The sequence below is a fragment of the Diuraphis noxia genome, unplaced genomic scaffold (assembly GCF_037042655.1).
Source record: "Diuraphis noxia isolate RWA-SAM2 unplaced genomic scaffold, SU_Dnox_SAM2 contig0004, whole genome shotgun sequence".
Taxonomy (NCBI): Eukaryota; Metazoa; Arthropoda; class Insecta; order Hemiptera; family Aphididae; genus Diuraphis; species Diuraphis noxia.
In genome coordinates, this window is record NW_028301714.1 from 18,120,068 (window position 1) to 18,264,246 (window position 144,179).

Below are 144,179 nucleotides of genomic sequence, written 5' to 3' on the forward strand. Positions count from 1 at the left end.
AATGTTGTCAGAAAAACAAAATACTTTGACAATTTTTTTATGGTTGAGTGAATGGATGCAGTTTGGTATTGGCAATCCTAATGAAGTTGTCTGTGATTATTCGAAAGCTCTACTTGGAGCCACGTCGAGAGCCTTTTGTAACGGTAGCAGCATAAGCAGCTATGTAGAAAATTGTTTCATGGCATTGATGGGTCATGAGGAACGTTTACCGTGTTGTTTCTTACGCATAGATGTTGCACATGTTATTAAAATATTTTGTCGATTGAAATGTTTAACTGGTGTAAGAAATAAAACACTGAAAGAATTTTATGTTAGATCACTGCGGCTTCTCTTATCATCAGAAAATCTTTTTGAATTTGGTTATTATTTAGAAGCGGTACTGACTGTAATTATGAGCGAAACTGATGGATGGATTGAAAATGATAACCATAATAAAACTCCGGCTGAGAAAAATAGAGAAAATATAATTAATAAAATAAAAGGGTTGCCTGAACAAAATGATTTTATAGATGGTTTTCAAAGTACTGATGATGATTATGTTATAGAAGATAATAATATTGAAGTATTAAGTTCAAATCATGTACAGCAATATTTAAACAGTATTTACGAGCAAAGTAAAACAAATTCTTTAGTAAAAGGAGATCGGTTATCGGCATATTATCTTCCTGAATTAGCCAACCATGTTCTACGTATTTGTAAAGATTTCCCTCTATGGACCAATGTTATGAGAACAATGTTTAAATCACCTTATACTAATGGAAGTTCTGCCGTAGTTGAAAATGATTTCAAAGAGCTTAAATCTCAAATTCTGAGGTTTGATGTTCGTCCTATGAGTGTGGATAGGTTTATAATAACACATCTAAAAAGTATTGAATCTAATGCAAAACTGACCAGAAGTACTCAGATTCGAGACTCTTTAATATCACAAGATCACAGAAATAATCACATTTCAATCATTGATGACACAATGGTTCACGAGAAATCAAAAAATAAACTTGTATGTGCACCAATAGAATATTTAAAAAATATTGACTATTCTGATTCCGATTTAAATACAACAAGTCCAATACCAACCAACAATGATAATATTCAGAATTATTCTATCAGTAGTCCAAACTCCTCAGCTACGGACGATGAATTAAGTACTTCAATTAACTCGGAATGTTCTCTGAGTGCTGTTGAAAATTGGCGTGGTTTTGGGAATGATACAACTATTTCTCCAGTTCAAATAAATAAACATAAAAAACAAAGAGTTACTAAATATATGAGTTCAAATCCAGAAATAGAAAGAATTCTTAGTAATCCTTCAACGCGTTCATCATTGGATACTATATTGTTAAATGGTAATACATCTACTCCTATTCGATATAATAAAAATAAATATTTATTACACAACACCTGCCCGTTTGATTCGGTTTCGTCGATATTAGTAATGGCATACATTGATATAAGTTTCTACAAAGATTTTATAAACACAAGTAAAAATAGGATGTTACAATTTTGCAAAGAATTAGCTCATCACAAGACATCAAAAAAAACATACACCGATCGATTTGTTCTACTAAAAGGCATTTTTAACGAAGACATGAATGTATCCAACATAAAACTAATTAACACTGAATGTAACGTTTCTTTTATTGTTACACAATTGCTCAAAGATGCACCATCGGCTGAAGAATACATCACTTGTTCTAATAATCAATGTAAAAATGCTTCAAAAACTCACGGTTGCCCAACAATCATCATGCGTTTTAAAGGCAATGGATTTAATTTATTACAACAAAGTCTTATTCAGTATATAGAAAATAATAGATACGAATGCCAAGAAGAATTTTGTAGCGGGATCATGAATTCATCCAGAGTCTTGGGATATCATTTATTTATTGAGACTGATATTTTTGCTGAAAATCAACAATTTAAGCTGGATGATTTTCCAGTGAACATAAATATTGAAACAAAAAAGTTAGTATAGTAGTTAAAATTTTATTTATAATTTAAACAAAAAATATAATTATATTTATTTTTACTGAGTTAAAATTGAACAAATTTCATATAATTTCATACAACTTAGTAACAATCATACTCATATATTATTTTTCAGCTACATATTTTACGGAGCTGTAGCTTTTAGTTCTGGTCACTACGTGGCGTATATACGAAGATCCGAAAATAAATGGGAACTTCACAATGATATTTTGAAAAAAATTATGAAATTCTCAAGTACAAAAGAAAAATATTTAACTCCACATCTTCTTGTATATATAAGATTAAACTAAACATTTTAAAAAGAAACACGTGAAATGTTAATTTAAACTTTTAATATTATTATTATCATTTTTAGATAAAAGACTTATTTCATTTTTTTTTAAATTGCTTATAATTAATAATGTTCATTATAGTATAGTTCATTAGTAATAAATTTGATAAATCGTTGATTTTCGAAAAAAAAAAAAATTATGCAATTAGAAGTTAAATATGAACTATTTTGTTGCATAGTTTCCGCAAGCACTTTGACTTACTAATTTTGAAAACCAACTTGCTATTAATTGCTAAGTAATAAGTATTCGCTATTTTTTGACATATATTTGCAGTGGATTGCGTAAAGTGGGTGGGCCAAGTTCATTGACGTGTTGTTTATTAATTATTAAAATAATATTTGATGAGTCATTAATATTGATGTTATAACCATCTATGACAATACCAACATCAACAGACATGCTTAAAAATGACGCAATAAATTTGGCATCCAAAACTATGTTGAAAGTTGTGGACATAAAGCAATGTTACAAATTCTAAAACTTATGTTTCAAATTGTTGCATGAAATCTGCAAAACCTTATTGGCACAAGTTTGAATTTGGTCAACCATACTCAAGGTGTCAACTTCAGGACGTAAAAAAGTAATATATAACAGATAAATGATTATAATTAATAATGTTTATTATAATGTAGTTCATTAGACTTTAATTTTTATAATAAACTATTTTGTTATTATACACCCAATGGCCAACATGATACTCTATTATATTTGTTGATGGAAGAATGAATCGAAAAAAATATTTTATATTTTATTTTTTGTTTTCATTCTAATAATGAGAATAAATATAATTTTTTAAACATAAGAAAAAATAAAATTAAAAAAACACGTATTCATCATGTTTTTATTCAATAAAAAAAAAAATAAAAAGTTAGTAGCAATTTTTCTAAAGAGATTTAAAAATGATATAAATATATTAGGAATAAAAAAAAAATATTTTTTTATAAAAAATGTTTTTGCTGGGAAAACCAAAACCATGCAAATTCTAAAAACTACATAGCAAATTCTAGCAAATAAGTAGCAATTTTCCTAAAGAGGTTTAAAGTTTCTGAGTTAATGTGGGGGGGCTACAGTGAAGTTGGCCCCCCCGAGTGAAAAATGTTTTTGCTGGGAAAACCAAAACCATGCAAATTCTAAAAACTACATAGCAAATTCTAGCAAATAAGTAGCAATTTTTCTAAAGAGGTTTGAAGTTTCTGAGTAAATGTGGGGGGGCTACAGTGAAGTTGGCCCCCCCGAGTGAAAAATGTTTTTGCTGGGAAAACCAAAACCATGCAAATTCTAAAAACTACATAGCAAATTCTAGCAAATAAGTAGCAATTTTTCTAAAGAGGTTTGAAGTTTCTGAGTAAATGTGGGGGGGCTACAGTGAAGTTGGCCCCCCCGAGTGAAAAATGTTTTTGCTGGGAAAACCAAAACCATGCAAATTCTAAAAACTACATAGCAAATTCTAGCAAATAAGTAGCAATTTTTCTAAAGAGGTTTGAAGTTTCTGGGTTGATGTGGGGGGGCCAACTTCACGTACGTAATTACCAATATACATAATATATATAATATAACATATATAATATATATACCAATTAATTTTCACCGTAAAAAGTGTCCACGGTATGCAAACAATAGATAGTACAAAACTATACAAAGTGTCCGTTTACCATTTAAGCATTTAATATAACATTTTTCTTAGAGATTTCAGGAAAATTATTTAGAGAGTGGTCTAAACCACATTTAAAAATGTACCAAGTCCAATCCACAACAAATGAATTGTCCATCTCAGCTAATAAAATTCATTCACAAAACTAGATAAGCCGACGCCGTTTTGTCCGTGAACTTTGATAGGTAGTAGTCATGTATATTAAAATTAAAATAATAATTTATTATAATTATTACTAATACTTATTAAGTACATACTAACACTATATTTTATATTAGTTTTTTCCCAGGCAAAGTCGGCTTAGACTGCTAGTTATATTTTATATGCATTGAACATCGAGCACGTAGGGAACTATCGACATATATCTTTAAATAGTCAATTTTTGGCGAAAAAGCAGACAAATGTTTATAACAACAATAATATCAATTGGACGTTTATTTATATATAAAAAATATAAATTATAAAACATATAAAATGTCCTACACAATAATAACACTCGTCGCGTCTTGAAATGTCCCACGAGAAGTGCTTTCGGCTAGCGCGTCCCATTCATCTGTATCATCGCTTATACCCTTAGACTGGCTTTGAGGCGATGACGGCGGCATCGGCGTCGGTATCGTCGCTCCGTAATAAAGAATTGCATTGCTGTGACCCGATCAAAGAAATTTCCAAATTGTTCCAATCTGCGACGTCACTACACGCAATTTTGGATGAATGAGCACGTCGCTGCACTTTTTCCAAAACGCTAATCACCTGTTGACGCCTCAAGGTCATTGCCGATTTCATGCCCTTCGACAGACAGTCACAATCATTATATTCAGGATTGTACATGTTATTAAAAATGTCTACTTCATGATACATTGATACTCTATATTTCCAATTTATTGAATTTCATTAACTATATTAAGTAGGTGTACCTATATATGCCGTCTATACATATAAATAGGTACATATTATAAAGTCATACAAAATATTAAATAATATACAATACATATACTTGTATAATAATAAATCAATACACATTTAAAATGTATAACTAATATTGATATGTTAGTTAAGTATATTGTAGATATATATAAATATATTATATACAGTGGCATATTTACTGGGGAGTCCGTGTCTCAATCCCCCCTCCCCAGAAAAAAGGTTAAAAAGTCATAAATAACTTGCTACTCAAGTACCGAGAAAGATTAATTTATAATATACGTTTTTAATGTTTTTATGACAATATTTTTATAAATAACTTGGGCTTAACTTTTGGTTATTTTTGTTTGCATCGTCCTTGTTTATCAATAAACAAAAACTACTCAATAAAATCTGAATAAGTTGTCGAAGAACTTGCAAAAAAAAGACATCTACTTTTTTATTATAAAAAACTATTGATTTGACATTTTTATTAATAATAATAATGAAATATAAATTATATCAGTCAAATCATTAACTCATAAATCTTCGTTAGTTATGACTCCACTTTTTATTTAATTTTCTATTTTTTGTGAAAAGTCATACACTCATATCTAGGTAGCGGACTCATATTTTATGAAAACGAAAATTCCAGATTAGTTCTGATTTGTATGACTGCATATTATTATAAGAGTGTAGACATGTTTTTTAAATATTTTTTCAAATTATCTTACTCGTTTTATCATTGTTACATTTATTTTAAGTTTTGGGTGCCATGCAAATAGAAATCAAATTTCTAGGTACTATTCACTACAAATGTTTACAATTTTAGTATCTTATGTCTTATGTGTATAATACACATAAATACTAGTATAAAATGCATCATCATACATGATGCTTGATGCTTTAAATTTCTATATCACATACAAGACACAAGATAAAACTATATCTTTGATACTGCCCACCTTGATTATATTATATATTATACATTTATGTTGTGTATGATGATTTATACAATTCAATTAATATGAACAATTTATATTTAAAATATAATATGGCACATGATCTGGAGGATTTGACAATGAAATTATATTTAAACATATATATATATATATATATATTATATTCTTAATATCTTAATCATGTACACATTTACACCCTGTATAATATACGAGTATAGGTTTAGAAAGAAGCATGTCCCCTTCCACGAATGGGGTCTACAGTAGACCGTCTACTAGTGTTATGATAAAACTTAAACGTGCAATACATTATGATAACGTAGTATCGTAACATGTTTCATCAGAAATTTATAATAGTTATAATACCTACTACCTATATCTACACATTTATGGTAAAATATTTTACGCGTGAGTTAAGTATAAACCATAATGTAAGGGACATAATATACTGCGCAGATTTCATATGTAATAATGGGAAAGAAATGAGATATCACTTAAAATGTAGATATTTTCTGAAAATTTAGCAAACGTATTTAAGTATTTCAAAATTAAAAATTGCAGTGGGATGAAATAGAGACAAGATTTCCTTGGTTTATTGCCAGTTTCTTTGGAATAATATATAATAATTAATATGTATGACGATAAGTTTGGATATTATGTCATTAAACAGAATAAAATACCTACATTATTATGTTCTTTTTTACGTCATTGTCAATAATTATTGTACCTATTTATGATATGCATCAACTACGACTCGACGAAAACAACACAATTATAGATGTCAATACCTATGTCATAAAAAAATATGAATTTATCTATTTTCATCCATCTTCGGCTTAATGTCGGTACGTCACAATGGCAAAAAATAGTATAATCTCAAATATAGGAAAATATAAGTACCTATATTATATACTCGTATATTATATATATATATATGAACATTTTTATCGTTCGTTAGTTAAAACATTCTCGGCTAAAATAAATTATTTTCATAATTTATTGACTTATTTATAGATCATAAATATATTATAATTTATAATTATCTTATTTTAGTAATTTAATTTTTTTTTATATTTTTATATTTTTTTTTATATTGTTTATATTTTTATGATTATAATAAATTCTATCTCTCCATCGATCTCGTAATTTGTATATGATTAGGAACGTGTACGGTGTACCTAAAAATGTATGTAATATGAATATTTTTTAAACACTTATATCACCACTCGAGCACATTCATGAGATTGAAATATTATGCTGGTACACTTGGTTTCCTCCATCATAATTTGTTTAAATAGGTTTAAATTCACTTTTTTAAATTATTTGAAGGTGTATAATATAGGGTGTACCTACCCCTATCCATAAATCTCACTCGTATAAAATACGCGATAAACCCAACTGTTTTTTGTGATAAATAATAATAATATTATTATACGGTACGTTTTCATGTAAAAGTATTCAACACAAACTTACGGTTAATTCGCTCAGAAATGACTCAAGTGATTCCTTGTCAGTTGAAGTTTTTAATATGGACCACTTGCGAATCATGCGGTTTTTAATTGCCAAGTCCAACTCCTCGCATATTTTTTCATCTGTTCAGCGTAGACACAAAAAACAAAAACACAATTAAATTAGGATTCAATGCTTAATAACACTATGGTGCTGGGTACGAATAATATAAAATGTGATACTTGTTATAATTGCGATACTATACAGTCTATGAGTATAATAGCCTGAATTTTTATTTTCTATTTATATCTAATCACGCCTATCATCGTTGAGATATTTTGTTAAAAAAAAAAACTAGATTTTCAATATTTAATATCATAAATTCATAAAAATACAATAAAACGATTGAACACACATACATTTTTCACAGAGAATACTGTCGATACATGCTATAAAAGTTAATACGATTAAGCATATTATTACGAGCAACTACGTTGCCATATGATTTATTTTAAAAAAAACTGATTTTTAGCATAGACAGCTAGTCACAAGTTATAGACTTGATCAGTAAATAAAAAACCATTGTATTAAAATTGTTGATATATACCTAATCATTATAATTAGTGATGGGATAGTCGCAATGGCGGTATTAAGGGAGGGACTAGGAGGCATTAGTCCCGCTCCCTTGGGACTGAGCTATTTATTTTTCTAAGACAAGTATTATGAATATTATGATACACCTATCAATAATTATTAAAAAAAATATCTTCATTGAAGAATATGGTATCAACGGTTAAATATTATTGAACGATTTTAAAATCCGCTCATTCAGCGGATTCATATAGTTTACTACTTTATAAATAAACTAGCCCTCCGAGCTAGTGATAAGAAAGTTGAGTATTATTGCAATATATATTGGTTATATATACTGTTAGTTGTTACCAAGTGGCACAGCCTTAATCAAATTTTCAAGTCACCGATTATAATAGGTATAATATTACTCATTTAAAATTATTCAATAAACAAGTATAATTAAATTAATAGACTTTTTAGACTATGATAACATTTCAGTGTGGAGATGAAACCTCATAACCCATCCATCCTATAGGGCTATAGATAAGCAACTGAAATTGTCTTAATATATTAATGGGATGTCCAGATGTCGAATTTTAACTTTTAAATTAAATAACTAAAACATTTAAGCTATATATAGCTGCAAGTAAAGTACCTATGCTAACAATTACTTTTTTCTTTTAACTGTTTTGATGACTGAGCAATTTCGATTGTCATTTCGGCAATCCTTGAGTTTCTGTCATTCAAAAATAACATGTTTCTTAGTTGGTAACTTAATAACTCACAAGTCTGAAATAGTTCTTTGACTACTATATTATACTGAATTTGCTGATCCCTGTAAAACAGCAATAATCATAGTATCCAAAAGGACGTAAATTAAAAAAATAAATATTTTTATCGCCCACCATAATAATAGTGTGTTGTGGCTATTAGTTATAACTTATAAATATAGAAGTAAACTCTTTAAGCTGCTCAACGGAGAAAAGAAAAATGGTAAAGCAAACAAAATATGTCATCTAATGCGTGTATAACTACCATAAAAACTGTCTGGGCGCGTGCCAGCAACTATTGCATGGTAATAAATACAATTATCTAAATAAAATAAAGTTTGTATACCGTTAATGAAATCGTTCGAAAATTTAATTGCACTTCAAAACACGCGTAAAAAAAAGAAAAAAATTAAAACGAGATAACTACCTACGTGTCCTACGTATACAGATTTATAACAAATCGGATAAATTTAGTAATAATTTACGGCGATCGGATTCGCGCGTGACAATAGAAGTTCGAGGATAAAATATGTATATATATATCGTATATCATATTCTTATAATATAGTGTTAGTATACAAACAGGTATAAGGTATATCTATATAATAGGTATACCTATATCATTTACGATTATATCAAGATAATTATTTAATATTTATTATTATGGTTGTAATACTTAAATATTGAAATAACGAAACTTGCTTAGAATAAGCCCGGTTCACGTATTCTTGTAAAAGTACATCTTGCTCAAAGTATTCTACGAGAGACTTTAATTTTTGGTCGAATAATTGATAGTCCAGAGGATTGCGGTCGTGCACGGGTAGTAATAAAATTGCGGTCAGAGTCGACTTGACGTCTTCGAAATGCCTAACTGTATCGTTTGGCACATGCCTAAAGATCTCCAAGTTTTTAATTAGAGAACGTTTGAGTTCGTCTCCTATGTTGACGGTTTTATTCATTCTGTTGATACAGAAAAATTTCTTGATCGTCGAAAAACTCATATTGTATTGTACGAATGGAACAGATGACTGGTTAATAGCTATCCAAGTGTCTATAAGATATTCATAATTGATTATTAATACTATACACTATACATAAAAATCAAGTAGAAATACGAGGTGTGAATTAATTGTTTTTATGTTGTTCCTGCAATTACTGCATGCTGCAGACATATGCAGTATTTGTATAGGGTCATTTTGATTTTATTATTATTTTATTATATTTGTCTTGTTCCTATTTATATAAAATAAAATAAATTATTTTAAAAATGCTCAAAAAAAAAAATAAAATGACCCGATACTAGTAATGCATGTCTGCATCATGCAGTAATTGCCGGAACATATATCAACAATAATTAATTCACATCACGTTAGTAAAGAATAGCCGCTCGACTAATAAACTTAATAATTGTGATGTATATATTTGAAACTACAAACAATATAGATGATATAATTAAGCGATTATTATCTGCAACAGACTGCAAATGATGAATTTTGAAAAAATCCAACAAAATGTTGTTTATGATTTATATAAATTCAACATTGACACAAGAATCGAATTGTTGGATAACTGCAGATAGAATTTTTAAGGTAGAGTCTATATCCAAATATGGTTAACCTTTTGACTATTATACACATCATTAAGTAAACATGGTTCAATTAAAATAAATAAATTTACTAGCCAAGCAAATAAAATATAGCCAGTATCTGCTGTGGTATTTTTACCGACTTATGTGGTTTGTATATGAAATTATTATTTTATTGAAATAAGTAAACTGTAATTTGTGTCTAAAAATAAATTATTGTTTTCAGATTCAAAATGGGTGAACACTTTTACAACAGTCCAACAAAATGGTTAAAACCGAAGCAACACAGAGATTTACAATTAACATAGCGTTTTGAAGACACTTCTTGAAAAGTTCCACAAAGTGAATAAGAAGAAGACCAATGAAACAATGTATGCGTTATCCAATGTTTACTCCAGAAATAACTATGGTCAGTAATGCTAACTAATTGCATTGCCTCTTAGTTTATTATAAACAGTAAGAACCATTGATGTTTTGAAATCATAATATAGACAAATATATATGCTAGTTACTCTTGATTCCCTCTCCGGATATGATTCGCCATAAACTTATTTCGTACAGTTAATATATAAATATTTATTAAATAATAGCGTAGAATTTAAAATTCAAAATTCAAATGAGTATAATTTCTGGCACAAATGCACATTAGCAACGCCCTCACGTTTTTCAATTTTTTTTTAAACGGCTTGTTTTTTATCCCTAATTGATTTTTTTTTTTGATTTTAACAGAATAAGCTATAATACTATATTAATTTGTTTTGTAATTATGTTCAAGAAAACAGTAGACTAATGACTACATTGTAACCTTGTCTGTTAAGTATAACGTATATTATAGTGGCTCCCTTCGTTTGCCGGCTCTGGGCACCAAACTCGTGGCTCTCCGGACCTCTCGTTAGATAGAGGCTCAACCCTCATACCCCTGGGGCCAAAATAGCAAACCTCCTGGGGGAGAGGAAGGGGAGTCCCTTTAGGGGCATCGGGTGGGAGAATATCGCTGCCTTTCGAATAGACAGAAAACCTAATAAGTAAACTTAACTTTGGTGATTAAAGTAACACGATAAAGTGGCTCTGTTTGCCAAAATCAAGGGGACTTGACTTCCCATACAGTGGCGTATTTACGGAGGGGGGGGTCCATGGAGTCCGGACCCCTCCCATTGGCTCCATAAATACGTACCTAAAGTTTAATATATTTTTATATTCTGTGCAAATATAAGTTGTAACAAAAATGTTATTTATTTACGTAATCGGGAAAAGAAAATATGTTATCATAAATTGTTATGCAAGGTTGACATGTCGTCTTGTCGTCTAAGGGCCATTCTTACAATGTCCGGTTAAGTGTCGGTTAAGACTAACCGGTAGAATTCTATCGGTTTACTCATGATAAATTCTTCCGGTTAGTGATAACAATCAGGCACTAACCGAACATTGTAAGAACGGCCCTAAGACTAGCCAGTTGAAAATTGATAAGATTTTAGGTATTATCTTCGGCTGTTATTAGTTTACCAGGCCACTTGGAGGAACAACTACAGAGTAGTTAAAATTGACCTCTTCTGTTTTGTAGAAAAACCTGCCGCGGATATTGATGTTTGATCTATTTACAGAATCGAGAAAATGATAATATTCGAGTCAAAATGATCGTAATTAATGATTACTTTTGTTATTGGTTTTGGTACTGAACTACTGAACAGTAAACGACCATTTTTACTTAATTTTGCGTTTTATATGTTAATTTTGTGTTACGTTAAAATGTCTAAAATAACAACATTTTTCACGAAGACAGTGCCTACTGTCCGTTACTAACTGTATACTACTAAAATTGGAATTTTTAATATAAACGTTGTTTGATATGCTTAAAAATAAATAATTAACATCAAAATGGACATATGTTAATTCATTGTAATAAATTGAATTTTTATATAAAAATATGGTAAATTTATTTAATAAAGAGTAGGTAATTGGGGGGGGGCAAAGCCCCCCACTGATCTGTATTGTGAAAATTGTCTGGACCCTCCCCATGACAAATTCCTAAATACGCCACTGTTCCCATACAGGTCCATTTACCATACTCGAAGTACTCCAGACCTCTCGTTGGAAGCGGACTCATCCACCAACCAACCTCGTGGCTAAAATATTGAATGAATAAATCTACCTAGGCTTACTAAATGGGTTACTATTCTGGCCGGCTATAAAGTAATGTTGAGCGCATGCGTATGAACGTAAAATCACAAACTTTGGAAGGCTATAACTTTTAGAATAACAGTTTCCGGTATAAAAGTTTTACAACCATCCTTTTGAGCATAAAAAAAGCGGGTAAGTAGAAGTCGCTCTGCTGTAAAGTAGTTTACAAATGAGTTGCTGTAATGGATGGCATTAAATTTGAATTCAATGATGTAATATCATTGTATACGAAAAATTATTCTACATACAATTTAAAATACCCACGAATAATAATATTTTTAAATTACAATAGCATAGCTAAAATTGTTATATTTGGTTATTTAATAGATAATTTTATCCAAATTTGAACTTAAAATAACTATAAAAATAAAACTGTGTTTGTATCATTTTTAGATTTTTTTCCCACAAAATTAACTACTTACATGGAACTGTGTTTTTAATTTTCAATCCATAGCTATAAAAGTTAAACGTTTTATAAATTTTTAACAACCAAAGAATTTGTAAATTTTCAATTGAACACATTTTGTCAAAATTTGATCTTTAAAAGGTTATAAAAACATGCCAATGTATTTTTAATATTTTCCAACTGCTATTATATAAACGTATGGGGGACCTTGTATTAAATTTTCAAGTTTTTTTATCCAATGATTAAAGTTTTATTAAAATTTATAGAATAAAAAGCTAAAAAACAGAAAATTTCAAATGTCTATAAATAACTTACAAGGATTTGAAATATCTTGAAAATTGTATCAATTATTAAAAATCATACTATAAAACTTAAGTGAAAATTGAAAATGGTAATTTGTTTTAGAGCTACACCAATATCAAAATTTGATTTTCTCAATAATTTATTTTACGTAAAAATACCCTTTTTTCTTTAATTTTTCCCTGTGCTTTTAAAAACTACTAGAAAATTCAAAATTTGACCTCCTCTAATGCACCAACTAGATTAATTTCCCAACCAAGAAAGTATCTGAAGTTGAAAATCGATGCATTATTTCGACAACTTATCGTATACACAGGCCCAAAAAAAATAACACACACACATTGTAAAATCAGTAGGTACATTCATCGCTCCGCTCAGAATCTAATACAAATCGTTTGAATTGAAAATCGTGAGAGGATTAGTAAAGTGTATTTTAGTCTAATTTCTTAGTTATTAAAATGTTTTTGCTTAGCATAACTAGTTCTTATACGTTTACAAAAATATAAAAAAAAATTAAAATTAATTATGTACTGCTTGAACCTTTTTTACAAATTATGAATTGTTGATAAATTAATATAAATTACTAAAATTTTCTAATCATCATAGCCCCCATATAAACCAATTTCACACCACGTACCTTTTATCCTTAAAACACAAAATGAGTTAATAACTCAAAATATATGTTGTGACCCCCCCTCCACTCAAAAGCTTTTTAAAGTCAAATATTTTCATGGTGAAGAACTTTTTTTTATTAAAAAATATTTTCATATGAATAATCCCTTCCAAAACAGATCCTATAGTTGCGCCACTGCCTAAACTACAATATATTGTGTAAAATCAGTGCGCGTGTAAATATTCAAATGATTCGCTTACCAACGTATATATGGTGGTAGAGATCCACCTACGGCAGAAGCGGCGTACACTGCAGACGAAAACCTCTGTATCTAACAGGCGGATAAACGCCGCATAAATGTATAAAATAAAATAATTACAACAACAAACAAATAGAGTTGTACGCCGAAAAATAATAATCTACCGTTCTTGTAAAAAAAAAAAAAAAGGAAAAGAAACACGAAGAGTGATGGCGAAATATTTCGTTTCCATAGAGAATGGCAGAGTAGGCTTTGTCCCGATGGCGGTCATATTTAAATAACAATAACAGTGCGTCCGTGGGACGTTTTGTGACTTGCGTAGGAAAAATCACATAAATAAATTTACAAATTATCTCATTTATATATATATATAGCCTATACTCCTACCCCCCTTGTCACGTGTCGTTACCACACTACCTATATATAACTTATATAAGCAAGAGGCGACCGTATACAATAACACTAACCAGGTTAGGTAGTTTCGAGAAGAAAAATTCGGATCGGTACGTATCGCTGGTTGACAGGAAGTAATGTAACTTCTTGTACGCTCGATATTAAACCGATACGTCATATCGACTATCGATTAGCGTCATTGAATCCAGGTGGTAGGCATACTGCCAGGGGGAGGGACAAATGCCCCCCTAGAATTTAAGGGCGCCCGAGAATAGGGCCACAATTCACCTTTTTTTCCAACGATAACGGTAAATGGGCCACTAAAATTTAATCCCCCCCTAAAAATACAATTGTTATTTAAATTCATCACTAAATGTAGGTACGTCATTACTCGTTACAATTTTCTTGTTTTTTATATAATTATTACCAAATCACAAATGGTCAATGAACCACTACGGCGAGAAGAAAATTAATCTTTTCTGCATCGACTACATTCGCAATGAACACAAATGTACCTATACAGTCATTAAGGGCTTTACCTTACCTTCATTGAGTAACATATAAAATTTCTCAAATTTAGGACAAGACAAGACACATTGGGATAGGTATTAAAGATGTTAATAAATTATTGTTCTATGAAGATAAGCAGTGAAAACCTAAACTGTTATGAAAAAGCTATGGAAGAAAATATATTTTAATAATAATTACTATTGGAGAATTATAGGAACATCTTTATACCAACATGTTTACCTCCATTGTCTAATTTTTATTTTGAAAAAAATCATGACATTATATTTAAGCTATGATTGTATTATATATAGGCTACTATATTCTACGAATTAAAATACACATAACGACATAACACATAGGTAATACGAATAATAATTATTATCAATAAAATGTATTAATTTAAAAAGTTTAATATTATTTTAAAATTTTAAAATCGATAATTGGCATGAATTCACTTTAGCTACCCAGCATGTTTTTTGATTTTTTTTATCGAATCATGTATTTCAACGAGTTAAGAACGATGGTGCAAAAAAAAAAATTGCGGAAACCATTATTTTGGAAGTTAATAATAATAACTTATTATTTCCAAAGTTTGCGGTTTACGTATGCGTCTAACATTATTTTAATGCCGCGCGGGGTAGACTTAAGCGAATTGTTTATTCGGACTAATTTTTTACCGTTTGGTCTTTAGTAGATTACCGCCCGAAGCCAGTAGGCAATTACATACATACTCAATTATTAATTACCTATAGGTAGCTATTTTTCTATGACGTTAATATTTATTGTATGATTATACTATTTTAAATTTGAATCTAGAGCTACAACTGTTTAAAAGGTGAAGGCTATTATGTTCACTTAACAATTAGTAAACCATTCAATTAATTTTAAGGACCCCGAAACTAATGCTCATACAAACAACGTGCAGGGAACGTGGAAGCATGCGAAAGCATCGCTCTCCCAATACAATAGAAAAAAAAAAAAACATTTTTACGTCGGATACATGACAAAATTTATGTTTTTGAAACAACAATGTCGCATCCAAAAAGTTGAACCATTAACGACATTTTTTGAACTTGCTAGACAAATATATTCACCAGCTGCTCTGGTTGAAAACGAGGATCACGTAATTGTCGAAGATTCGGACAGTTCCAATGACGACGATAGTACTGATTACGATGTGTAAATAAATAATTTGTTGATAAAACCAGAATCTTGTTTATTTATTTTTTTAATCCTAATTAAATGTGTCCGGGAACTAAGATAACTCGCAAATTGTGCAAATTATGATTTCACCGTGATTCTTAAGTCGTTAAATATGTAGAAAAAAAGTCAAAATTCGTTATAGACGCAGCGCCTGGGAGTAGATACATGTGTTGTGCGCAGGCGTTTAAACGTAAAATCACAAACTTTGGAAGACTATAACTTCCAAAATGATGGTTTCCACAATTTTTTTTTGCACCATCGTTCTTAACTCGTTAAAATATATTTGAATCGATAAAAAAATCAAAAAACATGATGGGTAGCTAAAGTGACTTTGTTCCCAATAATTTTCTATTAAATTCATATTTAACTAGATACCTACTATCTACATTATTAATTGAAATATATGTCATAAAAATAGTAACCGTTTTTTGTTTTATCTTGATTGTTGAGAGTTGTTGAAAGTATACAATATCATATGTCTATTTAACAGTGTGAATAGAAACTATTTCCAAAAGTACTAAAACATTTTTTAATGTGACAGTTAACTTCATGCAATTTAAATACTTAAAAATAAGTCCTCTATTAATTACATTTTTAAAATGTATGATAATGATTAATTAAATACTGTCATATGTTTAAAATATGACAAAAACACCTAGAGTAGTTAAAATTGAATATGATTCTCACTTTGAATAAGTGAGAATAATTTAATAAAAAATCTATTATATAACTATTAAAGGACTCCAAATGCATTACGCCAAACACATATGTAGACATTCTCCCTAAAATAAAACAATTTAAATAGACAATTAATATGAGGTTAGCACACTATTTACTTTCTCTCTATAAGTCATGAACCACACAAAAAAATGTTGTATTTAGTGTTAATATTAAAGTTGACCTGTTGACCTATTATCTAATTTAAGAGGATGTGATACCCACAGCATGTGTTGTCTTCATCTTACAAGTGCTTAACATAGCAAATTGTATGATCAGCAGATCACGTGTAGCTCTGTTAATTTAAAATGTAGAGTGAATTGACCTTTTATAAAAATTAAAGGTAATATTATTATCTAGGGTTTTTAATAGGCTTTTTATTATATTTTTAGTTTAAAGTGAGTAATGAGTATTTTAAGATATACAAACACTTAACAAATCTAAAATACTCATAACTTACTTTAAAATTAAAATATAGTAAAAAGCCACGGTACAGACAATGAGTCTAGTATTAAGTTTATAGTGTTTATACAATTATTTTATTGCTAGTAACAGAATAAACAAATCAGTTTTTAAATTTTGACTTTTTTAAGTTGTGGTTCACATAGAGAATCACATGGTTCATGAGGGTTTTTCTGTGATTCTTGTATAGCAACTGTACTTGCAGTAATTGATGGAACACTGAAATTTGGTATTTCAGGTTTGACCAACTTCAAAACAATCCTTTCATGTTGAACATTACTGCTGTCAAGACTTAACTGGATGCTTACTGGATCAAAAGTTCGAAAAACTATTTCCCCACACCTCTGGGTTTGCTCCTAAAAATTAAATAGAAATATATTAGAATAAAACAAATTTGAATTATTATATAATTATGAATTTGGTTTAATAAAAGTTGAAATGTTTCAATTACCTCTTCATTATAGGTGAATGTAACAGCTTGCAATTGACCTTTACGAGGTGACAAGAAAAGAGTTCCTTCCAAACCATATTTTGGTATGAGTATTTGCAAGGCATTTTTTCTAACATACAATATGTAACCTTCTTCATCTCTGATTTTTCCACGGAAAAATATCTAATAAAAAAATTGTATTATTTATTTATTATTCAGCTTATTAAATTATTATAGAATAATTGATTTACATGAGTATTTAAAGCAACTGATGCTCGTTCAGCATAAGCAGACATACGGGTTCTGGTATTCAAAGTTTGGCACAGTGCTTCAATTTTGCGTTTGTCAAGCATTTCAGGAGTAGTGTTATCTGCTGCAACGGATACAGCCAAAAGTCTATGAACCATCACATCGGCATACCTGAAAATAAAAACAAATTTGTGTCAGAATTACATAATCTATATTATGTGAACACTTAGTTATATAGTATATTTGTATTAATAACTAAACATAATTATGCGTTGAGTTAAAGTATATTTCCAAAACGAGTTAACTTGGCCAATATTTACTGCTAGTGGATTACTATACTGTTAGAACTGTAACTTGTATACATAAGCATCACCAAGGTATTAAAGGAGACTTTTTTTACCTCATACATTTTTTTTTTGTAAGCAAGGGTTAGGTTAGGTTAAGTTAGTTAAGTAAAAATATCAATTATATTCAATATTTATTCCTTAAGAAGACACCACACCCGTATTTGTTGTCTCAGTTTTACAAATACGTAACATAGCAAATTTACGCTCAGCAGTTAATGTTTTACTCTGTTAGCAGAGAAAATTAGAGTGAATAGATCTTAGATCTTCACATTTCTTATAAAATTTAAAGATAAGATTATTAAGACAACCTCATGAGCTTTATACTATATTAATATAGCATATTATATTTTAATTTTGAAGATAAGTATTTTAAGATGTACAAAAATTTATAATTTTATAATACTTATCACTCGCTTCAAAATTAAAATGCAATAAAACCTAATTATACGAGGTTGTCTAAATAATAATCTTACTTATAAATTTTATAAGAGGTCAATTGTTTCAAATTTTTAAACTAACGGAGCTAAATGTAATCTACTGATTGTAAAATTTGCCATATTATACACTTTATAAGATGGAGACAACACATAACGTCTTCTTATGCCTTAATAAAAAAGATCCCTTTTTTTAATTGTAAGTTGTGACTTGAAGTACACATCATGGTCAAAACAATTTTTCATAGTTGATATTGTATACAGAATAATAATCATTACGTAAAAATTAGGAATTTTTTTATTCAAAATTTTAAGTTGGGTATGTACAATATTATAATATAAAATTAGCAAGATTTGAATATAGTGTTTGGGTATAGGATTCAGATAACAAATATTAGCAAGCAATAAATTATTTCACATTCAAAAAATAAATGTAATGTAAATTGTTTTGGATAATTTTTATGCTATCCTAGAATTTTGACTGATGACTCTCATGGTTATAGTGTTAAACAACTATTTGTTATTAAAGGGCTTCTCGAAGATTACTAGTGAATATGACATAAGTCCAATGAATATATTTGAAAGATATATCAGTCTTTAGAACATTTAAAAAGATGTCAGCGCACCATTGGTTTTCTCTCCCTTTCTCTCTCTGACCCCCTTATAACATAGCAAACTTATGTTTAATAAAACTAACTTTGTGTTGTAAATTTTAATATAACCATAAATTCCCCTATTATCAAACTTTAAACTAAGAGCATTATCTGCGTCCCTACATTAGCTTTTTAGCAATATTTTAATTTTCACACAATCCAAAATCATTTTTAAATTGAAATAATGTATATGCTCTTAAATTCCATAAAAATTAAAATATTATAAAATAACCAATGTAGGGACACAGGTCTTAACTTAGAGGGTTTGACAATAGGTGAATTCTATGTTAATATTAAAATAACACACGGTTGGTTTTGCTAATTATAAAGGTACAAAGTTGTGTGTGGGTCAGAGAGAGAGAAAACAAATAGTGCGCTCACATTCTCTTAATATATAAATTACTTGTACATTTGAAGAACATGGAAAGTAAACCAGTAATAAGAAACCAATTTTACTTCAAATTTACTTGTCATAAAAATGTATAGTTAAAAATATGTCAAAATAGTTTAATTTGATTATAAAATGTTTTTTGTTTGGTACTCGCCTTCTAATTGGAGATGTAAAGTGAGTATAAATCGGAGCTGCCAATCCATAATGCAAGAATTCATCATATGTTTTTGTACCACTAGCAAAATAAATGGCTTGTAACATACACCTGGTAGCTAAAATACGGAGCATTGTATTGAAAAATGGATTATCTAGTTTAACAGCTTTATCTAAAGAATTTGCCAAATCCCTGCTGGTGTCCACATTTAATTCAACTCCCTACAGCATATAAAAACAAGCATGTAAAATATAAAATATTTAAATTATCAAAAAATGATCATACCAGATGTGCTGCAGCTTTAATAAGAGACTCAAAGTTTGAAGGTGGTGGCTTAGGATGACGTCTTAAAACAGCAAATTCTGGGAAATCTGAGTATATCTTTTTGGCAACTTCTACGTTAGCTAACAACATAAATTCTTCTACCATTGAATTGGTTTCTTTTATCTGTTTTACTTCTACGTCCAACGGATCTCTTGTTTCACTGTCTACGAGGAAACGAATTTCAGGGGAAGCCAAAACCAATGCTCTATAAATGTAGTACATTCAAAGTAAATATAATTATATATTAATAATCATTTAAAACATAAAATCAATTTCATACCCAGCTTCAATACGACGTTTTTTGAGAATCTTGGCAAACTTATTTAGTTGTCTCAATCCCAGGGCAATAGAATTATCTTGGTTCTGATCATCAATTATTAACTGAGCTTGATCATAAGTCATAGCTGCTTTGGACTTAATAACACTTTTTGTATAAGTACTATTTACAATTTCTGCATTTGGAGTCATCTCCCAGACACAAGAAAATGCTAAACGTTCTTCTCCTCCTCTTAAAGAACATAGGTTTGAGCTCAATAAGCCTAAAAACATAAGTTATCATTATTAATAATCATACTATAATAATTATTAAAATACATAGAGTGAGTAATTTAATCCAAACATAATATATAGTTTTAAAAATTGATGTTTCTTTGTCATATATATACCCAAAAATAAATGAATTGTTTTCAATAAATTTCATAGCAATAGATTTATAGCCTCAAGTAATTATAGCTTATTTTTGTCAATCCCCATATATTGCTAAAAAAGAGCGTGGCTCGCACATAAATTTAGTTTTGACTTTTTTTTTGTTTATTTAAATTGCATTGGTTACAAATTATACAGCTATTACTATGACGTATATATATGTTACATACAATGTCCGGAATTGTACATTTGGCAATTTGTACAGTGATTATTGTAGATATTGCGAATTGCATAATGAAATTTGTACAATCTAGTTACTTAGTACAGCTACATTGTATGTAACATATATACCTGATTATAATTGATTTAAATATAGCATAATATAAAAATTAAGAATTAAAGACAACAAATAATTCTGCATAAAAATTATTAATAAAACAAGGTTTTGAATAAACCATTGTTTTAAAAACAAACACAATTATATACTAAGTAAAAACTTAGTGTGTACAAAATAATTCAAAAACACTGGTAAACAATTATATATCATACATAAATTAAATTATTTAAATTAAAATAGGAGGTGAAATTTTTTTTTTCTTCAAAATTGTACATGGCAGCAAAGCTGAGTACGTAATTTAGCTAGTACAATAGTACACATCTTAATAAGTAATCAAAAATTAAATTGGCATTACACTAGACAACCAGAAATAGTTGTCTATTTGACATATATACACACAAACACAGCTTGTTTTCCTATAATTGTTATTCATCTTCTTAATAAAAAATATTACCTGGTACCATATCAATACGCCTTCCAGTTAGATACACAGTAGTTGCACGTTGGCTAGCTTCTAGATCTATGGCTGTACCAGGCTTAACAAAATGAGTAACATCTGCAATGTGCACACCAACTTGAAAATTCCCATTTTCCAAAGGCATACAATGTAATGCATCATCTATATCTGTACAACCAGGAGGATCAACCGAACAAATATCCAGATCACGAAAATCTTTCCTGCCCACCAAGTCCTATAAAAAATATAAAAGTACACTTATTTATATGTATCATAATAATTTTTAAAAAAGATCAATACTAGAATCAAGTGGGTTATCGAGTTAGGATATCATTGAATTTGAGAACAATAAAAAATAATTCCATTTAAAAAGACTTTCAAACAAAGCTTGAAAATTAAGATTTATTCAAATATTTATTTATCATTAAATTCACTAATGTTTAGAACTGCCTGCACAATAGGTATCATACAATTCAAACAAATATGTTTATTCATGTTTGCTATGATTTTGTGATTTTTTAGTCTGATTTTGTTATAATTATCTATCTTTGCAATTGTTTTATAGAAAATATCGTTGAAAGTTTTCCTTAGTTAAACTCTTAGTATATCAATAATTAACTTAATAACAAAAAAATAGATTTTCTTTTTAATTGTAAATTTTATCATTTTGATACATGGAATATTAAATTCAAAATTTAAATCACTAACTGCTTTTAATGCAAGTGTACTAATTTGTTTTATTATCACTTTATCAGTGTACACAGAAGAAATTAATTTGAATCATTAATTTAGTATGCATGGTGGTTATAATTTTATGAATCAAAGATAAATTAATACCATAGATAAATTTCCAGAAAGAGATTGTATCTATGGTGATGAAAATATTATTTTTCATTTGTACAAGTAAAATATCAAAAATTAATTGCTTATTAAACGTCATGGCTGATGAAAAACCATGTGAATTTGAAAATAAAAATAAAATGAATGAAAATTCAATAGATATTATTGATAAATTAACTAAATTTATAGATTATCTGAACATCCATGAAGATTGTGATATGTTATTAAAACTGTCAAAAACAGAGTAACTTAAACTAGCATAATAAATACATAATATTTTTAATCATAATTTAATATTACTTTAGTTTACAAAACGAAATTAAATTTAACCAGAGGGCTGAGCAAATAATTAAACATCATCAAAGCTACGACCAAATTAAAGTTGAAGAAAATATTATAAATGAGTTACAAAAAAGTATTAATGCCATAACTAATGATTTGGACAACAAATCGAACAAAAAAAGTAGGTCTCACAAAAAATAAATTGTATCTATAAATCTTACACAAAGTAAAATATATTTCAGAGTTAGAGTCAAAGAAAATAACTGAGATTTATGATTGTCTAATGACACTTAAAATGATAAACATAAAAAAATCAAAAAATATCAAGTCCCTACAAGACTTTTTGATGTTAAATAAGGTATAGATTTATAATACAGAATCAAATATTTCAATCAATCATTTGCTGCACACATTATATTCCAGATTAGCATGGATGATGTTACCAAAATAGAAAATGAATTAAAAATTGTGTTGGATAAAATATCCAAAGAAAAATTACCCAAAAAATCTGAATTTAAAGTAGCAGAGGAAATAAGAGATCGTAGACCATCAATATTATCCATTTCAAATGGATCTCGAAGAAACAATCATGATGCTAACTTTCAGGTACATCCTATTCCTAGAATACAAGTTGATCGTATAAGACATTCGGGAAATGTAACTAATGACAATTTAAATTTCAACTCACAAACTAATGAAGCATTAAGGATGAGATTTGAAAATGATCAAATAGAAATAGTGGAAAGCTTCAGCAATCGACCAAATACTGACCAAAACACAAGGTATGAATCATGAATAAATTATAATAAAAAGTTATATGTAATTTTAAACTATTGTTAGATAATTAATGTAATTATAGATATAGATGTAATGAAGAGTCAATGAGCAATAATTTAATGACTAGCAGTATGGAAGATGACTTACAGCTCTTAGAATCTCCTAACTTTGACAGCTCAGTGAATCTGTGTAAGGATAATGAGGATAATACTAGTGGAGATATATATTTATTACTCCAACCACAAAATAATTGGATGGACTCTGAATAGTATAGATATTATTATATTGATGATTTAAAGTAATCTATTTCATATCATGAATATTATATAAATCTACTTATTGTACTAAAAATCTGTAATTTGTTATGTTAATTTTCAAAAAAATAAATCTATTTTTCAAAGTTTAAATGTTGTATGGTACTTATAACTTTTATTTAAAGGTTAACTAGATCAAAATAGCTAAAAATACTTACTGTAGCACTAATAGTCCATGTTTCTTTTGGTAAACAACCTAAAACTTCATCTGAAAATTTACTGTGCGGGACATCATGTTCTAATAATATAACTTCATTTTCAGCATCCCTTTCACCAATTTTACCAAGCGACCTCACAAAATGACCCTGTAAACATAATATATATATTCCCATAAAGTAATGGAAAACTGCTAAAATAGAAATTCTACACAAACCAATGGATATCTTGAGGTTCTTGGCCATGTGTCAATGGAAACAATAACACGTTGATCTTTTAATTTTTCATATTGTCTAGTTTCTATCCTTATTTTTGGAATTTTTTTTTCTGCTGGTACAAATAAATGCCGAGTTGCCTGACAAAAAGTAACCAGACATTAATTTTCAAAAAATTACTGGCCGTTATTTATAATATTGTTTAAATTCATAATCATATAAATGCATGGTATATACTAACATTTTCAACAAGACTATGTTGGATAATCCCACAATACTGTCTCCATTTTTTTCGTATTATTCCAACCACTTGACCAGTTGGGTATTTTTCCTTTGGTTTTTCAACAGTATTTAAATTATTTTCCAAGTCCAAATCATCTATTAAGTTTGGAAAGTGTTTAATATGATATCTACAAAATAACTAAATTATTTTTTTACCATAATCTGCTAGAACTAAATTAGCAGGTGCACTCCATTGACTTTCCGGAAGCATTTGAATGGCAACAATATCACCATTGATGGCCCGATTTAAATTTTCTCTGCCTTGAAGCAATATCTAAAATAGAATTTTAAATTAATAAATGAAAATTATTGTATTGATGCAACACAAATTTACATTTTTTTCTTGTCCTTCCACAAAAACATTTCCTTCGAGAAAATTATCAACAGACGCAAAAAATGTGCCCTGCATGAGTTTTCCAGACTTTATGCCCTGATGTATTTTTGCTGGAGTTAAATGAGGAGGAAAAATTGGTTCTTTACTAGTTTCTTCTACCATACATGAGCGATTGGATAGTTTATCAGTTAATGTAACATTGTTTAACCCACTAACATATTGTTCAACTAAAAATCAATTATACAAATAATACTCAACAATGTTTAAGTTTTTAATTTTAACTAACTCACGTGACATTGTAGGTATTCCTTCATTAATTGCTTTAGCCTTACTAGCTTCATCGCTGGATAATAATAATACTTTTATCTTATCGTCCAAATGTTTATTATACCAAAGAGCTGCTACCCTAATCATACGGTCATTGTAATCATTTGGGCTTTCTCCTCGAACACGTTCAACATATGTATCCCTTAATTTAATACAAACCAAGATAAAGAAATTAATTTATATTTTCAATTAATTCATCAAATAACTAATAATCAAGATTCATTACAAATTATTTCGAGATATTAAAAATCAAAATAGCACATTGTACGATTTTCAATTAAAACAATAGATCCTATTCAATTAGTTTATTGGATTTTAGAAATGAAGTATGAATTTATCGGGTAATTAGTTAATCTAATAATTTTAGCAATAAGACAATGAAAATGATGAACAAAGTTAAAATCTAAGTATAAAATGTAAATACTTAGATTAAATAGGTAGGTAATATAAATATTTCTTACCTATGATAAACATTGACAAACACATAAAAACTTCTAGAATAATTTCCAATAATATCCATTAAGCGTTTATATACACTATGACTGAGATGTTTGACTTCTTCAAGTACAGTTTGTAAAATAATGACATTCTTCAAAGTCTCATCTTCCAGAGCATCTATCTATAATCAATAAAAATTAATTAAATATTAAATAATTTTTATAAAACTGTTAAATGATAATGTTAAAATCAGGGCCAATATAGCACAAGTGGCGCCCTAGGCCAGCAATAATATGCTACAAAGCTCAGAGGAACCAACAGACTTTTCAATTAGATTCAAAATTTGCCACCCTAGGGCACCAGTTGGTCCTCTCAAACCTAGGCCAAGATGCGACCCTGATTAAAAACATAATTTAAATCTTATTATTTAAATATTAAGTGTAAAAATCGAAAACATTAAAAAACAAAAATATTCAATCAAAAAAATAGAAATCCTTAACCATAATAAATACCTGATGCAAAACTACATTTGTGTCCACTAATAAATAATGTTTGTCCGGGAAATCCTTGTTAATAGATTGGTGTTTGACGAGTGGACGTTCGCTGTTGTGCTTACACTTCTTGCATATTTTTGAGCCACAACCTATATCATCTCTTAAGTAGTGTTCGCGTACAATCTAAATGGATTATTTACAAGAGTATAAATATTATATTGAGATAATTAAATGGCAAAGACACTAACCTTTAAAATATTACCACGCTTGGTTTTACGTATAAACGTTTTCGATGTCACTTTCATAGTCATGATGCTACTGTGTTGTGTCAGAACACAGCAATGTCAAGAAAATTATTTTACCTGGTAGTCTCAGCAGTATTAAAACTAAAGTAATCAATAATATAGTCAAATAACTAAGACTGAAGTCAATCAAATACTATAGAGTATTTGAGTCAATATAATAAATAATAATATTAAATGGTACTCCTCAAATTCAAAACATAATAGTTAAATTCAAATTAAAACCACAGATTATATAAATTATATATAATCTGTGTTAAAATTTTAAAACAAATAATTAAGGCATAATACACGTGAAAGATACTACATAACGACACTGATAGTGGGATATCAATCTGTCCATGGGAGAAAAACTTATTTGAAATTATTCTTTTGTGTTTTTATTACATGATTATAATCATAGTCCGTGGAATTAATCTATATATTATTATCACTACACGTGTTGATAAAATGATAACATTGAATAAAACACCTTGAAAGTTGAAAGTTGAAAATTGAAATTATATACCTAGTGGCTAGTCTTGAATTCTTGATTATTAGTTATTACATTGACATTAGGTATTACGCTATTACGTCAGTACTCGGTCCACAAATCTCAATTGGTGAAAAGTATTTCAAAAAAGTTAATAATTAATGATTATTGCTTTAAAAATTATTACAAATACATTAAGATTATTTTATATCAATTAATTAATATTAAAATAATAATAATAATATAATATATATATATTTTTTAAATTAAATTTTTTTATGTTCCTTTAAATTGAATACGAATTGTACCTAATTTTTATTAAAAACCATTATAATTACAATTGATACTGATAAGATCTGTGTTCCAACGGTAATATAAATTAATTTTAATTTTAGATATTCCATCATTTATTCTTAATTGTTGTGTATTTACTTTCGTATACTTAATTTTATGCAATATTATTACTAGAATTTTTCTGTTAATAATAAAGAATAACCAATAGTCTTTTCATATCTTGTTCAGTATTATTTTTGAAAATGTATATTAATGTATATTAATCTCTTTAAACTTAATATATTATCTAAATCATCAGTTTTGGATGTTACATTAATCTGCATAATAAATAATTATAGTACCTATGTATAATAATATCTTTAGGTATCTACTATCTATCATACTAGTCAAATAACATTTTTCACACATTCTGGTTATTAATTCTTTAAATAATAATAGATGAATCCAAAGCATATATTTGGGTTATAACATTTATGAATAAAATAATAAAAAATATAAAAATAAATATACCTTTAGGTCATTTAAATAATTAAGCCCCAAGGCATTTAGAAAGAAAAAAAAGTAAAAATACACGACTGTCCTAAGCTTAAAGTCACAACTTATATACCAAACTACAATTTATTTAACTAAATACGTTGTATTGGTATTTTAATTTATAGTATCCAAAACTAATTATAATGTCTAATTTATTAGTAGTAATCAACGTTGAATAGACAAAGTATTGGCCCACTGAATGTTAGGTTTTAACCGGTCCTAAAAGGCCAATTTTCAAATACACAGTTCTAAATTGACCTAGATTTTACGCAGCACACTGAAGTATATAAATGTATTTAGATTTGTATTTTAAAATAATTGCCCAGACATTTATGATCAGCCTTATTTTTTAACTGCCCACTAAGATTTATTCAGTAACTCACTGCTTCAATCCGGGCCTGGTAGTAATATTTAAATAAAATATTTTTTGAATTCCTTGAAATTAATATTATTTTCATACATGAGTAGTTGGTAACCTTTTTGGATTCCCAGTCGACATTCACATAATTAAAGAGTTTGTGGGCCTGACAAAAATAAAAATTTAGATCTTAAATTATTTACTATGAAAAATATAACTGTTTAAAACTTTTAAGCATACAATAACGCACAGGCCTCTGGTTGCTGACCACTGTAATAAACAGTTGATATATAGTAAATAGGTAGGAGAGAAAATTAATATAAAAGCAACATAATATTACCAATTATTTATTAAATCAAAGCATTAATTAAAATGTAAAAAATTTGATTAAATTATGGTTATAGGAGGTTATGTCAGCATTATAGTTGTTACTTATTGTATTCTATATAGGTATAGCAACAGGTCTAAGATTCAAACATACAAAGGTTAACTGACAAATATATAATTAATATTTTGATAAAGCTGACATAAATAATCTTTTACTATTATTTTTTAAATTATTTGATGTTAGTCTATTCTTGTGTTGATCTATATTTTTAATTTTAGGTATTAAATGTCTATGATATTAGCAAATGTATGGAAATATAGAGTGGGTTATAGACAGTTTTTCATTCATTATAAGCAAACCCAAATTAAAGCTATGTCTTCAGACCGAAAAAGAACTGGTGAAGGAACTAATTTAAATAATGATGAAGGTAACTATTTAATTTTATGATGAATAAATAATAAATCACTATTTTTGTTTAAGTGATTGCCATAAGTTTCTCATAAGTAAAATTATATATTATTATTATTAATATTATTATGTTATAAACAAAATTTATTAAACGTTAAAAGTTTTAAAAATTTCTGTTTTGTTGCTTTTGAATAGTCAATTTATGCAAATAAGTAATATTTTCTAGGTATTTTAAAAATTACTATTGGTGATGTGAGAAAACTTACTAAGGCATCAAAAACTCCTGAACTTGTTCCTGTTGACTATTGTAAGTAATTATAAATTTTTTTTATTATTTATCTTAAATATATTATTATGTCTCATAGTTTGTATGCACACTTTCTTTACATTTCCTGTACATTTATTTAATATTTGTTTTATTTAAATGTTCACTTGTTCATTTCTCAGCTTTAAATTATTATATTTTTTGGAAACTATAGATTAAATATTTTTATTTTAAAAAGTGTATACTCAATTCATTATTCAGAACAGTATTATATTTTGTTCACAGTAAACATGGCCTGCAACCAGGAAGCTATGTCCCACTTACGATGGATGCTTCAAAAAGATATTCTTGGTCAAGACATGTTTTTAATAGGAAAACCTGGGCCTCTTAGACGGCGTTTAGCTTTAGCTTATTTAGAGCTTACCAATAAATCTGTTGAGTTTGTTTCATTGTCTCAAGATACTACTGAAGCTGATTTGAAACAACGCAGAGAAATAGTTGGAGGCACTGCAAAATATATCAACCAAGTAAATTTTATTTTAATCTATTAATATTAGTTTTGTCATATTTAAACTATAGAATTAATTTTATAGAGTGCTGTTAAAGCTGCAATTAAAGGACATGTATTAATTCTTGATGGGATTGAAAAAGCGGAACGCAATGTTTTACCAATTCTAAACAACTTACTCGAAAACCGAGAGATTCATTTAGAAGATGGTAGATTTTTAGTAGCACCCAAAACATATGATAAATTGTTACAGGTAAAAATTATTGATTACTTTTATTATATGAATATTGAGATTTATTAATATGTGTGTACATATTTTAGGAGCATGGTTTAGAGCACATGATGAAATGGAATCTGGTTCGTGTTAGTGAAGATTTCTTTGTTATTGCACTTGGTTTGCCAGTTCCTACATATAATGGCATTCCTCTAGATCCTCCTTTACGTTCACGATTTCAAGCTAGACATATCATGACTCCATCTTATACGGTAAGATTAGATTTAAACTCTGTTTCAAGGCAGAATACAACAGGCAACAACCTGATTCTGTCTGGTAGTGCACATCTCCCACATAGCGGCATAATTAATACCTGTCGGTAGAGGAAAAATACGCTCTGAAATGGTGTATTCTACTTTGAAGCAGAATATTTTAATAATTTTATTTCTATAAAAAAAAAACATAACTTTGACATTTATAAATTTGTACATAATATTTTGAAATTTTGACATTTATGTTAAATTTTTTCTTAACTTTATTTACAATAATATATCTCATTAAACTATAAAAAATTGTATGGTTCAACAGAAATAAAATATGTAATTATTCAAACCTAATAACATTCTTTAAAACTGCAAAGATTATAACATTTCAAGATTATTTTAATTAATAATAAAATAATAACTTCTTATACAGTCATAGGTACATAAAAAATAAATAAATCATAATAAATAGAAAACAAGCTTACAAGCTGTTTGTTTATACAACTATTAATTAATAAATATATTAATTTGTTTGTTTATCATAAAATATTATTTCACTATTCAAATTTTCTTAGCATTTTGTTCTTCCAACCCAACATCATAAAAATATGTCTTAAAGTGTAGGTTCTAAATTACATTAAAACATTAATCACAAATATTGCACAATATTTAATTTAACAGGATCATACATTATACAATTTGATATATATTTATATATATATATATTTTTTTTTTTTTTGGTAGGTGTTCCTAAAAATTAGTATTGTATTTTGTTAATTTTAGTTTAAATATTACCGATTTCCTATGCAACATTAAAGTTATTAACAAACTATAATAAATTGTTATCTTCTCGTTATGTATTATGACTTTTTTATTTTAACAAATGTCTTGCTAACTTATCATACCAATATTACAAAACTACCTAATACTATATTAAATTGCATAGGCACGAATCATATAGTTTGACATGTACAAAACCATAGTACTATAGCGAGGCATTTATTTTGGCTTGCCTTCTTCTATTTCACTTGCTCAAAACAAATTCTCCTTTTCACAGGGTTATTTAAGTAATTTTAAATGTTAATTGTATTCGAATAATTTATAACCAACCAGTTTAATTTCATCAAATACTGGGATTACTCAGTGCTTTAATTGAGACAGAGAACATAGTCCTTTTTTTATAAATTTATATACATACCCTTTCTAGTTAAATATCATAATTAATAAGACATTTAAACATTCTGGTACCTAATATACACATTTTTTTTACACTTTTGCATCCCCATTCCAATTTTTCTCGATTAAAACACTGGTATTATTAAATACATTAGAAGTTTAGAAAGTAATTATCGGGTATAACAGGGAAGTTAAAGTGTCTGAAATTGATGTAAACCTTTTATTAAAATAATAAAGCATAATGTTATCTAAGTATTTATGAAAAAAAAAATACTGGGAGGGTTCCTCCTGTCTACGGCACTGAGTCGAGACGAATAATTTTTGAACATTTCGTGTACTTAATTATTACACTCCGAAAAACCGGACTCGCTAATAACATTCGTAGTCGTTGGCGATTTTACCGTAGTCGTCGGTAATTGCTGGACCACCACCCTGCAGCACGGATGGCATGTGGACGTGCAATTCGGTTTTGTGCCGATATTTTACGCCGGATCTCGTTGTCGTCGTAATCGGCCTGTCGTCGTGGATAACGATTGCCTGCCGATGTTCGGACCTAGGATTATGGCGTTCTGGGATCGAACAGGTCTTGACAAGCGCCGGACGCCTGCAGCCGCGAGCATCGCTGCCCGGCGCCGACATGGGTTTCCGGCGGGCATCAAGTTCCACCGACGGCTTCTGCAGCCACTGTAACACGCGTTCCACGTAATTATTGTCATCATCGTTGCAATTGTGTTCACTGTCCTCATCGACGTGGTCGTCGACTATTCGCGAGCTCTGAGTCCCACGGTCCAAGTGTGCCGTCCGCCGCCGGAGCTGCGATCGTTTTTCTTTTTCGGACGATTTGTCGTCGTCGGACAACAAGACATGCCGGACGCCACTCACCCACGTGGTCCGAACCACAAGCCGTCCGCACGACGATTTCCAGCGGAAAAACTCGTACGGGTTCGTGTCGGCTGTCTTCATAATCGCATTCGTAGAGTCGAGAATTCCGAGAGCGCTCCGAGTCGTACACGCCCAGGATGCCGACTGAACCGTCTGAACCTGCACTTATAAGTTATATTATTATTATTATTCCGAATTCAAAATCGCCGTACACATTTGTGTAAACGTTTCTTGTGCGCTTGTGTGTGTCGTAAATGACGACCCCCTCGTCGCGAAACCAACGACTTTTAGACATGCACACGCCATCGTGCTCCCCACCCATGCACCCCATCGTAGAGAGACGCCCGCGGATAAGTCGTCCGGCGTTTTATTTTTCCTCGAAACGCGTATCGCGCGGTTACCGTCGTCGCCGGCGTGCAGCTTGGTGGTGTATATATAAATATATATTTGCCGGCGTGCAGCGTGGTGGTGTATATATAAATATATATTATAACTGTGCATAGCTTCTTTTTTTAATGTGACAGTGTCATTATTATACGGTTTTCAAAAACGAATAAACGTAGATTATATATAGTTACCTCCGTGGTAACGTTTATTGAGGTATGAATAAAAAAAAAAATAGAAATTTCCGTGACGATAAACACAAACAACGCAGTCGTAGAACGAATAATAAAAGACAGCACACAGTGAATTGTATACCGCATTATTTTAGGGGTTTTTTTTTTTTTAATCGCTCGCAATTATTGTTTACTGTTGAATGGAATATTTATTTAATTATATATCATACTATGTGCGCGCGAACTATGTGTTGTGTCTTGTGTGTATGAAATGCCATGTGAATCCTCAATTATTAAATATTTTTACACTAATCAGTAAAATTAGCTACGTTTTCTCAATTTGACGAAATTTTTTTGTAAAAACTCATCATTTATTTTAATTATTTTGTTTACGTGTTTATGACGAGAGATAAAACTCATATCTATAATATAAAAGTTGGGGTATTAATAATGTATTTTAAATGTTTATTGATGATAATCGGATTAGGAATTCGGATTTGGATTGGTCATACAACTTATTATGTTCGAAACATCAAATTGGTACAAATTGACTTACTCCAATAAGATGTGTAAATCATAATCACAATTTAAACCGAAACTTCAAATTCGTTTTTTTAAATTGGCGTGCAGCAATAAAATGTACCTATACATTATAATAACAATTTAGACAATGAAAAACGCTTTAATTAAAAATTAAAATATAATTACTTTTTAAACTTTAAATTAAATCAGATAATTCACAAGACAATTAATATTCACTAGTTCACGAATACTCGTATTTTTTATTACGTTTATAATTTAAAATATAAAACCACGAAGTCGCTCAACTTTATACAGCTAGTAGCTAGTATATTATATACTTTGATTATACCTCGTCATTGAATAGGTCACTATAAAGTATAAATGTGTTAAATTTGAATTCAACATTGTTCATATTCCTATTACTTAAAACTAATACTTTAGTTTGAATAAATTTTTGTCGTAGCATTTATCAAAATATTGTTATTATAGCTTTTAAGTCAAAACCAACATACCTTAGAACAGTATAATAGTATAAATATCAAATATGTTCGTGGTATTTTGAAAATTTGAATTAGAAAATGATAATTATTATTAAAATAACAGTAAAATTTCTCAAGTTTTCACAGTTAATAATATATTTTTATTTAAAGAAAAATGACTAAAACGTATTTTGTTTTCATAATATATTTAATCTATAGGTGCATAAACATTTTATTTTTAAGAGATCATCTTAGAAATTTCATTTAGGTTTTGCTTTTTTTAAAATTCTTGTAAGAAGCCAATTCTACCACTAGACAATTTTAAATGAATAAAAAAATATATCATGTGAATAATGAATTATAAGTGATTACATTTGTTTTGTAAAACATGTATTGATATTTATTTTAAGTATGAACATTTAGCTGCATCATACGAACATTATTTACTGTGTAGTTTTAGGGGAGGGGATGTTACAAATTAATTATTCGTATAAAAATATTTTAGATGTACCTATTTAGTTTAGTATAAACTGTAATAAAGTAAGAGTACTAATTCTAAATTAATATACATAAATATAATAGTACTTATAAAAAATATTGAAATAAGTTCAATATTAAATAAATTTCCTAAGTTGTAGGTGAAAACTCATAAAAAGTTTTTAAAAGGTGCTACTGCGGCTTAATGTTTTTATCGACAGTTTTATGTCTTTACGAACAGCGATTACCTATTATAATGATACCCGCAGCAATCAAAACAAAAAAGTTTTTTTAAAAATTCATGCTCCTAGGTCTTTAAACTAATGACAATTGCCTATAGAGTGGAAAAAGTCGTCAAGCGAAACATTGTAATCAACCCCCGCTGCAATCACCCACTTGGATTTATTTTTATATCACCTATATCAAACTTCTGTATAATGCCCTATAGCGTGACTAAAACTATTATATGCGGACTCGTCTAGTGCCTACCTCAAAAGTTTCCCGAAATGAATTTATCGTTAATGACTCTATTATTTATTTGTATTTGAAATAATTTAATTATAATTTAATGTCTAGAACATGCTAAACGACCTGACTGCCGAATACCCGACAGTACCCAAGGACAAATTGGAAAAAGTGTTGTCCTGCGCCTACGCTCTTGCATCGCCAGAATCTCGCGAATTAGGCTTGCACGATTTTCCGATAGAAAATATGCCCGTTGTCGCCAAACTAATCGTAAGTACAAAAACACATAATTTTGTAATATTAAGTTGGTATAGGGTTAGGGAAGTTCCTATTCTTTTTTTATCCTGTCTTTTCTATAATGTTGAAGCGAAACACTGGGAACGCAACATTTTCTAGGTAATTAGTAAATTGACAGTTTTTCCGATGCAAAATATAATAACCATAATTATTTTACTATAAACCTACAAAAAAAAATTCTTTAAATTCCTTATTGCTAATAAAGTACAGTGATAAAAAGTTTTATTATGCAAGATAGTTATATCAACATTTGTGAACCTTGAAAATTTAATGCATAATTTATTTATAATTGACCAATTTGATGTTTTAAAAAAATATATAATTATCTAATGAATAAGTGTTTTCTTCCTTTTTATAAATATATATTTCTAGGGCAAATTCAATATTGTTTTCATGTAATTGTTGCTGAAGGGAGGGTGTGTGGGAGGCGAAGTCCCATAGTTAAATGATGGTATTAATTTTTTGTGGAATAATGTTTCATCCAACACCCGCTGAGTCCCTCTTCTATTTTCTTTATACATTAGTATATATATAGGAATATAAAACCTCAACAGGCTCAAAAGCACCTTTAACATATTATTCTAAAATTATTCCTTAAAAGGATGTCAGCAGCCATCGCACTATTTGTTTTCTTCTTTCTCTGGAGTTTAGACTCAGACCGACATGCAACATAGCAAAACCAACAACCAACCCTATACTAATCATTTTAATAAGATATCGAATTCGACTTTTAAATTAAACTGAAAGTTAAGAACATTATCATCTGCATCTCTACTTTAGCTATTTTATGATATTTTAATTTTTTTGTAAATTATTACAACTTATGGATGATGGAAAATGCTTATAAATTGTATAAAATTTAAAATTATTTTAAAAATACATGGGGAAAACATTACACAGATTCTTAGCTTAAAGTTTGAATTTAAAGGTTTTTTTTTTATTCAAAGTTTAGAATTTACTTTAATATTAAAAGCAACAACACATAGTTGAGTTTGCTAGACATAATTTTGGCATGTCACACATGTATTTGGAAGGAAAACAAATGGTATACTGACATCAACTTAAAACTTAAGAGGACGCCTCACCCGCATGTGTTGTCTCCATCTCACAAATATACCGCATAGTAAAATTACATTCACAATAATCCATTTTTTTAATTAAAATTTAGATTGACTTATTATAAAAATAGTAAAGGTAATTTTATTGTCTAAGATTTCCGGATGCTTTTACTTATATTAGTTATATTTTAATTTCGAAGCAAGTTATGAACCAAATTAATAAAAAATGTAGTTTTAAAATGCTTATTTAGTCATTTCTTACTTTGTACTTAAAATATCAATAATAATGCTTCGATTTCAAACTTTGGGGGTGGTTTCCGATGTAAAATTGAAGATCTTTGGTGAATTATACAGGTCAAAAGTAAACATTTTCCAACAGTTTTCAAAAAAATCGAGAAAAACAAAAAAAAAATGACAGAAAAACGGGAAATTTTACGCAAAATCAGTTTTCGCCAAATCGACTTTTTTATATAGTTGTAATTCAAAACTAATCACTGTAAATACTTGAAATTTTCACCAAATGTTTATGTTAGTGTTATCTATGTACAGTTTTCAAAAAATTTTGACTTTTTTTGAGTTATTTATAGACCACTGAAATTTTCAATTTTTTTGAGAATTTTTTTTTTATGTGTCGGTAAAAAAATGTTGGACGACCAAAAATACTTGAAAATTTAATACAAGGTTCTTTATGAGTTGTTCTTATTGTAGCTAAAAAAAATTAAAAATCGTAAGTCACAATTTTTTTTAATAAGCGTTTATAGTTCAGAATTTTACGAAATCTGTCGAAAACGCGAAAATTTGCAAGTAATTTTGAAGTTGAAAAATCATAAAAATTTTTGAGTTTATAACTACGGATTAAAAATACAACACTAAGTTTTCCATAAGTTTTCCTTCAAGTAGCTATAGAGAAAACTCGAAGTATCATTATAGGAAAAATTTTAAGTGCGTTTGAATTTTAAATTTTTACGAAATAGCGTAACGATAACGATTTATCCTGAAACGATTTTAAATATTTGTTATTATTCAAAAAGTATAAGTCGTAGATACTTGAAAATTTTATCAGTTATTTAGATTAGCATTTTCTTTATATAATTTAATTTTCAAAATATTTTGACTTTTTTTGAGATATTTATAGACGACTGAAATTTTCAATTTGTCTGAACATTTTTTTTTTGAAGTGTCGATAAATTTTTGTTGGCCCTATAAAAATACTTGAAAATTTAATAAAGAGTTCCTCATAAGTTATTCTTATAGTGAATAAAAAATTATAAGAATACATTGGCACAATTTTTTTTTATTAGCATTTGAAGTTCAAATATTGACAAAAAATCGTCAAAACCATTTTTTTTGTGTTTGTCATTACGTTTTGGGGCAGTAAAAATGCTTTGACTTTTAACTTCAGTACCTTGTTAAATCAGAAAGTGAATCTAGTTGATACTTTGAGGGATCAAAAGTAAAAAATTCTTAACATTTTTCTAAATAATCGGGATAAACAAACTAAAAATTAACGGAAAAACAGGAAATTTTACGTATACTATCAGTTTTCGACAAAATCAATTTTGATTTTTTATGTAACTTTAAAACGATGGACCATTGATACATGAATTTTTCACCGAATGTTTATATAAGTACCTATGTTCTATCTACCATGACATTTTTAAAAAAATTTGACTTAAATTGAACTATTCATAGGTATATGCAATTTTCAATCATTATTAGTTTTTTTTAAAATTAAAATCGATAAAAATTTATTTTTTGGTAGAAAATCTTGAAAATTTTTACACAAGGCTCTTAACTTATTATTACAATAGCAGTTGAAAAATAAAATAAATTTATAATTACAATTTTTTTTATAAGCATTCAAAGTTTGAATTTTGACAAAATCCATAAAAATCACAAAAATTCACAAATTATTTTAAGCTAGAAATTAATAAAAAATTTTCTTTTTTAAACTAAGATTTAAAAATTTAATATAAGATTCCTTACAAGTTTTTCAATCTTTATCACAAAAAACATGTCCACCGGAAATGCAAATTCAATTTTTATTAGCATTTGAATTTCAAATATTGACAAAAATTCGTCAAAACCATGAATATTTGCAAATTATTTTGTAGTTCAAAATTCATAATATTGTTTGTATTTTTATCTAAGGTTATAAAATGCAACACTAAGTTTTCCATAATTTTTGCTTCAAATAGCTGTAGAGAAATTTTGAAGCGTCATTATAGGAAAAATGTTTTGAGCGTTTGAGTTTTAAATTTTTATGAAATCGCGTAATGATAACGATTTATCCTCAAACCAGGTATATGTATATTGTATATCTATGATAATATAAGGTATTATGAATTATGATAACTACATGATAAGTACACTAATTGATTAACCATGCCTTATGCAAAATGCGCCTTAATTGAAAAATAAAATATTTGTTTCAAAATAGAATATATGATAATATTTAAATATAATACATCCTAGACTGACAAATCATCTCCGTTCAGAATCGTTTTTCGTATACAATGATACCTATCATTGCATTCAAATTTAATCCCATCCATTACAGTAACCTACTGTACAGCAGAGCGACATCCACGACTTACCCGCTTTTTATTGAAATTTATTTTAATTGCAATATTTTTGAGTTATGAGATTATGACACGCGTCACACAAAATACATTTTTAACTATGCGTGTAGCTACTGTAGCTAATATAAGAAATTCACCTGTTTTAATTAAATGTTGTGCCCTTAAGCCCCTGAACATAACTATAAAAAAATAGTACACCTGAATATATATATACCGTGTGTTCAATTTTAAAGGTAACAGGAAATATTTCGATCGTGTGACCTTGAATTTGATTCGGGGTTTTTATACTGCATATAGGACTTATAAATACATATTTTTTTAATAAATTCAAATTTTTAATTTTTTTTTATCAGCGCATGCGCAGTAAAATAAAAATTTCTTAAATAGCAACCACTACTTTGGAGACCGGATTTCGATTTCTTTATTTTTTCTGAACAACTTTGATCTTTACAGTTTGTTGATATCTTCAAAATTGCCATTTTTATGACGGTCGGAAGTTTTAAAATAGTTAATTCGTAAATATCGCATTTTTCAACGGTCTATCTTAATACTATTAAAAACAAATTAAGATAATAGTAGTAGATAATTTAGTAGTTTTAATAAAAATAAACTGTTATAATAATACCTATAAATACCTATAAATTAAGATAGACCGTTGAAAAATGCGATATTTACGAATTAACTATTTTAAAACTTCCGACCGTCATAAAAATGGCAATTTTGAAGATATCAACAAACTGTAAAGATCAAAGTTGTTCAGAAAAAATAAAGAAATCGAAATCCTGTCTCCAAAGTAGTGGTTGCTATTTAAGAAATTTTTATTTTACTGCGCATGCGCTGATAAAAAAAAATTAAAAATTTGAATTTATTAAAAAAATATGTATTTATAAGTCCTATATGCAGTATAAAAACCCCGAATCAAATTCAAGGTCACACGATCGAAATATTTCCTGTTACCTTTAAAATTGAACACACGGTATAGTACCTGACGTGGCCAAGTAGGGATAGTTTTCTACGCCACAATTTATAATATAGACATCGTTCCGAACCCATAATATCATCAATACCTACTCATATTATTTTTGTGCCACCTATATCACTAAGATTTACGTGTATTCCATATAAACTGCAGCTGCATATTTCAGTACAACAACCCGTCCGTGTCGCCAAATAGTGTGCTAAAACGACTCTATCCATACGAAAGTTTCATGAACCCGGACGGTAAACGATCCGTTAACAGCATATTGTCGTCTCTCTGTCCCGAAAATGGAGACGAACCGATCAATCGTCATGTCGCGTCCGTTGGAGGACTGGATAACCAAAACGAGGCCGAAGTCGTTCTAGACAATTCTAAACGTTTTACGGTAGGTGCTACAGAATAAACAACAATATTACACATATCTACATCGTCTGCTATGTATTGCATGACATAACATTCCGTATTACTTGTTCTAATTATATAATATTATACTATACTTAGGTCCCGTCCGGAAACGCTCCTTCCCTAAACGTCGCTACACTGTTCCCGGATTTCGTAGATACAGGTTATCAAAACGCTATATTGTCGGATCTTGCGCTCAGTCATTCGGCGGCTGACATATGTATCATTGGACTAAGAGGCAGTGGAAAGACGGCAATTGTGAATAGGTTTGCGACCACATTTCACTACAACGTTGAAACCGTTTCCCTGTATCAGGTTAGGTTCAAAATCAATTTTATTCTTTATTTTTTTAAATTATTTTACTTTCCAATAGGATTTGACAGCAAGAGATTTAATTCAACAAAGAACCACACTACCAAACGGTGATACTGTTTGGAAGTATAGTCCGTTAGTAGTTGCCGCCATCGAGGGTAAATTAGCCGTCCTTGACGGCCTTCATAGACTGCATTCGTCTACTTTGTCTATTTTACACAGGTAACATTTTATACATCGTTTTCACCTACTTGAAAAATCTATCTTAGAAGCTCATTGGCTCATTGATCATACCTATTATTTAATTCTATAATTTAAAGTAAATAGTAATAAACATATTATATGTTTTTCAGACTTGTTCAAGACCGAGATCTTCAACTTCATGATGGCACTAGACTGTTAAGATCAGACAGATATGACAAACTGGTAAAAAAATTAGGAGTCGATGTTATGAACAAATCAAATATAATTCGCATACATCCGGCTTTTAGAATTATGGCACTTGCAGAACCACCTGGTTAGAATTGTTTTAATGCAAATGTTGGCATATCACTTATATATTATTAAAACCATTTTGTATGTGTTAGGTGGCACCATTCCACAATGGATCACTCCGGAAGTATTAAACATGTTCATGTTTCATGAACTTAGACCTTTATCCGCTATTGAGGAATTGACAATCGTACAACATCTTGTAAGATTTGGATATTTGAATCATTTATTTCATGTGTAATAAGTGAAAAAATTTTTTTTCAAGTATCCAAATAGTGTAAACTCGATGAAAAGACTAGTGGCTGTTACAAAAAAACTTCGAGAATCAACTGATATTTATTTGAATTCTTTGGCTCCTTCTTTATCTACACGTCAGTTGTTACGAATCTCAAAAAGACTTGATAAATATCCTGATTCTGACTTTTACAGTATTGTTAACAAAACTTGTTTATCTCAGTATGTTTTTTTTTTTTTTACTTGATATTTTGGAATAATTTATGCATGTATTAATACATCCTTTTCTTTTGCCTATAGATTTTTACCACAACTGACAAAAAAAATGCTTGAAAAAACATTATACAGTTGCAGTATACAACCAATTTTTGAAAATGTACAGGACTCTTCAATAAACTACAAATATGATGATGACAATTTAACTATTGGTAATACAACTGTTGCACGATATAAAACTAATGCATCTAGTAAAGTTCCAAATATCTTATTCTACGATTTACCTCAAGTAAGTATACAATTCTGAAAAACAGTAATGATTAAAATATGTATGTGTAGTTAGAAAAAACTTTTTCTCTAGCATTTGAAACAACTAGAACTTATGCTACAAGACTTTGTTTTGGGAGAACATCTCTTGTTAGTTGGAAACCAAGGCGTTGGTAAAAACAAACTTGTTGACCGATTTTTACAACTGCTAAATAGGCCTAGAGAATACATTCAACTCCATAGGTATGAATTGATTAATTTATCCTTTTTTAATTTTATATTGAGGATATTTTTTTTCCAGAGATACTACTGTACAGTCATTGACTAGTCAACAAACAGTAATTGATGGTGTTTTGCATATTGAAGATTCACCATTAGTTAAAGCTGTTAAGAATGGTTACGTTTTAGTTATTGACGAAGCAGACAAAGCACCAGCTCATGTGACATGTGTATTAAAAAATCTTGTAGAAACTGGTAACATGAGACTTGCTGATGGTAGACAAATTATTAGTAATGCTAATATTATAAATGATGACAGTATGATTGTACTTCATCCAGACTTTCGAATGATAGTTTTAGCAAATCGACCAGGATTCCCATTTTTGGGAAATAACCTATTTAGCACACTTGGTAAATATTTATCATGGTATTTAAATTATAAATGTACTAATTGATGTATGTTTTATTCTAGGTGATGTATTCAGTTGTCACATTGTTGACAATCCTAGTCGTGAATCTGAAACACAGCTGTTGAAAAGCTATGGTCCTGATGTTTCTCAAGAAGTTATTGACCAAGTAATTGCTGCTTTTGGAGATTTGAGACTGCTATTCGATCAAAACTTAGTCTCATATCCATATTCAACTAGAGAAGCAGTTAATATAATCAAACATTTACAGATGTATCCCCAAGATACATTATTAGATGCCATTAGAAATGTATTTGATTTTGACAGCTATTCCAAAGAAGCGCAAGAAGTAATCACAAATGTTCTTAACAAACATAAATTACCAATAAAACTATCACCTTGGGCTGGTCCAACTCGTAAGTAATCCAATCAATTTTTAAGGGTCTAATTTTTTATGAACTATGATGTTACAGAAAAAAAAAATCTTCAAATCACTGTAGAAAAAGAAAGTGGTCTTGATGTTTCTAGCCCAAAACATGGGAAGGTGGATGAAAGAAACGAACCTCATGTTGGTGGAAACACTTGGGCTGGTGGTACTGGTGGCAGGGATACAGCTGGACTAGGTGGAAAGGGAGGTCCTTATAGGCTAGATGCAAAACATAAAGTTTTTCAAGTAGGTTACATTGAGATAATTTTTAATAATTTTTGTATTTTTTTTTTTTTAATTATATATGTATAATTTACATGTTTACCAACAGGTTTCTGATGCAGAGAAAGATGCAGTACCAGAACATGTCAAAGAAGCAGCAAGACAAATGGGTCAAAAGGCATATAAGGAACGTCTCAAGGAAATAGAGATGACTGAATATGATGACAAAGTATACAATGAATACTCTTTACCAGTTAAAAATCAAGTAAAATAAAATTTTTCATTTTCAAAGGATCAATTTTATTAAAATAAATAAATTTGTTGTTTAGGTGCAAGCATTAAGAGTGATATTGAATTCATTACAAGCTAAATCTCAAGAAAGACAATGGATTAGGCATCAAACATCTGGTGAACTGGATGACAGTAAATTAATAGAAGGTAATAAAAATAAAATGCATTATATTTGAATCTTTAATATATTTATGAATTTATTAGGAGTTATTGGTGAACGTTCTATTTATCGGAAACGGGGTAATGTCGACCCTCAGATTGGAGCTCCTCAATTAAAACCAAAACGTTTACGGTTTATTGTTGATGTTTCTGGCAGTATGTATAGATTCAACAACTATGATGGACGTTTAGACCGTGAACTTGAAGCTGTCATAATGGTGATGGAAGCTCTTAGTGGTTTTGAAGACAAAATTAGTTATGATATTGTCGGACATTCAGGCGAGACAGAATGCCTTAAGTTTGTAGATAAATCAAATCCGCCCATTGATAATAAGCAACGATTAGATGTTATTAAAAAGATGCATGCTCATACTCAATTCTGTATGGCTGGTGACAATACTCTTCAATCTGTTATATATGCACAAAAAACCTTAGAAGCTGAACGCATTGATTTCGACGAAGCTATAATTATACTATTATCAGATGCTAACTTATCGCGCTACAATATAAGACCTGATAGATTGGCTGCGGCACTTAATTTGAGTGAAGACATTCAATCTTTTGCAATTTTCATTGGATCACTAGGTGATCAAGCAGACGTGTAAGTAATCAACTATATTTAACCTGCATTACTGAGTGTCATATTGTCCTTGTGCTGAAAATGTTTAAAGCCGCATACACACTTGTAACATTTTCTGTTACGCTGTAACGCCGTAACACTGTTCCACCAGTTGTCGGTAAATTGAGTCGCATCAAAGGATGTTACGCGCTAATGTTACAAGTGTGTACGTGGCTTATAAACTAATAACTAATGAATAAATAAATGTATTATGTGATTGGTAAATTTTGAAATAATTAGTTTTAAAAGTATTTTAAAATATTATTTTAATTTACTATTGTTGTCAACAGTCATTAGCCATTAGTTGTATTGATGAAAAGTATTAATTTATATTTTATGAATTGCAGGTTAACTAATAGCTTACCAGCAGGTAAAAGTTTTGTGTGTATGGACCTCAAAAACATCCCACAAATCATTCAACAAATTTTCATGTCTTCTATTATGAGTGTTTTTTAAAACATCTGGTGTTTTGTTATAAAAGTTGTATGTGTCCAGTGGCATACCTAGAGGAGGGGCTTAGGGGGCATTAGCCCCCCACATTAGCAATGTTATGGAATAAATTTTATGTAATAAAAGACAAGGTAATACAAACCATGATATTTCTGAAAATGGCATTAAATACTACATATTATCTTTAGTAACGACCTAGTATAAGCTAGACCAACTACTGTTAGACTTTATTGAAACTAGTTTGTTAAGATGTCAAATTTTTATTTATTTTGTTTAGCCCCCCCCCCCTCTTCCATTCAAAAATTCTAGGTACGCCACTGTATGTGTCTGTAAATAATTGGTTATTGTAATTTTATGGTTTTAAAAGATTAAGAAATTGTAGTTACCAAATAATATAAATTTATTTCGTATAAAAATTGCTGTGATAGAACTAATTTTTCAACAATAACGTTTTATAATATATTTTTCATCACACTTGTATTTATTAACTATTTATATTTTTAATATATTACTATTTATCTGTATCATTAAATACCTATATATTTTATTTTCTAGTTTTGAGCTTGATTTTCTACAACAGACTAAACAGACTACACATTTCTATTGAAGATACCTAATTATATTTGTATCTGATATCAGAATTCTGCAGAATAGCACATTTTCTCCGTGGCTCCGTTTTAGAAATAAAAAAGTCTTTAATGGTTAATGTAACCTATTGAAAAAAATGTTGACTGACAAAATTGATAAAAATACATTGAAAATTGAAATTCAAAAAAATAATCATTTAAATTAAATTAAGCACATGTGGTCACAGGTCACATCTACACGTCAAATTATTAATTAAATTTCTGGAACTTAAAATATGTAATCTATTATTATTTATATATCATATACGATATACCTACGATTTACGAGTAGGTACGGACGCAATTTACTAAGATATCTAAGTGCGTGCCTATAGTGCCTACGACTTATGAGCTACTACTGATTGGCATTTTGCGGTAGCCCCATTGCTAACCCACATTTCATACAATTATAAATCAATATAATAATAACAGCGATTGCGGATAGCGATTGTTGGATATCTTTGATGTATTTATATAAAATTATTGCAATTACCTAAGTTATTTAATAGTTTTAATTCAGGCACGTCACCAAGGGGGGGGGGGGCTTAGAGAAATGTCAGTGGCCCCGGACTGGCCCCTTGATTTTTATTTTTAAATTTTATGGTGTGTAATATAATTGTCCCACGCCGGTTAAATCCTAATATTCCTAATTGTATATTATATGGTACTCCATAATATAGTAAGTTAACGATCGAAATTTTAAAAATATTCGCCAATAATACAAGCTTGACAATAAGACGTCTATTAATAAATTGAAATCTAGGAATGCCAAATACGGGTATCGAACGCACATTTGATAAACACAACTACAGACAATACTATATATAATAGTGGACCAATACGGTAATCGTATAATAAAATAAACATGCCTAACATAAGTCCCCAGGGATGGAGTGGCCCACCAGGATACTGAAAATTCCCGGTGCCCTGGAAGCTAAATGGCCCGTTTACCTAAAGTATAGATAGAAAAAAAATAATGTAGAGTAATGAAAGAGTATTTATCTATATACGAAGACGAAATCGAATTTAATTGATTATTTCTTTATTATTTTGATATTTTAAATTATGATAAAGCCATTATTATAATTATATCTAAAGCTAAAATAGTTTATTCTTTGTAAGTTGCTATATTTATTTTAATTTCATTAGAACATATTATGATTTATTATTATTTTGGTTTGTGTACCTAATTTTATTTTAGTTTTTTTAATTGTTTTATCTGTAAAATACATACACTATAATAATATATAATTTTAGTAAGTACCTATTTGTTGTTTGCCTGCCTATATACGTATATTACAAAATTAAATAAAATAAAATTTTTAACCAGGAGATGAACATTTTGGGTGGCCTGGAGGAACTTAATTTTCTTGGCCTGAATTTTTTTCTCACTCCACCTCTGTATGTCTCAATATAATATTATTATCTATAGAGTTAGAGACTTAGCACTAAGCAGCGAACCATAGAAATAGACGACTTGTCCTAATATAGCTTTTTAAGATGTATATTGTATACCTATATTAATAAATAACAAAAATATAATGCTAATACCTAACTAATACAGACAATACATTGTGAAATGTAGTATTATTTTTTATAGATGTTGTCTGATAAGGAGAGGAGTGGTATTGGGTACAAAAAACAGAAAGGGGCCAAAAAATATTGGCCCCCTTATAGAAAAATGTCTAGTTACCTACGTGCCTGAGTTTTATACCCGAAAACGTTGCATTTGAAAATGTCGTCGTGTGTAAGGTAGTTAACGCACTAGTGCGTATAAAATATAATAATATTTTTTTTTTTTTATAAATTAATTTAAGTACTTTAAAAGTTGCAAGTATCTTACTATTCTTCGTTTAATTATCTAATTTTGTTTATTTTTGTAGTTTTGTACGTAAAATATCAATAGAAAAAAAGTGTAGTTGGTTACAATTATGGTATGAGCTACAATTATGAAACACAGAAAAACATTGTTTTAAATCGTTAATCATTAGTCGTAAAAATTTAACATTTTATTAATTCTTAACTATAAAATAATTTGAAAATGTTCGCGATCCCAAAATAGATTTTTAATTTTTAACAATATAATTTTCCGTCCAGTCCCGCCTGTTCATGTAAATTTAATAGGGGACAATACATACGAATTCAATCTGATTGTAGCTGTCCGTTATCTACTAGTTTGTGGGTAAGTCGTTCACTCGTAAATGATTATTATTATAGTGTGAGTGCGGACAGTGCGGTTGTATATGGATTATGTTTATGTGGGTGCCGGCAGGTGCACATATCATGTCAACGACACCGCCAACCAAAATAAAAAGTATTTTTTGCTCAAAACGCTTTACATACGAACACTCGGGCAGTCAGATCTCAAGGTGGTTAAATTTCATTTTTTTTTTTTTCTGAAAGAGAATTATTTTATATAGGGCATATTATATTTTATTGAACATTTGAACTTTGATTATGTCTTAGGTTCATTAAAAATACTGATTAGAAACCAACGTGAGGCATAATCCCTGGCGGGCTTTATGTCTCTCCTCCAATGGCGTCCCCGGGGGGGGGGGGCAAGACGGGGCACTTTCCCCCTCTGGAATAATGTTATTTCCACAGCAATTGGTAAAATAGGTTTAATGGTATAATAATGTTTTTTAATGTTTTAATTGTAATAATGACGAAACAATAATTTAGGTACTATGAATAAAATGTATAAAAAAATTTTCATTTATTTTTAAAATTCATTTTGTCCTCCCCCCCCTTAGTAAAATGTCTGGGGACGCCCATGCTCTCCTCCACTACAATACAAATCGATAATCGACATACAAATTATTATTTACATCACTCACATTCAATAACAATTCTATTTTAGTATTTTATATCTATTTCATATTTTTTGTCAAGGAAACAGCTGAATATAATACACGACTAACAAGCACTCATAATAATATCTATTGTAAAATATAAGGTACCTATGCGCTACGCTCATATTCTATAATATTTTTTACGGAAATCGTGACAATTCCTATCGTCCGTGTTCATAACACATAATAACAGAAATTCTGTAGCATTGATTAAATACACAGAATTATTTTTAGTCAATGACTGTAGCTACTGTAGGTCTGTAGGTGACCAGTGTAAGTACTAATGTACAATACATAGACAATATTTATTTTATATTAATATTAATAATATTATTGGGTATACGGTATACACTTTCAAAATTATATTTACTATTTTTTTCTTTATAAGGACTTAATTTATTAGGAGTATTAGGACTTTTTTTGGGGTTAAATTCGGCTGCAATGGCGTAAAATATTATAAACTTAGTGGCTTAAGGCTTTATAATATAATATTATTATGTATAGAAAATGACACCCCTTTAAACAGAAATCAAATTATTAGTAGTGATGCTTGAAAATATAGTAAGGCAGGGCTTGCGCTAAGAAAATTTTAGAACTGCCCAACATTTTAATATCTTTTTGCATGCACATTAAATAAATTTGTCACTCACTAAATTCGCTTAACAACCACTATTTACCACTATTTATTATAAATTAACTACACATGTAAACTATATCCATAACAATTTATTAATAATAATAACAGATTAAAACATTTTTTTTTTTTTTTAATCTTTAGTGTCTTTGCCACTTATCATCACTATCGTTCATTTTGTTTTTCCCAGATGTGTGATAAAACCAAACAAAAAATATTAAATAAAATACATATTATAATTAAATAAAACAATATTACATAATATGCCAATAATACAGAATATTCACGATTTTTGATACTGATCAAATTGGTTTTTAGAATTGCCCATTTTAATTTAGAACTACCCATTAGCGCAAGCTCTGTTGCAGGGTAAAATATACATAAAATAATATTATAGGTAATGTATTTGTATAAATTTAAACTGCATTGTATAACTTTTCGAACCTTCCTTAACCAAAAAAAAGTTATTTATCACTTATTCACTGTTTTCTTTTTCACTGATCGATCAAACGACAATATATTGCGATCTGTGCTCCCCTCCACACCCCCACCCAATATAACATTGAATTATTTGTAGGAGGGCCCTGGCTTAAAATCTAAATATGCTACTGCTCATTGTAAATTGAATGAAATCTGATCTAAAACATACAAGTTTGGTGTTTGATATAATATACAGGGTGATTCTTTTAAGTGGGTACACTAATTATCTCGAAAAGTATTTACTTTTTTCATAATATTTTTACATGGTTTCAAGTTGTTAAAAAACCAACGTTTTTATTAAAAAAATATTTTTTATCCTTATCATTTTTTAATTTTTTAACTTTTTTGAATGACAACATAGTTTTAATTTCATATTCCAAAGCAGAATATTTTTCTTAGTATTTTGATTCATAAAAATCGAATTTAGGGCTAGTAGTTTTTCAGTTATAAGTATTTAAAGTTAGTTGAGTGGTACGGGGTTACCCCGCAAAATGTTTGTCCACTACTCCGCTTGTCCAAACTTTAAATACTTATAACTCAAAAACTACTAGCCCTAAATTCGATTTTTATGAATCAAAATACTTAGAAAAATACTCTGCTTTGGAATATGAAATTAAAACTCTATATTGTCATTCCAAAAAGTAAAAACTTAAAAATTATAAGATTAAAAATTATTTAAAAATATGATTTTTTAATACAAACGTTGGTTTTTTAACAACTTGAAAAAATATTTTGAAAAAGTAAATACTTTTCGAGATAATTAGTGTAGCCCCTTAAAAGAATCACCCTGTATAACTAACGGGTTACACAACTCACAAGTTCACAGTTAAAGAGTTTAAAACTCTGTGAGCCCTAGTAACCTTTACTGATTTTAAATGAAATAAATAAACTAGGTCTTAATTTTTATAAAACTATATTTATGGAGGGGGATTGGGGGATACACCTCCATTGATGTTTTTTTAGGTATTAATTATTTTAGATTATTTTTTGTGGTTTTACCATTTATGTAAATAGAGTAAGAAAAAATTTATAATTTAATAGTCGACAAACAGTATATTTACTTTCTCATCTCTTCATTGTTATAGTGCATTTGCATCACTGCCACCGCTTAAAGTTTGTAATATTCAAGCTATACATTAAATTTGTAATATGAAAATAATATATTTAATTTAATAATTTATTTTAGTCTTTAGACTAAAATACCAAAATAAAATTATATATTATCATCGAATTATATTTTAGCAATATAGGTATAGCACGTAATCAGGTTATCATCAGGTCGATAGTATCGGAATTCTTATTTGTCAGGAACCAAAACATTATTCATATTTTTAAACGAAAAACTATAGCTGATTGTAATTAATATACATATATTTTATCACATACTTCCATATTTATGTATGTAAAGTAAACGTATATATACATATTTATTTTAACTTAGTAGTCAGTACTTACTACCATTAATTGTATATACTATATACACTTTAGAATTTCTGGGTAAATATACCTACATAGGCACAAATAGTGTTTGAGATTTGGGGGTAGCTAAATCTCAGGTTTATGTTGGAGACTTAATTGTCACTTATAATGTATAGTGTATGTATGACATAAGTTTTTTTAGGGGCTTAGGGCTTCCCCTTATTAGCATTTAGCACCTATGTGTCCGGGTGTGTTTAGAAATTAAGATAAATTTGTGACTCGTTTTTTTTTTTTAACCAAATTATCTGATGTATTTACTTTTAAATACAATATGTATATTTTATGTATTATATTTTTTTCTTAAAATTTTTAGAAATTAGAAGTTAAAAATTGCCTAAAAACAAATAATATCCTAAAAAGTATTTCAACATCAAAAACCTCGAAAATTGTCGCTACAAAAGATTTTGTTAGCAAAGTACCTAAATGAGTATACCTAAAAGAGTAAAAGCTGAAACACATTATATCGCGTAAAAAATCGTGTCAAGCATTCTAGGAAAAATATATAATTGCATTTTAATCGGAGGTTTAGTAATAAGGAGTATATTTTTCTTGAGGTTCTTCGATTAGATTATTGCATACGTGATATATCGATTGTCAAAGAATGGAGAGGTAATAAAATTTTCATGCGTCCTAGTGTACTGCAGTTTATATATTTATCTTGAGCGGCTTTCGTTGTGGGACTTAATAAGGCAAGAATACTATAACCAGTATCGTAACTAGGGCTTAAATGTTGGGACTGTTGTGAGGACTGTACCCCACACCTGGTAAGATGGGTCTGGTACTTCAATACTTCATGAAAAGTAATCTGGGGAGGCGTTGCCCCCACACCCCATATATATTTATTTAAAAGCATACAAAAATAAAAAAAACAAGTATTAACTCACTCGAGTTTCATTTTTGATTTTTCATAATAATATCAAACTGTCTGTATTCATAGTTTAGTTTATAAACTGTAAAATTGTGTATAATAATAACCATACCCATGTATTGACGTAAAAACGAATACAGGCAATATGCATATACAGCTAATGATATTTACAATTTACTATTTGTCCATTTACCATATTTATCATACCTAAGTAATATAAAAATATTTATGAACTTCAAATAAAAATTAAATAGCTTATTATTTTGCCCCAAAATTATTTTTCGTGTGCGCTATTAGTTATTACAAGTATATTGAGCCAAAACCTAACAAGACTGAGCCACCCCTCTAGTAGCGCTTATGGCTATATGCTATAACGGCATTATATGGAATAAATCACTTAAATCAATGCCATTTATGTTTGTATGAAAAAAAAAAACTAGAAAAGCTCGGTCGCGTGATTAGTGATAGTAAAAACTAAAAATCTAGAAATCGAAGAAAAATAGCCGTCATAGGTGTATAAATTTCGATAAACTTACTTAAGTGACGCGAGTAAACATCATTCAGCCTTGCTGTATAATAAATAATAATATCATACAATATATATTATGCATTTGGGCATTTGGCTTCAGTCCATAGTCATCATAACTTAAAAAATAAAAATCATACGTACTAGGTATTACATAATACATTATACATATTATTATAAGATATCAATTTATAAACTGTACGGTGCATATTATATAAACTCAAGCTCAATGCTGTATAATTTATTATTGTTATCGTTTAACTTTAAATCCTAAATACACGCAACCACTGTAAGTGCTCAAATTATATTATTGTGATCGTCGTCTATACAAGAAATCGACAAAAAACAAACCTATACAAGCCCAATGGGTACATAAAATTTAGCGTGATTCACCAAGCATTATGAACAAACTCCATTTTTTTATTTAATAAAGAATTTATTTGAATTTTGATTTTTGGAATTTTTAAATAATATATTTGAATGCTATATTTTAAAATTCTTGAGATATTTTGTACAACAATACAGTATCCTGTGAGGCAGACGATACAAATTTTAAATTTTATAAATGTTTTATCTTTAAAACGAGAACCTCCATTTTTTACTACAAATTATTTACTACCTAATGGCTAATTTGTATTTACTTAAAAATGTTGATGTGTATAAGACGAAATTCGAATTAGTATAGTTTTACAACTATTAAAATGTTTTAGGTATCTACTAAAGATAAAATAATTTAAAATGGTTTTCATCGGTACTTGTACGTTGTACACTACCTAATGTCGAACCAACTGTATGTTAAACTTCGATTAGTCTTACAAATAAAAAATGTTGAGATATTAATTATTAATATTAATTAGTAATTCAATTAATTGCCTACTGAAACGTTCGAGTCACTCTAATCGCTCTCATATCTTCAAGATCGATTATCATGGACGGTCCATGATAGACTTGTTATTCTTATTACATCAATATATATATTGATATATTATAGATTTAATATTAAAAATTAATAACAATATAATATATGTAGCTAAAAATCTTAAGAATTTGAAATACTTTTTATGTAAATTAAAAAATTCCAAAAATTAGATTTTTTTGAAAACTGCATAGTAGAAGAAGAAAAAGGAGGTGAGAATGATGGCGAATCACCCTGTATGTGCCAATATACAAGTAGATCGCCTACTCAAACTACTAAATATTTTTTTTTATATAGTAGGTATGCAATATTGCAATGTCGTTTCAATCGGTCGTTTCGCGAGTCGGCTGGCCGAGGTCGTGGGACATAAATGAAAAAATAGAAAACCCCACGAGTCCAAAGACGGAATTGACGATAATAAAATCGAGAAAAATAGAAATAACGAAACGAACACCACAGCGGCGTCAGGTGTGCGGTACAACGGCCGTGCAGGTGGTGTGAAACGCGATTATTAATGGAGGTACTGCCCGGCCGTACACGCATTGTTCTACGGCCGTACCGTGCGACTCGCAGATATCATTGTGAGCAAGGTGTATTAATACACATTGATGGTGAGATGGTTGTGGACAGCCGCGAGCCTGTTACAGTTACAGCCTTACAGGTGAGGGTGACTGGTGAAGTGGTGAGTTTAACTTGAAACCACGTAGAGCAGAGTCAGACAGTCGTCGAAACGGGCGGCGTAGGAGACATTGTCTTTTTGTCTTGTGCAGTGAGTTGTGCTGCACTTGTCTTGGCGGCTTGGCGCGTTCCCGTCCGGTTTGGCACGCGGCTTTCTCAGTTAGCGCTCTCTACCGACAAATCAGACGATTCGTTTAGAGTGGTACCACTACAGTCTACAGCCACCGCCGGGCGCCGAACTCGACCGACGACCACAACCACCACTACTGCAAAGGCGCCACTACCGCCTTCACCGCTCGTTCATCAGCCACCAGTATGTGCGGCAGCGGCTGTCCATCACTCCATCTGATCGCGAACGCAATTTTTTTTAATTTTTCCCCGAAAGGACAATAATAATACGCGGCGGCGGTACGTATACACACACACACACACTAACAACAATAACATTCATCTATAGAAATATATACATAATATACCTACTCGCGCATGAATAATATATTACGTTCCTTTATCTCTTCTCCACGTTTTTCTCCTTTTTGTTATTGTTTGTTTTTTTTTTTTACATTCCCGGACAGACGGTCGCGTTGAAAGAGTATAATAATATTATCATCATCTGCTGCTCGTGCCACCACCACAACACTAGTGCACTATTATTAATAACAATAATACTAATATTAATAATATTGTTATTTATTTAATAGAATATCAAATATTATTGTTACACATCTCTGATATACGCCGCTGTCGTGTGCACAGTATTTCCGAGTTTCCAACGTTTGTCGTCGTCTGCAGTCCATTCGTCATCTCAGGTATCATCACTGTTGTCTCAGCCATCGCCTCACGCGTCAACCAATACAGCCGCCAGAACAAAAGAATAATAATTATTAATACCTACATCGTTCATTTGGGTTCACTGTTTAAAATCTCTATCATACTAAGCACTGCTTCTGGACAACGCGTGCACTCGTGTAAACAGATCTTTCGCGAACCTGACATGGTCCACGACCACGTCGTTTGTCCGGCCTTCCGGGCTGCAGTCTCCCTCATCTGAATTAGTCAATCGATCGTCGTGATCCTTGCGACCAGTTGTCGATGCTCACTATGGCTTGCCTGAACGTGTTGAAACAGGAGATCAAAGTCATCGAGTCTACGTTCCCCAAAAACCACGACCGGTTCCAGGTGCATACAGCCACCGTTGACGAGGTAATATGCAAGTTTGTTGGCCCCACCGGTCGACAGTTCGAGATCATTGGCAACATCACGGTAAGCTTCCCCGAATAGACTAAACTCCATGCATGTTCATCTTTCTGTCATGTAGTACACTTTTACCAGTTCATTTTTTTCTTTTTATTAATATGCTAAATTGTTTTCAGGAAACATATCCCGGCACTCCACCTGTCTGGTTTGCTGATACCGACGATTGTAATGTGACCAATGCTATCGAAAAGCTAGGTCAGACTACTGGACTCAATAATCATGTGAGTGACATCTATTTGTCTAATTCTTAATCAACATACTATTTTTGAGGGCAGTTATAATACCATGATTTTTCTATATGTATCAAATACCTAAATCAAGATATACATTTGATGATCTCTCTGACATATGTTTTTATATGAAATGTCAAAAACAACTAATTATCTAAGTGTATTTTGTAGTAACAGGTGAACATATTGGTTCTTGTACTACAAATACTTTATACCTATTTACTTTTAGAGTTAATGTCGAACAATAATTAAATGCTTGTAAAGCAAATAACTATGTACAAACTTATATGTTATACATTCTGATAAAAAATAAAATATCTAATAACACATATCAATATAATTTATATATTGACCAACAGTTTTCTTTTTGTAATTATTACTAATTCATGTTATTACTTTTTTCAATTTATAATATTGTTTTTTTCATAAAAGAATTATCTATCTATATTATAATATTGGCAACTAATTGCTGGTAATTTATTCAAATATAAGTATTTAATTTTAGTTTTTTTTTTGTAAATATTTACTGAGTACTGTGATGTTTTCCTGTTAACCAATACACGACATCACAAAAAAACATGTAGGTACCTATAAAAAATAATTTAAATTATCTATGACAATAACATATATCAAGAACTAAGGCTGTGTTAAGCTTTTTGGTACCCAATGGCACTAATAGGAGTTGAGAAGTCACCAACAGCAGTTTGTCAAGCTCGAGGCGCCCTTTGAGTTTACCAAATTGTGGGAAACCAGGGGCAAATTCACTCCCTTAACGCGGCCCTGTGAAGAGCACAAAAATGAAACTGATGAACTGAGTATCTAAAATTTTATGACTTTGTCAAAGAATTAATATTATAGTCAATATTTTGATCTATCTGCTTCTATTTATTGAAATTTCTTTAAATAATACCCCCTATGGAAAAAGAGAAAAGCAAAATTATCTATTGTTCTCTTGTTCTTAATAATATTACATAATGAAAAAATAGCAGTATATTATTTTGAAATAAAATGGCATTAAATATTTTTAATTCATTAACATAGTGAAGATGAAGTACACTCTTGTTAAAAATAAAATTTTATTTGTATTAGTCTATATTATAGAGTTAATTTTTAAACATAGTCTACATTTATCCTTTATTTTTCAATAAAACTTTCACTAAAATTTTACTGATTAGAATATTTACTGCAGCTGTACCAACTGTTATATATTTTGATACCATATAGTCTTATAAACGATGGTATTATATCCAGGAAAATAATTATTATATATTTTTTTGTTTGATTTAGATGCCTTTTTTTGTGCATTTATACTCTGCATTGAAATTATTACTAATATATAAATTATATACTTTAGTTTAATAAACTAAGGATGGGACAAACTTCAGCTCTTGTATACTTAAACCTTATTTAAACTTTTAAAAATAATATACTATAACAACTTTAAAAAAACAACAGTACATAAAAAACCGTTATATTTTTTACTCAAATTATTAATAATATTGAACTTTTGAAATTTCTTTTTTTGTTTGCAAGTTCAATAAATAGAATCTCTAATAATTACTAATTATAAAACATAACTTTATATGGGTAACCATTGTTGTTAAATATTGTATTTATATTTAAAATTTTTAATGTATCTTACAATCATAAAGTTCAATTTTCCCATAGGTCATTAATCAAGTTGGAATATTGGTTAGTGAACTGTGCCGTACATATTGTTTATCTGAACCGTCCGAGTTACAAAGACTGATACAAATGCCTTCCAGTTCTGGGGCATCAACTTCTACCTCCTGCTCTAGTAAACTTACAGATGAAGAAGATGACGACGATGATGAAGAAGAGGAAGTTGAAGAATATATTCAACTTGAAATGGAAGAATCTACCCCTGAATCTACCAAAAAACAAGTCAGTAGTGTACATTGTGTTTTGATTTATTATAAATTTGTTCCATTTTATAAATTTTTTTTAATCATGATTATGGGAAATTAAGGTTGATGATATGGAAATTCAACACTTGGAAACTTTAGAAAGATTACGTCAAAACCAACGCCAGGATTACTTAAAAGGGGCTGTAACTGGATCTGTTCAAGCTACTGATCGTCTTATGAAAGAGCTTAGAGATATATACAGATCTGATAGTTTCAAGAAAGGTAATAAATAGTTTGATTTCGTTTATATATTTAATAGGTAATATAACAATATTACCTATTAAATTAAGTAATTTGTTTAAGAAAAAGTGTTACATCAATTTATTTTTTGTCCCACAAATATATAACTTAGTTACGCATATGTGTTTTATACAAACAGTCAGTTATGGAATTAAGTACTTTTATTTCATATATTATTTGTTATTATTGACAGTTAAGAGCTTTTGACTAGAACATTTATGTAAAACTAGATAATTATTAAAAAATAATATTACAATGTACACAAAGAACATATTTGTTTGACTTGTTTGTCATTGAGTCACTGTTAATTTTGAATTCAATGATTTATTATTGAATACAAAAAAAAAATTTAAGTGAAGTATAATATATTATGTTAGTTGTTTTAGGCATTTTGTTGACTATTGATATGATGAAAAGTATACTAATTCTATGCTTCTGTAAATTTTTTGATTTATCTGCGTTTTTAAGAAATTGAATCATTTTTTTAAGTTTGAGATCATAAGTTCTTTAGTTTGGTGATCATTAATCGTCCTAGGACCTGGGATTCAGTCCAAAATGTCACAATAGACTCATTATTCATTATTAAATTTGACATTGTAGTTATTTTATTGTTTATATTAAATATCATTAAATACATTATGCACAATTACTTATTCATGTATGAAGTAAAATTCTATATAAATATAACAAGTTACAAGTAATGTTATACTAAATTAATTTAAAAACTGAACTTTAAACCACTGGCAGTGTGTATAATATAAACTGTTGTATATATTAACAGATTATAAATGTTATTTAAGATTAAAAAATATTTTAAATTATATGCATTATAGACAATAAATAGTGACTTGTGATAGATAAAAACTATGAATTGATGTTCCATATCTTTTTAACTGTTGAATAAATATTTTGTATACAAATAATAAATAATTATAATTATTTAGGAATGTATAGTGTGGAACTAGTTTGCGACAGCATCTATGAATGGAATATAAAATTAATGACAGTTGATCCAGATTCTTCTTTATACCATGATTTGCAAAAGTTAAAGGAGAAAGAAGGAAAAGACTTTGTGCTATTAAATATTACATTCAAAGAGACATATCCCTTTGAGCCACCATTTGTGCGCGTAGTTCACCCCATTATACAAGGCGGCTATGTCCTAGTTGGGGGTGCAATATGCATGGAATTGCTGACCAAACAAGGGTGGAGCTCAGCATATACCGTTGAAGCTGTAATTATGCAAATAGCAGCTACTTTGGTTAAAGGAAAAGCAAGAATACAGTTTGGTGTTCCAAAAACAATGAACCAGGTATCCCATGCAACATATCCAGTAGTATGTAAAAGTCTATTAAAATTAATACTTAGTATACAGTTAAATAATATAGATGCTTAACAACCATATTTAATAATTATTATTTTTATTTTAGGGTCAGTACTCTCTAGCCAGAGCACAGCAATCTTTTAAATCTCTTGTGCAAATACATGAAAAAAATGGTAAAATATGTTAATTCTTAAAATAATTTTTGTTTTTTATTGTGTTTGAAGGTTTTATTGTTTATTCTGAATACCAAAACTAATGATTTTTCATTTCTTTTTAGGTTGGTTTACCCCTCCAAAAGAAGATGGTTAAACAAAAGTCTACACAACCTAAACTTTTCATTCCTAAAAAAAACCTAATAAAGTACATGTCTCATTTGTAATAAAAATAAAACAATGTCTATCTTGTTTACAGTATAATATTTACGTTACTTTTATTATTTTGTTTAGTTTCTTTGTATAATTCTAGAAAATATAACTTTTATACTTGTCAATTTGGTAACCTAATTATATCCAAATTTTGAATACTGTTCCGGCTGCCAGCCAGGCTATTTTACCCGTGACATTTTTTTACTGACATAAGTCAAACATAAATACATGGGTTATTATAATATATTTTTTTTTAATACTGATTCTTAAATTTTTTATGAGTTCAGAGTTCATTTTTTTGTGTATTTATTAAATTGTGATTAATTTTGATGTTACTAATTACGGTTTTTTTATGTATCAATAAATGACACACATCAAATGTGTTTAAAGAAGTTTTGTGTGTTGATATCTGCTTATTCTACTATAGTCATATTATTAAAACACCACTTTGTAAAAAATATATATATATATATATATATACAATTTTATAAAATTTATGAAATTTTTAATAATGTAAGATATTTATATAAACATATATTTTTAAGTTGCAATGCTCAAAAAAATTCCCAAACTGCTTTTTTAATTTAACATGAAAAATAAATGGCCTTATGATTTGTGTATTATTTCCTAGTTGAATGAAAGAGTATATAATATTAAAAGAATAAAATTTTTGTTTTTTGTAATACTTAATTTTAATTATTCCTGTTTAATGTATAGCATAATTCAATTTTGTATAATTCTACTGAAAATCAGAAAAATCGTAAGAATTTATGTGTGTACTGTACTTATAGGAATAACATTAAAATTTGGGAAATTAATTCTTTGATATTTTATCTTATCTAAAGTTTATATTGCAACTATATAAGAGTTGTTGTACTGTGTCTGCATGTTAAAAAAAATGTAAAGTATAATCTGTACATATTTATTATTAAGAGACTGCATAACTCAGACATTAACCCGTTTTATGAATGAGCTGTAACTATTTTCAATACAGTTTGCTGTAATATAATATAATGATATAGTTTTATTAACAAATAATACCTATTCTATTATGATTTATAAACAGTACCTAGTACCTACCTATTTATGTAAGGTAAGATTATATCTGGTTACAAATAGTTATAGACTATAGTAACATTATTGGACTTCACAGTTTGCAGCTGAAATAACTTAGGGTGTTTACTTGTGTTACGGCTAAAGTCTGATCAAATAATGATTTATTTGCTATATTCTAATGTAAATTAATGTTGACGATTAATGATAATGATATTAATATATTATTTTACCTACTTAATATAATATTGTACCCATTTAAATGCTTAGTGAAACATATATTTTCAAGTGCCAGATTTTAATTAAGTCAAGAAAAATTATAACAAGATACAAAAACTAAATTTTTAGATTCTAAAATATAATCTTTTAATGTCATTCAACATTCACATCTTACTTAGTACATTTTAATTCTTGCTGAAGAGCTATGTTCGACATCATGTAATTTTTTTAAATTTCCTTCAGAAGTTTAATTTCAATTAAAATCTGCATCCAGTTTAATTCCATTTAAAGTATCGCATCATATTAACATTGGTTCTTCCTAAAAATTTAAAATAGTGACAGACACTTGTCAGAATAGCTTTTGCTATAAATGTTTAATGTACTATTTTATCTTGACAGTTGCATTCTCTTTTATCTACTAGCACAAGGCAGGTTAACTTATATATTTTTTTTAACTTTATTAATTTAAAAATTATTGGAAACAAAATTAACTTAACTAATAATTTAAAAATGACTAGAGCCCGTTTAGAGTAGAAGTAGTTAGAGAGAATTTAATTTTAATTATAAAATTACATACAAATAAAATAGTTAAATATAGGTAAAGGTAAAAATATATTATATAATCTGTTTTAGAACTATGTTTATAATACACGAAAATTATAAATAATAAATATAATATAAATGCAAAATCAAAAGCTACCTAGGTATTTTTTTTTCATGCTAACCTACTAGGACGTAAGCCGTAAGATAGTTGTAATTTGTAAATGGGAAACCATTCTGCAGTATAGCTAGAGTTCAGATTCAGAAGTTATGGGAGCTAAAAAAGGCACAAAAAATTGCTATAAATATGCAAAACATATAATGTCTTTATTAGTTATTAATTATTATTTATGAATGCACAAAATAAAAAATTATATTATTGGAAACTCAAATATGGCACGTAACCAGTTGACATTTGACAATTTATTGAACTGAAAAAATAGTAAGAAAATATATATTCATTATTTTTGTAGTTAAATACGAAATTAATATATGTTAAATTGTTGCATTAAATCACTTTATCATTTATATATTATTACATTATACATTATTATATAAGATTATTTAAAATACATAGGTAACCAGGCACAGGCCCTATTTTATGTGCATCCCAACACACAATGTGCACCACGAATGTAAAAGTATGCACTACGATTTGAACGTGTGTGCACTACGGCCTACAACACAAAAATTACAAAATATGCTAGCTACTAGAAAATATCAGTATTTCCTGAATTTTGTTGTTTTATTTGATTGCATTGTTAAATTATTATACTTATATTTGTGTATATAAATTATATACAAAAATACGTTGCTTTTTCTAAGATAGTAGTGCATACAATTTTTGTTGAAAGCAGTAAAATTAAATGTGCAGTCCGAAATGTTATAAATAATATGGCCTGTTGGTAACTTAAGAGAGAAAAAATCAATTTTTTAGAAAATATTAAATATGCATGATATCATGATATGTATATGAAAACCAAGAAATACGCATTTTTAATTTTTAATCTCAATATTGTATAGCTTGGATTTATTGCTTGGTCTACTATAAATCGTGAGTATACAGAATACTATGCAATTCCCATAACTTCCGAACCCTGATCGTAACATAACTCGTGTTCTTTTTTAAACTACCCATATGACTATTATACTATAAATTTAGAATTTAATAACTAGTATATATCAAGAGAAATCATTAATTTGTACAAACTAATAACAGCAATAACATACATTTTCTAAATATTCTGGGACATTTCTATGATTAAAATAATATTTTATAATATTTTATAAAGGAACAGTTATAAATAAATAGTAAGCATACAATTAAGAAGTTAACTTGAAGTTAACACCTCAAATATATTAAAAATGTAACCAATCTAAGGAAGTTAATATTAAATTACTATATTAACTTATTTTTAATGTCCATTAAAAACTCGTTAATGTCAAGCCTTACCAACTATTAAAACAATTAAAAGTTGTCTTTTGATCAAAGTGAGTTTGTTACATATCTATAAAGTAACACAAGTATTATAAAATATAAAGAAGTTTAACTTAAGTAATTTTTGATTTATGGATTGTTAAACATGCACTAAATAGAATTGTCCCTTAAAAAATATCATACTTGAGTGAATAATAAAATAATAGAACACATAAAGAATAAGACAAATTAGAAAACAAAATACTTTTTTAATTTATAAATATATAAAAATAAAATCAAACTTTTGTTCTTTAAAAATTAATCATGACATAATATATCATAATATAACAATTAACAATTGAATTCTTAATAAATATATTCACAAAAATGTAACTTTTTACAAAATTAAAATAATAGTAAATTTATAGCTCGGCAAATAAGTAATGGTTAATGTTATTATTTTCAATCTTCATACAAAGAAATATTTGTTAAAATACATTTTGTTTATATTATTTGATTTTTATTTGATATCAAAACATAACTACATTTTTAACAATTGTTAAAGAAAAATCACTAGTGCCAATATTGATAATTAAATGTTGGTATTATTTTTATACGTAAAAATTCAAATGAGTAAGCAACAACTTTCTTTTCAAAATATGTAATACTAATAATAGTCAATGTTCAAATCATAATATTATTGTTTAATAATGCTGTTCAGGTGAATTGTCTTGTTGATTTCCAACGTAACGAACAATAGTTTCACCTAAATTATAAAAAAATCACATTATTTAATACAGTCGATAAATAATATAGTATGAAATTTTAATTACTCAGAGTGTACCAAGAAGATAATATTCAAATGTGATTTCTATTTAAAAGTTGTCAGATATTTATGACATACACTGATACACTAAATAATATAGCAGTCAGAAATAATCTATGTAGTTGTTGTTTTACTTGTACACTACTCAGTTTTCAAAATTTATTTCCTTTTTAGAAATGATAATAATAATAAAATAAAAATATGTACTGTGTAGTTATGTGTAAGCATATTGATAGATTTTAAGAGGATACTTCAACAGAATTAATTATGTGCAATGAGTTTAGAATAAATCGATTTTTTATAAATTTTAAAGTTACTGCTTAAAAATATTTAAATTGTCAAGCGTTATGAGTATGTCAAATACAGTAGAATCTGCTTAATTGGGACACATTGGATGGTGACCTTTTTGTGCCTATTATCTGCCTGTACCGAATAATCGAATAATTTTTTTTTCACAGTTTGACCATGCATATGGAAAATAAGACAAATAATATTATGCTATTTACATTATTTTACGAACATTTATAATTTATATATTTATTATATAAATATTTTTATTCCAAAACCCATTATATCTTCATGTAATATGTATGTGGTAGTAGGATAAGAATTGATTGACAAAAATAAAATAATACCTGTATACCTACATAAAATATAATAGAGACATAGCGATTAGATAATTACAGTTTTGATAAGAAAACAGGTTTTAACAAATTAAACTATGTCACCAATAAACAAAGTTAAATTGTCTAAAATGAATACATTCGTTTGGGACCTTGCCGGTTTGTCCCTTTTATACAATGTTCCCATTAAGTAGATTCCACTGTATTGCAATTTAAAATTCTAATAACAACATTTAAAAATTGCCAAAAGCAACACGCGTACTACAAACAGAGATTAAGTTTGATGATAGATAATATGCATTCGAGAATTGTCTTCAAATATCCATTGTTTTAACATAACAAAAATGTATTACTAACTACTTTTGAATACTAATCTGAACAATTGTTATATACTATATACTAATATTTTAATATTTTGAAGGTTTTTTTCGAGGATTAATAATTTGTAATAAAATATAACCAAGTTGTCGGATAAGCGTCAGTGTTTCCTGATGCCTTCGTTCTTCTGCACGCTCTTTATTTGCCGCAATTTTTAATAATGTCTTTTCTTTTTGGTTGGCAATTTCTCTTAGAGTTTTTATCAACAATGTGTCCTGACTAGTATCAGGCTCTATGGGTTTAGGAACTATCTTTGGCTGCCTGACAACTTTTCTCAATGTTTTGCCATCATAAACATGAGTGTTAAATTCAGTTTCACATAAATCTGGATAAAAAATTATCAACAGTAATGTAATTTATGAAATACCAGTTACCAACAGTTAACTTACTATCAACAAAATGTGTATCACAGTTTGAATTATCACTGTTGATTAAATTATCTTCTATAACTATGTTATTCATGGAAATATCATTGATTAATCTATTCTGTTTGAAATTTTTTCTTCTAAATATGGTCTTATATCTAAAAACAAATATTTTATTTTAAATTAACTAAACAAATATTATTTCTTAACCTATATGTTATAATAATGTTAAGTAGATATACCTATTTAAACATTGCTCAGCAGTTCTAGTGATATTTAGTATATTATTTATGGTATTTGCAATATATTCAAACATTTTTAATTTAGTCCTGAATGTTCTCTCTAGTCCAACTTTAGAAATATTCTTTTTGTATAATTCCATTAGTAGGTTAGTATCATCAACACCCCATTCATTCATAGATTTCATTGTACATTGACCTAAAATATTAATAATTTACTTAATGATTTATTGAGCATTTACAAACATATCAATTTAATATTTCTTGAATGTGATAAATTATGACCAAATTAAAAAAATAAATATTTTGATTGTACTAAGATACCATTAGTTCCAGAGCTTTGTCCATTATAATCATGGTCTGCAGATACTGAAGCTGTAACATCATTTTGTAATCTTTCTTCTTCATTTAACCTCTTCTCAAAATTCGACCTAGACTTTTGTAACACTGAACATCCAACTTTTCGTTGATTTATTACTGTTTTATACCTAAACAAATTCAGTTATCCAGTAAATAACACAATAAAACTCTGTTATTAAAAAAAATATCTTTAAACTAATATACCTATTTTCACACTGATGGGCACTTCTGATTATGTTTAATTTGGTAGATATTGTTTGTGCTATACATTTGAACATTTCTCTTTTACTTTTAAATTTTTTTGTCGGCCCTACTTGAGTAACATTTCGTCTATACATATCTAAAAGAATCTTCGTTTCATATTGACTCCATTCTCGGCAATTTCTTTTACCTATATAAAAACCAACAATTATATTTTATATTTCAATCATGACTGCTTCAATCAGTAACGAAAAGATACTTTAAAGTATTTAATGGAGGTGTCGTATCTCCCTATGAATAAATTTAGGGGGCAATAGTAAACTTTTTCAATTTTAATGAATTGTAAACTCTTCTTGGTCTACTTAAGTACTACCTGAAGGCTGAAGAGGGGTATTTAAGTAATCAGTAATCACTATTGAGTCTATAATAAACATTATAATTTAATATTTATAATAAAATGAATATATAAATTTAAAAAAGTAAATTATTTAAATTAGAGTATATAGTAATAATAATAATAATTTAAATCAATATCAAATTAAATTGAAATTATTATTTTATTTTTCTAATAAAATGTACATACAGATTAAAAAAAATAAGGTATCTATTTCGTGGTCTTTATAGTCTACAGTTTTAAAGTAACTTGGGAAAGTTGCAGAGACGTATTCAGAAATTTGGTGCCCGGGTGCCAATGTTTTTCCGCCCCCAACACAAATTTTTTTTTGACTTTTTCAACCTACCAAGCGCGTTGGAGCTTACTTTCTGGTGACAACCCGTTATCGTTATCCATTTTAGAACAAAAGTTAGAAAAAAAAAGCAGATTTCAAACTTTCAACATTATGTTATCTTTATAAATTAAACACATTTAAATATTTAATATAAAATAGGTTTAGTTATTATCAACTATAATTACAAAACAATAAATATTTAAAATTCACATATTTTTCATTTTCATTAACAGAAGATGGGTTATGTAAAAATCTAATGCCGCCCCTATAAAAATGCCGCCCGGGGCGATCGCCCTCTCTAGCCCCTCCCTAAATACGTCACTGGAAAGTTGGTATATTAACTTTATGTAAATATAATTAGGAGTTACCACCACCCCTTTAGAGTAAATAACACTTTTTGATCTGCATTCTTCTTCAATTAATATTTTATTAAAAGCCAAATAATTTTACAAAACAAAAGTTACTTGGTACAGGCCATGTGTAACATTTTTTGTAATAAGAGTTTAATTTATTATGAAGAGTTAAGTAAATGATAATAATTCAAAATAATTACGAGATTCTTCAAGATTATTAGTTTCAAGTTGTAGCGATTCATCTTGAATAAGATTATTATCATAATATGCTTCAAATGGTCCTTCAATGACAAATATATCTTTAGAATCTGAAAATTGAAAAACAAAATACACTTGCTATTTTGGTACCTACATAAAAAAAGAATATAACATAACCAACTTATTTACCAATATCAGAGTCTCGTTTAACTAAATTTTCATTGGATACGTAATAATCGTCCATGATGACGATTCATAAACCTTATGATTAATTGTCAATTGAATAATATTATTATAGACGTTTAAATGGAAAATTATTGGATACTCAATAAATTTAAAATTTTCTTTAGCATTATCAATTATCAAATGAACACTGACACTGAAGATATTTGTGTTCGAGTTATCATCGAATAAATTCTGTAAACACATATAAATATATATATTAATAATAATATGATATATCTGAGCATTTATATTATTTCGTGTGATAATAATATTGTTAAATTTCAGTGATTATGTACAAACTAGCCTTAACACCAGTCCAGCTGTGGCTCTTAGGAGTGTTAACATTTGAGGTTATATTTTAAAAACGTTGAGTTTTCTTATCAGCGGTTTCGATATCTTTGTATAAATTATTCTTATTAATGTCTTTTTCCTAAAATTTTTTATTATTTGGTGTATTTTTTTTTTTTGTTTAATTTTAATTTTGTCCTTTTTGTTTTTCCGTCCAAAATCTTGTATTAAATTTCTAACACTAAACTTAGTTAAAACGTTTCATCCATCATGAGTAAATTACTGTTCATTAGAAATATTCGTGGACTAGACGAATCTTCTCTTAGACAAATTATTAACAGTAAAAATTTGCCTTGTGGTACTATAATGTTTAAGTCAGGTGGAGCTTGTGCAACAGTTGACTTTATGGAACCATCCACTGCTGAGTATGCTTTGACACAGCTCAACGGTAAGTGTTTTGCTTCAGTAAAAAAACAACTTAAATACAATTTTCTTTTAATTATTTACAGGTATGCCGCTCCAAGATCAAACCCTTGCTGTGGAACCTTACAACGGCTTACACAGTCAAATGGTGAAAAAAGCAAGGTAAGTCGTAGTTTTATTATACTTATTAGGCGTGGTCATCATAAGAGATAAATAGATACATATTATTTTGATTACAGTGATTATAATATTCACATAATAATCAACTGATATGGTTGATAAATATATCAACCACCCTTTTATAAATTCATATCATGTAATATAGGTATTTAAAACCTTTATGAATACTATTGATTTATTCAAAGACTATTTTTAACATATTTGTAATTTATTACAATACAATTATTTAAATACCTATTTCATTATATTATGACAGATTTAGTGTATTCTGCCAGTAGCATTTAATTACCAAAAGATTTTATTAATTCTCTAAAATTCAGATTAAAAATGTTATTTTATTTTAATGCATTCTAAATCTAGTGGTAAATAAAAAAAAAGTCTTACGCAAGCTCATTAAATTGTATACTAATATACTTTTAATTAACAATATCAATTCATCTGTCTGTGTATTTTACATTGATTGAAGTTGTATTATTTGATTATTTACGCATTATCCTAATCTTAAACGTCTACTGAAGTTTGGTTGTGGTTGTATAATAATTTTGGTTTGGTTGGAAATGTAAAAATAAAATATAATATTAATGTAACGATAACCAAAAATATTTTCTTTTATCTTAAATTAGTATCCTATTGATTAAATATTATTAATTCTTGAACGTCAATAGTAAAAGAAAAATTGATGTAAACTTTAAGAACCTAACATTGAACATTATTATGTGTCATGTTTATGTAATACATTTAACTGATAATAAAATTGAAAATTAAAATTCTGAATTTAGTAATACCTATGTCTCTAAATCAAACTCAAAACTTAAATTGTTTTTATAAATAAAAAAATGTTGAATTTATATGCTTAGCTAATATTGAATAAAATGTTTTATTTAACTGATACGTCATATTTGAGTATGGGTTTTGTAATTAAGCACCAGCTATTCAGACCCATATCAAACCAGTGTAGTACTAGACAATTACAGTGAGCAGCAGAAACTCGTATGTTGTTGAAAAAAATAGCAATATAAGAACAAAAAATTAACAAGATGGTTAGTTTATACTTTTTTTATCTTATTTTAAAGTCCAAATATTAAAGATAATTAAAAACGATACAATTTAATTGTAGGTAGGTACAAATGTTGGTCGTTTTTAATTTCTTATTGGTTAGTAAACTACATGCTTTACTTTTATACTGATCAATAAAAGTGCATTCCATATGAAATATAAAACTATTATAAAACCCATGAATTGTAAACCCTAAATCTACCATATACATCATTCAACCCAAGTCATAAATACATTTATGTATAGAAAATTATTCATATTTATTATTTATTTAAGTTGTAGCTATAATATTATGCATATTTTTATGAAATCTAGTAACTAGACAGTACTACAGTAGACACCGTTGGCTTTCTTGTTAAGAGTATTTGATTCACTGTGCTTTTAGAACAAAAACATGTCTTATAGGAGAAACTCTTTTATCTTTTTTTTTTTAACTGATGAGAACATTTTGCTGGTCTGTGTCCGGTCTGATCAAAGCCTGATCTTCAAAATTTATTAGAGATAAATATTAATATCTATTTGAATAATGCACAGTATTTATTATTAACATATTTTTCTAGAATTATTAAGTTAAATGAGAATTCAGGGTTTAAACTGACCTGCAAAAAGTTCTCATCTTTCAGATTAAAAAAAAAATTATCAAAATCCAACATATTAACGAGGCGTGATTATTTTTCCTGTAAAGTAATTTTTGTTGATATTATTATTTATATTTATATTTATTATTATTTATAAATTATTTTTTGTATTATATTGTATTTATTATTTATTAAAAACATTTACTACCTAATTAGATAAAAAAAATACAAAAGAATTTAGTAAAAAAAATGTAGTAATGTGGTAAAAATGTCGGGCGTATATCGATTCCGCCGGCTATTGTTTAAAATATCTACATATCGATTCCGCCGGCTACTGTTAATATTATTTACATATTAATTCCGCCGGTTACTGTTTATCCCGCCCTTGTAATTTGTAAATGTATTTTTAAAATTACAGTCCTACATAATATACTTTATAATATATAAATTAAGCTTAATCTTATTCTTAAAAAAAACAGAATTGTACAAATTAATTTAATGTAATCATGTAAATACTAAATACTAACAATGTAATCAAAATTCGTGTACTAATGGCCTATTTGTCGATGTATATTTCAGATCAATAAAAAAAAAAATATATATATATATAAATTATATATAAAATGATAATAATTGTAATTGTATACTAATTAAAACTAAAATGTATAGTCTAATTTGTATAAAATATAATAAAAATAAAACGAGTCAATATAGGTATTTTATTTTATTATAAAATTATTACTATTATCATTTTATACAATTTAGACTATATTATACATTTTAATATTTTATTATATATTCACATACACGAATTAATTAGAATATACATTTTATTTTTGAATTATACAATTATTATTATTATTTTTTTATTATGTACTATATAAAATGCATATACAAGGGGGGGGGGGATAAACAGTGTCCGGCGGAATCAATATGTAAATAATATTAACAGTAGCCGGCGGAATCGATATGTAGATATTTTAAACAGTAGCCGGCGGAATCGATACAAACCATTTTTCTAAACAGGTAGTTTCGGCGGAATTAATAATTCCCCAAAATGTCTATCTCATTGTTTTTATAAATTGGTATCTACAGACAATGAGGTTATACAACAATAGGGATCAACTCATAGGGCGTAACACGTTTCCACCAAAAGTAGACCTAGCTTTTCCACCAATACCCGTTTCCACCAAAGACCAAAGGTGTATCTTTCACTTTTCCACCAATATCCGTTTCCATCAAATGAGATTTACATATAATTAAACTACGGGTAATTCACTAAAATAATTTGTATACTACGCTTATATTAAAATCTTTAATACAGTAATAAGTTTATTTAAAATACTAATGCTGGATTGAAAAAATGATATATTAGTGTATTTAGTTATGTATATATTGTATCTAGTTATAAATATAATTGGTTGATATTTTTTTTCAATCGTATAGAATATAGTAGTATACAATTGTTTTTGTACAAAAGTGGTAAATAATTTTATTTGGTGGAAACGGATATTGGTGGAAAAGGGAAAGATATACTTTTAGTGGAAAAGGGAAAGGTACACTTTTGGTGGAAACGGGCATCGCCCAAGTCATACTTACCTCTTAATGGCCCAGGAGCCAACTCGTACATAACTAATAATGATCCGGGAATCAACTAATACCTACATGAAATAGGCCTCGGGAATCAACTCACTTAACGCGATTTCAAATGCCCATAAATAGCTAATAATTTATCTTTTTATTTTTAAATGTTATGATACTAAAATGTTTTGAATTTTTACGTTGAATATTTTTTAAATTTTAACACAATATCAAAAATCGTTATCTAACTTATGAAGAACTAAGTAATAAATGGTTAAACTTTTTTACCGAGCATAATTTTTTTTATTAACATTCAAAATCTCGATATCTTAAAATGTCCATTAAGTTCTTAAATATTTTGAAAAAATGTCAAATATAACTGCGGTCACTAGTTGTTGAATTACCTCAAAATTATGGAATATATTTACTCTAAAGATTATCTAATTTCGTTAAAAATTAAAGTTATTATAAATTATGTAAAAGAAATTGTGCCTATATCTATGTGATATCAGATTTCAATGTATTTTTAAATTTCTATACGATAAATGTTTGAGAAGACCCTCAAACATATTCAAATTTCAAGCTTTTTGTCTGAGAAACAAAAATGGTTTCAACATAAATCGAAAAAAAACTAAAAATCGTAAAAAAAATATTTTAATAAAATTTAATTTAATTTTTCATTTTTTTAAAATTAAATTTTAATTTAATAAAATAAAATAATATTTAAATAAAAAAATAAATTTATTTAAATATTTGCTGAAAATTTAGAATTTATTATATCTATGATTTTCGAATCAATAACATCAAAAATATAAATTAATTATGCCAAAAAACTGCTGTTTTGAATCTGATGTAAATAAATTCATTTTCTCGTTTCACTTTTTGCTAGTTTTTCTCAAGTGTCAAAAAAATACGGAGGTTTTTCTACTTTTGACACTTCAAAGAATCAAGTGTATTTTATACAGCATTGTTTATTTGGAAGATTGAAGCAATGTTTTGTTTAATATGATTACAATGTGTATTTAGATAAATATAAGTGCATTTTAGAACTAATAAAGGTTTCTCCATTCGCTCAGAATATAAATTTAATTATGCTCCAACTAATTAAATATTTTTCCGATAATACAAATAGGTACAGTTCATTCTATGTGCGTAAATCAGAAACTGATAAAAACTTAATTTTTCTTATAAAATGTAAAGGTAAATGTGTGTTATAACTCATAAGGCTTGTATTTAAGAAGTATTTGTGTATGTTTTCATGGTTGTACTATAACCAACGTTATAAAATTAACGTATTCTAAATATTTAGAGTTATTAGTCCTACTTTCTCGGGTTTTAGTATTGGACAGTTTAAAAAAAAAAATTAGATAAATTAAGAATGTTTAGAAAGCATTATTGCTAAATTTTAGATTCTATATAATAATAACAATCTTATATAATAAAATAATATAATTTGTATTCATTATACCTAATTACTTATTATTAACATTAAGAATAATATTTAGTGATTAGTATTTAGTATTTATAATATTTGATTGTTAAAATGAGTGTGCAATTTTTATGATTTTGTTGTTAAGCCTTAGTCAAGATGATAATTGAGTTAGAATATAATTTCAGTAAAATACTTCATAAAATTTAAAAGCTTTGCATTCCTTTTTGTAGATAATTAGATTAATGAAATTGGATTGTTAAAATTATAAACTGTTGGAAACCTTTTTATTTAAATAATATTTTAAAAGAACTGTAAAATAAGTTAAGTAAAATTATTTACTATATGCCAGTCTATTCTATATTTTAAAATATACTGCAGTCGTAATACAGTTGATTATAATGTATACGGGGTGATCCATTTAATTTAATTTCGTAATTAATGTAAATAATAAAGAAAAGATGTTTTTGAAAATTTTTTTTTAAATTTAGTTCTAAATTGTTATAAAACTAAATTTTTGTAACAATTATGATTTTACTTTTTTTATCGTTACAACAGCAAATTGCAATGATTTGTTGGGGTAATTTTTATATTTATGAAATTCAATGTTTTAATTTAATTTTTATGAAATTAAATTTGTATCGCAATAATTAATACATAATATGTATACCGACAAATTTCTTAAAAATGTATTGTTTAATACTAATACGATTTACTTTTGACGATACTCTTTATCCCTCCCCCCCCCTGCAAAATTGTCATATTTATATACTGTAGCTAATGTAATCGTTGTTTTTCCCTGTGTGCTTTTGATAGTATGACACTTTAATGACTAATAAAGTTAAAACACTAATAAATAATGATGAATCTGAATAGTCTATATTTATTTTTATATAATCTTTATCAGATTATCTGATTTTTTTGTATAAAAAAGACTAAGTAAATAAATAGTTGTCTTGTTATAGTACGTGATATTTTATATTTTGGTTGCACCATGCCAGAAAATTACTAGCTTAAACCTACTACTTAATATTTAATATTTAATTATTATATCGCAATTATGTATGAAAGAAAAATTGTTAAAAAAAAAAAACTGTAAAAATTGTATATATCAATAGGCTTAGATAGATACTAGCTAGGAATGCCTGAATTAAAATAATTAAAAAATAAAAAAAATAAAATATTTTTGGTTAACTACTGATTGACTAAATGTACACTTATAAGATAATTATCCGCTTATAAGTATAAACATGACATTTGACCGCATTTCGTATTTGTGGATAGAATACAGATACCTAGTGAATTATATGTTTTATGTGTTAATAATTTTATATGTGCTATAAATAATGTATTTGTAATTTATATCAAATGCTAGTTGTAGTACTTTGCATTGCCCGATGATGCATAAAACCAAAATGGGCAACATGCTGCAGATAAGTATGTTACTAAAAAGTAACTTTTTTTACTACGTGTAGGTACCTAAAAAGCAATATTTTACTACATGTAGGTACCTACGACCTACCTATCCAACGTATAGCAGAAATAAACAAATACCTATGCGATTATAATTTTAATATTATTAATAGTAGGAACTCACCCTAAAATTACTGGTTCAATCTATTATTTAATTATTCATTATCAAAATAGGACGAGTATTTTTTGATTCTATGTTATCATCTGCAATAAACTTGGCTTTTCTTTGTCGTGTTCAGCTTTTTTGAAAGGAGTGGATGGAAAGATTTAACATTTTCACTATTCTCAAACCATTACATTTTATATTGAGTTAAATATACTTTCGTTGTATTATTATACATTTTATATGACATAAATTAACCAAATGGGGGATTTGACATCCTGCATTTATTTATAATACCTGTTATTTGGTGCCAATTGCCAATTATTGGTCAAAATCTGGATTTGCATATCGAATTTACATCATTTAGATATAACCAGACTAATTTTAATATTTTGCTTCTGTTCAAATATTCTCAATTGTTTTTTTGTCAAAATTTAAATAGTATTTCAGTGTGTAAACCTCTGCTATATTCGTTGCCTCTTATATATAATAACTGTTACTCAATTTTAACTCTTGATAGAGAATAGCTTTATTAACCTAATACCTAAATGACAACATATTTATTTATTAATTAAAAAAAAATATTTTTATAATACAGAAAGTTATAGTAAGTGATTATTACCAATGAGAACCCTACATTAAGAAATAAAATTCATGGGGGAGTCATCCTATAGTGAGTTTAAAAACGAAGCTATATTATAAACCATCGATGTAATTATATATATAATAACTGCAGAATATTGAAAACGAACAAACAGACATTAATTTATAAGGTAGGTTTATCTAAATATTATATATTAGTATATATCTATTCGTTGTTTTCTTAAAAACTATAATTTTATCGGCCACATATTAAGCCACTGCACGGAAGTATCTACGATACCATACGTACCTACCTATATGATAAACTATACTATTATATTGTATTATATTTTTATTTTGTTGAATTATCGCTTTAATGTTATAATGTAAAATTTAGGTACATATAAATAAAATCTTCAAATGAAACATTTTGAGTATTGTAATTGGTTAAAACAAATAGGTACTTACCACATATTTATAATATACATTGATATGGTGACATAGTGTATCTTATATATATTGTAAAATGTAAAATAATATTCCTAGCTGAGTCGTCATCTACGGATGTATTTTTTTCTCACTCCCCCGTTATTGGCAAACATTGCAAACGTATGTACAAATTATAGCCCAAAACTCATATACGTACTATTTTTATATATATTATATCTATACAAAAACGCGAAGTATATATTTAGATACGCGTTGGTTATTTTATGTACATTCCTATTTATGATGAATGTTAAATTATTCTGAATGAAGTAATGACCACGAACGATGAAGAAACCCTGGTACAGGTATTGTTTCCTTGTAGGTGTAACATTGCTATATTACGTATTACAAGTATTTTACATGCATTAATATTACATACTAACTATTTTATAATAGGTGCGCAATGTTGTAACTTTTAAGTACCTATATATTGTATGTATACTGCAGTATAAGTACACGTGTATATAGATAATTTTATAATTTTATATACACACATTAACTGCAATATTGTATTAGTGAAGCGCAGAGGGTCGACGCAGCGCATCATATTTCTGTCTGTTGTGTTGCCAAACGTGACAATGGAATTCGATGTGTGTGATTATGTGTGTGTGCGCGTGTTCGTGTGTGCGTACATGTGTGGCGGGGTCGCGTTTGTGTGAAACGGACGTACGAGGGGGTGAGTCGTGTGCTTTGCGATGTGGTGGTGAGGAGGGATTGGGCGTCAGCAACCCTTCGGCGGACGGCGCGCGCGTTTAATCCCCGCGCGACTCGATCCGCATCTGTCCCGCCGCCATCTTGTTTCTACACCCCAATCGGACGCGCGCACGCACACACCGGCCGTGGACACACGACGACGAAGAAAAAAATTGGAAATAATAATAAAATTACACGTCGTTTTTCACCCTCCTCCGTCGTATTTGTGCGAGTGTCCTTCCTGTATACGTTTTTCCTATTTTTTCTTTCCTCCTATTTCGACCCCGTGCCTTTTACGTGTTATAAACAAATACCTATGTATATATATATATAATATATATATTATAACGGAATTAACTATTATTATTAAAATAGGCATATCTCTTGTGTAAATACTCATGCGTACCTACTTACACATTTCGTCCGGGGATTTATATACACCAATTTACGACTATACATTATATTTATAAGTTCATGTTGCGTTATAAAACGCTCTGATTTATCCTCGACTAGAAATCTTATACACGTACAGTTGACGTCTGCTGCAGCTCGTCAGTGTGCGCGTGAATTCCTTTCAAGATTTAAAAAACATGCATGGTATAATACATTATAAATTATAATCTTTGATTAATAAATAATAACTATACATAAGTGCTACACTATACAACACCAGCGTGTAATAATATCGTATTAACTCAGTGTTGCTTGGTGTGTTTAACTCTGTATAGGTACTGGTGTTTTTCCTCAGCGATTCGCATATTTTTATATACAACGCTGTGAATAACGACAAAAGCGCCAATTTTCATTCTCAGTGTGTATACAGTAGGTTGTTCACCTTTATATGTAAATATGTAATATAGATTTGGCGAATTTTAATGAAGCAATTTGTTGTATAAATGTATACTTATACCTTTATATTGTGTCGTTTATGTGTATATAGTATATAATGTTCTGAACAGTACTCCTCTAGAAATATATTAGTTAAGTTACCTTTACCAATATTAATATCTGAATATTGTATGTCATTGATTAAATTTTAGTACTTGACTTACAATACCTATTCTACTTTATACCATCATATATAGACCAAAAACAGAGGATAAAAACGTTTCATTTGCGCAACTCGCTGTAAAGTACAATTCATTAAGTATTATATATAGGTATTTAGTTAATTAGCACGGTATAAATATATTTTTCAAATATTAGTATTTTTTATTCGTATCAATTATATGTTTTAATCCTAATAGGAATATTTATAATTAGTGTACTTAATGTAATTAAATAATCTTTTTTAATATTCTATACCACTAAACTCATTCGATATTATTGCAATATTATTTTTAAAACCATATGGCATATATTATCGCACATAGTACTAATATCAACTCCTACTGATTATACTCAATAATTACTATCCCTCTCTATGAAAACAGTATTTGTGTTGTATATTTTAAAAGTTAACGTCAAAATAATATTATTGTCTTACCGCTAATTCAGTCTGAATATATCATATTATTTTTATGTTTTCATACATATATATACATATATATATATAACACAATATGTTAAAATAATTACATGTGCTTTTAAAATCATTTATATACTTACAATTGTTTGCTAAATTAATAAAGGAGCTAACTATAGCTGGTGGATAATGTATGAATTATTTACTCTTTTTAACTTCAATCAAAAACTTATCCAAATATCCGGGTATCAGAATTTAGTTCATTTATCCCAAATCTGAGTAAATTTAGACAAATTTATAGAACCTAGGAAGAACATAATGGAGTTAAACCAATATCAAGCTATCAATAAGAAAATGAAATGGCCTTTAAAAAGACTTGATATCCAAACGATTATACCTTAAAAATCAGAGCACCTATATATAAGTTTAATGATGTGGACTTTGTTTATAAATATATAAATTCCGCCCAATGGAACATTTATTGTGCCTCAAAATTGTCTAGATTCCATCAAATTTGGTTTTTATTTATTTTTTTTGACTTTTTGTATATTCAATTAAGTTTAAAATTAATTTTTCTTTATGTCATGCTATGCTTTAAAAGTGCAGGTGTATAAATCTCCTATATCAGTTATGTACGAGCAGTATACATGTAAAAAATAGAAAGTAAAGGTCCTAGGACTTAAATCGTCAAATCGTGTTTGTTACATTTATTTTGTCTAACATTGCATTTTATAAGTATTTTTATTATTACTGTTGCGCTAGGATAACGAAAATTATAGGTTATCTAATTAATTACTTAATTTTATCTAGTATTCACTTAATAATTGACTAAATCGTAGTATATAGGTATGTGGTATAATAATATGATATTCGTAATTCATATACACTAGTTTTAGCTACAAAACGAATATAATTCAAAACCTTCATTCTTATAAAACGTAACATCACAAAGTAAATTAAATACATAGAAATAATTAATTAATTAAGTTTCAATTATTCTGTGGTAATATATAATATATATGGATACCACAAAATGTTAGCTCGTGTCTTGTACTGTTGTATGTACTTCCTCTCAGGAATTAAGTTTAAGTGGTACACAGAATCATATTAATTGAGTTCAATAAAATAAATGTAAAAAACACTATATATTCTTATATAATAAATATATATATTTATAATATATAATATATTATATATTTTATAATAAATTATGTTTGTGGACTTGTAGTTTATAAACGAAATACTATTTAAATATAACGTGATAGGTATGTACGTAATACACTAAGATAATATGTATTAATATATTATCTTTATTCAACACATTATTTATGTACAAATATTTAATAATTAGCAATGTATTGAACGAGGATCCATTTAATCAAACATTATTTTAAGTTATGATGGAATAATATACGATATCGGCTCATATTTCACTTTTAACGCTATAAGCGTATTATAATGTCAAGTTGTCATGTTGTATTATTGTAATTTACATAATGTAAATATATATATATATTTATATATAGGTATTATTTAAATTATAAATATATTTAACGATGGTTTGAATAATACTTAAATACATATCATTATTACTAAATTTATTTTCTAACTAAATAATTTTACTACGAATAGTAATATTGTTTTTATAGAATAATTGCAGAATATAATAATATAAATTAAATCAAATCAAATTTTTATTTTTATTACTATGATATTTAAATATTTTTAAATAACCACGTCGTCCACATATTTTGTTGATATCTATATATCCATATAACTTGTCAACTAAATATTATAGTATACATATTTTACTTGTTCAGCGTTGACAGTTTTTAAAAATTATAAATAAATGGTAATAATACGAATGTTCTGTGCATTCTAAGATTGTGAATTGGCCAAGACCCACCTAATATTTTTGCTTGTACTTATTTAAAGAAAAAAACTATAAATATAATTTACACTCGGACTGTAATCCAAACTATTATGTTAATGACCTTTTTTTAAAAAGGTAAAAGAAATTATTGTACATATATTATTATGCATTATAGGTATGTTGCCGCATGTCGGCATAAATAGGGGGGCCTTGGGGAACTAAGACCTTCCAAAACTATACAAAGTTCTTCCAGTTAAAGTCTTTATATCAAGTAACTGTATTAAGTAAATATAATTTGTCTTATAATTTAAAAGTTCAATAATAATATAATTACTCTTTTAAGAATAAAAAAAAGATTATTTAAAATTTTAGTTTTATGATACAGTATAATGATTGATATATTTGATATACACACAAACTATAAGAATTATTGTTTTATTTCGTAGAGAACGTGTTGAGAAAATAATAATATTCAACCGTGTGTATATGAGTATATACAACGTATGTCGTATACGTATATATACTATATATATATTCTTACGGCCTTACGCCTCACAGTTTTGGTAGATGTTCTATATTATGGGAGATTTAAATCTAATAATGATATAGCTATAAAGGTAGTACTTAAAAATGCTTTTACAAATTTAAATAGATGTAATATAATATGTTGAACCTAGTTTTATTATACTTGGACCATTTTTATTCATTTTAATTATTGTTGTTGATTAACATTAATTATAACAATTTTAAAATCACCGTTGTCCTTATTATATCTTCAAAACCTATTATCATAGATTTATTGGACCTATCGTCCTTAGTGGTACACTAGATTAAAAAGCTCAAAAATGACTTGTTTGAACTTTAATTTTAATACGTCATATGTTATTTCTAATAACTCATCATTAAAAAAAAAATTTTTTATGTATAAACAATTTGCAGTAGTGAATGAAGAGGAAGTTCATAAAAAGAAGTTTGTATCTCCATAGGATACTTCTTAAGTTAGTACTAAAAACCTCAAGAGTTAGAAAATAAAGTAATTTTTAAAATTTCAAATATCAGGATTGAATAATTTCATTATTGAAAAAAAAATGGGTGACCATCATGCTTAGTAAATCACTTCTGAATAATATATGTGTTTGAAAAATCAGCAAATGCATACTAAAGTGTAGTAGTTATGTTCTGCAATTGTATAAGGCAGAATTTTTTTCAGCCAATAATTTATGGTGAAAACGTTAAATTTTATTGACAGAAATGTAATATTTATGAAATATATATATAAATACTAAATTACCTATTATATTCTTTAATATCGTCTTCACAACGCTTATGTATTAATACATTTCTCGAAAATGATTTTAATCATATTTTTTATAAATTCAATTATTGCACCTTTGACTATACTATCATCATTAATTTATATTATGTTTTAAAATGTAGAGTTGTTTATAATGGACGGTGTCGGTGTGTAACAATTTTCATAAATTTTGGGAACCATTGAATTCCAACAGTCATCCTCACGTTGGACGCCACATATATACTATACCCACCAACATGAACCCCGATGATCATTCTTTGAAACTATATATTATTGTGTTATGTCTAATGTATATACTATATGTATACTATGTAAGAATATATATACCTAAATTCGAGCCGGGAGAAGGGACGCACTCACACACGCGTATAGAATATAATAATAGTAATACATCCCTCTCGTCATTGTTCCTCTTAAACTCCATGTCTGTGAAATCTTGCCCTTTTTCAGTAGAATTTTTATTGTGTTTACTTCGTCCTTATATATAAAAACACCGTTTAAAGGCATGTGTGCACGTATATTATCAAAAAAAATAAAAATATCTATATATTAAATGAAATGATATAATTTCACAAGACATTTTTTCATTTTATTCTTTTGACGTACGAACCACTTATTATTTTACATGTGCTTTATTCTGTTATAATAACCGTACATCACGATAATTCCGTGGGGGAGAAGTATTTGTATAACAAACATATCTACTCTTTATACTATTAATTATTATAATTGTATATAATATGGTTTATTATCATATAAACATATTATATACGCACGTTTACATATTTAGAGTAATATATATTATGTAAATTGCAGTGTATATATGGATATAAGATTTCAAAGGTTATTATTTGATTGAAAAAAATCCAGTTATTTTCTTCCGTCGAATAAATCACGAACGTTTCATTGCCATTTATGGTTTCCTATACCTACCTATATTGAGTTTATACGCTTTAATATTATTTGGTATACACTGCTGCTTGAATATAATATTCTATAGGTATAGGAATCATGGTCGTCAATACATTTTTGGTACACTGCCACCCTTATATTTGATCATTTCCTTTTCTTTATTTCTGCAAGCGGTTCTCAGAATCGAAATTGAGTTCTAAGGGGATATTCATACACACACACACACATATATATATAAATATATGAAGAATGTTCAATTTATATTGAAAATGTAGGTACCTGAAAGAAAACATACCAAACCTCTTGTATTGGTTAATGCGATCGAATCATTGATTCTCATAATTTTGTTTTCTTGCCATGAATCCTGAACGAAGCGATGAATTTATTGATTTAACAATGATGTGTTTCTTTTAAAATATTATTTTTACTTTTGGGCGTGTCATCACCTTTTGGCTTAGTAAATATATTTACGCATATCAAGTTTTTGAAGTTAAATATTTATTAACATTTCATTAAAAATTTTGATTTTGATTAGCTTTTATATAATTATTCAACTATTGTCGATAAGGAATTTTCGATCAATCATAAAACATGAGTATTTGTACTCGTGATAAATTTTTATTTAAATCGTATGTTTGAAAATATAGTATGAGAAGATTGCTCATTAGTTTTTATATCTTTAACAAAAGTTCCCTGTAAACTCAAATTAATTTTTTATTAGGATTTGAAGTTCAAATTTTTACTTTCATTGAATGTTTTTCCGATTTTTTATATAACGATTTTCTTTTTTGCTATTATTAAATTTAATTAGGTTTGTACTTGAAATTTTAATCACATGTTCTTATATTATCACTTTCTATACATGATTTTAGCCTCAAAATATTTTGAATTAATTTGAGCCATTTATAGAAGTTTTCAATAAAAAATGTTCATTGGTTAAAAAAACTTGAAATTTTAACACAAGGATTCTCGTGTTGTTTTAATAGTAGTTTAAAAATAACAAATACCTAAATAGGTATTCAATATAATCCTCAATTTTATCCTGAAGGCTGATTTTATCATATAATTTTTAAGACAATTGTTTTTTTTTTAATTTTTGTACTATCTTTGTTTAATATTTTACTATTTATTTAGTTATGTTGTGTACATAGTTGTTAAGCTGTAATAGTATTACTTAAAGTTAATAAAAAATATATAGACAGATTTTTTTTTTAGCATTAAATTTTCAAATTTTTACAATATTTATTATATTTTAGAAAAATTACTTATTTTTTAGTTAAAAATGTCTTTTTATTTTTATTTGTTTCTAGTATTAAACTATGGTAGCTCAAAGATGTCTTAAAATTTGCAATTGTTATAACTGAGAATTTAAAATTTTAAATAAGATTTTTTTATGTAGTTCAAATTATAACCAAAAAAGATATAGAATTATGTTAACTTATTATTTTTATTGATATTTTATGTTCAAATTTTGGACGGAATTACAAATATTTAAATCAAGAATAACGATTTTAGTTATTTTATTGTAATTTAAAAACATTATTTAAGTGTACTTGAAACTTTTAAAATATACATTTTTGTATTTTATACACACTATGACATTTTTAAATTCAATTTTTCTGCAAATTTACGACCTAATACTATAGTACTAATATATAATAGTAGGTAGGTAAAATAAATTTCTTTAATCACAAATATTTGAAATATTTCATGATACATACTTAGTAATATAGGCTGTTAAACCGTCTTCACCGAGAATCGTTTTTCGCATACCTATGTAATGATTTTATATCATCGAATTCAAATTTAAAACATCCATTACAGTGACTTCATCAGAAACATTAAATACAACAGACTTACGTTTTCTCAATTCTTAGAAGTACTTATAAATTGAATGTTTTTTTTTTTTTTTTTTAATTTGAGTTTACTATGTGTATTTATAATAATTAATCTTATAAACTGAATATTTTACAAAATATTTATTCACTTTCAGATAGATATAGTTATATAGCTGTATAATATGTTTATTTAATACGTTTTTACTTTATATTAGGTACCTATACAATATATTTGATTGCTATCGTTATTTATAATACTACATTATTTAATTGTATTACCTATATGCAATTACAGAGTTTTGACTCGCGTAGTCATTTGTTTGAGTATATAACTCCATTCCAATTGAATTTTGTTCCAGGAATTAATATAGTACACAGGTATTATACTATTGATTTGAGTAAAACGTTCTACTTTGTATAGTAAAAAAATACTCTAAGACGTTTTATTACTTTTCTCACATGTTATGTAGTAATTTTGTCGAAAGTTTCAAGAATGGATTGCTTGGAAACACGGATGTAGATACTATGGTTGCACAATTGCCTATATTATTGGATCACAGCGCTGAGCGGCTCCGAATGTTCCTATCAAATCTGAAAAAAAGTCACATATAAGCACCCTCTACAGCCATTATTATAGCTGAACTTTTATACCATGTTACCATACTAATAATAATTAACAAATAAATAAATATAAATCATTAATTTATTCTAAAATATTTTTTTATTTTATATGAAATTTAAAATCTATAGCTCGTGTCAATATGAATAAATGTGATACAATAAACAATAGACATATATTAATATTAAAACAGTTTACAATAAATTATATTACACTTGTTTGTTTGAGGAAAGCAGCCATCCATTGACACTTACTCTTGTATTTAATAAACGTTAATATATATATATATATATATATATATATTTATTTTTTTTATTTTAAGTATGATAATTGATAATTATTACATGGAATCTTAAAAAAGAAAGGGATTTTTATACATTGGTGTTGTACATTAAATATACATTATAGAGGCGCTAGTGTGACACGACATTCTTTTAATTCTTAATAAGGACATCCAGAGCCGTCATATTCGTGCTTGTTGTGTAACCATATAGTATCTATATATCCGTACTTGAAAATCATGCAAATTGTACAGTTTTACACCTGCATGGGTTCCTCCGTTGTACAAAATGTACAATATAGTAAAAACTGTTAAGCGTGGACAACTATATACCCCCTATGTCTTTATAGTAGAATTATTACCAAAATTCCAACATGCATAGGATTCATGGGATAGAATTTTATCCAGGCGTTTTTTTCTTTTTTTTGTTGATAGCACTACATTTAACCAATAAGTTTTAAATATTTTATGAAAAAAACCTAATACTCTCAATCTGATAACTTTAATTGCATTTACATCATCCAATTAGTAAAAACCCTATAAAAAAGTTATTTGGTATGCGTGATGGAATTTTAGTAATCCTACTATGAATATATATGTATAGAGGGTCAGAGGGAGTATATTTGTTTTGCGCTTAAGAGTTTTTAATATGTTCAATGTTGTACATTCGTAAGATGGAGTAGACAACACACGTGTAGGCGTAACATTCTCTTAACTGCGAGTAGCTAGGTGTTTCGGAACTTAATTTCGTGTAATAATATATGTAATCATAGTGATTGTTTTTTAAATAAAATATTATTAATATATATTGATAAGTTTTTTTTGTAATCCGTAATTTAGTTTTTTTAGTTATGAATGTTATGATATAACTTATTTCGATCAGGTTTAATCTTAAGCCATAGAAATGCACAATATTACAATAAATACAAAATAAAATTATTGCTTTTCTCAATTGTAAACTCGAGTTGTAAATTTTTTTTAAGTATAGGTCGAAATTCTTTATTTCATAGGCGTAACTTGGGGGGGGGCTGAGCCCCCAAAACATATTTTTGCCCCCTTGTCAAAATTCCTAGTCCCACCAACGGAAGCTACGTTTTTAAACTTAATTATCTTTTTAAATTTTAAATATCTTTTTTTTTATTAATATCTTGGAAAAATATTTATTTTTTTGGTTATCAAATTGTTGTGTAATGACCCTGTGACAATACGTATCATTTCGTGTATTTTTAACTATATAAATACTACTTAGAAGTTGTCAATAAACTAAACACAAAAATTGACGTAAAAGACGTACGATTATTCGTAAAAAAATGTTATAATAATAATATGTTACTATTTTAATGTTAACCTACCTCAATACCACATTTTTATAATTTGTTTTATACATGCTATACACGATACACACTACAAAAATTATAATAATAAAATAATGTTATGATTTAAGGAATAAGTATAGGGGGTGTGGGGGCAGAGCCCCCCACATTTGTTATATATATTAAATATGTTAGGGCTTCAGCCCCCCTAACTTTAAGGCCTAGTTACGCCTATGCTTTACTTGTGGCTATTATGATATTATATTCTATCATATTTATATATATTATATTGTTTAATTTACTGCTTTATTTGGGTATGTGTCGTATGTTATTACTAATATTTTTTTCTAATGTAAAAAAAAATGTATTAATCGACACTAAGTTAAGATGACATAGGTATGTCAGTAAAACTCAATTGAAAAAAAAAATTTGGGTATTGAATAGAAAAAAAGTTAAAGCATTAGTCAAATAGACCTGTTACATCCTGTATATTTATATATATATATATGCACATCATATCATATGATATCTATATCATAATCTGTCTACATCGGAGATGTTATATTAATCTTTTATTATCTTTGGTCTTCTTGCATGTAAGATTATATTTTCTATTTTTTCTATTTATATCCCTGGTGCCAATATTTTCGAAAAATAAATCAAATAAGTTACACCAGATGCAAGAAACTTACAAAAGTTATTTTCCTCTTCGTAATATTTGTTGCACACAGGGCGGGTAATGTTTTATTGACTTGTTGCACGCGCGAAACAAATGAAAATGGAAAAAGAATGCTCTTTTATCAAAAGTTGTTTTTGCTACAAGTTTCATCAACTCTCGTGCAATATCAAGGTTATAGTTGGGGTTGTTATTTGCCATGCTGCATGCGCCCATGTATGCATTGTCGGACATGCAGTTTGATATTTTGTGTAATGTTATTATACTTACGTATATAATATCATATATATGATTTCATGATGTATATTGTCAATATCTAAGGTATGAATCCGATTTTTTCTTTTAAAATCGCAATCCAGAAATTCTTTAGTTCATTATACTAACTTTTTTTGGTTTCAACATGTATTGTATAGTTCTCGATGTTACGTATATAGGTAGTATTAAGACTCGTGTTAAAATGGTTTTCTATCAATTATTTTATGAGTATAGGTGTTTCGCTGTAACAACATTCAAATATAATCGTTATTTAAGTACCTAATCAAGAAAAAGATATAATTTAATGTTGTTTCATTGTTTGTGTTAAGTGGAAGCATAGAACAACGCCTGCAGGTATGCATTATATTTGTTGATATATTATAGCCTATACCAATGTATCCATTAAATGTGTGGCGTATGGTCTAAGTAGCTAGTACAAATAGTATAATATACTATAATATATAAATTATTATATTTATACAAAAATTGATAATTCGAACAATGTACACATACGTGATGATAACCGTCCCTCTTAATAACGACCGTTGTGGCCGTTCTCCCGGAATTAAATAGCAAACCATCTATATTTATTATAAAGGAACGTCCCGGTCACATCGATTCGTTTCAGCCACTCCTGGTGTAGAGCCATGACAGGACCTACCGCGCCAAAACCATAGGTTGGTACAACGAATATAATTATTATAATATTTACTGTCGTGTATCTATAATATTTTAATATACAGCCGCTGCGTTCATAATAAAACATTTGTCGTTGTCCACACGCCCGTTGAAATTTTCACGCGCGATTTCCTTCGATATTTATGCGTGCGACCGCTAGACATAAACCTTTAAAGCATAAATTACGACATTTAAACCTTATACGTATCATACAAATGTATAAGTTGCGTAGTCCGTATCGTAAAAAAAATAATGCCGTACATTTACATAATATAGCTCGTGAGCTATTTGCAATACCTTGTCAAAATGTACTCACAACATGGTATTTATAAATATTATTTATGTATTGGTGGAACAGAATAGTGAATTTCGATCTTTTTAGAACGGGTACGTTCCCACCGGAGGGGAACGTTAACTTGGCAAAAATAGCGGGAGACCATGGTCAACGGGCTGCTGTCGCCGTTATAGCAGTTGATCGCGCGCACTTAAACTGTTGCAGTATAATATGCATAACATAATATAATATCCTACAATCATGAATAATTAATATATTAAAATTATTAAAAGTTCGGCCGTGGTGTGCTCATTACGGTTTGGTGTGGCGTGGACGTGCAAAAGGTTTTGCGGTCGAGTAGACCACTTTGATCCCTGCAGTCTGATATAATATGTTAAGATGATCCACTGCAGCAATGTCTACCTAATTTAATCTAATACATCGTGTTTAAGCGGTGAAGTTTGCACGTAACTGTTTAAAATAGTATGATATCCTGCAGAGCAGCTGTATAATATAATAATATTATATACCTATTATACCGCGGCCCGTGGGTCGCCGTCACTTTTTTCTACCAAATAAAATCGCATTCGTGCGTACGCCGTATAGTGGTGCGAGATCGCCATTTTATTTTTTGCTCGTAGTGCGAAAAACCGTCGGCCTCCGGTTTACCCCTTTCGAGTCGCTCGCGCCGCCATTTATACGACTTATTCTATATATATATATATATATGCATTAATTCGCGGTAAATCATTACAATAATATTATATTATATATTATTTTTATTTATTATATATTATATTATATAATAACGTCGTCGTTTGTATTGTAATAATAATTTGTACGTGTGCAGCCAGTGCGGCCATTGTGTCCCGTCGCGAATGTGTTTTATATTTTTGCCGCATTGTTCGCGCTAGCCGACCCCGTAATTCGTGGTACGTGCGTGGGTGGCGGTGGTGGCGTTCGTATACGTACGAGCCGACCGGTCGGGCTCGAGCCGGACGGGACGTAGCGGGGGCGGCCGAGAACGTGCCGGCCGCGTATACTTGAGGGGACCGCGGGGGTGCGGAAATCCTTGGCCATTATATTGTATGACGATGTGTATAATATGACGTGTGCGCGGGGCTTTATACAGGGGCGCAGGACAATCGCGGGGGTGGCCGTATAATATATTAATAATTATATATAGTATATTATCATAGCGTACGAAGGACACGACAAAACTGGTGGTGGTTGGATTTTGGGCAAGGAAAAAAGAATCATAAATACCGAACCGGTATTGGACGCTCCGCTCCGATAATATTGTGCGGGGGGCACACACTTCGCAATTTAAAAGTGGTTGATGCTCTTTTTCTTTGCACGTGCATCGCAGTAGTGACCGTTGTTGGTACCTACGTAATAATAATATGGGTACGTGCGCGGACGGGATAGTGCGACGATGATATTATTATTATGTATCTTTCCAAGTGTGACGAAACGCACGAGCCTTTTCCCGGTTGTTTATTTTTTCCGTTTCAAACAGCCGTTTCGTCTACCAAGAAGACAACCGCGATTCCTATATCCAGTGTTTTGACGCGTTTGTATAGTTTTTTTAACGGTTTTTTTTTTACACATTATCCGCCGCGATTATTATATACCTATATAACAATAATATTATATTATACACTGCAATAGTGTGTGTGTGTGTGCATTTATGTATATATCTACAAAGTATATATAATATATACTGTATACCTGAGTACACTGCACGCACATATAGACAGTTCGTTTACGTATGTAATTCCCGAACGATTGCGTCTTTTATATTCTCACGCGGTCCCGACCTGCAGATGTTTAAATTATATTATTATAATATGTACCTATAATGTATATTATTATCTCCGTATAGTTCGATGTTACATATCTTGCTATTTTAATATGATGTTATTATTATATATATTTATCAAAATAATAATATATACGCTCTACCACAGAAGAAGAACAACTAGAAATTTGCCAGTTTGACTAAACATTAATATTGACAATTGACTTTTTCTAATGACAAAAATTAAATTATAAATAATAATTAGATATGCGTATTTCGCGTACTTGAGATATGCTTGTGTACAATTTATTCGGTTTAATGTCAATAATGTAAAAGAAACACTAAAATATTGACAATCTGCTTAAAAAAGCATGATAGGTATACCTATATTAATCTTCGATAAATTAGCCAACGATCTGTATTCTGTCATTTAGTTGATAACCGTGAATCACGATATTATCTTAACAAAAATAGTTTGCTATATCCAACCACTATTATATATACCTACATAATGTTTATTCTCACTCAATTCGTGGTAGTTTTTGGAGCGTATTTTGTTTTTAAATTTATGGACGTATATAGTAGCTACAGGTATGTTATTTTTATTATACTTATGGGTTGGCGATCTCCGGGATTCTAAGGAAAAGATATATTTATTCGATTCAATTTGTCATTAAACCTTAAAAAAATGTAGGTCTAAAATAATCTAAGGTCGATCATCAGTAATTTGAAAGCACATTATGCTTTATCCTCATATATGTATTTACTTATTTTATGTATTAATTTATATTTGTTTATGTTTATTATATTATATATGATTAAGTTGTTATTTCTTGTACTGTATATTAATAATTAATATGCAATGAAGTTTACATAGTGTAAGTGGTTTACACTATGTAAATAGTAAATTACAAATAAACACTAACTGCTGAGTTTAAAAGTTAGGTATAACTCCATGATTTTCCAATTAGAGCTTAAGAAAATATTTTCTTTATAGTCCTTAAACTAGAAATGTCTCGTTCCAATAATTTGCTGCAGTAAATAATTTTAAATTACTTACCTATTGACGATAACATTTTTCCCTTTTTATTTTTGGTATAATTAATTTTTATAATTTTAGTTTATAAGAGGACGCCACAACCGTATTTGTTGTCTTACAAACGCGTAACATAGGAAATTTACGCTCAGCAGTTCACGTTTTACTTTGTTAGCTTAAAAATTAGAGTAAATAGATCTATTATGAAACAGATGGTAAGAACATTATCTGTGTTTCGTTGGAGGTATTTTTACGATAATTCAGTTTTTAAGCAAGTTATGAGTATTTTTATTTTACAATTTATTATACGCGCATAACTCATTTACAAACGGAATATTTAAAAAAAAACAAAGACAATGTTCTTACCATCAAGTTTCATAATAGATATATTCACTCTAATTTTTAAGCTAACGGAGTAAAACGTGAACTGCTGAACGCAAATTTGCTATGTTACGCGTTTGTAAGTCGGAGACAACACATGCGGGTGTGGCGGCCTCTTAATTTTGGTATTAGCATTTAAAATTAATAATGTATATAATTTTGTATTTGAAATAAATGTTAGTATAAATTAATAATCGTCTATTGTGAATTATATTTAAAATAATATTGATTACACTTCACAGCAATAAATCAAATTTAGAGATTTGCTTAACCATGTTTTCACCGCATTTACCTGCATTTACCTGCATATATTTGTATTGAATAATTGTATGTACCAGATTTTAAATTGCTGTAATGAGCTAATTAAATATTATTTTTTATATATATAGTTATTGCAAGTTTCAATGAGAAATTGCAATAAAGTTTTTAATAAATATAATAATGATTAAAACGATGGTACCTATCACAATTTATTATAAATTACTACCTAACAATTTATTGAAACATGATCATCGCTATTTTTAAAATAGTTCTATAAACAGAGTGATAAATACATTTTTATCTAATCGCTGTAATTTTACAGTTGATTGATTAAAATTAAATTACATATTGAGAAACAAACTCAATTATACTCGATTTACCAATACGTGCTGATTTACCAACCATACTCAACCATTTAATTCTTTTATTATAACATTTTGTTTTTTGGAATTTTTAAATACACCGAAAGTCTATATTTTCAAACAATTAGATTGTTAGACTTTCAGAGCATCCTTTGACAATAAAACTTAATTATGTATTTTTTTTCAAATGGGAACATCCTTATCTATTGCAAGATTTTAAATTGAGGCTGTCAGGCTCCCTCAACGTTTTTGGTCTGTTCATGAATTAATACTGTATTTGCTGTGTATGTTTATCGTCCTCAATAGATGGTTTTTCATAATGTTATGTAATACCTACCTATACTGATTTTAATAAAAAATTAATTTGAAATTCGCCATTTTCTATGTATGCGATGCGCATACAATGTACACGGTGAAAATGTGCATTACGCGTATAAAAAAGAATGAAAAAAACATCAATTATTATACGCACTCAAAATGGCGAACGAAACGGATTTCATTACCGGCCGTATTATATTATATGGCATTTTTTTCGCGTCTGTATACACTCACACACACACATAATATATAATATATATATATATATATTATATATTCCCCGTGCATATCCGTCGGATGGGTTGTACGATGACGAGTGCTTTGCATATGATATATATATATATACGGCCTGAATATATTCCATGAGGGTTGAATCGAGCAGGGCGCATGAGACGGCGCGCCCGCGTATGATAAACGATTCAAAACTTAATGGGAATAAATTTATTTTAATTTCAATTAGGCTTAAAAAAAAAAAAAGAAATCGATGACTGTTTCGTTTGAACTCATGTTAGTTTTACTTATATTATTAATTCATTGCAACTTTTTGCGTACTCGTATAATAATGATATACATTTAGTATAATATACCTATAGGTGGCTAGGTATGTATATACGTATTATATTACGTATACCGTGCGCTTACGTGCATATTATTATTGTTATACAGAGTCATTAATTTAACGTGCATCACTAAACATTATTTACATGATTATTGAGATTGTTTTGTTAATATAATCTATATGTTAATAAAACACTTTATATTTTGTCACACGTTTGAATATGTCACTCATTCTCCTTGTTCTATATGCGTTGAGTCTTGAGTGCCTATTCATTCGTCGACTAATATAGAATTTTATAGTGTGCCTGGCTCATAATTTCTATTTTATCGTATTTAATAAAAAAAATATAAAATTACTGTATATTTTTATAGTAGCCGATAATTTAGCATCGAATTTATATGAAAACTGTATCTGTACCTAATTATTTGAAGCAAATTCAATCATACAGCTTTTGTAAGAACTTCAAATCTATAAATTAGTTGATTTGATTTAATTATTACTATATATTTAATTATAAATGATTCTTGATACCTACAGATAATAATCAAGAAAAATTGTTCAAACTTAAATCATATTAAATATAAGTTCAATGATATTCATCTAGTATAGGCCATATTTGGTAAGCCTGCAACTAAATAATAATATCTTATCATTACGTATTTAATTATTAGAAGTTAAAGTTCTTCTCTCATAACTTTATTCATATTTTTCCCTTCTGGAAGGATTTGACTTTTGCGCATTTTTAACGAATAAAGTGTTTTAATTTATAATTTTCCACGTACAATTTTTAATATATGATACCAACTGGTAGCGGCGTCTACTCTACAATAATAACTCTACATATAATATGTAACGTGTATCGATGTCTTAGAATTAACTGATACGTTTAAAGTGTCTATTCTCGTTTTTATACAACGTAGGTACATGTTTATATGACGTTTTTACACGACCCAAGAAGAGAATATATTATTTGTATATATATGATACGCACACATATATAAACTACACATGACGAATATTCATTAAAATACTTGACTCGTGTGTCATCTCATCTTTACTACAGTATAATGAATGTACATTGTACATGTGTGTGTGTGTTTGTACGCGCACGCGTGTAGTCAGCCCACTAGTATCTACATAAATATATATGCATACGATACAACATTGAACATTATCATTTTTTTCAAAGAGTTGAATGCTGCCGAAATGATAAGTAATTCAAATCTGAGTTAGTAATTTCCGTATGTATACCCAAAGATGTTTGCTATACGCTCTAAATATATATTAAGTATCTTACCTATGTTGTTTATAATTGTGTTTATAGTTGAATTAATTTTGTCATTTTATGAATATTTTCCAAATGCGCTGCAATTATAGACATAGTATATTATGCATCAGTGGCGTAGACAAGTGGTGGGACGTGGGGGTCAAATCCCTCCCATTAGCTTTATTTTTTGTTTTTGCTTACATTATGTAGTATGCACTATAATGCAATATTTTTTCATATTGTGAAATATGTGAATTGTGATCTATCGAGGTATTGAATTTTGACAGTTTTTTCAATATACTGATTACTGAATAGTCTGAATACCATTATAATTTTATTTTCGTTTATTTATAGCAAATTAGCAAAGTAAACAGTAATATTTATTTGGTCAAAATGGTCGATGACGATTGACGACTACGATTATGCTTTATTATAGCTTAATATCTTATTATTTATAGAGACAACAATATACAGTATATTATATATATATAATATGTATGACATATGTCTATAAAGTTTTGTTTACACATTTTGAATTTTCCAATATTATAAATATTTAAAATTTATTTTTTATTAATTTTATTAGACTTTAAATAATCATGCTAAACATGAATACCATAAACATTAAACAATAAGGTATCTTAGAAAAAAATTCTGAGAGGTTGGGGGATTTTCCAATTTTCACCTCCCATTTAGTTGTCGTTTTTTTTTTTGATCCCCCCCCCCTTTCAGAAATCATGTCTACGCCACTGTTATGTATACTGTATATATATATCGATGTAATATTCACAAAAGTGTTTTTTGTACAATGTACTTTTTAATTCTTATGTTTGGTGATTAATTGCCATAATAATTTAGTACTATAATAATTGCGTATGAAATTAGTATTATTTTTGTGTTTTGTATACCTATACTTTTAAACATTTACAATTTTCCACCGGAAACAGATGGCAATCCTGTTCAATTTATAACATTTAGACTCAGAACGCCGCTTTCAGATATTTGTTTCCCACCTAAATATTATACACATCTGTAATTTACAATATATAGTATTATCGGAACATTAGGTATAAAGTAATGTTTATTAATTACCTAATCGAGTGATGCGTAATAACATATAACGCACTATTGCCATTGTATTGTATGGATTTTTTTCATACTTTTTCGATTGAGGTCATTATCCATGTGCTATAAATTTGGATTCAATTCGACCCATTTGTTTCCAACGTTTTAATGAGAATTTATCGGCATGTAATCTACTTCCTCTGAAATATATATTAACAACAACAGCAACAACAACAACAACAACAACAACACACACACACACACACACACACACACACACACACACACACACACACACACACACACACACACACACACACACATATATATATAATAATTATTATAATAATTTATTGTAATAGTACCTATACGGCTATACCGTACTATAGTCTATAGTGTATAATATATGGAAGAACATATTAAATGCAAGGTTTGATGGGATGTTTGATTCTCGATATTACTGTTGATGTAATTCGGGCGCAAGGTCTTTTGCCTCGTTCTGCTGCAGCCTGCAGGTAGTTTGAAAATCCTGACCTGCAAAATATACGAAATATTTATTATCTCGGCGCACAAACACCACCATCACCATCCTCCCCACCTGGTCACCATATATTTTATGTATATCAAACGTTAGGTTACTAGTTTGCCCTTGTCCTGTACACCGGTATACAATATAGGTAGGGTATTTCGTATTTTCGTACATTTATCATAGTAGGTGTACATGAAATGTATTCATTGTGTCCGTGTAGAATACCGCATTCTATAGACCATATAATAATATATTATTCTACATTTAATCGTCTTGCTTTGTAAGTCTTCTGACCTGATAAATGGGAATTTTTTTTTATTTTATTTTGAGGGAGTGTTCAGGTAATCTAGCTTTGGGACTATCCTTAGAAATATCGTGAATATTTACTGTTAAAAAAATCGTATCATTCGCAATTTCTAAATATAACCCGTCCCTGCATGCTTCCCGTCGCGGCGCCCTGCAGCTTCAATCGCAAGCGCTCTCTTAGGATTTTATATTTTGTTCGTAAAGGACGAGACTGGCGGGGGCGATTCGATTATTTTTATCGACAAACATATGCAATTATGGTCTATTAGCCCATTCGGATATACATTTATTATTTATACGTGTATATTCGCGTTCGTTTATTCTTCGTATCATCTTAGAATAGGAGCAACGGACTCGCAGAGAGAAATGTTCAAAGGGAAAGCGTTGTCGCCGGCGTTTTGCGAGAAACCAGTGTCATAAAAAATAAATAACAAATGCGCGCATGGAAGGTCAAAGAAATGTCACGGTAGAGGAACACCGTTTTATAGACGGTTGTATAACTCTAGTAATTCTTAACTAGTTAAATGCAATGTTTTGCTCTTCAAATACAAAATACATACTATACTCAAAACCCATTGCTTTGCCGTGACGTTCACCGATATAATATTATAATGAATAAATATATCGTACTATATTGTTATATCATATTGCGTATAACGCTGTAACAAAAAAAATTACTTATCTTACATGATTTTCGAATTTTTTAAAAACCTCTTCCCTCTAAAAAAAAAGCAACTACACTTCTTGTACATATCTTTAGGCTATTAAATATAAAAATTTCATATAATACATTATTATATATACACGTCGTACACGTATTTATTAATTATAATGATATAGTTAGGAGAGTAATATACCATAATTATTATAGGTATATTATGTTGTATCTGTGCCGATTGAACCCCCGCACCGCTAGCAATCGGGCCACGGTTTGTACGACGTGCCCGAAATGGTCCGATGTTATCCCGTTCAAAGTATACGCCGATAATGAATGGCGTGAGTTTCATAGTAAAAAATAAATGAAACAGAGAAAAAATGCAGAGGAAGAAAGAGAGGAAGGAAAAAACACGTTTACGTTCGGGGCATCATACGACGTCGACGGCGGTGGCGGCGGTGGCCGACTACTCACCGCCGTAGTTGGCCACACTGCGTTTTATATATATATATTATACGTTCGGACGAGTTTTATATATTTTTTTTCTTTCCCTCTCTGTCTACCGCGGCCCGTCCGTCCGTAACGTTGTTTTTGCGCCGTGCGCTCCGACCAAAATCCATCACATCATACAATTAAAAGTACATTTATTTATTATATTTTCATAGAAATATAAATTATTTAAAGAAACAACATTTTTTACATTTATTGTGTACCGTCTGCTGTTGTTTTCGTTCGCGACCAGATAATATAATAACGTAACTTATTATTAACAACAATATTAGTAGTGTAGTACCTAATATAATTATATTATAATATAATATCCTAACTGCGGACTCATACATATTATATATTTTTTCCTAATATTATATTTTGAAAATAAGTTTTTTCGTTGTTAGTTTAAGTGAAATTGTGCGCGTTTTGTTATAATCGGTGTTTCGAGTTCCTCTCGTTAAAACTCCGTCGCCGTATTCGGAATAAAAACGTATATATATATATACTCCAAATAGTATATAATAAAAACGAAGCTCAATAATAATTTTCATTTCGCGCTGTCATAGTCGACGTCGTCTTCGATTGTGTGTATGTAAAACTGCTACCTAGGTGTATAAATATTACACGGCCAACAGTACGTAGTTTTTTTTATTTTTATTATTAATATTTTGTTTGCTCACTGGCGTCGACGGCGTAAACGCTTTTGATCGATTCGAAAACGTTTACCCGCCGACGTTGCTATATACTTAGTAATATGTTCATACATTAACGCAACCGTCTGGTTCTAGATTATTAGAATAATACGTTCCATTGTCGCCCGTTAACATTTTTTTTAAACATATTTTTTGGGGGTATAGAAAAAAAAATGACAAAAAATAAACATATATTTTTGGTCGTCGTCCACTATTCTCCAGTTCGATAAAATATTATTGTATTTAATATTTATCCTTGGTGGCGGTTTTCCTTCGCGTTACGCACGCGACAAGTCACATTTCCCACACGTGGCTTACGACGTTCACGCCGCCGAGACATTCCGATCGTCTCCACCCCATCACGAAACGGCGCGCTTCGTTCGCAGGTGAAGTCAGGGTGGTAGGGGGAACAAAAACGCTTCCCCTGACTCGTCGTACCTGCCGTGCGTACGCGATACTATATCATTATTATAACTCTCGTGTAAGGTAAAAATATTATTCATTTTTACGCGCAGTCTCAAACGTCTTGTGCATATTGGATGACACCACCATGGTGTATATATAATAATAATACTGCGCGGTTTGTACACCTCTTGCCGTGCACTATAATAATATGCGCGATGCACACACACACTCACACGCGCACACACACTGTAACCGGCTACAACAGAGGAGAGTCGTCGCCGCACATTCCTCGCGTGTGCGTGCGTGTAGAGGACGCGTCGCGTTGGAGGAGAAGGGCAAACGCGTGACGACGACGGCGACCGGCTGCGTGTGCGGCGTGCCGAGTTTATCGTACGCGTGTAATGTGTCGGTGGCAGGGCGAGGCGCGCGGGCGGTCGGGCGTTTATATTAGTCGTCGCCGCGTTCGAACGGGGATCGATATACGTGGAGTACGCTCGCGGTAAAATCCTCTTCCGCGGCCGCTAATACGATGCCTACCTAACCAACAAGTACCGTCAGTAGGCCGGAAAGAGTCGTAAAAATCGATTATCGATCTTCCAGAGTGTATAATATTATAATATAGTTTGTTTCGTAGTGTCTTATACTATCCAGTATAGAAGTTTGCAGCTGCACACTTCTACTATACCAATTAAACACTCATACACTCGTGTTATGTCTGTCGTTATGACTTCGGTTGTTGAAATCGCGAGCAAACTCATCTGACAGGAGGCGTTGACGATTGCCGCTACGACACGTGCACTAAATAATAATGCACCATAATATTTTAATATAGTGGTATATATATATGCTATATCATACTGCGGGTTGTGTGTGATAACTGAAAATATACTACTGTTGTAGCTTTAGTAGAACATGTAATAACATATTATAATAATTTACTGTTGGCTGTGTTGTGTGTAACATTGAATGTGTATTTAGTTCGAACCCGGTGCACTGCGTAGTTATGACCCCGAACGACATGGACCAGAGTCAACAGCAGGCCAACCAGGGTAACACTCAAGATTACAACGGTTACGCGTTTGGTCAACCGAGTTCTCAATTCCAACCTAGACAACCGGCCGTTCAAAGGTAAACTAATATATTATAAACATCTGAACCTTTGCTATTGTAGATTCGATTACCTTTTTCGCATGTTGTACAACTTGGCGAGAGCTTTGTGCGGCAGATCGCTGTATATTTCTAATGTACTATGGAAACAATCTCGCGTCATCGAATGGACGAGTATAAGGTTTTAATTTTTTAAATAATTTTGTCGCCGTCGCAGAGGGGATCGCTTCGCGGTTATCACGCATGACGCTATCGCGGCGAGACCAATGGCGGCCGTTGTGGCGGCGGCAACAACAGTAGTCGATGAGGGGGACTGCCGCTGCGTGTGCGTGGCTCGTGATGGACAAATGAATGAGGTTTTTACTCGCAGTTAGGGTTCTTGTCACCCCGCGTAACATGGCGGCAACACGCCAGTTTTTTCCTCCTCGGAAATAATCGTATATGAAATTGGGGTGAAAACAAAACACGGGGAGTAAGATTCAACGAACCCCGTACAATTCAATGCGCCGTGACTTAACTTCGTTTCTCCTGCAATTAACTACGTCCTGACAGGTGTGGATTACTTAAAATTTCGCGCGTCCGACAACTCCCTTCTTGGTCACTACATCCCACAAATCGTCAGAGATAAAAAAAATTGCGTGTTAGCAAATTTTTGTCACGTGGTGTGCTGCATCGCATGATTCCCGGCAACCTGTTTCCCCGTGCGTACTGCTCTGACCGTACTCGCGAGCGGTATACACGTTTCGGCAGTGGTCAATGACCGGAAGTCTATTTCGAAACGCGACCGTAATTGACGCACTCGCAACGGGTATATATAATGTATAACACGCGGGTAATATATGAAACGCAGTAGAATGCTACAGCTGTACTTTCTTAGTTTTTTATGCATACATTATATATTATACGTTCGCGTGTGTATGCGACATGATGCACACGACTTAATAGTGTGGGCAGTAAAAAAATATAAAATTATATAGTCTTTCGCCCGACCGTTCTCTTTAATGGCCCTTATTTACGTCTATTTCGAGTTATACGTGAAAACTATAACATTTTAATATACCTAACTTAGCCCTGCGTTCGATACCGTAAGTGTGCTGGACGCTTCGAGTCGCTGTCGCGACAAGCACTCGCGTATCCCTGTCGTTGGTAGAACTCGTTTCTGTGGGTTTATACAGTGACCTATTTTTTTTTTTGTGGGGATTTCAAGGAATGCAGAGTTCCATACCTTCGTATTGCACCCATGCTGTTACGCGATTTTGTGGGGCGTATTTTTATTCTTGGCATGTTTTCTTAGAAATCGTTTTTTAACAAATTTTGATTTTTGATTTTTTTGTCCGTTTGTTCCTAAACAAATATCATCTGTATATTGTTGTTGTTGGCGTTCGTCCTTGTACCGCATGTCGAATAATACACGTTTTAATAAAAAATCCAGTTTTTCATTTTTTTCGGTTGTATCTTGGTGTTTAATGTCTTCCTTGTGACACGAAACTAACGACTTTTTGTCCATAAAGTAGAATCATGTTTTGTTCAAGCCTGTTGCTTGCTATAATATAATATGATTAAAATATTTTACCAATCAACAATTATTCTTGATTTTCACATAGGTGACTCCATTTGCTCAATTAAGATCCCGCTTTGGGTCTTAAGCACCTCCTGAGTCAAAATTAGCACCATAAACAATTGTTTAAAAAGTTAGGTCCCATTATGTCACAAAAACCTGGAGCTTAAGCTCCCCCTTGTTATCTAGTTGCGCTGATGGGTATTGTAATAAAAATATTTTTCACTGGATGGAATATAAACAATTAATTATCCTTTAAAGAACTCATAAAATGTCATATCATATTAGATAGATATTATAATCTGTTGTAGCACTATTTATACAAAATACACGATCGATTCATGTATAACGATTATTATTTCTCAAAATTTAACCAGCCATTACTCGCTACAAAAATGCTAATGGCCTTAGTTGCCAATGCTAAAAAACATCTTTCAAAATTATAATCGTTAATGATTATTATTTACCATACTGATCATTTTTTATTTTTCATAGTTTATGTTTTAATTCTTTGTCTTGATATGTTTATTTAATTTATATTATTTTAATGTGATAATACATTTAAGAATCTAAAAAAATAATAAACAACAAACTTGCACACACCTGTATAATGTTCACAATGATATACAATTTGCTCCAAAATGGTTATGACTAATTAATATATAAAATAAATTGATAATGCCATTGAGTAAAAGATTTTTAATTTAACTCATTATCATTTAATTCGATCCTACTATATTCAAGAAGAACTACATGTATTGTATGGTTGAGTATTGTTAACTTGGGTAAACTTAAATTTGTACATTTTGTAATTTTCTTTCCCAGTTGTATTTTAACCATTCATAACGCCATTAATCGAGATAGTATAGTAATGCAAGTAAAATAATTTCAACTTTGTTTATATATTATTTATTCTTACTAAATATACTATATATTTAATACAATATACATATTATATACTTGACTATTTCCTATAAAAATGGTTTTCTGTATAATTATTAATTTGTTTTAATAATGACAAACAAATATATCTGTGGAAATACGATACTTAATGTATAAATAATTCAACGAAACTTGCATTCTAAACATCATTAGTATTAATTTTCTTAATAACATTACGAACGGTCGTTGTACTATTATGGGCGGGTTGCATAAACGTCCTGTAACTACTTACAGATCTGTAAGTACGTTAACGGATCTGTAAATAAAATTAGGTGTTGCTTGAACGCTCGGTAAAGTTACCGGCTCTGTAAATTATCGGCTACCGGACCTGTAAACTGCAGATCCGATTTGGGCTCTGTAACTAATTACAGATCGGTTAAAATAATATAATATTATTATTATGATAAGTTAAACAAGTTTTACTATCAAAGATTATCAATATTCAATTTATATTATATATTTTTTAGTTTTTGCGATTATTAAAGAATAAAAAATATTTTTAAGTTAATATACCTACGCGGTTACGCACAATTTTTTGGTTTAATATGGTTTAATTTATTTGGTAACCACGGTTATTAATAATTTTATATTTCTTTATGCAACCCGAGAATAGTTTACACAATCATTAAAAACCTTATAGAGCCAGTAAATTACAGGGCTGGTAACAAATTTACAGACTGTTCTTTATGCAACCCGCCCTATGTATATTGTATTCCCGAATTGTGTTGATATAAAACCTCATGCCACACAAACCGCGTCTAACTTGCTATTTATGCGAACGCATAGTTTCTTCATAATAGGTACGCCTCGTCGTGTAATTACCGATTGATGGTAACCACTGTAGTGGTTTTAGACTATAGTGGACAGAACTTATCATTTTAGTATCTCTAGTGATAAAAATATTATTTTACGATTGGCCGAATAATAACAAGAAAATACTAATTCATCATGATGGCCGGTCTATTATAACAACCTATTCGGCGTCACGTACACGCACAGTGGTAATGTTAAGGCGGAGGAGGTGCGTCTATTAGATTATATATTTATGTAGGTACGTCAATCGATATCATTGAAATGGCGGTGACATAGGGAGTGTATGTGTATATATGTATAGATACTTATATATTATAGTGAGTCGTGCATACATATTAATGTTGTGTGTATGTACATACTCGTATGTGTGTATAAAAATATTCACGAATTGTACGTAGATAACTAGCTTTCACGTAGTCAAACACAGTGAAAAGGGTAAAGATGAAATAGCAAAAACAAATCGCGGGGTCAGGTGGACGAGCGTGTGGCGACAATGATAGAAATAAAAAACACTTTGACTGCAGCAGCAGAGTCGAAGCAGGTCGGATTCGCTTATTATATTTCATTATACTTATATAATATATATACGTAGTGCGGGTGGCCCCCGTGAGTTGTGCGTTTTTTTATCATCCCGTCTGTAATTTCAACTCGCGTGTGCATGCGAACCGCGCACAATGGGGCACGCGTTCTATCCATAATAACCCGTACAGCGCGGGGGTGTGGATCCTGCGTACGGGATGGACCGGCGGCTGGACAATCACGTGCCCGCGCCGCCTACTATTTATGCGAATGTATAGCTCGTGTGTGTCGACAGCGCGTGTGCGTGAGTGCGGGGGCGTACGGTGAAAGGGGTAAGCGAATAATATGACGCGGGGGAGGAGGAAATTTTTTTGCGCGTGGGACGACGTCGCCGCTGCGGCCCGGTGTTTTTGATATGGTGGTCACCGCCGCAAGGGGATAGATCGTATTTATTGTATAAGGTTATCCTATGTATGTTACGAACACACAATAACTACAAAACATTCATCACGCGCTCGTTTATCGTATTTATGATTTAGGATTAATCATTCATTATTATAATATAATATTATATTATAGGTACCTATAATAGTTTAATAAGTTAGAATTAGTTCAAATGTAAATTACAGTTAAATAATATTAAAATTAGCAGTAAATTAATATTTTTCTTACAATTTCCAAAATATTTCAAAGCATATGCTAATTGAGCTAAATATTCCTTAAACTATGAAATATTCTTAAATATAAAAAAAACTTACGAATTATTCTCAATCGAACGAATTGTTCACATTTTTTATTCTCTTAATACTGCATACCATCAGTTAAGATATATTAAAACATATTAATCTTGTCTTTATATACATAATATAATACGTAAACATATATTTTTAGTTTTGGAACGGCTGAAATTAGCTTTTTATAAATGATTTTCAATATCACATAAATTAGTATATAGATTCATAAAATCCAAATAACCATAGAGTTATTTTTTTATTACTGTAATCTATATAGTCTATATGATTAAACAAACACACGTACATATTCATACATGCATTTACACTTTAAGATGGTATAACTATATTATACATTTATAATCAACATACAATATTAAAAGCATTGCATCAATGACTTTGACCTAAGATTATTATAAAACTACATTACTATAAATATTATTTATTCTATCATTAGCAGCAATGCTCAAACATGGCGTGACATAATATTTAACGTATGAAAAACAGTGCACAGGTAGATAAAAAAAATGTTTATTTTAAATCTTGTTAAAATGCGCTCTAAAAACATTTTAAAACTATTTATATCATATTAAACGATATTACCATATTAGTACTTAAAAGTCTAGACTTGTGACTCATAATATCCCTAGTTGTCTTACAATCGTTTTAAGTATACCATTGGTGTAATATGTAGATTGTACTATTATCGTCGAACGTGTCAATTAAGTACATTGTACGACGTTTATGTTTTTATGCAATTAAGTAAGTTAGGTTTTTGCATGCATTATTTTATTGAATAATTATAAAATTATAGTTTTTCATAAAAACGATAAACTTACATAATACTGTTTTATATCATTAACCTTATTGGCGATGTTTTAAAAAATATATCCTAATTTTTGATACTTAGATAATAGATATATTAAATCTTGCTGTTTCAATTGAATATCTCGTTTAATTTGCTTTACATTGATACGAATTCTCTCCATTTGCAGTCACAGTGTTATAAATGTATATAATAGTTTATATTTATATACCTACAAAGTAAAACAGGAACATATTTTAATCGTGTTGATTTTGAGTTTTCCGATTTTATTGAGTAGTGTTTTTTCAATAATATTTATATCCAGCGTATGCGTGCGTAGGCAATATTTGTTCCAAATGCTAGACATTGACCCTTGGCGGCATGTGTGCAAAACAAATTCTTTCCAGTAACTATTAAATTTCAAGGTCGATTTACAATATCCCCTTATTTTTATACCCGCCCATTTATGTAATTTAGCTTGCCTCGTTTCTCAATATAATAATACTATAGCCTATGTATATAGGTACACGATATAATATAATATCCCTTAGCATATATTATGTATTAAAATCGAATTAAACCAGTCACACGATTATTTACAAAATACGATTTAATTTTTGTAATTAATCCTGCTATACTGTATTATATGACGTTTTGAAAATATTCGCTTTTCTTCTTTGTGTACTACTTTAAAGGGTCTTGAGGTTTTTCTGTATAATAAATATTTATAAAATAAACCCTTTTTCATAAATCTTAGATATTTACATCTTCATTTCCCTGTTATTGTGTCGCAACTTGTATAATAATTTTATAAGAAAACTATTTTTCTGAAATATATGTTTATGCATAATAATTATAATGTTTAAATTAGACTACTTCTATTAGTTTATTTATAATAATTTTCTTTTTCACAAACCCTAACATCAACGTAAATACCTCATTATAATGTAGCTAAGCAATAGATTATGTATATATTATAATATGTATATTCATGGTTATAAATTTATAATTTATAATTTTAGTTTTATGCAGTATAATATACACTATCCAGAGTATAACAGAAATAGTTAACAAACTAGGCTTTGGCATTTATTTAGTAGGTTTTTAACTGTGGGGGAGGGTACGGTCTGTTAAAACAAGTTTATATGTGGCAAGGATTTCTCACTTAAACCCGGATGGTCTTCCATCCGGGGACTAGTGACACCAGCCCATATTTTACCTCAGCATATACGTTTGTGATTGAGACCAAACATCAGGCCATTATAATTATGTAACTGCAGTTATAACTTTTATTTTAATAAGTATTAATTTTTTAAATGTATAATTAATCACTATATTCTAAATTTAAATTGATACCTAATATGTAAGAATAAAATATAATATACACATGGTTAATTCTAATTAATTTCATCTGTCTGTTCTCTCTTAACATTTAACGAATCAATAATGTTCTAAAGGTCCCTAAATATAATTTAACTGACCATGATTGGCCATTAAATTTAATTGAACCATTAAATTAATACATTTTTTATGCAACCCAACTATATAGATGTTTAAAACCTTTTTTTTTAATATATAATTTACCTCAAAACGTATAATCATTGTATTTATTGCTATTAATATTTTGTATTAACAAAGTATATATGAACATATAGTTAGTATCATGAAAAAAGTGGTCAAGTGTTTTTATAATATTTTTTAATTTTAAATTTATATTAGGTACATTGTTTTTTTTTTTTGTCACTTTTTGCATGATGACAATATTTGTAAAGGTTAGAATGGTTAGACGATAGTTAGGTATTATGATATAAGAAAATCTGAAAATCTATTATTGGTGTATATTATAATATGACGGTATGGAACTCATAAATATACCTAAATAACGCATGTAACATTGTAACATGTTGTTATAAACTATAATGAAGATTTATTTTATTTGTTGTAGTTAAAAAAAATAACGTTATCGGCCTGTAATCATCATAGGCGTAACTGCTGCTTGATCTTAATGACTGCAGCGTTTTGGTCAGAAACGTCCAGATACTTGAATTACATAACAATATGCATATTGCGCTCGCGTTTATTATTGAATAGAGTTTTCGAGGGTTTTTATAAATAAGCTATACAGTTAAAGAGCTATTGAAATTCGATATTACGATGGGCTTATAAACTCACTGGTGCGTATATTTTAAGTACATTTCCTCCCGTAAATTATATACAGCCAATAATGTAGGCAATGACAAATATTTTAAATCACAATTCTTATTTCAAACTTTTTTCGGATTTACTGTATAATCATTGGCTTTTGTTTATATACTATACAATTAAGTTAACGGACATAATATTCATATTAAAAAAAATCAATGATATTTATTATTTTATTTATACGTAGTAAAAACAAAAAAATAACTTAGTGTAAAATATATTTAGTTATTTTTTATTTATTAACAATTATACCTATATACGTATAAATCGAGCATACATAGTTTGCTATCATATAATATTAATATAGGCCATGTAGCGGTTTTCTTTATAAATATTTGGTTTTAGTGGATGTGATCCAAAGTTTAATTCTACGATTTATAGTTTCAAGGGACTCAATATATAGGTATGTACTATGTAATGTTGTATTGTACAAATATCGAATAAATATTTGTTTGGAAATTTTTTTACTCAGCTCATAAAATTTAAATCAATTAAGATTTAAGTGTTATTCTTAACACATTTGAACATAAAACACAATACATATATTACATATAGGTCGACCGATGCTCAATAATATTTAGTAAAAACGCACATTCCTGCGAAGTATTGTTTTATAACTAAAAAATTGCTTAAAAAATATATTTCAAAATATAATAATATAGCTATAGGCAGTAGTCATAAACTCATAACATATTAAACTCACGCACATATGTATAGGTAGTAGAGGTCTGAACGAGCTAATAATTTTCAGCCCGATCTAGCCAAGTAAAATTTTTAGAAAGCCCGTCCCATCACGCTAATAGTTTTTGGCAAGTTAGCCCGGCTCGATCTGGTCCAGTAATATTTTTAGAAAATCCGGCCCGGAAATAGTATTTGGTTAGCAAGCCCAGCCATGATTGGTTCGTATTTTTTAAAAACTGCCCTGCTTATACGATTAAGTCCATATGTTTTTGTCCAATACGACCCTGGTTAATGGTGTTGTGAGAAAGTTCAGTCCGAAGTTTTTGTATTTTAATTTAAGGAAAGTCCGGCCTGGCCCTGCCCATGCAATTATTTAATATAGGTAATACCGTTTAGGAGGTGAACACGATTTATATCTTAAATTGTAGTGGTGGGTACGCTCTTCTTCTCGTGTGCATACTGTATTGAATGGGATAAATTGGCTATGAATTATTAATAAATATTGTGAATACAATATTACACGTTATGCTGACACACACGTTACGTATTATTTATAGTTATATGATTATAAATTATAATAAAATATGTTATAATATTTTATATTTATTATAAGCGACAGGGCTTATTTACATCAAATACAATACTACACCTAATATCTTTTGGTGAAATTTAATGCTCACCAATATACGACGCGGTAGTAATTTTCAACAATATTACCTATTATGTTTTTTTTTCATATTGGTACTTTGCCGAGTTGTTTTATATTATTATCTTTTGTGGATTTCAAATTCTCCAGTTATAAAGGGGTGACCATTTATAGTTATTTGATCACAATATCACATTTTTTATTATAAAATGTATTTCTAATTCATTTAAAATAAACATGATATATCTTTATATATGACAAAATTTTGCCTTTTGGTGTGATTATTGAATAATATCATAATATAATTTATAAATTTTCTCTAAAAAATGTATAAATAATTGAATAATCGACCAATTCAATGTGAATTGTTTTTATAATTTATAAATGAGCGATTAATCCAGATGTGTAGACGCGTAGTATGAAGATTAGCCTCTCGCCTCTGCATGTATCATATTAAAAATGTTCAGGTGGAGCAAAATGTACACAAATTACTATACCTACTAAAATCAACACATTTTGTATTTCATAATATTATTGACTTACCATATAGTAATATACTAATACTAATTACTATTATATAGTTATTAAGTAAACGAGCGGTTGAGAAATGTTATAGGATGTATTGATCAACTTTCGTGGAGTATACCAATGTAAAATTCAAAATTCGTTGTTCTGGTTATACGAGAGTTGCTTACTCTTGAACGTGACTAAAATAATGGCTAATTAATAATTATTAATTAGTTATCATTCAATTCGTCTCAAGTGGAGAGTATTTACGAGTTTTTTTAGTAGCTCCCGAATGCCTTAATTTTAAATTTCAATTGTAAATCGAATTTATCGACACTACAGGGCCACCCCCATCTTAATACCTATCACTCCTTGATCTACATGCATGAGTAGTTATTGAAGTAAAGCGGTCGAATTGTCAGGTTACAAGAGACGTTACCGGTTATCATCGGAGAATCGGAAACAATTTCGAAAGAATATAAAACTCGTGGCGTTAGCTTCTGTGTTGGTAAGGACCAATAGGAGAATGGTTTACAAATTATTGTCTGAACTAAATTATTTATGTTGGTGGCGAAATAATATGAACGTGTGTTGAGAGCTGCAGCGTGCCGATTTGTATTTTAAGAATAATTTAAAAAATAAATTAACGATTAACATCGTAGATAGTAGATACCATTAATACAAAAAATCTTCATGAGTATGTGTGTACTGTATAGTGGTGCGCATTTATCGCCACTCTAGATAACCCGATAGATAATATTGTGATTTCGATAATCTTCAAACGACGCTTTAAAACATTGTCTTGACAACAATACTATTTTATGCTGCCTTAAGCCTTTATTTCGTATTTATAAATTATATCAGCTTAATTACGACCGCTGTGGCAATTGTTTACAACGACTTACATATTATATAATTATAGGTTAAAAATAATATATTAAGGATGTCAGCCGGATGTTATATGATTAAAAAGTAATATCAAAAGTATATTAAATTACGGACTTTTAATTACATACATTATGATAATGGTAGGTATATACTTTATTCCATAATAAGTAATAATCAATGAATTTAATAATATATAGGTACCTATTGTAATAATGCTTGTTTTTTATATTCGTGTTCGCCATGAATACGCCATACGTTTCAAAATAACTGAGCGTATGGCAACGATTTTTATTTTTCTCTTATTGGCAGGGTATGTACTTTTTCATCAGACGGAATGGTACAAAATATTGAACTTCGAGTTTCACTCATCTGTTACAATAACTGCACGTTAAATTATTTTCTCCTGGTATCATTTATGTATTTTTCAATTATAAATTAAATATTGTTAGCATATACAGTAAAACTTCGATTATCCGAACTGATTACATCACAAATTGATCACACTGAGTTCGGATAGGCGAAAGTCCAGACTCCAGATAATAGAAATTTGAAAAAATATTATTTGTACAATGAATATAGATGAATTACTATCGCATATTATCGCTACTTATTATATTTACTATTACATATTACATATCATTATGTTATTAGTTACTACGAATATAAGAATATTACTAAATATTAGAGACTTGTTATTATTTGTTTTTTACAAATTGATTAATTTTTATTTGACAAATGACTGATACACGTTAATAAGCTGCTACCGGATGTATGCGTCATACAATTTTATACATAGATAAATATTCGGATACTTACATAAATTGAAATGAAATAACGTTAAGATAATAGAAGTTCTACTGTACTAATATAACGACATATTGGTTGGTGTGTTATGATGCAATTTCAATATTTCGGTATTGGGTTAATAATCGTTTTGATTTGGTTAGGTATCTGCACAATATGTAATTTGTATTATATACGCCACTAGTATATTTTTTAATTTATGTTGGGCTGATAGCTTAAAGTTAAAAATCATTAACATTTTATTAAATGATTAGGTTGACTTAACAGATTTCGTGTTATTTAAACATAACTAACCTAGTGTCCGTGATTTGTCAATTAAACTTTATGTTGGCGAATAAGTTGCATACTCGCATAGAATTCTTTCAAGAAAAATAAATAATGTAATACAGTAAAACCTCTCTATAACGAAATAGCATGGGGCCAAATATTTTTCCATTATAAAGAGCTTTCCGTCATTTGAGGTAATAGAAATTTTATATATTATTTGCACCGGAACTATTAACATTTTCCGTTATATGGAGGTTTCCGTTTAATAGAGGAACCGTTATAGAGAGGTTTTACTGTATTTCAATATAAAGTCAATGCAATCTTCGGACATCGTAATGAACGATCATATTATTTTATATTGATTGAATTAAAAGCTTTCACGTTTCGTCAATTGTTGAGGGTCTCGAGGCGGGTAATTTATATACAAAAAAAAACCTTATACTACGTGATACTTATATAGCTGACAATGTTATATTTGATGGTCATTTTAGGAACAATTTAGGTGGCTTTGATCGGTTTTTTAATCTGATCTTACATATAACGCTTAAGAGGAGTGGAGCTGGTGCTTAAACATTTTCACTTTCACTCAAATTTCGCTTTATTCTACCCGTTTTGTATCATTTATTGCATGAGCCAGTGTGCAACATTTAGAGTTATGCCCACATACATTTGCATGTAATCATTTTTATACTGGGGTAGTCATCAATAATCTGGATTGCATCCACCGGTTTTTTTCCGTGAAGTATTGGAGTAGTAAACCGTCTGCGTCATTGTCGAAAGGTGTACAATTAATTATGAAACACCGTAGTTTAAAAATAATTTCATTCCTCCCACGACCCATTCGAGTATGTGTGTCCATTACCGTTAAAATTGTTTTTATCGCATACCTTTAAAAGAAAATCATTCAATGTGTTTTTTCCAGTCGATTTGTGGGTGACTTATACCGTCTTGATAAAATAGCAAATTTTCCCTATAATTGCATTATTATGGACGAACATGAAACCAGATATCGTCTTTCCTGACGACTTTTCGAATCTCTCGATATTGTCATGTCAAAATTGTACAATATTTCTCTTGCTCATCACACATTACCTAATGTGTCATGTGTGTAAACCGACAGTAGGTACTACGGAAGGAAAGGACGGTGGCTGTCGCCGGGTACCTTATTCGACATCCGATACCGCCATGCCGAGAACGGGGGGAGGGGCTGCCGAATACAGAGTATTCTACTAATACGGTACACTACACCACCGCCGTACAAAATCGTACTCTATCCTAGCAGCAGCAGCAGCTGTCTACTACTACAACCACGTTATAATATTATTTCGTTGTCGATCGATTCAGATTTCGGTCCGCTACTTGGAGAAGGCTATACAATTCTTTGACAGTGGGTTTTCATTTAGTTAATCTTGTTAGTACACTTATTTAATTGTATTTCCTTTACTCCATGTTAATGTAATTAACAATGAAATTACAAAACTGCTTACATTAATATAATACAATTTACAATTGATTGATAACGGGAGAGTTCTGGATTCTGGAATCGACATTAGGCGGTCACACTGTCGAGCACGATGGTCCGACGCGGCGCGGCTGGCTATGTGAAAAAAATAACACCGGCAACGTGTACACTAACTGGCCGCTAACGCCGGGTGCTTGCGACAGTGACGACATGGCAACACTGTCGGACGGTGTTCTCGGCGCCGCCACCAACACTCCCACCGCCCTGTAATTCGTATTTCGTCTCTTCCTTCGGACCGCCGGGCGCCAACGTTTGCGAGATCGAAAACCCAATAACGATAACTCTAACGCTGTAAGCCTGTAACGCACACCTATAGTACCTACACAGAAACACAATCAAACACACGCACACTTGCACACGATATCGTTTACGATATTTTTGTACACAAACTTCATAAAATAACATCAATTATATTATAATAATCGTTGAATCGTCCACGATAATCGTGTAGTGTGTATAACAACAATGTATTATATATTTTAATAATATAATAGACATTAGACAGTACTACAATTAGTCTACAACAACTGTCAAGTGTAGAAGTAGTGCTCTAGTACAGTAGTACGTAGTAAATAGTAATACGTTATTCTACGTCGTGGTAGTAGTAATATCGATTGGCGTCATTACAATAATAATAACAATGGTAATAAACTAATAAATAAACAACAATAAAAGGACAACGACCCAGAGTCATGCGGGACTGTAGTAGATAACGAACAGTCGCAGTGTAGGGGCAGATGATGAATTACTGATTTGGGAGGTGTAGTACTACTAGTATTGCGGCTAGTCGTGGAGCTCGTGGTGGTAGCGGTGGCGGTGACGGAGGAGGACGTCGTTTCGCAACTATGTCGACCATTATTTTCGGTACACGCTCGATGTTCTTCGAACCACCGCTGTCCGTCATCCTCCCGCACCCTCGACACGATGGTATAACACGTCATGATATACGACGCGGCGGACTCACGTGGTCCACTGTCTTCTGATTTACTCGTACCGACACTCAATAATCTTCAGTCTCGTTTTCGTTCTCGTTACAGCACCAACAAAATCGTGATCAGCAACGTGCCCAGCAGCGTTCGATTCGAACAGTTGGATCAGATATTGTTGCAGTTTGGTCAGGTCAAAGACATCGAGAAGCTCAGTCAACGCGATGGACCTACGCAGGTCATACAGATTACATTTGAATCCACCGAACAAGCACACAAGTGAGCATAAAATGACCTACAATCCCGTCCCATCACGCAAATACTAGACACTCCTGGACTAAGATTAATTTCCCTAATGTTACCTTTTGTAACTGAGTGAAATTGTTAGCTTCCGCTCATATTTTTTTCTTTTTAATTTCCAATGCCAAATGCGTATGTGATACAATACATAGTAATTATACATTTGTCATACACTAATTAAATGTATCTTATTTTCATAGTGCATTAGCCAATTTGCCAGGTTTAGAGCTTGAGGGTTGCCAGGTAAAAGTCGAACCAGCCATGGAAAGGAGAAATCGTAGTGCGATAAGACAAAGAACGTATGGTGCTCCTGGCGCTACTCCTACTATTGGTAATAGACAAACAGAGTTTCCGTTGCGTATACTAGTGCACAGTGATATGGTTGGTGCAATTATTGGTCGAGGTGGTTCTACAATCAGACAAATAACACAACAGACAAGAGCCAGGTAACATAATATATGTGATTAAGTATAATTTTATTAATTTAGAAAAAGAAAGTTTGGTTAAGTTTAGTTGTTATTGTTTTAAATTAGATAATTAATATATTAAATAATAAAAATGTTTTAGAGTTGATGTTCATAGAAAAGACAATGTTGGCTCTTTGGAAAAAGCTATAACAATCTATGGTAACCCTGAAAATTGCACTAATGCATGTCGAAAAATTTTGGAGGTCATGCAACAAGAAGCAACCAACACTAATAAAAGGTGATTACTAATAATAAATTAAATTGTCACCTACTAATTCATTTTATGAAATATGAAAAATAATATGTCACATAAAATTACAATATAAATTTCTTAATTATAATTTTTTAGTGATGTGATACTGAAGATCTTAGCTCATAATAATCTGATTGGTAGAATAATTGGAAAGGAGGGTAATACGATCAAGAGAATTATGTCTGAGACTGAAACAAAAATTACTGTATCTAGGTAAGTAAAAATACAAACATGCTCATGTTTGTAAAAATTAGATAGTAATCAATAATTCAAAATAATTATAGCATAAATGACATCAACAGCTTCAACTACGAAAGGATAATTACTGTCAAAGGCTCAATAGAGAATATGTCTAAAGCAGAGGCTCAAATTAGTGCAAAGCTCAGACAGAGTTTTGAAAATGATCTACAATCGATGGCTGTAAGTATTTACTCTTCAATTGTTATTTAAATAGCACCTGATATAGTTTATAGTACATTACATTACATTACATGTAATTAATTTTGCTTAGCCTCAAACTGTTATGTTCCCTGGACTTCATCCAATGGCAATGATGTCAGCAACAGGTATAACTTATCCAGGCCGCGGTGGTCCAACTAATTATCAACAATTTGCACCAGCACCATATCCTCCCATGTATCCATCCACCATTCCGCCAATTAATCCAGCTCTGGCTGCAGATGTACAAGTAAACATACAAATTTAACTAAATATATTAAATTTTTATCAAACTTAATCTATTTTTGTTTAACACTTATAATATTATTTCATTTTAGGAAACAGCATTTTTGTTTATTCCAAACAGTGCTGTTGGTGCTATAATTGGTACTAAGGGTTCTAATATCCGTAATATGATAAGATTTAGTGGCGCATCAGTCAAAGTTGCATCCACAGAAAATGAAAAACAAGGAGTAATAGGTAATGCAGGTGACGCAAACAGTGCACAACAAGCTAGCCGAAAAGTGACAATTGTTGGTACTGCTGATTCCCAATGGAAGGTAATAACTTCTACCATAATTTCTATATTTTGGAATTCTATGACTTCTTTTCTTTATTCACTTAATGACATGTATTTTTATACTGTGGGAAGTTTAACCAATTAATTTACACTAATAGAAAGTAAAACCACAACTTTTGATGGTTTCACATCTTTACCTCCTCCCCCCTCAAAAAAAAAAAATTAAGAATGTGTGTAAAAAAATAAAAATGGGTCTAAGGTGAATTGATTAATTCAATGTAACAAAATAGTGTAAGAAGTTGTGTGTGCAGTCTTTTATTATAGTCATGTTGACATAGTGTGTGTAATATAAATAATAATAAGATATGTAATATGATATAATATACACTTAAGAGGACGCCACACCCGTATGTGTTGTCTCCGTCTTACAAACATATAACATACCAAAATCTGTTTAGCGCGGTACAACTTTACTCCCTTTGTATTTATAGTAGAATTACCAAAATTCCATAACGCATAGGTAAGAACTTTATGTGTGTCATAGCATCGTTATTTTTTTGATAACATAAATATAATTAAAGTTATCAGCTTAAGAAAATACATTTATTTTTATTTTTTCATTAAATTACTTAAAATTATTGATTTGTGCTATCAAGAAAAATAACGACGCTATGACACAGATAAAGTTTTTACCTATGGGTTGTGAAATTTTGAAAATTCTATTATAAATATTGAGGGAGAAAAGTTGTCCCGCACTAAACAGATTTTGATATGTTATACGTTTGTAAGATGGAGACAACACATGCGGGTGTGGCGTCTTCTTAAATATTGTTAATGTACATTTCATAAACTATAGTACTATAACGATATTGGAACTAATACCAAATCAATCAGCATAATATAGTATAATATACCACAGTTTTGATGAGACCGATAAATACTATAGTTGATGTTGGTTGGTGATATCGGTCATCTTTTAATTTGATTTTCATGGTTTATTTTGCATACATTAAAAAAAATATATATATGTAACCTAACCTAACCATTCCTATTCATTATTTATGTTGAATTTTATAAATATAATTAATTTTAGTTACCTACTTGAAAACTATTAATTTGACTTGATAATTGTATTTTTCAAATTTCAAACAAATACTTTTTTTAATTCTTTAAATAACTTCCCTCACTGGATCATTCTCAAAACCGCCACTAATTTAAACATTTGATTTATAAAATATATTTCCTAGGACATTTATTAACATTTTTAGGTTTTATTTATTTGCTTTTTTCATGTTATGAATTAAATTTTTTTTAAATTTTTTTTTTTCAAAGCCTTGTCATCACTATTCAAATATTAATTTGTTGCTTTTATACAGGCTCAAGGAATGATATTCGACAAGTTACGAGATGAAGGTTTTGTTCCAAACAATGAAGAAGTTAGATTGACAGTAGAAATAATGGTGCCTAGTAGTCAAGTTGGTCGCATAATTGGTCGAGGTGGATCTAATGTTAGAGAATTGCAACGAGTAACTGGATCTATAATTAAACTACCTACACAAGGATCAACTGATGGCACTGAAGATACTACCACAGTACACATTATTGGTCATTTTTTGGCTACACAAGTAAATAATCTATAACTATATTTTTAATGATATTTTAATAAAAATTATTATTAATATGCTTATGTTTAAATTCTTAGTCGGCTCAAAGAAGAATCCGATCGATGGTTGCATCTGGAGCAAATCCAGTGCCACGTCCACAACAACGCAACAGCAGACCCACAGAAACACCACAACAGTGAGTTGATGACAGTTACCATTAGTTCCTGGCAAATATATCTCCTCCACCGACGTTAAAGATTTCTACATTACAAATAATGATATTTGCATGATATATTATTGTTGTCGGTTTATTTGCTACTGAAACTAATGGCTGTCTTCCTCACACCAAATCAAGAGCTACTGTTGACCTTATAGGTCAAAGGAGGGGATGTGACTGATTGCGTGACCAAGAGTACAAATGATTGTTATGGTACAGATTGAGACGGTTTTTGTCTCTATCTACCTTTAACAATCGGCTCTTTTTATACATGATTAAAGTTAGGGATTTTTTTTTTAATTAAAAAAGAGAGGGAGACAAAATTTTGAAAAAAAAAATACCTTTTTTTTCCTTAAATTTATTTTTGATAAATTGTTAAAAGTTATTTAATTTTTAATTTATTAATTTTTTTTTGTTAATTTTTTTTTATATTTAAAAAGTATATATTATATATATATTTATATATTTATAAAAATTTTATATAAAAAAAAAAAATTACTATGGTAGGATGTAGCTCTCCCTTCCCAGGAGGGTTACATAGAAAATGGAGATACAAAATTTCAAACTAAGTTACAATACCCCTCTAAATTAAAACATTTTTCTCATTTAACATCTTCTCCCATAAAAACAACTTAAATAATACGCAATCTATTATAACTTTTTTTTTTGCTCTTTACTAGGTTAAAACATTGACCTTGCTACAAATTTAGCGATAATCCATCCATCCCCCACTTACAAAAATTAAACAATGCCACAGTAGCATTTCTAAATGGACTAGTAGGAGGTCTAGTCCATAAAATATTTGTTATACTATATTTAATTATAAAAAAATAATATACAAAATACATATTGTTGACATTTAACAATTTTGTCTCTAGCATCTTGTTCTAGACTAACATACATAATAATCAAAACATACTCAATTTATTATGGGCATTATACAATTATAAAATTATAATTCAAAATAACAGTCTGTGACTTAAACATTGTGATTCACATCAATAGAATATTTTTTTGTAATTTATACACTACACAATAGTTTCTATTCAGTTTTATTGTTATATTTAAATTTAATAATTTTATATTAGAACAAGAATGCTCTGACCAAGCAACCCCAAGCTTTACAAAGCGCTTAACCAAAGATTCATTATACATAGCTCGGTTACTGGGGGAATTTTAAACAATTATTGAATTCACATTTTTTTCGGTTATAAAAATGTTGTGAAACACTAATTATTATTATTATTATTATTAACGCAACTTCATGGGCATTTGAATATGTAAAAAAAATTTAATTAAATATACAGAATAATTGAAAGTTAATTAATTATTTTTATTACTATTATAGGATAGGCATTAGTAGATTTGTGGGCACATTTCCTCCCATATCTATTATTTCGTTTTAAATTTATAACTATACATTCATTTTGTACTTGAAATAGTAGTTAAATCCGTACAAATGGCCATTTATATTTTGAACCATTACAGATTTTATCATATTTTATGATATCAACATATTTATATTAGTTGTACTAGAAATTAAAACGGCTGATTGATATGATAACAATTTTATATTAATTATACAAAAATGTAAATGGGGTTTTTATTTACTACTGCTGAATTTCCACCTATCCCTGTTTACAATAATTATACATATTCTACAACTTAAAGAAAAATAAAAAAAAACAAAAAAAAAATTGGATTATTCAATATTTATGTGTATTTTAGAACTATATAATAAACCATTTATTATTTAATTTTTTTTGGCAATTTTAAATTGTGAAAATAACGTCATTTATTTTATATTTAACCTAAAATCAATATTACAAGATAATAATGAAAATAACTTTATTGTGCTCGTCTTTAGTTTTATTATTTTTATTTATTATTATTATATCTTTGAGTGCTTCATTTTTATAGTTAATCTCATTTTTGGGCTTTATTTTTTTCTTGGACAAAATAATCACTGTATGACATGAACGCATATACAATATTTTTTATTTGTGTCTACTATTTATATTTTAAAGCTTGTAAAATTATTTCATTAGAACTATATATATATATACATAAAAGTACAAGCTTATGACAAGAATATCCAATTGATTAACAATAATTTACCTATTAATTTGTTGATTTTAATTTTTTATTAAAAAAAAAAAATACTTATACTTTTTACACAAAATATTAAAATTATTGTTTCTATTTAAAGCAACAAAGTGCATAATTTAAATTACACATGTTGATTTATGTGAATTGATTATTGCATTAAGTTCTGAATAAATTTCATCTCCATCACATTTTGAGGCATTCAAGTCATAAGATAAAAACAAAACTTAAGAATAAATAGTATATGTTTGTGTATGTATTTAGATCACCCATATGCCGTAAATAAAGTAACACAAAAATTAGCATTTTAATATTTATAGAATTATTGTACGCTTTATATTTTTTCTTTTAAAATAAAATTTTTATTTCAAAACTTATCATAGAATAGTTTGGTGAAAGGGTTAGTAAAAAAATTTAAATAAACGAATAATAATAATTAAAATATACATAATGATTTATAAACTTTATTTCCATAACACCACTGGTAGGTAAGCCGACTGTAAAAAATTTAAATAAAAATAACAAATATATATAATATTAAAGAAAAAGTAAAAAATATATAAATTAAGACCGAGAAAGAGCTAAGTAAAACGCTGGGAAAAAACCACGACAGCCTCACCCGGACACAACAGGAGTATATATTATTTTGATATTTTTTATTTTTTTTTTTTTGGAGGGGGGATGTTAGGCAATAAGATGCAGTTTTTTCTACAATCTGTCCATCAGCCGTTGAGTGCATTTTTTTTCCAATGTATCGTTTGTAATAGAATTTTAATATCTATGTATGCATGCAGTCAGGACTAAGATAATTATTTACGTACGTTGCATTTTGTATGAATTATTATTATATATATATGTGTCGGAGATATTATTATGTATTCAGTTATCTTGTTCTTGTTTAATTTTGACGACGTAACGCGCGCTGTTAATTAGTTTTGTATACAAACGTGCATTTTATTAATATGTGTATAAGTGTCCAGTGTTTGTGAACGCTGTGTTACAGTCTCCTTTTTCTACCATGGGAAAAAAATTAAATTATTCTAGTTATAAAAAAATTTAAAAATAAAATAATCGTATATATGTATGTATGTATATGTATAATATATATATTATATATATTTGTTAGTGTAATTATTTCTATTATTATACCTTTATATTCTATAAAATCCCTAGGTCTACTCCTCTCAGTTTCTCTCTCATTCTGTGTTCCAACCATTGTCTAATGTTAATTGTTCTTAAATTTAGATTGTTCTGTGACGTTTTGAATTTTTTTGAAAGTGAAGCATCAGATCACGTTATTTGGAGAGTAATATACTTTCTTAGCTTAATCGTGTATCTTATATGACAAAAATAAGTCATAGGGTCACCCTTTCCCTCTTAAGCATGCTCCTGAGGTTTTTACAATATTATTTGTGAAGAAAAAATATGCACTAACAAATAAAATAATGATAAAATCATTTTACTTGATATTGCTATGAAGATAATATAATATAATATAATATTTTCCATTGTAGTCATTAGTGTTTTACTAGTGTCCCAATAGTCAGAAGTGCTAAAATCATTGAATAAAACACTCTAGTGATCCCAAATATATCTTTAAAAGTATGTTGACAAATTTATAAATAATACTTCGATAATGTGATAATGGACATTCTGAGCGTATTAAAATTCTTACAGAGGAAAAAAATTTAAATGTTGCTTTTTTAATTTTAAAATGTTAACTCTTTTACGTTCTTTTGTAATTGTATAAATATCGTGGACTTTTATGAACGTGTACAGTAAACCCTTATAGTATTTTAATTTATACAATACCTACTTATAACACTTTAATTTTTGATTTTTAACTTTTTTTTATAATCATATACTATTGTAGAATTTATAGAAATACGATGCCAACGTCATTCTAAATTATTATCAATAATCATATTATGTATTTGTATTATCATTAGTATTCTAAATATTTTTTAAGTAATTATGTAGATATATATCTTAAACCGTGTAGTAGTCGATGTACACTAGACATCCTAACGAAAAGCCGGTCATTAAATTGATAGTCGTTAGGCTATTTTGCGTCTCACAACTTGGTAACGTTTCACTAAATTTCTTCTGGAGTCGTGTCATTTTTTGGGTGCAAAATAATACCTTTTGTCATATAGTGATCATCCGCAATCGTGTTGCAAAAAAGGTAAAGCGTCCACAATCGTGTTTCATCCATACTATGTGACCCTAGCGATTTAAAATTTATAAAATTATTATACTTACTATTGTCTATTAGGTACCCATTAATAAATTATAGTTAGAAAATAATTTCAAATCGTTTTTGTGTACCTACTGTGTGATTCAGGGCTGATTGTTGGTACCTAATCATTAGATACTCATTAGAATTTTATTGAACGTTCGACCTTCGTTGAAGTAGTATTAAACAATTTGACGATATTTGAATCTTTTGTTCTCATTGTAACGTCTTATGATATAAATTTATAATTATGAGTACCTATACTATATTTGTATATTGTACTATACAAAATCTGTCTGAAAAATGGAAAATTTGTATTTATTTGTCGATAGGAAATAAACATAATGCTATGACATCGTACATCAAGGGGCCCCCACCATTTCCTCTATTGTTATAAGCTAACCATCAGATACAAATCAAAGCATCTACAAACAAGTAATGTAACTTCAATCGTAATCGTATATTTTTAAGTTTAAACTTTACACTCAGTACTTATCCCCAATCTAAAAAATTTCCTATGTCATATGTCATACATAAATTGGGTGATCGGTGCTACTGAACCAATGCACATGTTTGAGTAATTATTGGCCCATATAAAAAACCTATCTAGGTAACATTTACGTCCAGTGGCGTATTTAGGTTTTTGTCATGGGGGGGGGGGGGGGGGAGATATGACTTTTTATGATAATTACGATACCAAAAACCAAAATCGATTTTGTCGAAAAATGAGTGTGCGTAAAATTTCCCATTTTTCCCTTAATTTTTAGTTTGTTTTTCTCGATTATTTAAAAAAGTATTAAGAACTTTTTTAAATCGAAGCACTTTTACTGTCCCAAAACGTGATGACAGACAGAAAAAATAAAAAATAAAAACACACATCATGGTAAAATCAATACATTCATCGCTCCGCTCAGAATCTAAAAAAAGGGGTCCTATCACTGGATTGCTTCCCTTATCACATTTTATTGATGTTTTTTTTTTGTTTATGTTATTTTGCGAATTCGCTTATTGTGCTAGTTTGCACAGATTGTAAATGTTGTTTTTTTAAGAAATCTTTTAGAAATTGTTAATATTTTCTTAAATAATTAGTGTTATTTTAAATGGTTCAAACTATGTATTGTGTATACATTATACTCATACATACATTATACTACACAATTTTATACCATGATTTCCTAAAATATAATTTCGAAAATAAAAATTTAATTCTGAGTACGAACTTTTTATTAATTTGGTTAGACACTTCAAATTTTATAGTTTCGCAAATTCTGAAAGCTCCCTAATTAATACATCTTATAGTAATTTTTATCTTATAATAATTTTTTAAATATCAGTTAGTTACCTAACGCTACACTACCAAAAATCCAAACAATGTTCCCAGTAGCCTACATCATTCACTTGGACCCACCCAATAAAATCACCAACAAGCAAAATATATGTCACTTTAAAAAAAAGATAATTTACTGTACCTAATAATAACATGAAACATATAATATGTGTAAATCATATTAGTATTGCTATGTGTTATGTTGTATTAATATAAAATATGTAAGTAAACAACTGTCAGCCAATAACCCAGAATATATCGAAGTTTGTTTTTTTAATGATTCAAAAACATAATATGATGCAAAACATTTTTTATTAAATATTCATACTAACTTTTTCTATACTAGACATAATTTTAAAAAAAGCGGGTGAGTCTTGGATGTCACTCTGCTGTACAGTAGGTTACATGTGGGTTACTGTTATGGATGGAATTAAATTTGAATCCAATGATATTATATCATTGTATACGAAAAACGATTCTGAGCGAAGACGATTTATCTGTCTAGAATATATTATAGATTATTAAAATTTTTCAAATCTTAGATTTAAGAGGACGTGATACCCGCATGTGTTGTCTCCGTCTTACAAATGCGTAACATGGTACATTTTTCGCTCAGGAGAACACGTGTAGCTCCGTTAACTTAAAAATTAGAGTGAACTGACCTCTTATAAAATTTAAAGGTAAGATTATTATCTAGACAACCTCATATGCTTTTTATTTTATATCAAATTTAAAGCGAGTTATGAGTATTTTAAAATTGTAAATTTTTTGTGCATCTTAAAATACTCAATATCCTTTAAAATTTAAATATAATAAAAAGCATATGAGGTTGACCAGATAACAATTATACCTTTAAATTTTATGAGAGGTCAATTCACTCTAATTTTTAAGCAAACGGAGCTACATGTGTTCTGCTGAACGTAAAATTTACTATATAATGCACTTGTAAGACAGAGACAACACATGCGGGTATCACGTCCTCTTAAAAAGAAAATTTTTTATGAATTTCTAGTTTAAAATAATTTGTGAATTTTCGTGATTTTTACACATGTTGTCAAAATTCAAACTTTGAATGCTTGTAAAAAAAAATTGTGCTAATATATTTCTTTTATTTTTCACCTGTTATTGTAAAAATATGATAGGAGCCATGTATTAAATTTTCAAATCTTATCTATTGTGATTTTCGTCACAATTCTTTCTATATTAAATAGGTATATGTAAATAATTATAGTCACTGGATATAATATTTTTGAATGTTATAATCTGATCGTAATTAAGATAAATGTACATTTAAAAAAATTAAACGGTAATCTGTTAATTATTTGTACGATTTTTAGAGTGTCTTTTATGCTCGTGACCAGATGCCCTAAAGGCCCAAAATATAAAAATATTTTGTGTAGGTACCTCCTACCTATAAGTATAAAACAAATCATATTTAATATACCCCTTTGGTATTTTAATCTACTTTAATCTGATTGTTTATTTTAATAAAAAAAAACTGTTTAGTTAACGTTTGAGATGATGATATTTGAACATCTACATTTATAGAAAGTTTTTGTCTTAAAATATCTAATACAAATGCCATTTAAAAAATAGAAATACTACAAGTAGGAAATAGATACTTCATAAATTATACAAATTCTAAGTTTTTCATAAAATAAAAATTAAATCGGTTTTAGTATGTATTTACACAGCAATTTGTTAACTTTACTCTTTACTAATTGTACATCAAATATAAATATATAATTACCACTACCTATAGTGAAGTTAGAGGAGTTAGAGATTTTAAGGAGTCACAAAAAAAGTTGATAATGGAAACTTTACCTATATTATCATGAGGTAGAGCATATTATTTTTATCACGATTCATTATTTACCTAAGTATTTTTATGCAATTCAGTCCAGTGAAGTCATATTTTTACGGGTTTTACATAATACATGTTGTCCAAATGTTTAATCTCATTTAAAATCATAACAGTTGCTGAAGTAACAAAATAATATACTTATCTGTTATAATTTATAACTATGAAAACAATTATAATCATTACTTTCCATGAGCGTGACTTGATTTGACTTGGTTCATCTGGCATCTGCTGAAGCAGTATATTTTAATGAGTGGTGGCAAAAAAATAAAAATAATATTCAGCACCTCAATGTAAAACACACGGTGATATAGAATAGGGATAGTATGAGATTTATACCTAGGTACTCAAAATCATTTTATGAGGGTGAAGTAAATATTAGACTATTTTTTCTATTTTTTTCGTAGAATTATTTGGTGAAAATTACTTAAGATTGGTAGGTAGGTACATCAATAATTCTTTTATTATTTCATAGTGCCGATTTTCAATACTTCTGTAGCTATTGCAGGCAAGTTAAAAATCTTTATTTTTAATATTTAACGCGTCATGTACTCATGTTAGTTCAAGCAGAGATGAAAGTACCTTTTTTGTGAACAAAATAATCAAATTTTCCCTAACATTACTTACCTTTTTTTTTCATTTTTAACCGACGACGCCGCAGGAACTGCTTTCGCATTGCTTCCGCATGCGCCACCATCGTTTATTGACATATCAATATATTATACACATACGTGCGGGTAGACGGGAAAGCTCCCAGACTTACCCGGCGAACATAACTTACCAATCTTTATAAAGTAGGTACTTATAAAAAAATGTAATTATTTAAATTTAAAAAAAAAACCAAAATAATAAAAATTTGCAAAAGATCCCTTTACCTATTGTCATACCTATTGCATAAAGTCGCAATATACTACAGACACTGTCAGACAGTTGAGTATTATTGTTTTAATGGATTTTCTTATATGTAAGTACAGATAGTGTATATATTATTATAATGTAGGTACCTAAACACGAATACCTATAATACCAATAACATCATCATCGTTGGCAGGTAGGTAATAATAAAGAACATTTTATAAAATACTGTAGGTATACAGTGCATTCAATATTTCAATTTCGATATAAAGCGACAAAATAGTTTTCTGGTTGAATATTATATGGAAATGTAAATAAATATAAGTTTTATTGAAATACAGATATGGTTTAAGGATTCGTTTTGAACAAATCATATATTATATTTTATATAATAATATACACTATATATACCTACCTATGCAGTGAATAATAATATATTATTACGCCAAATTGTGTGTTGTTTTTTTTAGTAATGATAAAAAGTCGATAAAACAACGGTCTATGTTTCATATTTAACGATAACAATCAACTTGGTTCTCTCCCATCAATCTACATATATATGTAATCAACCCGTGTTTTCTATTGATAATTTGTTATAAAAGTGATGTAGGTACAGGTATAATATTATAATATAATTTTATATGCAAATTTAATTAATTAAATATTGTTATTTGGCATTGATTGACAAAAAAAAAAAATTAGAGAGCCTCGTTAACTTCTCCTCCCTCTTAATCCGTCAATATACCTACGTTGCTAATAAAGTGGACCTATGATTTAATATCATTTAAAGATCTTTATATAGGTATATAATTGTCCATATGCACGATATAATAGTAACGCTCGCAGACGTTCTTAAATCATGTGAGAGAAATTCTCGTATATGAACAGTTCAACGGTGACAGTTTGAAGGAAAACGAAAACCACTGACAGTGTAGATAGTTTATTAGATTTATAGGTATCGAAAGAATCATTTTTCCGATTGCATTTTGTCAAATTTAAAGCTGTTCAATCATTTCCAGACGGTACCTATCTGCAGATATCGAACAAAAAACTTCTATGGACGCGCTACAATAACAACGATATTATTCGATGTATCTAACTAGATATTATATCTATGAGAGCGGTTTCCAATCTTTTTAATTGTGCGGGTAAACACATCACACACGCGAGATGATAGGAGAAAATATATAAACGTGTATAAAATCATATAAAAATCTCGATTTTCCAATTAAAATTGTCTGATCCTTGACATCGACCAGCGTCCAAAGTCTACGGTCATACGTAGGTACTTAAAACTAAATTGTACAATTTAATATTTTTCAAGAATAATAGTAGTATGTTTTGGATGGCTTCTTAGTCTGGGCCGAGTGCGTCGTGAAGGTAGGTACTCAGGTATGTTGTGTTTTACTTGGGCCTCTTGAGTATGTCTCTGCATTCTGTTATGATATGTTTGATTGAGGTTGAATGTCCACATGATGTGTTACATATTTTGGGAGGTTCTTTTTTTCAAGAGATTATGTGCATGCGTGTATAGTGTGTATGCGCTATTCTGAGGCTATTTAATATAACTTCATCTATTCTTTTGATGAAAATTGCAGGGTTATTCTTTTTATTTCGTTTAATTTAGTGTCCATATTTTGCCATTCGTTTTTAAATCGGTTGTTTATCAATGTTTTAACGTGTTTGTCTGAGTTTATATTCCAGAAGGTTTGTTGATATGGATTGTTTGCTTTTTCCTTGGCAAGTTTGTCCGCCCTTTCGTTGCCAGTTATCGTCAAGTGCGCCAGTGTGTGTTGTCTCCGTACCAGGCTGTACAGTCCAAAGCCAAGTAACCAATAAATGTTCACACAATGACAACGTCCTGGCCTTGGATGGGTCCCGAGAAACACAGCGCGAAAAACGAGTGATGTATCGACCGTCTGACTGCGTGTGGACAGCGATAACGTGCGTTTTGAGTCTATAGCTGTTTCTCGATTACCACTGGCCGCCCGAGGAAATCGTGGAGCACACGGTGGCCGGTATCACGGTGGCCGTTTTGAACATCCCGCAAATACTCGAAACTCGGTAATGTCGAAAACCGACCGTCAGGCCTGTACGCGTTCTCGGCCCGCTGGCGTACCTATACATATAGTCTGCTGCTGGGGACGTCCTGTCACAACATGTCGCTGGGCGTTGCTGTTCGTGTATAGAGCCTGATGATGACCAGCAAAGTGGTGGCCACGTACGCGACTGACGGCGCTGCGGCCGGTTACTTATAGCCAGGCCATTTAGATGGCGACCGCCGTCCCGATGGTGGCCGATCTCGCGCAGCTGAGCATTTACGTGTTCCGGCTGGGACATGCTGTGCGCAGTGCCGTCGGAGAAGCGCCAGACAGTGCAGGCTTATTCGCGTGGCCGCCGTTGTGTTTGTACGTCACAGCTTCAGGTATTGCTTGATGTGAAAACGGCCCAGCATAATGTCGAAGACATTTTACACGATTTTGTCGAACGTTTTTGCGCAATCAACTACGTTCGACGAGTTCAATGACTAAAATTATCGTTTTGCCGTTGTCGTACAACTGCAATACTAGTCTGCAAGTATCTGAACGAGAGGATCCAACACTGCAGTGTGCATGCCACGCTGCCTATCGAATAATGATCGTCAAGGTTATCGTCACCGTGCTTTTCCAAGTAACCAAAATCGTTTTGGATTATATTGCATGATACAAGTGAAAACTGCAGTAGAGCTTCAATTCAAGTGAATTTCCAAAAGTTACACTACTGTTTTTTTTCCCTTGCCAATAGTTATAAATAATATTATATATTTATATTAACAAAAGACCAATATTTGAGTTTTTTTTACTTGGATGAGGGGCTTTTATGTATTTAAATTAAGCAGGCCTGCAGTGGCCAACGCATCTTCTGTTCAAATACCTTCAAAATGTATTACTCTATAGGCATGTAATGACGTAATTATATATTTAAAATTTTTTTTCTAATTCACATTCTTACGCTTAATTTCATAAAATACATCTACATATTACTAAAATTAAAAATATTTTTAATAAGACTGCAAATTACAACACATTTATAAACAAACACTACTATTGAGTGGCGAATATATATTATAAAAAAAACTGAAACATACTAATATAATATATTGAATTGTTGTTCAAACTTTAGAAAATAATTTCTTCAAACATAGTTTCTGTAGGATCTGTCTGTATGTTAGATAACTAATAAAGGATTTAATATTTAATTAAAATATAAAATTTTGAAGAGGCTAAGCCCTAAAGTGGAGTTCAAAAACCAACAACTGTATAGAGACTTGGAATTTATGTTAGCATTTTCTGTACACGATAAAAATGTTAAAAATAATTTAAAACTTTTTAAGTTATTTATTGACATTTTACTTTTACGATTTATTTTAGTTACTCTTCTTAAAATGTCGATTAAAAGAAGATCCTTACAACGGTAACAAAAAAAAAAAAATTAAAAAAAATACCAAAAGTAAAACTGTATAATATAGTTACGATTTTCACAAAATGCATTAATTAATTTTCCACTATAGCGTGTGGACGCGTTTATCAATAATTTAATAATACTATTATAGTACGTATTATATATTATTGTCAAATAAAAACCAATTGAATAGGTAACACACCAAAACGTTTATTTGTGTTGATAATAATATTATTTGAAGCATTGCAATCTTATAATCTAAGTGTAACTTTTTTTTCTTAAATTATAGCGTACGAACGGCTGCAATCCGATTCGGCGATACGCAACTGAGCAGATCCATTTTTCTTTGGATCAATACCCACTACGACTACCTACGTCAAGTGCAATAAAATAAGCGTCTCATGAAATAGCCTCGTCCGCGTAACCATACATAGAGCAGCGCTTGATAGGTCTAACCACGGTGGTTACCGGGTCTGTCCCATCAAGTCGGCGGATTAATGGCTCCGGCAGACAACTCACGTGCAATGCTAGCTGCACGCGAGGTTGGGTCCGTCTGTTTTTAAACTCATACGTATCGATCGAAACTCACGCCGAAATATGTACTCGATGTAACCAGAATTCAGCCGCACTGCGATGGTCGGTATCCAATAACTATGTATGTTCACGCCACACGGGGTCGTGTTGTTCCCCAGGTAATATTATCAAATATAGTTTCTTTTATTAAATATATGTATGTTATTTGTACGGGGCCGTTGGGGCCAAAATACGATTGCATAATAGCATGAGATTCGGAATACAGTCGGTCGGCACTCTGACCGTCGATCGTCGCGAATAAACGCTGCAACGGCGGGCACGTTTGACGTCGGGAGGCGTACATGAGCTACCAACCTCCCGCCGACTGTACCGGCCGGATCTATGTATTATGTAGAGCACGGGTCAGACTGGTCCACAGAGCACCGGTCGCAATAAGGTACACGATAGCTACAAACTTGCCCAATCGAACTATTCTTGGTGACCCGTGTGTATTCTGCGAAGAGTATTTATGTATAATGTCATAAATGCTCATTCCACTGGTAACAGTATAAGGGCTCACGGTGAGCAAAGACGAAGCGTTCGGCAATCCGCGCGCTCTAAAGGAGCCCGGGTCTGCACGCCGGCTACGGTGCCACAACATGCAAAACGGCCGGTCCCGTGTTCTGTAACGGAACGGACGCGCCTTAGCGGATCACAGGCCGGCGTTTGCATATCTTCAAGCGCTTTAACGAATCACAAGATCACGGTAGGCGCGGCTACGACAGCAACAACCAGCCACAGACCACCATTTAGGCAACTACAACAACAGCACACAACAGCATTATAATCGGACTGCTGTGGGCGTGGAAGGTGGCAACAACCAATGTATTGGCCAGCGCCGTCACGTGACCGTACGCAATAACCAACCACAGACAATCATGGGCGGTTCATGTTAGTACACAGCGCCGCAGCAGGCGAGATCAAGATTATAAAAGGGAGTGCGGAGCACAAAATCAGTCAGTAGTCAGTCCTACCTCACCGTAGCAAGACCTACCCAGGCAGACTTGCGCGGTTCGGGACCTTCTGACACGACACATCTACGCCGTAGCAAGACCCACCACGGGCAGACTTGCGCGGTATAAAACACTCACACGGTACAGATACTCCGTGACAACCTCTAAACAACTGAACCAGCATCAATACAGTCCACTCAAACAATTCCTGTACGGAACAATGTATGTCGACAGCGTCTCGATTTTGATTTTGGCGGTGCATCATGATTGCCGTATGTTAAGCTGAGTTTCCAATAATAATAATAATTTATAATAATATCATATAAAAAAGAGTTAAGCGATGATACATACGAGTATGATTCCGTCGTGACTACAATTATTACATTTGTGTAGTCAAGGTATAATAATAGTATGTATATTACTATATCAGCATATTAATGGTGGTAGTAATATTGTACTATATATACGACAAACAATTCATTTTCGAGTTCATCACAGAGGCAGAACATCAAAATAAAATACGAAAATTGTAAATAATATAGTTGTCAATAATGTAATCTGAACCCAATGAAATAAAAATGTTGTAACCCAATGGCCTAGTCGCCGAGGGTATATTTCGTTTAATAATAATAATAATAAAAAAAAATTTATTTTTGACTAAAATCGATACAGATTTTGATTTAATTTATTATGTTTATTTCACCACAAATAAAAATAAAAAATTATAGAAAATTACCTATACGTGGTGTCTTATACTTCGTCGAATGCAAGTGAGTGGGAGAATTGTTCAATTATTATGTAAAAGTCATATTATACATAAAACATCGTTATCGCTGTATAGTATAATACAATACAGATATTATGAGTTTATTTTATACAATATATACATCCGACTCATCCGAGTCTGGTATACTTTTATTAAAACAGAAAAATAATTACTAATCCAATTAACTCTGTTTACGATTTTATGAACTCTTATAGTATTTTTTTTTATTTTATATGTGGTATTTGTTTAACGATATTAAAAATAATATATCTCAACGCGAATTTATAAGCAGTCATCCTGATGGAGATTATCTATACTATATTATAATTTATATAACCACTATAATAATGTCTTTCTGGCCTTTGTGCTTTGAACTGGATAAAATAACTGAGTCTTTTTCTGTTTTTAAATTTTGTTCTCACATTGGAAAAAAAATTATATAGGTCATCATGATGGTCTCAGAAGTCGGTATAATGAAAACTTCTCAACGAATCTAATTACAGATGTAGGTATAAGTCAGACTTTTAAATATATCACGGATGTTATTCAACTGTACATGTCAAAAGTTTAGTCACATTTCGTGCTAAAACTATTGATTTTAAATTATTACTTAGAGATGTGGACAAAATAATACAAACTTCTGCATCTGTATATTACATACAAAGACTTTCAAGAGATTGAAATGTGTCCAAATATAGATTTTTATATATTATATTGTTTTTTAATTTCGTCGTAATTTCGGTAATTAAAACCGTCGTCGTGAGGAAATTAGTTAACGCGCCGAACGGGTTATAATAATATAATTATAATAGCATACGAGTAAATTTTGCCTGTAAAACCTATAGTAACCGACTCGGCAGTCATTGTAAAGGTGCGTTGTGCATATACCTACGTATATTCTATTATAACATATTTTACTAATAGGTTAAAACTGCCCCAGTTTGCGTTATCAAGAAATGGATACGTTTGTGAGGAGGTGTAAACAGATTTAATTATCTCTGTGCATGACGTACATCCGCGAGATCTAATGAAACGGCGGAATGTCGATGAAACACGCATCGTCAAACAATAATAATGTTCACATCAATGGTACCTATCGCTTCGACGTACGGCAGCGCCTCCAATATAATAATAATAATAATAATATAATATCGTATCTTTGACTACTGCGAAGAATCAATATATTCTTTGTATACTGCAAAGTACACATAACAATGATAATTTATACATATATATATATTATGTATTTATCTAGAACAGCGAACACAAAATAATAAGCACACGTATGTCATTATGATACACGGCCGAAGGCCAAATGTGTAAGAAAATTAAAATATTATGATATATAGATGTGAAAATGTGATCATCATCATCACCATATTACCTGCTCTTCGTCAATGTATTTTGATACTGTATAGCGTACGATTTGATATTATGTTATATAAGCAGGTCTAGGATTTGTATGCAACAGCATGTTTTTTTGCGACTTCTGATTGTTGATTTTGTCAGTAATGTCCACGAATCACCTCATGATGAGATAAATGTTGGTATTTTTATTTTGCATGTTTTTGCATATTTTGGATAAAATGCATATTAATGCATATATTGAATAAAATTAATATTATTGCATATTTCCATTATAAGAATGCGAAAAATGCATGTTTTATAGTATATTTCGTATAATTAATATTTATAATTTAGTATTAATATTTCCTAATTAATATTTATAATTTAATATTAATACTTCGTATTTAATTCTAGCTCAGCTGATTAAAGTATTAAACTTGATTTTTTTGTCAAACACAAATTTTATTTTTATAAATACAATCCTATGGTACAATAGGTATGCGATTAAAGATTGAATAGTTTGACGGAGAAATATAACCACAATTAATAAAAGTATGTCGGTCAATATAAAATCTAAGATAGAAATTAAAATGCATACTTTTGCATATTTTGGTAAATAAAATGCATATTTTACAATTTTTTATTGCATACCAACCCTAGCCCTGGTTATAAGTATCGCGTTATTGATATCGGTATTGTGTTAATAATTATCTAAATAAGCAATTATACTAATATTAGTATACACGCAGGCACATGGCGTAGTATTTTCTACCTAGGTATAAACTAAAAAGTTCCAAGTAAGTATACTGAAGATAAACGGACTCAGTGGTAGGGAACTAGGAGCGCAACAAGCCTGGCGTCTGAAAATACAAGAAATTTTTCAAACTTTTTTTGATTACTCTGCTTCTTGAGTACCTACCTATTTATCAATTATTAATTGTTTATGCTCATAACTAATTGATGAATAGATTTTCTTGTATTTTCAGACGCGTCGTACTGAACGGTATGTGATTATAATATAGTGGAGAGTGTTACAAAAGATTGTGAGTGGCTCAAAATTAAATAAATATATATAAATGTCGTATGAATGTTTGATTTAATTGGGAAATGCCTGCAAATCTGCACTGAAATATGAACGCAGATTCATGTGATTTAATAATAATTAATATAAATGCATATAGTCCTAAGTTTTCACCATGAATTCGACGAGTAATATATGAACAGTATTATATCCTCTGAGTTCTGAAAATCTTAGCGTGCTGTTCGAAAATCGAATTGCGTCCGATGCGATAGATATTACTACCTGTTGTCGATGTAGAAATGTTTGTCATGACGAATCACATTTTTTTTCTTATCATGGTATTTATTTTTTTACTACAGCGTTTAAGATACCCATGTAGATATTAATGACAAATATCATAGTTAATAGACATTTTAACGAATACTTTAACTTTTTTTACTTAATAATATTATGATAATTGTTTAAGTTATTTTATAATGTATCATGGGATGGCCTGTTAATATTTTGGGTGGCCAGGCCACCTTTTAGGTATGTGTATGACTTGTAAAGCGGAATTTAAGCGGTGTAGCCACGTTGCATCATATTACACAGGTTGATTGTAATAGTACTATAGTACTACCTATATTGATTAAAAATACCATTATGTATACTTATGCGACAACTAGTGCATGGCAAGCAGTTCCCGATGGAGTGATGGTGGACTTGAACTTCACTATAATTATACTGATAAATGATAAATATATGTAGGTAATGATACTGATAGGTCACATGATACGTTTTACTGTTTTCAAGTGTCAATATTTGCTACAGGTTTTCACATCTTGTTCTATCTCAATATTATAATAGGTACCTATTATCGGTCGATATTTTCACCGATAAAATAACCATTTGCTTACAATATAATATACTATATAAGTGCGTACTATATTTAATTCAGCTGAAAGAGTATCACCATTAGTACAAAAATATATACACGCATAAGCGGTGGTGTTTCGGTATCCTGCCAACTAGGTATATAATACGCTCTTGTATAATAGACATCAGGTATCATTAATCTTGACCGATCCTTTCGAAAATATCTTAAAATATCACAAGACGTGTTTTTAAAAACAATCAACACATAATAAATTCATTGAATATAGGCGTACAGTTTTGAAAAATGATGGACATGGTTCGTTGCCACAGGACTCTGTATGCAGACAGTCTGGTGGCGTAGTGAAGGGGATATCGAGAGGCGGCACCTAATGAGTTTTTTAATTGGTCGTCCGGTGGTGCATGGGTGTAATGACTCATTACTATAACTCATTGCCTATAAGTGATAATAATTTAATGTAAACCATACAGTTTTAGTATTAATTACGAAGGTTGTTAGTTACAAATACGACAATGAACGCACTCTTTCGTCGGGTTATTGCCTATTGGTGATGAAGAATGTGTTAAATAAAAGAATAGGTTCTGAACAATTTCAAGCACGCCACTTTTGAGAGCTGACAGGATATTTAGGTCTAAACTAATTGATATACATAGAGTACATTTATATAATATTATTTCATTCTGACGATTTATGTCAGGCATTAAACTGCTGCTGTAGTTGAAATTCCCCGCGGCTGACAAAAACAAAGTAATCATCTTGAATTTAAGTTTATATTATTCGCTCATCGCACAGCATTACACTTATCCAACGTTTAATATTTATTCATAGTGACAACTTTCGAAAGCAAAATAAATAGTGAGTTAATAGTTTTTTTTTTTTTTTAAATAATATTCTTTGTATAGTAGGTATATATACGTATAGTTTTGATGAAATAATAAAGACAACAAACATTTCACTTTGTTGCTGCAAGACATCGGTTATGTAAAAATGCAATACCTACTATTGAAAAAAAAACTAAAATCTACGGTTATAATATTTTATTGAACAATAATGTAATATGCACAACTTTGTTATAATTTGTACATGCTGTTGGAGATCTGAGGTATTTAATATTTAATAAATTTATTAGTAGGTATGTACGCTTTCGTTGTAGGCACCTATACTGTTAAAGGTTGTGCGTATATTACTGAAAATCAAAACATAATACAATATTGTAAAATTTAATTACAATCGTCAAACGATTACGTGTAGACAACATCGAAACATGATAGGTATAATATAATAATATTTATGATGTAATAATATTTGTTGTTAATAATTATGTTATATATATATATATTATATAATACCTATTTTCATACTAATGTATTTGAACACAATTAATCCGTATAAAAATGAATTATTATTGAAGGCATAGTATATTATTAGGTACGCAATAATATTAAAATCTGCGAGATCATAAGCCTAAGAGTTAGGTATGATTATTTAGGTATATATTTAGTGTTTTCTTGTATTATTTATAATATCATATTATAACAGAGTCACTGAAAATAATACTTTTGTTGCATTTAATTCCGTCTCAAAACTAATATTTTTTATGAAACACAACAATGAAAAAATGAAGTACACGAGAGTCAGTAATGTTTTGTAGATTTGTTAAATTCAACAATGAATATTATTAATGATATCCTATAAGTCTATACTTGAAAAAGTACAACTTTTTTAAGGTTCTAAACTATGTGCCTCTCTGAGAGTATTTTATGTGACGTTCATCGTTTCCATTTTCTTTCTTTTGAGACTAATTGTTATTTTAAATTAAATGATTTTCGAAAATAAATTAATTTGGTATGGTAAATATAAAAACAATACTAACTTTCAGTCTTTGTTATTTTTCTAACACTACAATAAAATTAGCCTTATACGTTATACGAAAAATATTTATTTGCAGCTTTTTTTTTTTCAATTGTGTAAAAAACAATTTGAAATTATTAATGCAATATAGGTATTAGGTAAATTAAAACGATAATTTTCTCAATGACGCGTATCTACCTTTATGTTCAAAAACAGTTAGCTTACATTTTATTTTTTGAAACCGTAAAAGTTGCTTAATAAACTAATACTTTATTAGCTGTTACATTATGTTTCAATTAATTTAATTATAAATGTTTAATATTATAAATATAAATTTCATATTTTGGAATTTTTAATTTAAATGGCATCTTTATCATAATCTGCTTTACATGGAATTTAATTATTTTATGAGGTTGATATGTTATATTAAGTTCAATACCTATTAATAATGTATAGAGCATAATTTATTTTCAAACAATATCTGTCGAATAAATAATGAGATGATTTATTTATCAAATTATAATATAACAAAAGTTATTAAAATGTATAATGGTAGGAAGAAATATTCAAGTTTGTTTTATTGTTAGCGTTTAATTTTAACAAGATGATATTTATATTTAAGACTGGTGTAGTAAGTTGTTTGAACTATCTCAAAAATTTCTTGTTAAATAGTAGCAGGATTTTTGAAAATTACGCGAGTAGAGCTTATAGTTTTTTCGACTTATGCAATCATATATAATATAGATATATAATTATTAATTTTAACAAAACTAATTTCAAAAATGTCCATGTTTAGTACCATTGTAAAAATATACACTTTTACTATTTTCTTTATCATAACCAAATTTATATGATTGCAAATCAAAAAAGTTTAAAAGTAGAATATGTATAAAACTTTAAAAAAAGTAATAATATTGATTACAATCGTATATTTTGAACGTTGCAGATTTCTTAATTAAATGTTTGAAATGACACAATTCTAAAAAAATATGACAGTATTGTACTATTATAACACTATCATCGTAATTGAGAAACTTAAAATTACAGCAATAGTTTTAATGCTATTATAGTATTATGCATATCAATGATATTACAATTGAATTTATTCTATAGCCAATCGGATACGATTGGAGCAATAAAAATAACTTTTCAAGGGGTACCTTCAATATTATTTTAATATAACTAAGACAATATTGATGTCGCATGATATCAAATATCACTATTAATATAATTAATATTTGATCATACATTTATAATGATGATATGCGTACATTGCAGGTTGTGGATTTGACTTATTATTTTGGCTAATAATGTAAAATGGAATAGGTACTGTATTAAGTTATTTTTGAGCCTACCTGGATCATTTCGTTAAACTATATCATGTCTATTATCTATAATCTATATTATATACAAATACAATTATACTCTTATTATACTCTATAAAACAAAAACACTAAAAAGTGATTGTATTATAATATTATAAATAGTGATTTTTCAAGTGACAAGTTTGCTAATCCATATTTATACTTATTTTATGTATCAATATTTGTCATTGAATTAAATCGGTTCTTATTATTATAACCATCAATAGGTTTTTAAAAAGTAAAAAAGTAATCTTAAAACTATCTACCAACTCTAATAGCAGTTTCTTGAAAGTTATAATCATGTACCTATAACCACGAACAAACTACAGCCGTACAGGTACGAGATACCTACCTTGGTTATTACTCCTTCAAACTCGCATTTTGCAGCGGGTAAACGGTATACTCGTCCCAAAATAGAGTAGCAAATAATTCCGACAAGGTTTGGAAAATGACCCTTTGTGCTAATAGAGACATATATACTTAAATAACTTGTTGTAACAGAGTCATTAGTTGAAAATTAAATTAAAATTTAATCAAATTATAGTTTGTAGAACAGCGTGAAACGATGAAATCTGAGCCCTGATTATCGTCTCGTTTTATTACTGTGTACCTACTCGTACAATATGTTATAGACACAATTCAAGTTCAAATTTCACATTACTTAATTTATTGAATAATAGAGTCAACATATGAGTCATAAGATTTTTATGTTAGCGGTGTTCAGATTTGTAATACAATACTAAATATCTGCAGTACGCAATTTTTAATTTACAAAAATAAGTGTTTCTATTATAAACTATATTTGGGGTTTTATTATCTATTAATAAATTGAGAAAAATATATCTTATAGGGTATAAGCTATAATATGTTTATCAGGTCAAAAATTAATACTCATTAATAGTTAATACTTTCACCTGAGATTATAATGAATAGGTAAGTTAATTCCAAATCAAAATAAATTCAGAAATTATGTAAGGTTTTACATAGGTAATTTGCGTTTCAGCAAATATTTTTCTAAAACCTTTATAGTTCCGTCCCTAAATCTTAATTCTCGGTATAATAATCTAAAACTCAGAAATTATATTTCCTACTATTTTAAATACCTACACAAAAATATTTATATTAATATAATATTGTTATACTATAGTTAAATATAATCATATAAATCCGTAAGTTTGGAAAAATTCGTCAATCAATTATCCTCAGTAAATATATTATAGTAGAAATAGTTTTATAGTTACATAAATATATTTAGTTACTTAGACATGTAAGTTAAAAATTAATAATATTAAATACCATTTTTTTCTTAGTTAAAATGTATGTATTTTTTTCCAATTTATAATAATCTTAATAATTTTAATTAAATATTTATCAAATTATATTATTGGTAGATACGAGGTTGAAATTAAAAAGCAATAATTTAGTCCATAATAAACAATAGTAATCCAATTTTTCGATATTAATCATTGGTTTTTTATTAAATGATATAGATGTGTGGCCAATTTTGATACAAGTTGGCTATTGAATTTACAACCGGCTTAATGATTTAACTTCTTAGCAATAGAGTATAATATGCAGCCAGAAAAACATCCAGAGGTAAAAATCCCTTATTATACTTCCCCAACTAATTAGGTACTAACTCTATGATTCCATCAATTCACCAATGACCAATGGACCAATCCCGCAATATTAGGTTTTCAAATCGATTAAAATATTAGTATGCTAATTCACTTGAAAACTGGCGGATAATAATTTTTTCATGTCTTATCGAAATAGGTGTAGGAAAAACAAAATTGATGTGTTTTGAATAAAAATAGATCTTTAAACTACTTAAAATGTACTATGTATATTAATCAGATATACATTTCGTTGTACAGTTTTAGTAAATACAATTATAATTAGTTAGGTATTAAATTCAAAGTTTAGGTTTTGAAAAATGTTTGAGTTCAAAAAAAAAAAAATATTAAAATAGTTGTAAAATGTTTGTTTTTTTGAAAAAAAATGCTGTAATTTGACTAACTCTTACATATTACAATTAAATAACGATTTTACAAAAATTATAACAATAATATTGGTATATCAAATGATATAATTTTAAACTATTTAAAAAGAACATTTTTTTCTATTTAAATTCATATTAAGAAATAATTTTTATATGACTAATAACTACTTTTAAACGTTACCGTACTCTAATGATATTTACCAAATTTATGCTTTGAAATTTCAATACTTTTTGTACATTATCAGAATGTTATATTTTAATTTACATTCCATCAAAAAAATATCAACAACTTTATTTTTTTATGGTAATCAATACATAAAATATTTCATCCGTAATACAGCATCAAATGTATTATTAAATTAATTGCATTCTTAGGGGTACTGGATTTTTTAAATTTACCACAATTATACATATATAATTTGAAAATAATGTTTTATACATCAGTCGCATTGAACTTTGATTTTGATTTCTTATTTTATTTCAAATACTGTACTAAGATGATTTGTAAAAAAAAAAGATTAAAGTTGTTTTACTTTCAGAAATAAAAATATTGAAAAACGGAGTTCAATGTGGCCTGTAGAATATTACCCTCAATTAGTTTTAAAAAAATTGGTTGGTTCTACAGAACAGGATGTAGAGCGTATTTTCGGATACAAAATGACATTAGCGTCAAGGTGCCATAAGATTTTTTGCTACTAAAATAGTTCTTTAAGTATTTATTTAGTAAGATATAATTCTAATAGTGCCTATACCCTTAGGTAATAAGATGCGTTCTCGAATTATCTTATGAAGTTTGATATGATATAGGTATTAATATTTTTATAAGTACTTATAGTACGTAGGGAGATACCTGCTTACTAATTTTTCTGCATTCGCCACATCGTTCGACCCTCAAAGATTTTATTAAGGTTTATTAACGTATATATAGGTAATATATTTTTATGTACTGTATTGATACCGAACCAACGACGTAAAAAAGCTTTGTTTTCACGTCTAACTTCGCAAATGCGTAAAGCCTTGTGCATTGCAACGGTATTTCATCAAAGCTAGTCTTTGAGTGTATCATTTTATTGTTACTTGCAAGGCTTCATCACTTCCGGTTCAACAAAACGCTTCGCGGCTATTTCCCGAAGACCCTTTTATTATTATTACTCCTTACAACTGAGAATGATATAATATGCTATATACATTCAATATATTTTGTAATAGAGTTTTTTGTTTTAAATTTTAACAATTTTTGACTTTGAAAGTTTGAACATGATTTATTTATGTTTCTTAAATAGTACCCAATCGTGTTCACATGAATATAACTAATTGCCTATATTATTCGGGATAGCCGAATTGCATTTATTACCGACAAATAAATGTTCAAATTGCACTTGAATTGAAGAAAGGTAATGACTGAACTGCACTAGGGTAAAAATTAGGTAGTGGTCGATTTGCTTTCGTTAAAAAAAAAAGAGTTTAATCATAATTAATATATTTGTATTTATTGATGTTTTAACACAATCACCAATCGATGCTTTTTATATTTTAAATTTTAATGTAGAACACTGCAAGACAATCAACAACCCGGTGCCAGAAAAAAAATTAATATTGAAAAATACTATTGATTTATGTACTCAAAAGTGTACTACCATATTATCAGGCTAGAATTTTTGAATTATGTAAATATGTTAGGATTAAAACCTTATATTTATATTCATGTTAAAGTACCTCCGATGGGAGGCCTCTTCCTACAGTCTATTCTGTCTGTTTAGTACTATTTTTTTTATCAATTAAGCTCATTGTTCTATTTTGTAACAGATGGCATAATATAGAATTTTGTTAAAAAAAAAAAGAATTTTTGAATACAGCTTGTCATTACGACAAAAATGATCATAAAAAAAATTATAACAATTACAATAATTAAATTTGGCGATTTAAAAAAATAAATAAATGTACATAATAATAATAATATTATGTATAATATAGTAATTATAATATATAATATATAATATATATATATATATATATATATATATAAAATTCATAATGTGATGAAGTGTAAAACAATCATTTTTCACCACGCCTATGATTAAAATCATTGTCAGTCCTATTGTCCTAAGCTTGTAAGTGCGAAGGAAAATGAGTGTTAACTAAATGTTAAAAAAATATATAAATACATGATAATTTTATTGAAATGCTTTTTTTTTGATCCCAAGTGCAGTTCGATCACTACCTGTTTTTTCTCGTGTGCAGTTCTACCACTACCTTTTTTAAACCCAAGTGCAAATCGACCATACTTATATTATTAACAGTTATTAATGAAATTATAGATATTGTAAAATGTTGAAAAAAATAACACACATTGTTATAGGGAAAGAAAATGTCTCGTAAAAAGACTTGCGATCGTCAGTTATACAGTGCAGCATAATATATAACTTAGTACATACATTTAATAAATTAATATTTTATATGTTTATTTTTAATTTACATCCAAGTTCTTTACATTTAGCGTACTGTTGCATTTTGATAAATAAATTTTGTTATGCGGCATAGAAGCTCATTATGTAATGTGTATAAAGGTTTATGTAATTAATAAAATTAATGGATTTCACTGTCCAAAATTTTAGTTTATAAAAGTGCCCAGTTAGCCATTCAAGAGGTATTATTTGGAGTAATTATACCAGATAAAAAACTAACGTCTCTATATCTCATTTATGATGAATACAAAATTGTCTATTGTAGTATAAAATATGTTAATAGTTTATTATACTTTAATAAATGGCATATTTTATACAATCAACTACCAATAATTATTTTACAAAATTGTTGAATATGCAATTCTTTATTCTTACAGATTGGATTGGAGAGTACTTGTCCACTCGCTGATAACGCTTGTACATATAATTACCTGACTAAAATTAAAATGATATATTATGCCTATCTATAAAAAGTTAAATTATTATTATTATTTATACACTTAAAAAACAAAATACATTTATTTTTTCAGAATAAATATGTTTTAAATGATAATTAAAATAACTTTATTTTAAATTTAGATAAAATCTTTAAATGATGGTTGTTTCTCAAGTAAGTAATCTACTCAATTATCAATAGAACTAATCGTATTATAGTAAGTAAGTACAATTAAATTCATCATGTTATTCACGATTTACAAGATCAATATCTATCTTCATCAATGTCTATATTTTTAATTTACTTTCTCATTTGAATATTACTAATAAAAAAACACCATTAAATATGCAAAAATATATACTATAAACTTATGTTATTCCATTAGTAAAATCATGAAATTAATTCTATATTATGTGGTAGGTATATACCACAGAGTATTTATAGCAATAAATCAAACAAGCCGGGAAAAAACATTCAAACTTAATAGTTTCATAATTAACCAATAATAACATAATTTTGTTTAATATAGATAGGCAGAGTGAACGAAAAACTAGCGAAACGGTCTTTACACGATGTTTATGGTATTATTGGTATTAAGGTATTATTATAATATAGGTACCTATAATACCTATATTATAATTTTTAATCGTCTACAGTTCTACACATTTCTAGTATACACTAATACACTCACACATTGTTATTTACTTTATCGTTTACTAATTATCGCGAGTAAATAATTATTATATTATTAAAGATGCAGTTAGTTCATCGCCATCCGAGCAATTCATGATAATATTGCGGTCACTCCGTTATGTACTAACCTACGTGGTGTGCAGTACCTTAGGAATCACAGTCACCATTATCATTTGTATATGGATCAACCAAAAAAGGCTCAATAGCTAATCATGGTAGATTAAACCCTTGGGTGAAAACGACACGTGACCCGAGGACACTGCGTGCAAAGTTCGGCAAACACCTAACCTAACCTTTGTACGAGTCGAGTACGGACAGTGGTGCGTTATCTAACATCCTACATAGTACATCACCCGACAAAAAGGTTATATATTATTTTATTTCACTAGATTTAGTTTTGGCTTATCCGAAGTTCCGAACCACTGCCGGCTTTACAATATTATTTTTTTTATGCGTTAAATTACAACAACTTGCGCATGCACAAACCCAACAGTTCTTTTAAGCATTTCAATAAACTATAATTATTATTTTGCCAGATGCTGGTTGAAGATATAATATTATTTTGTTGTTATCATGCACCCGATCCGTCCTTGTGACACGTATATTTCCATTTCCTCCTTGCCAAAGATATAATATGTGTAGGAGAGGCCGATAGAAGAACGCTCACTACCCCATCATTTGCGCCGCCACGCCGATGAAAAAAAAAAATCTAATAAATAGTTGCATCTCATTCGACTGTAACGCCGCTTTTTTACCACAGAACGAGGTATCGGTTATTCGTATCCTATGTTTATGATAAGTTGTATAAAAAAATTAATTTCTATTATATTATTTATACTATACTTTATACGAACACGATTGAATTGAGAGGTTTTCAATAGGTACGTCATATACACCCTGCAGTCGCCAATCTGCACGTATTATATCCATTTATAAGCTTACAACATTGTACCTAGTTAGTTTTATTATTAGAGTACATTGATCTATTTTTTCCTGTTATAACCGACAGCAGAGTAAATTGATCTATTACCAAAGTTAAAGGTAAGAATATTAACTGTATTTTTTTATGATATTTAAATTTTTTGTTTTTTAAAACTAAATTTATTAGTTGTTTCAATACCTAAGTCAACCAAATGTTTTTACAAAGATTTAAATGTCCAATAAATACAACAAACATGAATAAACATAGAAATATCTTCTTTGTTAGTGGTTTGGTTATTCAGGTTAGTATTTTCATCATTGTGGAGGTTGCATACCTCATTGGACATACGTAAGATAGTAGTGGTATTATTATAATATAATAATGGTAATAAGTACGTATCGAGCCGTATCGAATGTGTCCTCTGCTGCAGAGTTGATGTAAGGTTCATGCCGTTCATGGGCGCTATAGGAATTTCATCTTTGGTTTGTATTTATGTGGATTCCCCAAGTTCGTTTTTCATCTATAGGTGTATCCTCAAGTATTTTATTGAGCCATACTTGCTGTTCCATTGGGGTTTTTTGGTTGTCAATTTGCACTAAGGTTGGATTTAAGTATTTTTTAAGGTAAATATTCTGGCTTCAATTTGATTGTATTTACGGTAAGTTTCTTGAAAACCATAGGGATAATTCATCCAGAGAGGCCTGAAGATCTTTTATTGACAATTCTAGGGCTTTGTTTTGCGTTATAATTGTGGTGTAATCTTCAAATATTTCCTGCAGGCAGTTTTGTTTAGTATATTGATACGTCATGCAATTGGCGATTGATATTAAACAAATTCAGCCCTAGGACAGATACATGAGGGATGCATATCACTACTTAAAGTACATATATTTCTACTTTAAACGAGTTTAAATAGTAAGAGTGTGAGTATGCTTGGTGATCAGTTATCACCATGTATAATATTAATAATATGGGTTAGATAATTCACTATCTGGGCACGATAAAACCACAACGCTTGTAAAATTCAACTTCAGTTATTTATGGTAATTTATCACCGGTTAATTTTCAAAATTTTATTAATTTATTAAAATGTCGTTTTGTTTCATATGAATATCAAAAATGTATCATATATTATGTAGGTATTCAATTTTTTAGAGCATATTATTTTAAATACACATTTTAAAGGTTTCTTAGTACATGAAGCCTTTAGACCTATGGTTATAAGTTTATAACTAATAGCTTATATTTTATTTTTTAAAAGCTATATTTACAATCTATACATAAAGCACAATAAGTAAATTAGATAATAATAGTAATAAAAAAATAAATAAGCGATTGGCTTGAGAGAGAAATCGTCTATCAACAGAACCTTCCATTTTATTTGGTGGTTCATATGGAGAGACTGTTTAAATAGCTAATATAAAATCATTGAATTTGTTTGATTATTAAAAGCAACTAATATTATAACAATAT

At 29.2% G+C, this 144,179-nt stretch overlaps 7 protein-coding genes across 13 annotated transcripts; 4 read left to right on the forward strand and 3 right to left on the reverse strand.

Moving 5' to 3' along the window:
- Positions 1-17,298: 17,298 nt before the first annotated feature.
- Positions 17,299-26,701, reverse strand: Dis3 (exosome complex exonuclease RRP44-like protein Dis3). The gene is made up of 16 exons (XM_015518909.2): positions 26,378-26,701; positions 26,148-26,312; positions 25,659-25,816; positions 25,161-25,339; positions 24,871-25,097; positions 24,693-24,810; positions 24,496-24,632; positions 24,257-24,394; positions 24,042-24,188; positions 21,668-21,905; positions 20,512-20,770; positions 20,193-20,436; positions 19,908-20,128; positions 17,931-18,099; positions 17,701-17,862; positions 17,299-17,605 (listed from the first exon to the last, which is right to left on the reverse strand). Exons 1-16 carry the CDS (start codon positions 26,438-26,440, stop codon positions 17,360-17,362), a joined length of 2,871 nt encoding a protein of 956 aa, XP_015374395.2. The 5' UTR covers positions 26,441-26,701; the 3' UTR covers positions 17,299-17,359.
- On the forward strand, positions 22,609-23,838 carry LOC149055802 (uncharacterized). The gene is made up of 5 exons (XM_089225554.1): positions 22,609-22,754; positions 22,816-22,973; positions 23,035-23,150; positions 23,216-23,574; positions 23,652-23,838. The coding sequence occupies exons 1-5, from the start codon at positions 22,609-22,611 to the stop codon at positions 23,836-23,838; spliced, it is 966 nt and encodes a 321-aa protein (XP_089081680.1).
- Positions 26,702-27,121: 420 nt separating the features above from the next.
- c12.2 (von Willebrand factor A domain-containing protein c12.2) lies at positions 27,122-44,813 on the forward strand. The gene is made up of 22 exons (XM_015518884.2): positions 27,122-27,272; positions 28,696-28,844; positions 29,052-29,132; positions 29,376-29,617; positions 29,684-29,851; positions 29,920-30,084; positions 34,745-34,903; positions 39,716-39,934; positions 40,051-40,266; positions 40,325-40,485; positions 40,617-40,780; positions 40,851-40,957; positions 41,021-41,211; positions 41,290-41,494; positions 41,567-41,715; positions 41,774-42,102; positions 42,164-42,514; positions 42,572-42,771; positions 42,857-43,012; positions 43,077-43,185; positions 43,243-43,798; positions 44,164-44,813. Exons 2-22 carry the CDS (start codon positions 28,703-28,705, stop codon positions 44,270-44,272), a joined length of 4,179 nt encoding a protein of 1,392 aa, XP_015374370.2. The 5' UTR covers positions 27,122-27,272; positions 28,696-28,702; the 3' UTR covers positions 44,273-44,813.
- On the reverse strand, positions 30,516-32,370 carry LOC149055803 (uncharacterized). The gene has a single exon (XM_089227859.1). It carries the CDS (start codon positions 32,212-32,214, stop codon positions 31,621-31,623), a length of 594 nt encoding a protein of 197 aa, XP_089083985.1. The 5' UTR covers positions 32,215-32,370; the 3' UTR covers positions 30,516-31,620.
- An 8,762-nt stretch (positions 44,814-53,575) lies between the features above and the next one.
- LOC107169290 (ubiquitin-conjugating enzyme E2 Q2) lies at positions 53,576-59,061 on the forward strand. Of its 3 annotated transcripts, none has more exons than XM_015518987.2 (8): positions 53,576-53,733; positions 54,027-54,588; positions 54,699-54,803; positions 56,481-56,717; positions 56,803-56,962; positions 57,925-58,316; positions 58,411-58,477; positions 58,582-59,061. In XM_015518987.2, the coding sequence occupies exons 2-8, from the start codon at positions 54,418-54,420 to the stop codon at positions 58,611-58,613; spliced, it is 1,164 nt and encodes a 387-aa protein (XP_015374473.1). In that variant the 5' UTR covers positions 53,576-53,733; positions 54,027-54,417; the 3' UTR covers positions 58,614-59,061. The 3 variants fall into 3 exon arrangements, with proteins under 3 accessions (XP_015374473.1, XP_015374489.1, XP_015374480.1); XM_015519003.2 differs by having other exon boundaries at positions 57,925-58,292; XM_015518994.2 differs by having other exon boundaries at positions 53,611-54,588.
- A 3,086-nt stretch (positions 59,062-62,147) lies between these two features.
- On the reverse strand, positions 62,148-66,585 carry LOC107169187 (uncharacterized). The gene is made up of 8 exons (XM_015518855.2): positions 66,359-66,585; positions 66,172-66,279; positions 64,894-65,080; positions 64,654-64,817; positions 64,333-64,528; positions 64,115-64,248; positions 63,808-64,050; positions 62,148-62,664 (listed from the first exon to the last, which is right to left on the reverse strand). Exons 1-8 carry the CDS (start codon positions 66,411-66,413, stop codon positions 62,603-62,605), a joined length of 1,149 nt encoding a protein of 382 aa, XP_015374341.1. The 5' UTR covers positions 66,414-66,585; the 3' UTR covers positions 62,148-62,602.
- Positions 66,586-66,885: 300 nt separating this feature from the next.
- Positions 66,886-118,837, forward strand: Imp (IGF-II mRNA-binding protein). Of its 5 annotated transcripts, none has more exons than XM_015518926.2 (12): positions 66,886-67,130; positions 67,192-67,267; positions 97,875-98,024; positions 111,926-112,093; positions 112,315-112,560; positions 112,682-112,819; positions 112,931-113,047; positions 113,137-113,254; positions 113,346-113,522; positions 113,611-113,832; positions 115,169-115,417; positions 115,495-118,837. In XM_015518926.2, exons 1-12 carry the CDS (start codon positions 66,953-66,955, stop codon positions 115,594-115,596), a joined length of 1,941 nt encoding a protein of 646 aa, XP_015374412.1. In that variant the 5' UTR covers positions 66,886-66,952; the 3' UTR covers positions 115,597-118,837. The 5 variants fall into 5 exon arrangements, with proteins under 5 accessions (XP_015374412.1, XP_015374405.1, XP_015374420.1 ...); XM_015518919.2 differs by having other exon boundaries at positions 66,889-67,130; positions 113,119-113,254; XM_015518934.2 differs by lacking the exon at positions 97,875-98,024 and having other exon boundaries at positions 66,889-67,130; positions 113,119-113,254.
- Positions 118,838-144,179: the final 25,342 nt, after the last annotated feature.

Bases quoted from the DNA above. Each gene is read 5' to 3' on its own strand.
- LOC149055803 (XM_089227859.1), bottom strand. From the start codon at position 32,214: ATGAAGACAGCCGACACGAACCCGTACGAGTTTTTCCGCTGGAAATCG.
- Imp (XM_015518919.2), top strand. From the start codon at position 66,953: ATGAGTAAATTACTGTTCATTAGAAATATTCGTGGACTAGACGAATCT. The intron at 113,833-115,168 runs GTAATAACTTCT...GCTTTTATACAG, and splicing joins CTGCTGATTCCCAATGGAAG to GCTCAAGGAATGATATTCGA. The intron at 115,418-115,494 runs GTAAATAATCTA...TTAAATTCTTAG, and splicing joins GTCATTTTTTGGCTACACAA to TCGGCTCAAAGAAGAATCCG.
- Dis3 (XM_015518909.2), bottom strand. From the start codon at position 26,440: ATGACTATGAAAGTGACATCGAAAACGTTTATACGTAAAACCAAGCGT. The intron at 20,771-21,667 runs GTAATATTTTTT...TTATGTTTTTAG, and splicing joins GCGTATTGATATGGTACCAG to GCTTATTGAGCTCAAACCTA. The intron at 17,606-17,700 runs GTAATTGAAACA...TTTAATTTTTAG, and splicing joins CATTCACCTATAATGAAGAG to GAGCAAACCCAGAGGTGTGG.
- LOC107169290 (XM_015518987.2), top strand. From the start codon at position 54,418: ATGCTCACTATGGCTTGCCTGAACGTGTTGAAACAGGAGATCAAAGTC. The intron at 56,963-57,924 runs GTAATAAATAGT...ATAATTATTTAG, and splicing joins ATCTGATAGTTTCAAGAAAG to GAATGTATAGTGTGGAACTA. The intron at 58,478-58,581 runs GTAAAATATGTT...ATTTCTTTTTAG, and splicing joins GCAAATACATGAAAAAAATG to GTTGGTTTACCCCTCCAAAA.
- LOC107169187 (XM_015518855.2), bottom strand. From the start codon at position 66,413: ATGGACGATTATTACGTATCCAATGAAAATTTAGTTAAACGAGACTCT. The intron at 64,249-64,332 runs GTATATCTACTT...ATTTGTTTTTAG, and splicing joins GCTGAGCAATGTTTAAATAG to ATATAAGACCATATTTAGAA. The intron at 62,665-63,807 runs GTTATATTTTAT...TTTATAATTTAG, and splicing joins GACGCTTATCCGACAACTTG to GTGAAACTATTGTTCGTTAC.
- LOC149055802 (XM_089225554.1), top strand. From the start codon at position 22,609: ATGGCTGATGAAAAACCATGTGAATTTGAAAATAAAAATAAAATGAAT. The intron at 22,755-22,815 runs GTAACTTAAACT...ATATTACTTTAG, and splicing joins TTAAAACTGTCAAAAACAGA to TTTACAAAACGAAATTAAAT. The intron at 23,151-23,215 runs GTATAGATTTAT...ATTATATTCCAG, and splicing joins ACTTTTTGATGTTAAATAAG to ATTAGCATGGATGATGTTAC.
- c12.2 (XM_015518884.2), top strand. From the start codon at position 28,703: ATGTCTATGATATTAGCAAATGTATGGAAATATAGAGTGGGTTATAGA. The intron at 29,133-29,375 runs GTAAGTAATTAT...TTTTGTTCACAG, and splicing joins ACTTGTTCCTGTTGACTATT to TAAACATGGCCTGCAACCAG. The intron at 29,852-29,919 runs GTAAAAATTATT...TACATATTTTAG, and splicing joins CATATGATAAATTGTTACAG to GAGCATGGTTTAGAGCACAT.